The 144,179-nt window shown below is 42.2% G+C and overlaps 1 protein-coding gene across 1 annotated transcript; it reads left to right on the plus strand.

The window, feature by feature from the left end:
* Window positions 1-10,282: 10,282 nt before the first annotated feature.
* On the plus strand, window positions 10,283-102,951 carry LOC149465982 (protein NYNRIN-like). The gene is made up of 2 exons (XM_089673105.1): window positions 10,283-10,400; window positions 100,280-102,951. Exons 1-2 carry the CDS (start codon window positions 10,283-10,285, stop codon window positions 102,949-102,951), a joined length of 2,790 nt encoding a protein of 929 aa, XP_089529231.1.
* The last annotated feature ends 41,228 nt before the right edge of the window (window positions 102,952-144,179 follow it).

Consider the following 144,179-nt stretch of genomic DNA (forward strand, 5'->3'; position numbering starts at 1 on the left):
AGTATATTTGTATTTAGAAATTTATTTGTATAAATTTAGCAATTAAAGGGGCATGCACATCTGTTTTGTACATTTTTTCCACTATAATTTACCTTTAAGACTTATTTACACTATAGGTGGCCCTCTAAAGAATGATCTGTGGTGAATTGGTTTTTGACAGGTAGTGAAGAGGCATTATGTTGCCGCCTTACCACCTGATTTGACCCCTAAATACCCATGCCGTATGGAACATGGCTGCGGGACAGTTGCATAGAAGCCATTGGAACGGGTTGAGTTTGGTAAGCAATACTGCCTGTTGAATGTGTCGAAGGGAGAAGAATTTTTTATGTATACCCTGAAAAGTCAGTCTAAGGCCTCTTTCACTTGGGCGGAATCCACATGCTCAGCAGGAATCTGTCCGCTGATCCCCCACGGAGCAGAGCAGGTGGATGAAAGGTCCATGTCCACTCCGCTCTATGAGTGGTCAGTTGTAAAGGGACCAGCTGTCCATTCACATCCGACTGCCCTCAGATCTTCCCCGATGGAGGGAAACGTATCCTCTTCCGTTTCTTTTAAGCGGATTAGAGCATATTGGAGGAAGACAGCGGCAAATGGACACAAGTCCTTTACATCTGCCCCTCCATACAGGAGAATGGAGAGTCCGATTGGGGCTGCCTGAAATATGGACAATGTGAAAGGGGCCTTAAAGTTTAAATCCATTTTTTATATTTCTTTTATTGATTCTTTGGATAAAGTCATATATTTAAGGCCTCTTTCACACGGGCCGACTCCACCAAGTAGATATGCCTGCTCAGTGGTGGATCTGTCTGCTGATCCTTGCTAAACAGGCAGATGACAGGTCTGTGTTCTCTGCAGAGTGGACACGGACATGGCCCACTGTTCTCTATGGGGTGGTTATTTATTTATTTATTTCAGGTACTTATATAGCGCTGTCAATTTACACAGCGCCAGGGGTGGACTGACAACTCATGGGGTCCCTGGGCAATAGGGGATCATGGGGCCCCTGTGTCCTTGCCCAAACTCAAAAAAGTCTATGAAAAAGGTACCAGGGGCATCTCATGGGGCCCCCTACTGACCCTGGGCCCTCGGGCAGTGCCCGAGTTTCCAAATGGTCAGTCCGCCCCTGCACAGCGCTTTACACATATATATTGAACATTCACATCAGTCCCTAACCCTGGATGTAAACGGACTGCCATTTACATCCAACTGTCGTCCAATCTGATCCACTAGATGGATAGAGAATGGATGCTCCAACCATCTGTTTTTAGCGGATCAGATCTGATGTAGGTGGGTGTAATCAGACACATGCCTGTTTACATTTGCCTTGCCATAGAGGACATTGGATGGTCCGATCGTGTCTGCCTGAAAAGCACACATGCAGATCCAAACGGTAGGGCTGCTGTTAGAAACCACAGGGCCCTATACAGCTAACCTGACAAGCATCCCCCCCAAAAACAAAAAAAACACAGCTGTCTATGCTTCAGTTATGAATGAACACAGTGAATGATCAGTACTAATCATTCATTGTGTTAATTTAGGAAAGGAAGGGTGGCCTGGGCAGCAGGGGGAAAAGTATGGTGGGTGATGGGTGCGGCGGGGGTGCAATTACTGGAACCGATCCCCCGTATGGCTCTCTCTGCAGCAAGTGAAAGCCAGTGGAAGTGAGAAGAGAAGAAGCCAGCTTTCAGCTGCTGCAGAGAGAGCCATACAGGGGATTGGATCTGGCAATTGCCTCCCTCCCACCATGCTGATCACCCTCCGTGCCCACATCTGATTCACCCAGCTGCCTGGGCCCCTCTGCTGGCCTGGGCCCCATACAGGAGGACTGGTGGAACCCACTTATCCACAGCCCTGCCGACCGGTCCACCCTTACGAAAGAGGCCTTGTCATATTGCAAGCACCTGTTCATTGTAATGTAAAAATATCTGTTAATCCTGCCAGAAACTGCAGTAATAATGTAGTAAGATAATGTGGAGTGGAAAAGGCAATCAATTTTCAGCTTTACTCGTACGTATTGTTTGTATGTTACATTATTTCAAACAAAATCCCACCGATTTTAGGCATCTCTCTAGTATAGTGCTACAAATTACAGAAAGATCTCTTATTCAGCCAGAACCAGAACATGTGCCTTCTGCATAATAACTCTTATACCTGTTCAATATTTCATAAGCCTCGGTTCAAACCTCCACTTCATAAACTCCAGCGAAAGCATGCTAGAGCCGTCGTTGCCATAGTGGATGACGAGTGTTCGCCCTAAAGCCATGAAGTTAGAGCTCTGAGATGAGTTTTAAATGGTCCAGTGCCCTATTGGTTTCCACACATTTAGAAACCCCTGAGGGATACATACATTATTGCACTTACATGGGGAATGAGTTCACACCATGCTTGCGTGTTCAGTTGTTTATTCAGAGGTGCATTTGTTTTCCAATGACCCGATATAATTGTTAGTTTTCACACTACTGAACCAGATTAAAAAAAAGATTGTTATTTAGATTAGACTGTGAACTGAGTATTTTGTAATGCACATACAGCAAACGCAAGTCTTGCAAAGATGACAGAATACAGGAATAGCAATGAAAATTGAATATAAAGAGCGCTACTCGCCTGCTGAGCATCTGAAGAGCATGCCTGAACATCAGAACAAAAAAGCATATACTAACCATATAACTAAACTACTGTGAGAACAGCGTGCAACAGCTCTACAGCGCCTTCCAAACTTCAGACTATTTAAAGTGGTTGGAAAGGCTAAAGGTTTTTACTGTAATGCATTCTCTGTGAATTTGCATCCACACCTTGAAAAACAATCCATTTTGCTTAAAATAGAAATGAAAGGCAAAACATTTGTATATACATATAGAACAAAACATTTTAAGTACCTTTTTCCTCTGTTCTCAGCTGCATAAGGAGCTCAGTGAGATGGGGGGAGGAGAAACAGCAGTACACTGGTCTTCACAGTGAATGCCTGTGCAGGGGGGCGAGGTGTATTAGCACAAGTCTGATCATTGGAGGAGAGCAGGCTGAATTCTCAGCACAGCCAGAAAACTGACCACACTGTTCTCTCATGCCCAATTTTTATGAGGAAAGCAGAAGGACTGGCTGGAAGACCAGGCATTTCACACAAAGGAAGAAATACAAAGAGAACAGGAGAACAGGATACTTTTTTTCTTATACAAGTACATGGTACAGCAGGCACATATCAGGAATATAAAATGTTGGGTTAACATATACTTTTTCATACCCCCCCATATTCTTTTCTTTTTCTTTGTCCCCCCCCCTCTCTTGGATACTCACCCAGTCATTGGATACACTGTTGTCCTGCTGACATCTTTCTGCCAGTAGATACTGCCCAGGGGCAGACTGGCCATTTGGAAACTCAGGCACTGCCCGAGGGCCCGGGGTCAGTAGGGGGCCCCATGAGATGCCCCTGGTACCTTTTTCATAGGCTTTTTTGAGTGTGGGCAAGGACATAGGGGTCCCATGAGCCCCTATTGCCCGGGGGCCCCATGAGTTGTCAGTCCACCCCTGATACTGCCATCTTACTTGTGACATCATCGAGAGACCCTGGCTCTTTCAGGTTCATCTGGTGGGGTCTTGAAATGATGTGCCACTAGGCTAGCCCCCCTCCTACTCCTGAATGAATGACTAAAGGCCTCCTGGAATATGTGACATGCATAACCCAGGAGGTCCAGTGAACATTATGCATGTCATTCGTCTAGGCCAGGGGTTTCCAAACTATGGCCCTCTAGGTGATGAGGAACTGCAAGTCCCATGAGGCCTTGCAATACTCTGACAGCCACAGGCAAGACTCTCAGAGGCAGAGGCATGATGGGACTTATAGTACTTCAAAAACTGGAGGGCCATAGTTTGGGGACCCCTGGTCTAGGCAAATGATGTGCATTGAGGGGAGGGGCCATGCTATTTTGTCCCCAAAAAAGTAAGTAAAAAAAGAAATGCCAGATTTGTGAAAGTGATGTGAGGAGCTGTGGAGGGGGGTAAGTTCATGTAGAGGGCGAAGGCACATTTTAAGGTAAAAAAACCTTTATGTGAAGCTAACCCCACTCCTCATAAATACTTACTTGAGCCTAATCCCAGTCCAGCGATGTGCCCGAGAGCAGTCGCACTGCTCACTCTCTCCTTTCGCACTGGACTCAGGGAGAGCAGCGGGAGCCATTGACCTCTGCTATGTATCAAATACAGTGACAAGGAAGCAGGGGGTAGGGCCAAGCCAAACTGTGTGTATCCATAAGGAATGAACTTGCATGTGTACCCCCCTAAGCAATTGCAGGAGGAGATACACAGACATGAGAAGAAGAAATTCGGAGCTGCCCTGTGCAAAACCATTGTGCAGAGCAGGTAAGTATAAGCATAGCAGAGCCATACAAAGCAGTGTGCTTACAGTGAAGCACACACACAGCCCCCATAATACAACAGCACACAGTTAACCCTTTGATCACCCCACATGTTAACCCCTTCCTGCCCAGTGTCATTAGTACAGTGTCAGTGCTTTTTATTAGCACTGATCACTGTATTGGTGTCACTGTGGATGTCAGTGACACCAAGTCAGTTCCACCCAGTGTCAGAATGCCCACCGTAGTCCCGCAGTCCCACTATAAGTCGCTGATTCCCACCATTACTAGTAAAAAAAATAAAAAAAAGGGGGAGTGCTAACCATATAAACCACTGTTTATTAGTGTATTTATTAGTCATTTATTGGTGCAATGTCACATTGGCCAAATAAGCCAAATTTTTTGGGCCAGCCAGGCGCCTTTCTTCAAGGAGACATGCAATGATGTGAAACATGTACAGTATATTGTATATATAAGTGAACACAGAACCAAATACCCACCCCTGTGACGTCATTGCAACATAATCCTGCCTAAAAAACCTACAATGCTATGCTCAAAGTATGCACATATACAACCTACAATGCTATGCTTAAATATGCACATATAAACATTCCATCTAACCAAATAAAGAAGTGTAAAGGGTACCTTAGAACCCGGAAATGCCATGTAGGCAGCGAGGTAAATTAAGAATTCAGCAGTGGCATTATTGTTGCCTAGCAACCTCATGTGGCTCAATGCCCATTCATCTTTAAGTACAGACACCCCAACCTACTCATCTACCTCCACATACCCTTCTGTCCCCAGACTTCAAATTCAAGCTGATTTTATGGCTTTGAAAAAATTCGGAAGCACTTTTTTTGGCATGCTCAGCACAACACTCGGAGGACAGGGTGAGTGGTACTTTGAACTTTTTTTTTCAAAGCTTTACATGTGCATTGCAGCATGGGTGGTAATACATTTGCAAAAGTGACTGGGTTCTATCATGTCCCATTCACACTAAAAAGCAGAGCATAGATGTGAACATAGCCATATAGGGGCTGATTTACTAAAACTGGAGAGTGCAATATCTGGTGCAACTGTGCATGGGAGCCAATCAGCTTCTAACTGCAGCTTGTTCAATTAACCCCTTGACACCGAGCACACGCAAATATGTGGCCTCTCGTCGTCTGGACCTTGACACCGAGCGGCCGCATATTTGCGTGCAGTTAGAAAATACATACAGTGGGGCAAAAAAGTATTTAGTCAGCCACCAATTGTGCAAGTTCTCCCACTTAAAAAGATGAGAGAGGCCTGTAATTGGCATCATAGGTAGACCTCAACTATGAGAGACAAAATGAGAAAACAAATCCAGACAATCACATTGGATGATTTGGAAAGAATTTATTTGCAAATTGTGGTGGAAAATAAGTATTTGGTCAATATCAAAAGTTCATCTCAATACTTTGTTATATATCCTTTGTTGGCAATGACAGAGGTCAAATGTTTCCTGTAAGTCTTCACAAGGTTGGCACACACTGTTGCTGGTATGTTGGCCCATTCCTCCATGCAGATCTCCTCTAGAGCAGTGATGTTTTGGGGCTGTCGCTGGGCAACACAGACTTTCAACTCCCTCCAAAGGTTTTCTATGGGGTTGAGATCTGGAGACTGGCTAGGCCACTCCAGGACCTTGAAATGCTTCTTACGAAGCCACTCCTTCATTGCCCGGGTGGTATGTTTGGGATCATTGTCATGTTGGAAGACCCAGCCACGTTTCATCTTCAATGCCCTTGCTGATGGAAGGAGGTTTGCACTCAAAATCTAACGATACATGGCCCCATTCATTCTGTCCTGTACATGGATCAGTCGTCCTGGTCCCTTTGCAGAGAAACAGCCCCAAAGCATGATGTTGCCACCCCCATGCTTCACAGTAGGTATGGTGTTCTTTGGATGCAACTCAGCATTCTCTCTCCTCCAAACACGACGAGTTGTGTTTCTACCAAACAGTTCTATTTTGGTTTCATCTGACCATATGACATTCTCCCAATCCTCTTCTGGATCATCCAAATGCTCTCTAGCAAACTTCAGACGGGCCCGGTCATGTACTGGCTTAAGCAGGGGGACATGTCTGGCACTACAGGATCTGAGTCCCTGGCGGCGTAGTGTGTTACTGATGGTAGCCTTTGTTACGTTGGTCCCAGCTCTCTGCAGGTCATTCACTAGGTCCCCCCGTGTGGTCTTGGGATTTTTGCTCACCGTTCTTGTGATCATTTTGACCCCACGGGGTGAGATCTTGCGTGGAGCCCAAGATCGAGGGAGATTATCAGTGGTCTTGTATGTCTTCCATTTTCTAATTATTGCTCCCACAGTTGATTTTTTTCTCATTTTGTCTCTCATAGTTGAGGTCTACCTATGATGCCAATTACAGGCCTCTCTCATCTTTTTAAGTGGGAGAACTTGCACAATTGGTGGCTGACTAAATACTTTTTTGCCCCACTGTATGTGCTGAAAGCGTGCACCCTGCGTGCTCCCAGCACCTGTGTCCAGATCTCTCCTTTCGATTGGAACCTTTTCCAATCATGTGACCGTTGTGATGGCGAATCACGGTGGTCACATGTCCCTAAAACCCCGCCTGCCTCCCGGCTTCTAAAACTCTTAAAGGGCCGGGAGGCTCTGGCGCGAAGTGGTTAAGCTTTGAAAAAAAAATGGAAGATTATTCGTTTCTGTGCAGAGCTGCACCTCTACAGCTATAGTAAATCAACCCCCATGGTAAATAATCAGATTTCTACTTGAAAAGGATTTCCGTGTTGCAAAATGTGCTAAAACTAGGCAAATGTGAATAGTCCCTATAGGATGGGGTGCAAAGGGATTCTAATTTAAAAAATAAAGTGGAAATAGGTTTAAAGTATTACAATGGTTATTTTGAGTTGTAGATAAAATAAGGATTGGTTGAAACCCCTATCAGGGTATTTTTCCAAGTTTAACCCCTGCCCACCTGCTGGAGACCTTAAGGAGTGTTTCAACGTGCTACCCAAAACTGAAACATCAGAGTTCAACCTTTTTCATTGTTATCTCAAAAAAGCAGGCTGTCTTTAAACTGTGTTACCCCAAGCCATATGCTATGAATCCAATTAATTCAGAAATGGATAACTAGCTACAGGTTAGCATAATGCAGCTGGCAGGATGACTAAATCCATGGAAAGAACATACTTATCTTGTGTTGTGGACAATCTGCAGGTTTCAATAAAAATTCACTGAGTGCTGCCAAATCTGAACTTACTTTCATCTGTGTTTTGGCCAGTTTTATAACCAATAAAAATAGTATAAATATATTAATGACATATGAAATACTCAAGGTTTAACTTGACTGCATTTAATCCTAAGGAGTTTCCATATTTTGGAATACAAAATATAAATACAGAAAAGAAATAAAAAGGGCTCACTTAAAAATATTTCATAAGTATATGTAAATCCATATCCCAAACTAGCATTTAACTCTTTCTTTGAATATTTTCTACACCATAATACAAACTTAGTTTGCATTAGGGAACTTTCACATTAACCTCAGCTATGTTTTGAGCCTCAGCCCTCCGTGGTTGAGCTGTAGGGAGCAGTGGCAGACTGACCATTTGGAAACTCAGGCACTGCCCGAGGGCCTGGGGTCAGTAGGGGGCCCCATGAGATGCCCCTGGTACCTTTTTCATAGGCTTTTTTGAGTTTGGGCAAGGACACAGGGGCCCCATGATCCCCTATTGCTCGGGGGCCCCATGAGTTGTCAGTCCGCCCCTGGTAGGGAGTCTCTCTCTTTCCTTCTAATTGCTTAAACAAATGTAAGCAGTGAACTCTCCCTCTTGCCTTTTGCATCAATTATGATGGCTGGCAAGAGAGTGTGAGGAGGTAGTCCTTTTGCTAGATCTCTTGGGATAACTCATAGATCATTACCAGGCAATTCTCCTCTAAACTTCTATGTCAGACAAAAAAAGGTAAATCTGTCACAATTCATGATTATCAAAGTGAATTAAGCTAGACCTAGTCAGCTTTGTGGTTTCTTACTTCATGGCTACTTGTTATCTACTCCGCCCATCAGTTCTGCAACCAGGAGGAAATGTGGGATTAATAATGAACTTCACCTTTCCTTCTCCCCCAATGTAATTTTTTCCTCTATTACCTGATTTCCTGGGTCATCTTTAGAACACATACTCACCCGCCCAGCAAATCTAGTGTTGTCCTGCTGTAAGTCATGGAAAGCCACCACATGTCTGGTCCCATGTCGTTATCTTCTTTGATGACATCATCAGGGAGCCAAATGTCTCTTCCAGCTACTAGCAGCTGGCCCACCAATGAAAGTTCCACTGCACATACACAGTGTGTTCTACATACCCCTGAAGCCTCCTGGGAATCATATTGTGGGTATTTCAGGAGGCTTTGGGCAGGAACAAGGACATCATTCTCATATAGATGAGAAAGGCAGAGGTGTGGACTGTGCTCCCCCAAGGAGGGTATATCCACTAAAATAAGTAAATAAATAAAAATGATTGCCATTTGCTGAAAGTGGAGGGAATAGGATTAAAAAATGTAGCTGTGGTTAAACTGCTTTGAATGTTTACCCAAATGTTTACCTCTAACCAGGGGCGTACTGACAACTCATGGGACCCCCGGGCAATAGGGGATCATGGGGCCCCTGTGTCCTTGCCCAAACTCAAAAAAGCCTATGAAAAAGGTACCAGGGGTATCTCATGGGACCCCCTACTGACCCCGGGCCCTCGGCAGTGCCCGAGTTTTCAAATGGTCAGTCCGCCCCTGCCTCTAACTTCCTATGAATGGAATCAGTTTTTCATCTGAAGATGCATTTGGATAAGAAGACAGAAGCACCCAGTGTCCACAGAAATACAACTTCTAAAGTATGGTTTACAGACATTTATTAAAGAGTAGCAACACGTGCATCAAGCCAATGCTTTTCGGGGGAATAGACTCCCCCTTCTTCAAGGCTGTTGCTGCGAACTATTTAATGGGACCATTACCCACGAATGGTTATGTTCAATCAATTTTTTAGAAATCAGAATGGCAGAATGATCCGACCATTCTGATTTCTGAAACCTTAATTGAACATAGCCATTTATGGGAATTGTTACCATTAAAAAGTACACAGCAACAGCCATGAAGAAGGGGGAGTCTATTTCCCCCAAAAAACATTGGCTTGATGTTTGTGTTGTTACTTTTTAATAAGTGTCTATGAAACATACTTCAGAAGTTGCATCTCTCTGGTCACTGGGCGCTCCTTTCTTCTTATCCAAGTTTACATGCTGAAATGACTGTAAGGTCGCACAGAAAAGGCAGAATCCCAATCCCCAAGAGGACCTATCCCCACCCTCCGTCACAGGGCACTATTCACCGGAAGGAAGTCCTTCCTTTTTACCCACACAAATACCCATCGAGGACCAGTGACCAATTCAGTCAGTTCAGTGTGGTCTCCAACACAATCTGAACATGCATAGAATATGCACACTAGTGAATTCATATGTCAGTATGCTCTCTCCTCCTATTAGTATAGTTGAATGCAGTTTCTTCCTCTAGTCTGAGCTCTTCTGCTCAGTAAACTTCATGAGACTGATACCAAATCAAACTCAAATCACTGCTTTAAAAGGCATTCATTCATGTATAATACACTGCATAATTCTGTGTCTTTCATGTCTAGAATATAGCTTTAATACACATTAAAGTGGTTGTAAAGGCTCAAGGTTTCTTACCTTCATGCATTCAAGCTTTCATGCACATCAAGAAATATGCACAAGTTCTATGTCTATCCGTTCTCATTGGCTGAGACAGCAGTGGTAGCCATTGGCTGTCCATCACAGCCAGGGAGCCAATGAGGAGAGAGTGGTGGGCCAAGCCGTGCTCCATGAATGGGCACATAGACCAGTATGTCTCTGCTCCGGTGTCCTCATAGCAAGCTGCTTACTATGGGGGTACTAGTCAAGAAGGAGGGACCTGGAGCTCCAGTGAGGAACCTAGAAGAGGAGGATAAGGATCGCTCTGAGGATAAGGATCGCTCTGTGCATAAACCATTGCACAGAGCAGGTAAGCATGACACGTTTGTTATTTAAAAACAAAACAAAAAAACAAAACTTATGAAAGGCTTGGTTTTTTTTTTCTAACTTTAAATGGGCTGTTCATTTAAGATAGATATTTTGCTTATAGGAGAAAACAGGTGGGCTTGGAAATCAAGAATAGCTGGCAGCTATACTGTAGATAAACCTAAGAATCAAGTACAAGACTTGGCAAACAAATTTAAAAGTGCAGAATGCTAATATACCAGAATAAATGAAAAACCTAGACTAGACAGGTTAAGCAGGATAGAGTATAACACTCAGCTGCGACTCTCCTTGTTTCCAGACAGATATAATAGTAATTTATTATGGCTCTGGGTCTCTGTAAAGCTGTCCTCTCCGCCATGTTGGTGCCGGAAAAGATTTATTGATGATAGTTCCTACCTAAATCAGCCAGATGGATAATTCCGCAGATTGCACATGTGTACTGCAAATTTAAAAGCACAGAATGCTAATCAGATGGGGTCACTGGGAGTCCAGAATAACTTTTCAATTAACCCAAAGTAGACTGGAAAATCTGTTGTATCCATAGGAGAAATTTTGTGTTCACTTAAAATATTCAATATCTTTGTTTTCTTTATAAAGATGCACCAGACTAAAATACAGGTTAAATATGCGTAAAAGAGCAATTGATATGCAAAAAAAAATAGACGCCTATATCTTAAGATGCTTATATATTGTCCAGTCTTTGGAAGCATTGTACCTTCTTTTTAGGAATTGCTTTCAATGATGTTATCAGGTTTGGACTTGTGTAGGTGTTACATATGGGAAATAAAGAGTTCTTTCGAACAATGTTTTATTATCTATACTTCTTGTTTAGACATCTATCCCTTGATGACCACCTTTAGGTACAGTCCCATGTTGCATCCTAATTTTAGCAGAAATTGGAGTTCACAAGCTGTGTCTCCTAAATGTTATACTTATACTTGAAGTAGATGTAAAGCCATTTACTAATGCCTCATTCATTCTTTAAAATGTTAATGTAATTTCTTAATTAATCTTTAATCTTCTTAAGTCTACAACTTTTATTAAAATACTATCTGATACACCATTTGTTCTGAACTGTCTCCCCAGGCACCCTCCCTACCCCCATCTCCATTTCCTTTAACCAGATCCACAGATAATTATGATAGCAATCTTTCCCCTGTATTCCATTGGGCCTTATTTTCTTTTATCATTTCTACTCATAATTACCTACATTCATTTTTGCCCACTTGCCCTTCATAAAATAAAAAAAGGAAAAAATTGGAGAAGGAAAGCAGAACTCGGAGTGTTCAGTCATTTCGACAATCCCGTGTTAACACTATGATTATGACAATTCAGCCTATCCACTGTCTCTGATTCCAATACTTTTGTTCCAATTATTACTGTACTGTTCTTTACTCATTGCCATTTTTAAAGTTCAACATCATATGTATTATTATAACCACCGGAACATATGCAATGTATTGACTCTCGATGCTTTATTTTCACCTTTTATAAATGTAACTCCCTCCAGGTTAGCTATATAGATTTTGTTGGTATCTTTTTTTTTAATTGAGGCTGAGTAGCAGCCTGGGATGAGTCAGTGAGGCAAGAGTTCACCTCAGGACAGGCTGGGAGGTTCTACAGGTCAGGACTTCTGGAGCCTTCCCACCCTTTCAGAAACTGGAGACCTTTCTGTAACAGGGGAGGAGGAGGGGAGGACGCCCAGCTCTGCATGTTTGAGGGACCTTGGCTAAGGCAGGAGGCTGGGCATGGTGACCAGGGCAATGACAGATTCTGGGGAAAGAGGGGAGTTGGGTGGAAGATGGAATGAGAGGAAAGCTGAAGTGTAGAGCTTGGGAGGGTGCCCCAGGGAAAGGAGCCTACCTACAGGCTGGTTGCTGGACAGGAGGATCTCTACTGCCAACATCTCCTGGAGAAGAAAACCTGTTAGCAGGGAAGGAGCCAGCCCAGCATAAGGCCTGAAGTGCATCCACCAATGCACCATGCTAACAGGTGAGGACAATGTGAGTGCTCCAACACCCCTTGGACTGAATAAGGAGAGAGGTCAATATACAACTAATCTTCACCCGGGACTGCTTAACTGCAAGCTCTTGAGTGAAGAGGAGGATTCATTTGGGTATACGGAGGTACAGCAAAAAGAGACAGTGCTATATTTTTGCAAGTCCACCTTTTTTGTGCATAGTTGCTAAGAAGTTCATCCTCAAGTTCTACAGTTCGTTGGGCATCCCATATACCCCTTACACTCCATCCAAGCTGTTAATTCCTAATCTATCTAAAGCAAAAAAAAGTGGTGTTTTTAGGTATAATTTAAAGTAATTTTTTTTTGTATTTGTTTCTTTTTTATTTGCAAACATGTTATACTTACCTGATTTGTGCATTGGTTTTGCACAGAGCAGCCCTGATCCTCCTCTCCTGGGGTCCCCCGCTGATGCTCCTGGCTCCCTATCCCCCCACGAATGCCCCCAGAGCAAGCCGAGCAGGGCTCAGCAACACAGAGCAGGACTTGGCAACACAGAACAAGGCTCAGGTGTGAACACACCGGAGTGCTCCCAGGGCAAGCCACTTGTTCATAAGACACACAGAGCGGGGCTCAGTTTGCCCCCCCTCTTCCTTGTCACTGGCTGTGATTGACAGCAGTGCGAGCCAATGGCTCCTGCTGCTGTATCTGAGCCAATGAGGAAAGAGAAAGCCAAGAGAGCCTTGGCTCTTGTGCACATCGCTGTATTGAGATCAGGCTCAGGTATGTATTTAAGGGGGCTACTGGAGAAACTGCATGCAGAAGGTGTTTTTTAGTAAAAAAAAAAAAAAACCTTATGCCTTTACAACCACTTTAAAGTGTATAAAAACCCTACCGATGAACTTGTTCTATTTATGCAATTGAACATATCTCTCGAGACCCAGTCTGTGCAGACAGTATGGCAAATTGCTGATCTGGTGGTATTCCCAGGCAATGTCAACTCATCAAGAAGATGCAGAGCGAAATTCAGTGTCATTTGTTTCAAAATTTGCATACTACAAGGATGTTTTCTGTGCATTTCTTGAAAGTGAAAGAGTAACACTATTCCTCTTATCTGTATGGGGAGAACTCTATACTCCATGATGGCAAAAATAGCAACAAGTGACTAGAGAGCAGGGGGAATTAGGGAGTACCTAACAGGGGACAACATTGTGCAGCAAAAAACAGGCTGGGGAGAAACAATCACTGGATAGAGAGAAAACAGGTGGCGCACACACCTAGTGCATTATCCAAGGTTTATTGTAGGAGTGAAAGAATAATAAAAATATACTCACAGACGAAGCATGTATCTAAAAAGCATAGAAAAATGACAATGGCCATAATGGCAGGCAAGGTGTTCTCACTGTCAGTGCGGTCAAATCATCAACAGCAAGGCTCTTACTTTCCATTCATCATACATCAGCATCAGAGCTTGGTCATTAGCTCTGAGGAAAGGGATTAGTTCCCGAAACGCATCAGCCATTTGACCGCACTGACAGTGAGAACACCTTGCCTGCCGTTGTGGCCATTATCATTTTTCTATGCTTTTTAGATACATGCTTCATCTGTGAGTATGTCTTTATTATTCTTTCACTCCTACAATAAACCTTGGATAATGCACTAGGTGTGTGCGCCACCTGTTTTCTCTCTATCCAGTGGCTGATTTCCCAGTCTGAGGAGGGCTGCACCCCTGAAGCATTTCCTTTGGTTGTCGCTGTCCTGGTACCCTTGGCTTCCCTTTTTGGCTGTGCATATCCTGAGGCTCTGGAGAGTACATAGGATATCCGGTTGGGGAGAAACAATGGAATGTCCCAAGGCAAACAACCACAGCAATAAACAACAATACAATGGGTTTCTGGTGGCATCACCACCATTAAAAGTGTTTTCTTATATTCTATCAACAAGTGCAAAAAATACCTTTTGATTTTGCCTAAAAATCTTGCTGAACATCCTGTGTACTCTACCTTTATACAAGCAGGGTGACAGAGATATGTTTGGGTCCAGAGATATGCCCTTAGAAGGAGGGAGGGTCCAGGAGTGCCAGTGGGGGATCCTAGAAGAGGAGGATTGGGGCTGCTCTGTGCAAAACCATTTCACAGAGCAGTTAAATATAACATGTTTTTTATTTTTAAAAGAAAGAAAAATACCCTTTAAAGCGGTAGTAAAATTATAAAAAAAAAAAATCTGCTGCAAGGTAAAAAAACTTACCTTACAACGAAGCCCTCCAGCGGCGTGCTGTCATCGCTATAGAGGCTTCCATCTTCACCTGGTCTTCCTTCTGTGTTCGCGAGCTCCAGCCATCTGACTAGCTGGGCTGCGTTAATGTCACTCCCGCACATGTGCACAGGAGTCACGGGATGGAGTGCAATGTTACTTGTAGGTAAAAATATACAAAGTGGGTACTACTGTAGCCTCCCTAGCGGTCTGATTATGTCCATATTTCTGTGCTCAAAGCGGTACATTTTTTTTGCATGGAAATATGTATTTTTTTATTGTAGGCCTGTAATTTTTAGGAATAACTCACTGAAATCTGTCCGTACAAGAGTCTAGTAAACATCCCGGGTATGTTAAAATTTGAAACACGAAATCATAAATTATAATTTAATAATTGATCATAAAAATAATAATATAATAATAATAAATTTAATTCAATAATATAATCAAACCAAAAACACTGAAATTTGAACTAGAGCGCCAAGTTCGCACATCACTGAGCAAAGACGCAAAATCGTTTTCAGTGTCTGATGATGAATATCCCCACAAATCATTATCACTCAATTCTGCAAGTAGTTCTGATTTACTATCGCTGTTCTCTAGCCGGTCTAAAACCGCTTTTAACCTAAAGGGACGCTTTTTGGAAGCCATGGACGTTTCTCAGTTTCCAGGCAGAAAGAACAATAAAAATGCAGGCAGGGCACAGGACAAAGCACTCGGGACAAAATGTATGTGAAATGGTTTGATACAGTAATGTTTTACTATATAATTTTAGTGAATTTAGTGAATGTCAATTTTACAACTTTCAAATTTCCCGCCAGTTCCGTCCCCCATACGTCCTGACGTCGCAGGGAACAGAACCCGGAAGACAGATGCCAGCATCGGCCGGAGGACGTTGCCGGGGACACTACAGGACGGACATCGCAGGAGCGCAGGACAAGGTAAGTGAAGAACAGATCCCGGAGCAACACTGCAGGGTATTCCCGAGTGTAGCTCAAGGTTACCGCTTTTGGTGCTGAAACTTTACCCCGAGCTACACTAGGGAATACCGCCAGGGAGGTTAATATCACTTTAAAGTACCTGTTAACCAGTTCTGAGCTGCACTATAGGAGAAATACTGCTACAAGGCGGCACGGGTGCACAAAAACACGTATGTATACATGATTTTGCAGTTCTGGGTAGGGGGCACGCACAAGCCCTACCTGCGCTGCCGATTGCTTGCTGGCACCCGGTGATTGCCAAGTATCTCAATACAGATCTCTCCCCTGTCAGCTCCTGTACACTGTTTTGTATGGCTCTGCATAGCAGAGCCATACAAAGCAGTGTGCTTTTAGTGAAGCACACACACAGCCCCCATTGTGAAACAGCACACAGTTAACCATTTGATCGTCCCACATGTTAACCTCTTCCTGCCCAGTACCATTAGTACAGTGTCAGTGCTTTTTATTAGCACTGATCCCTGTATTGGTGTCACTGGGGATGTCAATGACATTAAGTCAGTTCCCCCCAGTGTTAGAATGCCCGCCACAGTCCCTCTAAAAGTCGCTGATCGCCGCCATTACTGGTAAAAAAATAAATAAATAAGCATATATACTGCCATTTGTAAACGCTATAGCTTTCATGCAAACCAATTAATTTACACGTATTGGGATTTTTTTTTTTTTAGCAAAAACATGTAGCAGAATACGTTTTGACCTAAATTTATGATGAAATTTGATTTTTAAATTTTTTTTTACTGGACATGTTTAATAGCAAAAAGTCCAAAATACTGTTTTTTTTCTCTAAATAATCAGTCTTTTTTTATAGCACAAAAAATAAAAAACGCACAGGCGATCAAATACCACTGAAAGAAAGCTCTATTTGTAGGGAAAAAAATGACGTAAATTTCATTTGAGAGCAGCGTTACATGACCGCAAATTGTCAGTTAAAGTAACGCAATGCCCACAAAGAGAGCTTGTGTCAGGGATCTCCTCGATCCCCGCCGCGATGGGCTCGGCGCAGGCGCACTGCTCCACCCAGTACACGGGCCCTAGGTCCGGGCCGGCCGCGGCGTTCGAGTTCGCGCATGCGCAGTAGAAGCCGCGGCCGCCCGCTGGGCACCAATGGCAGCGCAGGGCGGGATATTTAAAGGTCCCTGAGCTGTCATTTCGTTGCCTTCTGGTCTTACCTGCTTCCTGTGTTCCTGTACCTGTGCCTAGTAAGTTATTGACCCGGATTGCCTTTGACCTTGCTGATTTCTCCTGCCCAGACCCTTGCTTGCCTGACCTCTCTCCCTGGATGCCCCTTATTAGATCTGACCTCCTGCTGCTGACCTGGCGTGTGACCCGACGATTCTCTGCCTGCTCCCTTGTACCTTACCGTCCTCTACAATACCGACTCGGCCTGTCTGACTACGCACTTGCTCAGCCATCCATCCATCCATCCCTTCGGGGTCACCCGACCTCCTCACATCTGGCTCTCCCTGGTTGGAGCCCCTGGCGAACACCACTACCACTGACAGGTGTGCTCAGTAGAGGCGACCTGGTCTCGGGGTACTACAAGTCCATCCCCACCATCAGGGGCCCTGGTGAACAAGTACCCTGGGGCTTAGACTCCGCGCTCTGGGCACGCCTGACCAGTGGAGTGCTAGTGGTGCCGCTCGGTGGTCCCTCACAGTACCAGAAGGCCATGACTGAGCCTCGAGGAGGACTCTCCCCGTTGGACGAGGTTTGCAGGCACCTGGCTACCCTGACGCAAGCTGTAAACACATTACAGGACAGATGTCTGCAGATCGAGAATCGGTTTCAGGCCTGCACCATATCTGTTCCTGTTTCACAGGCCCCGGCTCCTGCACCACCGGTCGCAGCAGCCCATGAGCCGGCTCCTGGGCCTCCCACATCACTCCCTATGGCGGAACCCCGAGTACCCTTACCCGAGCGCTTCCATGGGGATCGCACACGCTTTCGGTCATTCCGTGACTCCTGTCTGCTCTATTTTGAATTGCAGCCATGGACCTTTTTGACGGAATCAGTGAAAGTGGGGTTTGTTGTCTCCCTGTTGCAGGGTGAACCCCAAGACTGGGCCCACCGACTAAGGGGAAACAATGACCCTCACCTGGTTGCGGTCGACAGCTTCTTTGACGCTATGGCCATCTTATATGATGACCCACAACGGGCAGCCTCGGCCGAGGCCACATTATACGCACTCCGACAAGGTCGGCGGGCGGCTGAGGAATACGCCTCTGACTTTAGGCGCTGGATGGGTGACACTCGTTGGAACGAGTTCGCACTTTTGCACCAGTTTCGTATGGGCCTATCAGAGGCTCTGAAAGACGAGCTCGCCCGGGTGGAGGTGCCCGAGACATTAGAAGACCTGATTGCACTCACCATCAAAATTGACCGTAGACTACGGGAGCGCAGATTGGAGAGGTCTGGTCAGGGTCGCGGAAATCCCTGGGGGTCATTTCAGGGATCCAGTCAACATACTAGGCCAAGCATCCAGAACCTGCCGTTTGAAGATGCTCCCGAACCCATGCAGCTAGGCCTGGCTCGGCCTAAACTATCACCTGAGGAACGCCAGCGCAGACGCTCCCAGAATCTGTGCCTGTACTGCGGCGAAGCTGGTCACATGGTGCGTTCCTGCCCGCAGAAACTGAGTAAGTTCACCTCATCTTCTTTATCTGTTGGCAATATGAATCCGTCCCAGTACTTAGTTGTTCCCCTCTCCTTTCAGCTTTCAGAAAGGACCGTGGAGGTGACGGCCATAGTTGATTCGGGGGCATGTAGCTGTTTTGTGGATATCAATTTTGCTCACCAGCAGGGTATTCCCCTCCGCCCAAAGGAGAAGGGGTTTCACATCTTTTTGGCTGATGGTTCCCGGATAAAGTCAGGGGTGGTTAACCAGGAGACTCCTTCCATTGTGACTTCCATTGCCGGTCAGCACCAGGAACTCCTCCGCCTGGATGCTATTGCATCACCCCTTTTCCCAGTCATTCTGGGGCTCCCTTGGTTGCGGGCCCATAACCCCCAAATTGACTGGGAGACTGGGGTTGTCTCGTTCCCTTCCCCATATTGTCGGGAACTGTGTCGAACTTCGGGCCCGGAGGTCCCCCAGGTCCTCCTGTGCTCTGAAGGGGAGGACAGCCTAAAACAAGTGATTCCTGCAGCCTACCATAAGTTTCTTGATGTGTTCAGTGAACGGGGAGCAGATGCTCTACCCCCCCACCGCCCATATGACTGTCCTATTGATCTGTTGCCCGGTTCGGAAATTCCGTTCGGGCAAATTTTTCCCCTTTCTGAGCTAGAATTAGGGGCCCTGAAGGACTATATTGAGGATAGCCTCCGAAAGGGATTCATCCGTCCCTCCACTTCCCCAGCAGGTGCAGGGATCTTCTTTGTAGAAAAGAAGGACAAGACTTTGAGGCCATGCATTGACTATCGGGAGCTGAATAGGGTCACCATTAAAAATCGTTACCCATTACCACTGGTACCTGAATTATTCCAGAGCCTAAAAGCTGCAGTAGTGTTTACCAAGTTGGACTTAAGGGGAGCCTACAATTTGGTTCGCATAAGGGAGGGGGATGAGTGGAAGACGGCCTTCCGCACCCGTTTCGGCCATTTTGAATACCTGGTCATGCCTTTCGGGTTGTGCAATGCGCCAGCCACCTTCCAACACTTTGTAAACGACATCTTTAGGGACTTCCTGGACATCTTCGTCATCGTCTACTTAGACGACATTTTGATTTTTTCATCCTCCCTGGGGGAGCACAGGGTACATGTAACAAAGGTGTTGGGGCGGTTGCGGCAGCACGGGTTGTACGCTAAAGCAGAGAAATGCTGCTTTGAACAGGCTAGCGTTACATTTCTGGGTCTGATTATCTCCACCACGGGGGTCGCAATGGACCCTCAGAAGGTCTCAGCGATCCTAGATTGGCCTGAACCCACGGACAGGAAAAGTGTCCAACGTTTTATTGGGTTCGCAAATTTTTACCGGAAGTTCATCAAGAACTTCTCGGGTCTGGTCTCCCCCATCACTCAGTTAACCAAGCTTGGGACGCAATTCAGATGGACGCCCGAGGCACAGGAAGCTTTTGAAGCACTAAAAAGGTTATTTACCTCAGCACCCATTCTGGGTCACCCCGACGCCTCCCTGCCCTACATCTTAGAAGTAGATGCATCTGAAAACGCGGTTGGCTCCATCCTTTCCCAGCGGAAGGGCGCCAAGGAATTACTTCACCCAGTAGCATTCTTTTCACAGAAACTTACCCCTGCGGAGAGGAACTACGACATTGGGGATCGCGAGCTACTGGCTATCAAAACCGCTTTAGAAGAATGGAGGTACCTGCTGGAAGGTGCCTCCCACCCCATCCTGATATTCACGGACCACAAGAACCTGGAATATCTGAGGACGGCCAAACGTCTACGCCCACGACAAGCAAGATGGGCATTGTTTTTCTCGAGGTTCCAGTTCCACATCACATACAGGCCCGGCTCGAAAAACACGAAGCCTGACGCGTTGTCACGCATGTACGAGGACACCAAGGAGATTCCAGTGCCCGACACTATTCTTCCTGCAGGAAATTTCTTGGCCCTTCAGACAAACCTTCACTCCGAGATCCTGAGAGCGTCCACAGCAATGTCCACCTCCGATGGGGCCCCCTTCCAGAACAAGGAGGGACTCCTATGGAGGGAGGACCGGATTGTGGTGCCGGAGGATGCCCGAACCTTAGTCTTGGGACATTGCCATGACCATCCACTGGCAGGACATTTTGGGCCGGTCAAGACCCTGGAACTTCTCCGACGTTCCTTCTGGTGGCCGGACATGGCCAAGGATTGTAAGAACTACGTGGGCTCCTGTGCCATCTGCCAGCGGAACAAGCCTTCAAGGAATAAGGCGTGGGGCCTGCTACGTCCATTGCCCATCCCTGAACGACCCTGGCAGAAAATCTCCATGGACTTCATAGTCGAGCTTCCACCTTCACTGAACCACACAGCAATTCTCGTGGTCGTGGACCGCTTGTCCAAGATGGCCCATTTCATCCCTTTACGGAAAACCCCATCAGCAGCCGAGACGGCGCAAGTCTTTATTCGAGAGATCGTTAGACTGCATGGGGTTCCCGAAGACATCGTCTCGGACCGTGGGGTGCAGTTTACCTCGCGGTTTTGGAGGGCATTGTGCAAAGCCCTGGATATCAAGCTGTCCCTTTCCTCGGCATTTCACCCTCAGACCAATGGCCAGACCGAAAGGACCAATCAGACCCTGGAGCAATACCTTCGATGCTACACATCATTCTCTCAGGACGACTGGGTGCCACTCCTCCCTTTGGCAGAATTTGCGTACAACAACGCTTGCCATTCAGCAACTGGGCAGTCCCCGTTCTTTGCCAACTATGGGTTTCATCCTGTCTTCCTCCCGGACTTGGTCCCGGAATGCCCGATTCCAGCGACACAGGATGCACTGACCTTCTTCACCTCCAACAATAGGAAACTACAGGAAGCCATCCGTCAAGCCCAAGAAGACTACAAGAGGGCTTTTAATAGGAAGCGAAGAGGGGATCTGGTGTTGCAGGCCGGAGAGAAGGTTTGGCTGGCTACGTCAAACTTGAGGATGCTCTGCCCGTCAAAGAAGTTGGGACCTAAATTTATAGGCCCTTTTTGCATCAAACGGATGGTCAATGAGGTGGCCTATGAACTTGTTCTCCCTGAGACACTCAAGATCCACCCTGTCTTCCACGTGTCCCTGTTGAAACCAGTAGTCCCTGATGCCTTCCCGGAACGGGAATCCAGGCCCCCGGAGGCCGTAACGGTTGAAGAGGAAGAAGAATTCGAGGTGGAGGCAATCCTGAAGTGCCAACGAAGGGGGGGCCAGACCCAATTTCTCATCAAGTGGAAGGGCTACGGCCCTGAGGACAATTCGTGGGAACCAGCCCATAATGTCCATGCACCTAGGCTTGTCCGGGGGTTTCTTCGTGATCACCCATGGTGGAGAGATCGGGTGGGCATCCGGAGGTTGCCCATAGGGGGGGGGCAATGTCAGGGATCTCCTCGATCCCCGCCGCGATGGGCTCGGCGCAGGCGCACTGCTCCACCCAGTACACGGGCACTAGGTCCGGGCCGGCCGCGGCGTTCGAGTTCGCGCATGCGCAGTAGAAGCCGCGGCCGCCCGCTGGGCACCAATGGCAGCGCAGGGCGGGATATTTAAAGGTCCCTGAGCTGTCATTTCGTTGCCTTCTGGTCTTACCTGCTTCCTGTGTTCCTGTACCTGTGCCTAGTAAGTTATTGACCCGGATTGCCTTTGACCTTGCTGATTTCTCCTGCCCAGACCCTTGCTTGCCTGACCTCTCTCCCTGGATGCCCCTTATTAGATCTGACCTCCTGCTGCTGACCTGGCGTGTGACCCGACGATTCTCTGCCTGCTCCCTTGTACCTTACCGTCCTCTACAATACCGACTCGGCCTGTCTGACTACGCACTTGCTCAGCCATCCATCCATCCATCCCATCGGGGTCACCCGACCTCCTCACATCTGGCTCTCCCTGGTTGGAGCCCCTGGCGAACACCACTACCACTGACAGGTGTGCTCAGTAGAGGCGACCTGGTCTCGGGGTACTACAAGTCCATCCCCACCATCAGGGGCCCTGGTGAACAAGTACCCTGGGGCTTAGACTCCGCGCTCTGGGCACGCCTGACCAGTGGAGTGCTAGTGGTGCCGCTCGGTGGTCCCTCACAGCTTGACATTGACCAACAAAAGGGACACAAATTTAATTTGGGTGCAGCATTGCATGACCGCGTAATTGTCAGTTAAAGTAGCGCAATGCAATAACGCAAAAAATGGCCTGGTCAGGAAGGGGAGTAAATCCTCTGGACGGCAAGTTGTTAAGCATTAGGGCTAGTTAGCTATCATGAGCAGTGGTGTATTTAGGTTTCATGCTGCCCTGCAACACACAAGAAGAGACCCTGACACCGACAAACACCCCCCTCCCCCACAAAGAGAGCCTGACATTGACCAACAACACCCCGGCCCCCCCCGGACCCCGAGAGAGCCTTCCACTTCCATCACCCCCCATACACTGGCAACCCCCCATGCCAGGGTACTAGGTCTAATCCTAGACTCCCATCTGTCCTTTCAGCCCCAAATCCAATCACTGTCCAAATCTTGTAGACTTCACCTCCACAACATCTCCAAGATACGGCCGTTCCTAACCTCGGAAACCACTAAGCAACTTATTCACTCCCTTGTTATATCTCGCCTTGACTATTGTAACTCCCTCCTCATTGGCCTACCTAATCGCAGGCTATCCCCTCTTCAGTCTATCATGAATGCTGCTGCCAGACTCATCCACCTTACTAACCGTTCGGTATCTGCCTCCCCTCTCTGCCAATCCCTCCACTGGCTTCCCATTGCCCAACAGATAAAATTCAAAACATTAACAATAACATATAAAGCCATTTATAACTCTGCTCCAAATTACATCACCAATCTTTTCTCTAAATATCACCAAAACCATACTCTCCGCTCCTCGCAAGACCTCCTACTTTCTAGCTCCCTTGTCTCCTCCTCTCATGCTCATCTCCAGGACTTCTCCAGAGCTTCCCCCATCCTCTGGAACTCTCTACCCCAATTTATCAGACTATCGCCTACTCTGCTCACTTTTAGGCAATCTCTGAAAACCTATCTCTTCAGGGAAGCCTATCCTGCCCTCAGCTAATAATGGGATCTTCTACTCTTCCAACCAGTCCATCCACCACAGTTACTACCTTTTGTACCACTAGCCCCTCCCTCCTAGATTGTAAACTCCAAGGAGCAGGGCCCTCCTATCTCTCTTGTATTGAACTGTATTGTTGCTGTATTGTCTCCCATTATATTGTAAAGAGCAGAGCAAACTTTTGGCGCTATATAAATCCTGTATAATAATAATAATAACCCCCCCACCCCAGCGAGAGAGAAGACACTCACCTTCACAGCTCCAGACATCCCCGGGAGCAAGTGTCAGGCTCTGCATACACCATCAAACAGCCCGCAGCCTCTCAGATCCCACCTGGTCCCCATGCTGTGTGTGTCTCTTCTGCTATCCTTTTTTTGGGGGGGTGGCACTGCCCCCCTGAAAAATGCAGTTGCCCCCCTATAAAATGCTGCTGCCCCTCTGAAAGATGCCTCTGCCCCCCTGAAAAATGCAACCCTAGGCAATGCCTTGTTTGCCTTATGGTAAATACTCCCCTGGTCATGAGATTGATACGTATTTGAGATGATACTTAAAAAGGTAGCATGGGTACTTATAGTAGAAATCAGGTTTCTGTATTCAAAACCCCATGTCAAAAAACACTGTACTGGGTTCCCAATACCCCTAAGCCATATTATTAATATTAGTATTCTGCTGATGCACAAAACAATAGAGCCTTCCAAAAAGTCTCTAAGTGCTACAAAAGGATACAATGCTTCTTTTTTCTGCCGTTTCTACATAAATGTTTCATTTCAGGTAAGGGATATAAGCACTAGATTAATCATCCAATAAACATTTCACTTATGTCAGTTTATTTTAAGTCTCGGATGAGAATGACCGTTAAACTTGACACAACAAGAAAAACACTTGAGTCTTAAAACGACCCCTGTAGTTCCATTTTGAATTAGCTCATAAGGCTGAATCACTAGAAAAATCTATAAGTCAATGTAAAGAGCTCTTATGGTTAATTATTTTTCTGTTCTGGTTACGCTTCCCTTTCCCCAGTTTTTTTAATGAAAACTGATATTGGTCAATGTCTTTATCAAGGCCAGGCTGATTGAGTGCAGCATCTGCAGCGTACATGAGATCACTTTACTACGGCCACAAGGTAAAATGCTGTGTAATGTATTGCGGTAAGAGGACAGTTGTTAATGGAGTTTGAAATGGCCGTGAGGGGAATAAGCATTACTAAAAGGCAGGACAGATGGCTGGGTCACGATGTGTCTAATGCGGCATCTGCTTATAGATTTATATTCTTTCTCCTGCTCCCCTGTGACTGACTTCACCCCTTTTTATTGTTATCCCCTATTTCCTAGCCAGAGTATGTCTGCATCCGGACTTACACGGCTTTCTGGAATAGAACAGTCACAGAGACAAAACAAGTTTCCTCTTTGTAGTTGTATAAGGTTTCCAGCAAAGTAGTGTGTAGAAAATGAATTCATCATGAAAAAAAAAAGACAAGACAAAATTATGATAGCAATTCACACACGAAAAAAAGGCTTCATGCTAACAACCTCTTGTTACTATAGAACACCTGTTGTTCATTTATGAAATTTCTGTTCCAAAGCACACATCAATGTGCTCCTAAGGGGGTGAGGATTGCTCAGGGTAAGGACTGGCAGGGTCGAGGATTGGTGTGTCAATGCCTATGGTTACTGCAGCTTCTAATGTTTTTGGTACTTAACCAAAGTCAACTGCACATTGCTAAGTGCACACTGCTAAATATGCACTTGACTGTGCTATGGTAATGTTTATGGGCTTATTATATTGGCATACAGTATATATATATATATGTGTACTTTCAGGGGCGGACTGACAACTCATGGGGCCCCCGGGCAATAGGGCATCATGGGGCCCCTGTGTCCTTGCCCAAACTCAAAAAAGCCTATGAAAAAGGTACCAGGGGCGTCTCATGGGGCCCCCTACTGACCCCCCGGGCAATAGGGGATCAGTGGGCCCCTGTGTCCTTGCTCAAACTCAAAAAAGCCTATGAAAAAGGTACCAGGGCATCTCATGGGGCCCCCTATTGACCCTGGGCCCTCGGACAGTGCCCAGTTTCCAAATGGTCAGTCCGCCCCTGGGTACTTTATCAATGCCCACCTTAATTTTATTGCAAATGTATTTGTACAGTGAGCTAACACTACAATTTATTACTGTTTTAAAATAGTTATGTTTCAGCTAATCCTCTTAGACCAGGGGCGGACTGACCATTTGGAAACTCGGGCACTGCCCGAGGGCCTGGGGTCAGTAGGGGGCCCCATGAGATGCCCCTGGTACCTTTTTCATAGGCTTTTTTGAGTTTGGGCAAGGACACAGGGGCCCCATGATCCCCTATTGCTCGGAGGCCCCATGAGTTGTCAGTCTACCCCTGTCTTAGACATATCAGTGATTTTAGCAAATACAGGTTGTCCCTGAGTTACAAACATCAGACTTACATACAACTTGTATTTAAGACGTCACTCTGGTTCCAGAAACCCCTGAGGGACCATCTTACTGCTCACCTCATGCTGCCACCTACTATCCGACAGACCTGTCAGCAATTCCACAACACTGCATGGCCAGTTAACCCTTCCCTATGCTATCCAAAATTATATCAGTGCAACACTGATAGAAACTTCAGCTCCAGCTGTCATCTTGTCCTCAAGGTCAGAGCTTTCAGCCCAGGAATGTGCAGGTTGTTTAGACAAAGCCACAGCCATTCAACGGCCTGATAAGGAAGCACGCATGCTCCAAATGCGCGCCAACCCCCTTATCACGTGACCGGAAGTGATGTCTTCTTTGCTCTGAGGGAATCCTGGAACTCGGAGGAAATGCTGGAAGCCACCAGCATCGCCGCCAGACACTGGATCTCCTCATATGCCTAAAGGTTCCATACTCCTTCACTAGGATGGTTTTCTGGACCACAAGCGCTATTCTCTTTATCCTTTGTGAGTGGCCTGTATTACTTTATTTTTATTAAATTAAAGAGTTTTTTATAATGCACTTAGAGGGTGCCACCCTCTTTCTTCCTGATCTCCTAGAGGGCCACTTTAGCTCGTTATTGGCTGGCTGCCCCTATGTGGTGCATCAGAACTCCTTCAAGGACTACTCATTTAAGGACGGTACTATTTATTGTGTTTGCACACATGTATATGATTACATGCACATTCTCCTTTTAAGGTCTATTCTTATCCTCAATTGTTGCAGCATAGACCACTTTAGCCCTGTCTTGGTGTGCGTCAAATGCCCATTTTCAATTAAGCTACAAAAACTGTAGCTGCTGACTTTTAAAAAACGGACACTTACCTGCCCCTCAATCCCGCGGTGCCCTCCCCCTCAGCCAGTTTCACAGGCCGCCCTGTGTTGCTGGCACTGGCATCTTCAGTGTGGGCACCTGGCTGTGACAGCTTGCAGCTTCACAGTCGGGTGCTCACTGTGCATGTGCGAGTAGTGCTGCACTTTGTGAATTTTCCCATAGTCTTCTGGGACCTGTCACATGTCCCACAAGACTATGGGGAGGAAAGGGGGAGGACAACTTCTGCTTCTGATCTCCTAGGTGGAAGTGGGAGCAGGTAACTGTCAATTTCGGGTACTCCCCCCCCCGCTCCCCAAAGGTGCCAATCCTTTAAGGACTGGTCCCCCGCTCCCCATTAAGTGGAACTTTCCCTTTTGGGTGGAGCCCCGCTTTAATAACAAACCTTCAGAACCTATATTCTTGTTTGTAAATCGGGGGCTGCCTGTATCAGAATTGTCAGATTATCTGAGTAAATTCCTGTATAAGGAACAGCTCTTTTGCTTTCTTTCAAAAATTAGAAAAACATTTTTTCAGAGATTCATGCGCAATGATTGAGTTCCAAAGAATAGATTTCAATTTAGAAAACCCTTTTATCAAAGAATCATGCACAATGATGGAATTCCAAAGAATATATTTTAATCAACCTATCTTTGTAAAATTAACTGTACTTTATCTAAATCCTAGGATTCTCTACTTGACTTAAATATATCAATTCCTGAACTTGTGCTTGAACTTGTTATGAACCCAGCTTTCACCTGACCTGCTCTTGGATTATCCTTGCCTTCCTATGGTTAAGGCTCATCTCTTGACCTGGACTTCTGACTAAGATTCTGCCTATCCATTTGGTATCTCACTTCCTGCACATTATCAACTGCTGCTTGTTCATGACCTTGATTATGCCTACAATTTGGTGCCTTCCTGCTTTGGGTTTACTGAAATCAACTTGTGACTTAACTCTGCTCATAACTGAACCCAGTGTATTCTTGGTGTACCATAAGCTGTACTTAGTTTTACTCATTTGAAAGCAGTTCCACAGGTGCTTGGAGTTGTTCAAAAGGTCACCCTCGTCATCTTGGGCTCATCATACAGGTACATAAAAGTACTTTGCACATGGATCAAGGATGGATATAATTTTAGCTTATTGAATATGTAGCACTCATCTTCTAAGGGTGATGCAGAATGACCCCCCAAAGTAATCTCCCACAGATACTTCGTTTTAAGAAAAAACGGTGTCAACCATTAACAGTTAAAGTTTGGGTTGAGTTACACCACACCTCCCTTACTTTATAATATTTATGGGGGCAGCCCCTATGTAGTCAAAGTCTTGGTTAGGTTGAAATAGATCCCTCTTTTCCAAAATCAGTTAGGTCCTCTTAGAGATGATTCAGTAGCAGCCACTAGTACTTTGAGTTTCGAGTGATGAGATCTTCTTGCAACGTCCAGTGGTAGCAGCTATTACCCAGCTCTCCATGAACCAGAAATTTTGCTTAGCCTTAAGCATAGGCATCCGCCAGAAGAGAAGGAGCACTCTGAAAGGTTTGTTTCAGACATTTATCAGCTTCCCCCAACTTACACCACTGGATCAAATCCCTTAGTGACTGTTGGGGTAGATAAATACTCAGACAATTCAGACATTGTTGGTTTTTAAACTAACTAGTGAAGATCCCCTTAACAATAGGCAGCAGCAATCAATGCCCTGAACCTAGAAAAAGCCTGTAGAGCAAAGGAAAAGTAAACACAACTCATATTGGCTTCAGCCTAGCTACAAAAACAAACACAGAATTTAACTTGGGACACTCCATGTGTTAGGGTTATGGATGTATTTTCAGGCTTTTCCCCCTTTATTTTCGCCCGGTGGTCCTGCCATTAACACACTTTCTGTATTAGGATGACAATGCTTACTAACCCTACTGTATCTAGAAGGAGAAGCATTGACACCCTAGGACAGGTCTACAGAAATCTTTCCCTCTTCTCTTCTATAGTCCTTAAAGATAGCTAGAAGCAATGCAATTGATAAGACTTCAGCACAAGAAGACAAAAGGTATTTCTTGCATTTATTGAACAAATAGAAGGAATAAACAATAGTTTATTTACCAGACCAAAAAGAAACAAATAGAAAAAGGCTATTGTTGGGTTTATATACCCTTTAAGCATGTGACCCGACATAGGAGTAGTGGCCATAGCAGAAATATGGATCAAAAGGTACATTATCCAATCTCTAGGCTGGTCAAGCTCAAGGCTACAAGGCAGGGGGAGATTTATCTTGATTAGAAGAGGGGGTCTATATGTAGGGGTGAATTCTTTAGCTATCATAATTCCTCGTCCATCAGGGGACAGTAGTTCTCTACATCTGACCTCTGGTGATACTGGTGCTATGAGCTAGGCTGTAATAGCCAAAACATGTTAGTGTACTATTAATGGGTTTTTACATGTAGTCAATAAAGATTCTCGTTTTTATGGATCAGTGCTGTCTTAAGCCTAGTACAGAACCCAGCGGGCTAAACAAAAAAAACTGGAGAGCTCAGGAGGAGATCCTGTACTAACAACTTTAGTACATTGATCTCCACATTGAGCTATTTTATTCTGACACGGGGATGGCTTTCCCACTAGAACAGATTGGTCAGCGCTTTCAGCCATTGGCACTCAGCACTGATTGGATGCTGATTGGCAAACTTTTTGCGGTCATTCCCCTTTGACAGAAGTCGGACATTCGGCTGGCTTCTGTCAAACTGGCTGCCATACACATGGGCCGAACTTTGACCGGTTTCTATTGAACAGGCTGATACCACCTGATATTCAGCCCATGTGTATGGGGCTTTAATTGTATTATGGACTACTTTGTTTATAGTATAACTCTACTTTTGTTGAGAAAAAAGCATTCCCTTCTGGGTGATCTATATACATTACAAGGCTTTTAACAAACTTTGTTGCAGATTCCTATCTTTTGTTACTCTGAAGAAAGAGATGAATGTTTGTCTGTGCCCATGTGCAAAATGAATGGGAATGTGAGTGGTTCCTAAGTATCAATCAGTTGTTGCACCTGCAGAGCTCTGATGAGGGAAATTACAGGGTCTGCATCCCTTTAGATGGGATTTCCCTTAAGGAGTATCTCAACAAACATGACATTTTTGTGCAGAGATGCCTGAAATATGATTTGTATCCTAGTGCAGACTTCTGAGAATATCAGTGAGTCAGAAACACAAGCAGAAAATGATGTTTCTGGGGGCGATTTCTGTACATCATCTGTGTACAGCACACCTTCAGGTAGCCATATTGCATTGCATTTTACAGATAATTACAGAGCTGCTGATTGAAAAGGAAAGGTACATTTTAATAATATTAAGATAAGATACTTTATTGTAACTGCAATGCAAATTACAATGATATTCTATACATTCAATTACAATATGACTTGTGTCGCAAATGTATATGCTATCTTTTTTTCAATTTTTTTTCCCACGAAAGTGAAGTTACCCTTTAAGTGTAGGAACCTCTTTGCAAGAGCACTGTTCTTCAGCCACGGGAAGCTGAGTCTGCGGTTGAGCGTTGGTATTGTATATTCACTTGTCAGGTTATTTATAGGGTTTATTTACCCTTTAACCATCTGACCTAATGTAGGAGTATGGGCCATAACAGAGCTATGAATCAAAAGGTACACCATGCAATCTCTAGTCTGCTAAAGCTCTCAAAGCTACAGGACAAGGAAAGATTTATCCTAGTTAGAATAAGAAGTCTGTTTTTGTAGGGGTGAATGCGTTGGCTATCATAATTCCTAGTCCATCACTAGGGAGTCATTTCCTACATTTGACCTTACCCCAAGATTTTGCCTAATTTTTTTCATGGCTTTCATTAGGAAACTAGAAAGAGCAGGGCTCTCGAACCCTTCGTGTATTGTTTTGTTACTGTATTGTCTCATGTACTGTCCCCCACTATAATGTACAGCGCTGAGCAAACCTTTTATAATAAATACTGTATAATAATAATAATAACTTAAAAACAAACCCTGGTTATATAAATTCCTCTCAGTTGTCCAGTGCCAAATTACTGGAACTTTGCCCTGTTAGTCTCTTTGATCTGTGTATCCTTATCTGTATTTATTTTCAATACCCAGAAACATCTCAAGGATATACAAACACAATTTTGGCTCTCTGAGTTGTAAGAAAGATAACTTACCCAAACTCTTTTTAAAGACTGAGTAATATAAGTAATATAAGACAAAATGGAGAACAGATGAAATGAAGCCTCCTTTAAATCCCCAGCTCATCAGTTTTACTATGCTGCAGTATATAAATCCTGCATAGTGAAAATCTGAAGTAGGATGCAACAGATCATGAATTTTCTGCATGCGCAAGTTATAAACAGTGAAGGCACTGAGGAGGGGGGCTTTTTCTGTGAGCAAATACTAGTAAAAGTTTAGAAAAGATTTACATTATCACCAGTGTGCAGCTGAATGCAAAAACTGCAATATTTAAAAGGAACTATATTCAAGCAAAAATCAAAATAAAATGTGGACTACCACATTATGTACACTCAAAATACTGTAGCTTTATATATATATATATATATATATATATATATATATATATACACACACACACATGCAGTATTTCACGGAAGTACACCCCTCACATTTTTGTAAATATTTTTTTATATGTTTTCATGTGACAGCACTGAAGAAATGACACTTTGCTACAATGTAAATTAGTGAGTGTACAGCTTGTATAACAGTGTAAATTTGCTGTCTCCTCAAAATAACTGAACACACAGCCATTAATGTCTAAACCGCTGGCAACAAAAGTGAGTACACCCCTAAGTGAAAATGTCCAAATAGGGCCCAGTTAGCCATTTCCCCTCCCCGGTGTCATGTAACTCGTTAGTGTTACAAGGTCTCAGGTGTGAATTGGGAGTAGGTGTGTTAAATTTGGTGTTATTGCTCTCACTCTCTCATACTGGTCACTGGAAGTTCAACATGGAACCTCATGGCAAAGAACTCTCTGAGGATCTGAAAAAAAATGAACTTTTGCTCTACATAAAGATGGCCTAGGCTATAAGAAGATTGTCAAGACCCTGAAACTGATCTGCAGCACGGTGGCCAAGACCATACAGCGGTTTAACAGGACAGGTTCCACTCAAAACAGGCCTCGCCATGGTCGACCAAAAAAGTTGAGTGCACATGCTCAGCATCATATCCAAAGGTTGTCTTTGAGAAATAGACGTATGAGTGCTGCCAGCATTGCTGCAGAGGAGATCAGCAAGAAGATCAGCAAAGCTTTACTTATCAGTCAAATTACTGTAGCAAAAGTGATACAAAAATGTATCAAAAATGGAACTGCAACCATCTCACAGAAACATCCAAGCCATCCACATAAGTGATCACCTTGACAAGAGCATCTTCTGATAGGTTGAAGAAAATCGCCATACACGTTCACTGCAGTTAGCTAAAAAAGTAGAAAGCCAAACTAGGGTGATTGTTTCGTGTGACACAATATGGCATATACTGCAGAGGAATGGCATGCATGGGTGTCATTTATGAAGGAAGCCTCTCCTAAAGCCCATGCACAAAAAGCTCACCTAGAATTTGTCAAGACCCATGCTGAGAAATAAGAAGACTACTGTTCTCTGGAGTGATGAGACCGAGATAAATGTATTTGGAATGGATTGCTTCAAAACTCTATGGCATTGCAAAGGTGAGGAGTGCAAATAAAAATGCATGGTGCCTACAGTGAAACATGGTGGTGGCAGTGTCCTTCTGTGAGGCTGCATGAGTGCTGATGTCGGAGAACTGCATTGCATTGATGGTATCATGAATTCACAAATGTACTGCTCTATATTGAAAGAGAAGATGCTACCATCACTCCATGCTCTTGACCGTCGTGCACTTTTCCAACATGACAATGATTCAAAACACACATCTAAGGCCACTGTTGCATTTCCAAAAAAGAATGGTAAAAGTGATTTAGTGGCCAAGTATTTCTCCTGATCTGAACCCAATCAAACACCTATGGGGAATTTTGAAGAGATAAGTTGAGCATCACTCTCCATCCAGCTTCCAGGCTCTAAAGAGGTTGTTCTTGAAGAATGGAAAAAGATTGATGTTGCAAAATGTCACCAATTTGTTAATTCCATACCTAGAAGACTTGGTGCTATCCTTACAAATCATGGAGGTCACACAAAATACTAGATGTAGTAGTTTTTGTTGTGGGGTGTATCCATTTTTGCATCAACTTATTTGAGTAAAACTGAAGATTGTGTAATCTAAGTTATATTATTAACCTTCTTTTTATGTAATGAGCTAAACAAATGTTCTATAAAACTCATTTTGTCAAAATTTTGGAAATTGTTCAATGAGATATTGATTAAAGTTTTACTTTTCAAAGCAATGAATGTGACTTTTACCAAACATTCACTGGTAGTGAATTAATCACTATCATTTCAAACACCTGCATCTGAAATATTTACATACATCCACCTTTTGCTAAATTCAGATTTACAAATTCATAAATATCCTAAGGATACTACTAGTCTAGATTACTACCTATACACAGGCAGATGCACAAGGAAGTAGCTTTGATCACAGTAATTACTAAAGGAGAAGATTTGGATGAAGACACGAAGAAATGGATGAAGGGAGGATTTGTTTTTCCTTTTACTGGCCTTTCTGTAGCAATCTGGAGGACATCTATGTGTGGGCTGCCAATTGCTCTGTCCATTCTGTAAACATACAGATTTACTTTAGCTCCCTTGCTATGTTCTTTAAAAGATTCAGATAGTTTATATTATTTCTGAAAGCAGCATGTTTATAAGTGCTAGTGAATACAGACACATCCCCAGTGCTGGATTTGCTGTCATTTGTTGCACTAGTAATTCCCATAGTGCAGAAGTCATGGTTTTTAAAGTAGTTTAGCGCATGGAGTGTTGATTTAGTTTTTCCTTCACCTAATAAAACTTTTAAAAAAAAGAACAAATCTCTATCTAAAGCTTCAAGCATTGCACATCAGGTATTCAGCTGATGACAGTCTATATTGCCTTTAGTAGACATGTGTGATTTGTTTTGTTGCAAATCAAAATTTGGATGACATTTTTCATTATTCGATATATCCAAATCTCTGAATTACATTAGTAATGAATTTCAACTAATCCAAAATAAATAAAAATAAAAAACAACTAAAACAACAAAATACAGGGATTTGTAAATACAATAATATTGTCACACTCTGTGCTGTTTTGATTGGCCAAAGTCAAGCAAGACATCCCAGTTGCAAATACATTTATTGATTATTATTATTAAATAATTATTATTTTTATAATTATTATTACATCACTTTAAAATCGCGAGCAAGTCACAAGCGAGTTGCATCAAAGTCCTATCAAAGTTGCAAGCAAGTCACCAAAATAACATAACATAATGGCATAATGAATGAATCTGAATCTTCTAAAATAACTTCTGAAAATACTAATTGAATCAGAACAACGTATATGCAAAACAAATCAGAATATACAAAACAGGCTGGTCTATGGATGTTACAGCCATAGATGGAGAGATCTGGCACTTTATCTTGGAGCAGGTTCCCTTGGTGTCTATTTCTCTGACCCAGCAGTTTTCACAACTCCTTGTTATACATCAGGTATACAGAATGCCCCATAGGGTACATGAGTGGAACCGTAGAGATACCCCAGACTGCCCTTGCTGCGGGGGATCCCCAGTGCACCATTTACAGTGCATCCAGAAAGTATTCACAGTGCTTATCTTTTGCCACATTTTGTTATGTTACAGCCTTATTCCAAAATGGATTGAATTAATTTATTTCCTTAACATTCTACAAACAATACCCCATAATGACAATGTGAAATAATTTTGTTTTGAAATCTTTGCAATGTATTCAAAAGAAAAAAAAAACACATGTACATAAGTATTCACAGCCTTTGCCGTGACACTCAAAATTGAGCTCTGGTGCATCCTGTTCCCACTGATCATCCTTGAGATGTTTCCACAACTTGATTGGAGTCGACCTGTGAGAAATTCAGTTGATTGAACATGATTAGGAAAGGCATAAACCTGTCTATATAAGGTCCCACAGTTAAGAGTGCATGTCAGAGCACAAACCAAGCTATGAAGTCCAAGGAACTGTCCGTAGACCTCCGAGACGGAATTGTATCAAGGCACAGATTTGGAGAAGGATACAGAAAACATTCTGCAGCATTGAAAGTCCCAATGAGCACAGTGGCCTCCTTCATCCATAAATAGAAGAAGTTTGGAACCACCAGGAATCTTCCTAGAGCAGGCCACCCTGCCAAAATGAGCAATCGAAGGAGAATGGCCTTAGCCAGGGAGGTAACCAAGTACCCGGTCACCGATGGTCACTCTGAAAGAGCTCCAGCGTTTCTCTGTTGAGAGAGGAGAACCTTCCATAAGAACAACCATCTCTGCAGCACTCCACCAATCAGGCCTGTATGGTAAAGTGGCCAGACAGAAGCCACTCCTCAGTAAAAGGCAAACGGCAGCCTGGAGTTTGCCAAAAGACACCTGAGGGACTCTCAGACCATGAGAAACAAAACTCTCTGGTCTGATGAAACAAAGATTGAACTCTTTGGCCTGAATTTCAAGCATCATGTCTGGAGGAAACCAGGCACCTCTCACCACCTGGCCAATACCATCCCTACAGTGAAGCATGGTGGTGGCAGCATCATGCTGTGGGGATGTTTTTCAGTGGCAGGAACTGGGAGACTAGTCAGGATCGAAGGAAAATTAATGCAGCAATGTACAGAGACATCCTTGATGAAAACCTGTTCCAGAGCGCTCTGGGTCTTAGACTGGGGCGACGGTTCACCTTTCAACAGGACCACAGCCCTAAGCACACAGCCCACATAACAAAGGAGTGGCTACAGGCTGTCACGATCACGACGTCAGGCCCCAGACCTTCTCACCAAACTCGTGACCGAAGGACTGGCCAATCTAAAACCGCGATGTGACGTGCGTAACAAATGCCACACCCAGCTGCACCCTGCACAACAATTTTCCAGCAAATGGGTACCAATTGATGTGCCAGCAGCCTGAATCGATTGTTACTGGGTCAGGTTAATTATGCAATTAACCCCTTCACACTGCCACCACCTCTTTTTGGTTCAGAGAAAGAGGAAACTCGCAATATCGCTATAACACTAATAATTGAAATAATCATCCGCATAACCCGGTCATTGACACAGGCCGGTTATACAGAGAGTTAAACCAACAGTACCGTCTCTTTAAAGGCAGAGATTCGTAGATTGCAATTAAGAGTTATAGAAACAGTTCAACACTTTCAAAAGAAAGATTTATTATTAAAAGGGTCAAACAGGTGCAGTAAAATATTTACAGAGAAGATCTAACTAAGATATATAAATATAAATATACAGAGCAACACAGCACAGCAAACAGATAACAGAAAGAAGTTTAGGTAAGTAAGTACTTGCCAAATAAATGCCTGGTGTTAAGCAGCTTCAAGTTTCATGAGCTTCAGGTTGATTTGCTTCTTGTCTCCACTGCCAATTTTGTTGACTCATCGCAGGAGACTTTGCTTTCTGTCTGCAGATCTTGTATCGCAGACTGTTATATCTCTCTAACTAACCTCAAGAAGAGAGAAAGCTCTCCTTATCTAAGACAATCGCACTGGAATTTTCCTATCACGGCCAAACCAATACCTTATTTGGCAAAAGGATTGTTAGGCAGGCTCAGCGTCATATGCTGCTTGCATTCCTGAGGGAGGGGAATGAGGAGATACATGAAACCTCCAGGTGCCCGCATAGGAGTTTAAGAGAAATACCCAAAATGTATAAGTTTGAGGCAAAATGGAGAACCGCACCTGGCACCTGTGAGCATGATTGTGACACGGGCCAACTCTGTGAATGTCCTGGAGTAGCCCAGCCAGAGCCCAGACTTAAATCCGATTGAACATCTCTAGAGAGATCTGAAAATGGCTGTGCACTGATGCTCCCCATCCAACCTGATGGAGCTAGAGAGGTACTGCAAAGAAGAATGGGAGAAATTGCCCACAAATAGGTGTGCCAAGCTTGTAGCATCATACTAAAAACGACTTGAGGCTGTAATTGGTGCTAAAGGTGCTTCAACAAAGTATTGAGCAAAGACTGTGAATACTTATGTACATGGGATTTTTTTCATTTTTGATTTTTAACAAATTGCAAAAATTTCAAAATTAACTTCTTTCACTTTGTCATTATGAGGTATTGTTTGTAGAACATTGAGGAAAAAAAGGAATTTAATCCATTTTGGAATAAAGCTGTAACATAACATAATGTGACAAAAGTTAAGCGCTGTGAATACTTTCTGGATGCGCTGTACATGTGTTTTGGAAATGCCCCAAACTGGTGCGCTATTGGAGTACTATAATTATTACTAATAACCAGGTATTTCAAGTGACTTTACACAATGTATTTATTTATTTCAGATACTTATATAGCGCCATCAATTTACGAAGCGCTTTACATATATATATATTGTACATTCACATCAGTTCCTGACCTCAAGGGGCATACAATCTAAGGTACCTAACTCACATTCAAACGTACACATACAAACTAGGGACAATTTAGACAGGAGCTAATTCAATGATCCATTGACATGTATACTAGGGTACCCAGATGAGGAACTATATATACCCCAGGCCAGGACCGCCACCATTTGACTTCTGTTTTTGACACGTAAATGTATTTTGTTGAAGTGGCTTGCACGCTCGCCCCCCCACATACTGAAGCAGCGAGGCACTCTCCTTAAGTTTACCAAATTATGTGACCCATGGCTTCAGACTCTGAGCTTACCTCCCTTAGCCATTGTGTCCCTGCGGTTACTACAATGCTAGTGGCCCCATTAAACTATTACTTATTTAGACGAGGATTGTGCTACATTGGTGACAGATTGAACAGTCATGCTAAATGCTAGAGTGGCTATCACCGTCTATTACATTCTCTTACCTACAGGCTAAGCAGTTGGCTGGTTCCCACTCTGTATTCCTATGGGTTGGACAATAGATACATTATATTGCCAAAAGTATTGGGACGCCTGCCTTTACACGCACATGAACTTTTATGGCATCGCAGTGTTAGTCTGTAGGGTTCAGTATTGAGTTGGCCCATCCTTTGCAGCTATAACAACTTCAACTCTTTTGAGAAGGCTGTCCACAAGGTTTAGGAGTGTGTCTATGGGAATGCTTGATCATTCTTCCAGAAGCGCATTTGTGAGGTCGGGCACTGATGTCGGACGAAAAGGCTTGGCTTACAGTCTCCACTCTAATTCATCCCAAAGGTGTTCTATCGCGCTGCAAGCCAGTCACTCATTCATGTCTCTATGGACCTTGCTTTGTGCACTGGTACGCAGTCATGTTGGAACAGGAAGGGGCCATCCCCAAACTGTTTCCACAAAGTTGGCAGCATGAAATTGTCTAAAATGTCTTGGTATGCTGATGCCTGAAGAGTTCCCTTCACTGCAACTAAGGGGCCAAGTCCAACCCCTGAAAAACAACACTGCACCGTAATCCTCCCTCCACCAAACTTTACCTGGCAACCGCCAAACCCAGACATGTCCATCGGATTGCCAGACAGAGAAGCATAATTTATCACTCCAGAGAACATGTCTCCACTGCTCTAGAGTCCAGTGGCGGCGTGCTTTGCACCACGGCATCCAACGCTTTGCATTGCACTTGGTGATGTAAGGCTTAGATGCAGCTGCTCAGCCATGGAAACCCATTCCGTGAAGCTCTTTACGCACTGTTGTTGTACTAATCTGAAGGCCACACAAAGGTTTGAAGGTCTTTAGCTATTTACTCTGCAGATAGTTGGTGACTCCTGCACACTGTGCGCTTCAGCATGCGCTGACCCCGCTCTGTTTTTTTACGTGGTCTACCACTTGGTGGCTGAGTTACTGTTGTTCCCAGTTGCTTCCACTTTATTATAATACCACTAAACACTAACAGTTGACTGTGGAATATTTAGTAGCAAGGACATTTCATGGATGGACTTATTGCACAGGTGACAACCTATCATGGTACCATGCTTGAATTCACTGAGCCCCTGAGAGCAACCCATTCTTTTACAAATGTTTGTAGAAGCAGTCTGCATGCCTAGGTGCTTGATTTTATACACCTGTGGCCATGGAGGTGATTGTAACACCTGAATTCAGTGATTTGGGGGGGGGGTCTCAATACGTTTGGCAATATAGTGTATATACTTATTATACCTAATAACCCTAATATTGGTTATTTTAAGCACTTTCCTGCTGCCCTACGTGATTTGCATTTCTGCATAGGGGGAACGTGCGGCACCCTACCCGCGCCACTATTGGCTTCTGGACATGTCAATCATCAGGTCTCGGCCGGGACTCCGTGATTGTCAGCAGGACATGCTGCTTTGTATTTCTCTGCACAGAGGAGAAATACAAAGCAGCATTCTCCGTAGTAAAACACAACATAGGACATAATGTAAAACACACACAGCACACAGTTAATCCTTTGATCACCACAGATGTTAACCCCCTTTCTGCCCAGTATCATTAGTACAGTGTCAGTGCTTTTTATTAGCACTGATCACTGTATTAGTGTCACTGGAGATGTCTATGGCATTTAGTCAGTTCCCACCCAGTGCCAGAATGCCTGCCGCAGTCTCGCAGTCCTGCTATGAGTCACTAATCGCTGCCATTACTAGTATAAAAAAATATATATAAATTCAAGTATATATACCGCCATTTGTAGGCGCTATAACTTTCACATAAAATACTTATTATACCGTTAATGGGATTTTTTTTTTAGCAAAGACGTGTAGCACAATAAAAAATGCAATTTCTTCATAAATTTAAGCCAAAATGTAAATTTCTTTTACTAGATATGTTTTATAGCACAAAGTCAAAAATATATATTTTTTTTCAAAATTGTCGGTCTATTTTTGTTTATAGCACAAAAAATAAAAAACGCAAATACCACTGAAAGAAAGCTCTATTTGTGGGAAATAAATTGCATAAATCTCATTTATATACAGCGTTGTATGACCGCGTAATTGTCAGTTAAAGTAACACAGCGCCATATCGCCAAAATGGCCTGGCCAGGAAGGTGGGTAAATCCTCTGGAGGGTAAGTGGTTAAGTAAGAATGGTCTTTATTGGTGATTTAAGCTTAACTGATTTATGGCAACCTTGCTGTTTGGGTATGCTATACTGATAACACTTACGGTATTACAATACGGTATTGAAGTCAAAGTAAGATTATTATTGTACCATGTCAGTAGTCAAAAATTGGATTTTATGGCTTTTTCTGTAATTTGTTTTCCTTTTTTGTTTAGTTTGTTTGGTTTTGTTGAATGTAAAGCGATAAAAACTTATTTGGAAAAATAAAAAAGAATGATTCATATTCAGAATTTGTTTTGTATATTCTAACATAATGAATACGACGAAAAAAAAAATCAGTGACTTAAAAAAACAAATTTTTTTTGGCACACACATCTCTAGCCTTCAGCCCTAGGAGCTGCTTTAAAAAAATAAAAAAAGAGGCATTTCTTTCAATATGCTAATGCCATTTAGGTCTCTTAGGGATTGCAGTGAAGAGGAGACCCAGTGAGAAAGTCAAGCTTAATTTTAGCTATAGTCTACAAAGTTCAGCAACCTTTGACTATCATTAGCAGAATGTATGCTCCCTTAAAACAATAACCAAGCAGAACCTGAATAATTCTGCATATAATGATAAAATTGGTCTTGACTGAAGACTTCTACAATTAGGACCAACTTGCAGCATAAAAAGCCAACTTTATGGCATTAAAGAAAATGGCATAAAAGCCCAACTCCAGCCAAAACGTTTGGTCTTTGTATTGCACAGCATGGGAAAATTTGACCTCGGTCCAGGGGCGGACTGACAACTCATGGGGCCCCCAGGCAATAGGGGATCATGGGGCCCCTGTGTCCTTGCCCAAACTCAAAAAAGCCCATGAAAAAGGTACTGGGGCATCTCATGGGGCCCCCTACTGACCACGGACCCTCAGGCAGTGCCCGAGTTTCCAAATGGTCAGTCCACCCCTGCCTCGGTCAACCTAATAAGTGTCATCTGTGCCCCCATTTGGGAAATTTCATCTCACTTTCTGTCTTTTTGTCAGGTGTCAGACATAATAGAAATTGAGGGGATATCTCAACAATACAAACACAGGTCTGCATAAAGTAACTTTTTCCAGACGAATGAAGAAGGTTTGAAATTTCTGTCAGAATTGTGTTAATAAGGTGAAGAAAGGAAACAAAAAATCTTTGTTTGCATAGATGTGTGTTCTACTAGGTGATAATAAGTAATTCTGCATCTCTAATAGCTGTATGTCCAGTTTGAACCTCCCAGCCTTGATGAAGGGGATGAAGAAGATATAGATGTCCAGAGAGAAATCTACTGTTCTTACTCAGTATAGACCTTATCCATAACCCATTAACACCACATTACTCCTAGATGGGGTTTATTTTTGACCCAACGAGGAAACTTTCTCCTCATATCCTTTACAGCTGTCAAGTGTCAGACAGAACAGGAGGAGAAATCTCAGTAAACAAAAAAATGCTGCATTCTATAAATATAGATACAACATCAATGTGCATATTAACACAAACGGTGCATGAAAACAAAACAGAATCAGTGTAACTTCTCAGAAAGTCCACGTGAAAACAATAATGTACGTCCCACTTCATTTAGCCAACCTCCACCATGATGAATTCACCTAAGGTTTACTGGAACCACATGACCCTCAGATTTTTTTAAAAAAAAAGGTCCTCCCCAGATGCAGATCCTCCGATGGTATACTTCAAGGAACACCAACTAGTTATATGCTGGACCCAGAATTGCTTTAAAGTTTTCAGTTGCATCCAGATATGCTTCAAAAGCAGCCAAACAGGACACCACTAGTTGTTTTGGTCTCCCTCTGACATCCCAAAAAATTACGCTCAAAGAGAAAAAAGAGGGGGACCTATGCTCCACATAGTGTAAATCTGCCAAGAACTTTTTATTGCAGGGCTCAAAATTTCAAGTCCTGAGCTACTAGCAAAGCCTAAAGAGTTACTCACCACCAGTTGCACCACCCTATCCCTACACTGCCCCACCCCTAATTCCACCAAACACCCTCCTAAATTATAAAATAAATTGACGCTGTTAAATATTCTCACAATACATCAGGGTCCCCAGAGTCCCCCCACATTACATCAGGGTCCCCAGAGTCCCCCTACATTACATAAGGGTCCCCAAGTCCCCCTCACATTACATCAGGGTCTCCAGAGTCCTCCCACATTACATCAGGGTCCCCAAGTCCCCCTCACATTACATCAGGGTCTCCAGAGTCCTCCCACATAACTTTAGGGCCTCCAATGTCCCCTAAACATTCCATCATACTTAGATCATGCACCGCATACACCCATAACCACCCATAATCTCTCACTCACCAAACCATAACTCTACCAAGCATATCCTACCAACTATCCAACCCAGCAGTACCTCAAATGCCTCATACTCTACCACCCATAATAACCACATTATCCTGAACCTGTGCAAACCACCCATACATGTGTGCTTACACACACACACAAACACTTGTACACACACACACACATGTATACATATACACACATACAGATGCATGTACACACACATACTGACGCATGTACATATACACACACACAGACATGTGTACATACATACACACACATGTACAAATGCACACAGACACATGTACATACACACATACAGACACATGCACACACTCACAAACAGTGCGAGTGACTGAGCCAGCCTGAGTCCCAAACCTGCTCTTTAAGACGGCCTTGGGGGGGGGGACACTTGCCCCCACCTTATTTCCACTTGTCAAATGCAAACAGGAGAGTGGAAATTTTGAAGCCTGCTTTTTTATCCATTAAAAATGCACTCATATAGATAAAAAGTATAACAGCAATGTGCACTAAATCACAAATCATCGACATTCAGCCTCTGGGGACACTTCTGGTGCGTGAGGACGTCATGTAGCGTAGCTCAACCCTGACGCATTCATACACTGTTTGTTTGTGTTAATATGCACATTGCTGTTTTATTTATATTTGAGTGCAGCATATTTTTATTCACATATATTATATGCTATGGTTAATATCGCCTACCATGCTTGCAGCTGTTTTTCACATATTATTTTGATTTCCATGAGCATGGTTACCTACTGTTTTGATTTTCTAGGAGGAGAAGTCGACCCAATGTGTCATGGATAGTATTAGTGTATAAAACCTAACAAAACGTTTTAGCCATTCCAGCTTATCCAAAACTAAAAACAAAAAATATATATAGCTGGAGTTGGACTTTGGGTTAAAAATAAAACAGGTTTATGACATATTTCTAGATTTGTAAGCATTTTGGGGATGATAAAACACAAAGCCATAAACCTATAAATGTATATTCCTTTAAACTATTTCTGTCTTCTCTCTAAAAGAAAGCATTCAGCTGTTCTTCCGTGCTTTAAAGCTTCAGGTTGCTTTTTGTACAAATTGTTAAACTGGCTGCGCCTTCCATTACAAATAAACTCTGGAAGTACTAAGCTTTTTGTGCTCTCAGAAACAACCTAAAAATATGGGCTGTTACAGAGAGATTGAACATGTGCTCCCTATCAATAGAGATAAGAAATTTGCAGTTCTCTGTCATTTATGACCTTGGTACACCTTTAAATTATTATTAATATTACTATACAGGATTTATATAGCCTCAGCAGTTTGCACATTTCACATTTCACATCATAAGGGCATCACAAATTAATATGGTTGAATGTAAATAGAACAAACATATCCATTTAAGCAGAAGTGTTCTGTGAAACGCAATAGTTGTTACCCAAAATGCCACAAACATATGTTCTTTTTATTTCATATATATTTTTTAATACTCTTGCTATTTAGTTTGTTTTACTGTTTTACAACATGACTGCTGTCAGTGGGCTAGTGTTCAATTTTTACTTCTAAGTAAGACTGGAAATTTAGCATTCAGTGGGATTTCAATAAAAAAATGTTTAAGTCTTTGGAGTTGCCAATTCTTTAATTGATGAGTCTAAGGTCAGTGTAGACATTTGAAATCCTTTTTTTGGTGTTGTGTATGCCTGTCACTAACATTTTATGGATATTTAAAATGTTAGTGACAGGCATACACAGGCATACTCTCCAAGACAGATGGTAAAACAAATCTTATAGCTTGAACACAGTTTGCCAAGTTTGACATGTGCAAGTAAAACTGTACACATCATTGCAACTGTGTAACATACCCAGATGAATGATGCTTTTTTCTTTTTTTCAGGAAAAATTGGGCTTTCAATTGGTGGTAAATAGTACCAGATAGCTCCCTATTTGTTTATTGCTATTATTATTATTATTATTATTATTATTATTATTAAAGGAAAACTGGCACAAAATAGTAAAAACATTTTTTTCTTAAATTTAGCTGTATATTTCTTTCTTTTACCATAACCTACCACCAAAGAATAACCAAAATAAATTCTTATTCTTAAACAAATTCTTCTTATTTGTATTGTTCTTATTATTTTTTAATATTATTATTCTGTGTATGTTTTTTTGTTTTTTGTACTTGAAATAGGACCTAATAATGTCAGTGTGCTTTAGGTTGGATAAAAAAAGCAAAATGCCCACTAACTGACACTGATACTAACTTAATAAATACATAAATAAATAAATGAATAAATATCTTACCTAAAATACACTGACCATGAACTCTGACTCTGACCATGAGCTTTGACCCTAATCTTAATCCTGACCTAGGTCAAACCCTTTTTTTTTATTATTATTATTATTATTATATTTTTAACACCCACTGCTTTGTTTACATTTTTATCCTCTAATGAGGAGAAACAAAATGCAATGTATCCTTTTCTCCATTCAAGAGGAGAAAAAAAAACACAGGGACAGGCTGTCCAGTACTGGTCACTATGATATCCAATCAGAGGCTATCACAGCGATCAAGTGACTAGGAACTGGGATTCCCAGTTCCCAATCATTAGTACTAGACCCAGAACTCTCAGTGAGAGCCCAATCTCTGTGCTGGGAGCCTGCTAAACCCACATACACATCTATGCAGCCCCATGGATAAAGTTTCAATTTTGTGAGGCTGCATATATGCGTGTGCTTGTCGGAAAGGGGTTAATGACAGGACAGTAATTTAGCAAAACAAAAAATGTTTACTGTTTTTATATTAAACTGAACAAATAAAGTGCTGCATGGGTTTAGCATATGCTGATTTTACTTAAAAGTATCTAATATGTAAATAATTTTTAGTTGGTGTTAATAATTACTTTAAAAAAAGTATCCAACATGCTACCAAGCTGTGGAGATTTAGTAATGATGTTGGTCTGGAAGAGAAAGTCAAACACAAACTTCACAGCAAAGCTATGTGATACTTTTTTCTGCTCTTCATTTCCTGGCAAATTTTTCTGGATCTTCAGGAATAAGAAGTTTTTGAGGGACACAAATGAGCCTATTTAGTATCTTTTGTTTTTTTATCTTCCTTGGCCACTTTTGCTCTGGAACTCATCACATGTGGACCTTATAGGACTTTATGGAATGCCCGTGTGACATCTACTACCAATACCATACTATGGGACATTATGAGTTTGAAGAACAAGGGGAACGCTTATGGCTATCACAGGTGCCTGAACATTTCCCTGCTGCCCTGCATAGGCTGTTTATAGCTGACAATAGCACTTGTGTAGTCCATATAACACCTAGGGGTCCATTTATAAATATTTTCACACGAGAATAAATTGAATTTCACACATTTTTCCAATTGAAACTAATTAGAAAAATGTGTGAAAGTTGTGTGCATCTTGTAAAAGAAAATTATAACTAGTACCTCTAGAATAAACCAGGGGGATATTTTTAGAAAATGTTACAGAATCAGATCTCTTTATGTTATCCCAATAGCTTTAGTTCTATCATAAAGCCCGTGAAAACAAAAAGCCCTCCCTTGTAGTGGGGCTGTGCCCACACTGTATGGGTTAACAGCTCATTTTCTGTTTGCCTGCTCCTTCACTCCTCTGGCAGATGATGCTTTCCTACACTCTTGCAGTGTCCCTTTCCACTGCAGGGCAATGGGCTTTGTAACTGTATTGGTGACATTAGAGGTCTTTCGACCACTAGAACACATGGCAGAATATGTTGCATGGAAGTCTATAGGAGAAGATCAGGTAAGTAAAACTGCTTTGCCTGGTCCTCCTAGATATAAATGAGCAGTTAATGCTTGCAGTTCAGGTGCAGACCCACGGCAAGGGAGGAGTTTTAATTTCTCTGGAGTTCAGCTTTAAAGGGTATGTAAGCCATAACAATGAATTTATTTGCTCCGTTAAATATCTGTTAAAGATTTATAAATATGATTTTTTTTGGAACCAGGTCACGTCCTCCTGGTGCACCCAGCTGAGGGTGCAGAGACCACTCACGTGTGCAGAGTACATGTGGGTGGCCTTAGGTACGCCCAGCTGAGAAAGAGGAGACTCACACTCGAGTGTGCAGAGTATAAATGGCAGAAGACAGAGGGAAATTCAGGAGACAAGCTGAGCTCAGGGCAGGTGGCAAGCAAGCACAAAAGGTAGATGAAGCCAGAGTCGGTACAGAGGAAATCAAACACTGAAACAGTAGGAAAACAGGAGCTCAGAGAACTGGGAAGTTGTTCAGGCAACGCAGACTGCACTGGGCATGTCTTATATAGGGAATCAAACTGGGAGGCGGGCCAGGAAGTGATGAAAGGGAAAGGAAATATGAACTCACAGAATAGTAGGTAATGGCCATAGGTGAGCACAGGAGCCAAACAATGCATGTGAATGGGATGCAGGTCTAGGAAAATCACTACAGCAAGGAGGTAAGAATTACAGGCAGGAAAACTGCAGGCCAAATCATGAAACAGCAGCAGCTGTTCAATAGCCAGCACCTGTGCTGTTCCCATGTAATTGCTTATCTGAATGGTTACATATGAATAGAGCCTCCAACTGACCCTGGACACAGTGCGCATCCAGGGTTGGCTTTCTTCGGTGTACTTGCCACACACAAACTGTCCGCCATCAATTGGCCAGTTTGTATGTGTCCACAGCAGAGAGTGTTGCTACATCCAGAGGCGGTGTTGAACCACCTTTGAAAGCAGCAGCTATTTGCACATACTGTATGCACCCTCGTGGACATAGCCTAAATGAAAATTCCCCTTGTAAAGTGAACAAGCTGTATTCCTTTAGAAATCAACCCATGTCAAACTGAAGGATTGGCAACTACGAAATTTATGAAGGTTGATGTATTTTGAGCTTCTGTGAACTTTCACAGACAATTCAAGCCTGGCCTGTTTTAGGTGTGAACAGACATAATTGTTTTGTCCCTCAGTACTGTTCTGAGTCATTCGATATTGGCGTATTGGGATTAGAAACTGGGTTTTGGTCATGTACATAAATTTAAGATGATGCCCTTCATAGGTTACAGAATGATGGGGTCTAAGATTTTGTTTTATAGGTTTATTGGAATGGTTTAGTTGATGGTGAGGTCAGACCGCTGATGCAGCAAGTCTTTTGTCACATCTGGCAAGCAGTCCACTATCTTTGCTGGCCTAATATAAACATATAATTCATTTCAGGATTTTATGACTCGATAACATTAACATTTTCATTGCTTAAATGTTAATACTAGCAAAACTGATATTTGATATACGTAAGGTCTCTCATGGGTTCAACCACCCTCTTGCTTCTTATATTGCTTGGACATTTAGGAAATGGAGATTTAATGTCTTCAAAACTAATATATTAAAGTATATGTTAACTTTAGCATTTAGTTTGATAGAGCACTGTATATTATAAAGAACTGTCATGTTTTACAAATAAAATACTGTTTTCATCCTTCATTGCTCCTCAGTGCTGTGATCTCCTACAGCCGCCTTCTAAAAGCTTCTCGTCTACATTCATCTATGCCACATATGACTGCATGACCTTAGGGCTTATTTCCATTGCAAAACCCACATTCATTGTACAGTTTCCCATGAGTATTTACATGCATTTATAATGTATTTTCAGTACACTTATGATGTATTTGTGATGCATTTTCAAAGCATTATTAATTGTATTTATTTATTAATTTACTGAGTTGCATTTACATGCATTTGTAGTGCATTTATGTATGTTCTGGTACATTCATGTGCAAAACAATGCACATGAAAGCACCATGATAGTGGAAACTAGGCTCATTAACCCCTTCATGCAGATCATATGCAAATTAATGGCCCCATTGGACTGAGCTTTTTTCCATGGGGTCACTATTTTGCCTACTTGTCCTGGGAGTGCACCGCATGGCATGCAGCCAGCACAGATAGAATGGGACCCAGGGCTTTCAGTGAGACCCTAACGATCGGGATCCGGAACTGCCAGTTATGGATCACCTGACCACTGTTAGAGCCTATGATTGGCTATCACAGTGATCAGTCACTGTGAAGCCCTCCCCTGTGTTTTCTCTTTCTGAATGGAGGAGACAGATACATTGTATCTCTCTCTGTTTTTTTCAGAGAGAAAAAAAAAACAAGTGTGTATAAAATAAATAAATAAATACAAATAATAATAACAAAAAAAACACCTAGATCAAGGTTTGATCTAGGTCAGTGCCAGTGTTTGGGTAAAGGTCCGAGTCAAAGGTCAAGGTCAAGGGTTAGAGTCAGTTTTGGGGGTTTTTTTGGTCAGGATTTAAGAAAACAAAATTGGTATCTGTTTGAGTTAGTGGTAGGATAAAAAAAAGCAAAATGTGCACTATTATTTATGCGTACAAATAACATACACATATGTGGTATCGCTGTAATCGTCAAGAGCAGGAGAAATTAATTTGGCTTGTTCTTTGGTTGTAAGTTATGATAGTAGCAAGAAATATACAGCTAAATTAAAACATTTTTTTTTACTATTGTGGGCCAGTTTTCCTTTGATAATAATAGTAGAAAAATCAGGAGATATCCATTACCGTTTACCACCAAATAAAAGTCCAATTTGTCCTGAAAAAAAACAAGGTATAATCCACTTGGATACATGAAGTAGTTGTGATGATATGCATGGTTTTGCTAACACATGCCAAAATTGCAAAATTGTGCTTAGGCACTAAGATTTGTTTTACCCTTAGGCGCGAAGGGGTTAAAAATACATTCATTTTCTTATTCATATGAATTCGTACTACATTTAGAAATGTGTTTGACTGCATCTGGTGTAACCGACCCATTACTCAGTGAGATTTTCATGATGGTGACAACAGTGGACCATACCAACGTAATGTATATTAAAATGCCCAGTTGTATTTTCCAACAGGAGCCTGTGCAACAATGCGTCGGCACATGGTGTTTGTTTTTAAACTGTCATTTAAAAATATAGAAATGTTTTTTTGCAGTGATATTAACATGTTAAAGTGTATATGAGATTTTAGTGATTGGGTTTACATCCTTTATACATAGGTTATGTTATACAAAAATGTGTTGTAGATGCTGTATACCACTGTTTCTCAAATCTATTTTCATATCTCTCCAACTGTGCAGTGTACAATATCTTAACCATGCGATATACGGTAGCTATCTGTGTGGCTAAGCACAAAAAAAAATTATCTGTGGAGGAGAGAATGAGAACAGGTTTGGGAAACAATTCTGTATACAATTTTCTTTATTCTTCAGTAGCAGCAAAACAAGCATTGTCCTTCTTGCTGTTTCTCCACTTTCCTTTATGTGTGTTGCTTGATATGGCCCTACAAAAAAAATAATGACTAGTCTAACCTTTTAACATAATATGTCACATATATGCTTTCCTACAAAGTCACATCCAAAAGAACAAGGACACATATATGTTTTCCTATTCAAACCCAAAATTTTTGTAAAGAGATCACATCTCAGAAAGGAAGACAGCATAGCTTTAGGGGTAGATAAAGTAGCTATGGATTAAGAAACCAAAGTTAGTGAAGTCATGTACAATGATGAGCTTCCAGAAACTAGTTTATATAGTTATTTAAAGCCAAACACCTGGCAGATACAAATGATACATGAATGCAGCTATTTATTTATAGATCATTTTTTATTTCATCTTATGTAATTACATGAATATGACTTGATATCGTTCTTTTGCATTCTCCTGTGCAGCAGTATTTGGACTAATGCAGGCCATAGATGGATCGTAATTCGGCCGATTTTTCGTCCGGAAGAAAAATCTACCGATTATCTTATCGTTAGTGGACGATTTCGTCGGCCGTTTTTCGTGTATTTTGGCCTTTCAGATTATCGGTGATGTTGGAAAATTTTCCTCATTGATGGTCAAAAACGGACGATCGTTTTCCGAAAATTTTATGCGCATGTGCAGTGACCTGGAAAGAGAAGTTTGCAGCGTACGAAGTTTCGTTTCCGGTACAAATTAAAAATAAAAATGACATCATTTCCCGTTATAGGTTACTCATTAATCGGCCGATTTTCGTAATAATTGGTGGTCAGGTAGGTTTTTTAGACCGACCGATAGTTCGTTAATCGACCGAAAATCGGCCGAATTACGATCCATCTATGGCCTGCATAAGATAGGAAGGACCAGTGTTGGGAGCTGGAAAAGAACAAGCTGACAGCAGGGAGGAGCAAAGTGAACAGAGAGGTGACCTTACTGTCCATTCAGCAACCTGTGAGGTTAAGTCACTGTATTCCTAAATGTTGGAAAACGTGATGTCACCATATGGGCTGTGCAATGTGACAGGGCTGTGTAAAGCACCCCATAGATTATTCAATTTGCACAGGTGGAAGGGAAGAAAATCACTTGATTTCCCCGTCAATGGGGGGGGAATGTCGGAATGCCTCTTGCAATGCTATTGTGTTTTTCAAGTGGGGGTGGGGCTTCCCGGTGAGCAGAACACAACACTCTAGCTGCTGACTGTAAGCAAATGTCAAAAAATCTGACAGGTTGATGTACCCAAGTTGATCGATGCATCAACTTGGGAGAAGTCAACCTGCCAATATATGAATCAAATCTCGTCTGGTCCCTGCTGAACTGGCTGAATTTTAATCCATGTGTAGTACTCTCTAATGTGCTACTAGAATAAAGTAGTGTATCATAGGGAAAATCATTGTGTATGACTCATGGTAGTTGTATGAGTCTATGATTGAGGTTGAGTTATTGCAGGTCAGCTGGATGACTCAACATGTTGTGGCTTTATCGCCTCCTTCTGACTCTGGAGGATCATAGAACCTTCCAGAAGTCGGTAAGCAGGAAGGGGTGAAGTCCTAATCTGCATATTCATTGGGGTCCGGCTAATCCCAGGTTTGGAGGCCCTGGTAGAGTGGTGAACTGGCCTATAAATATTGGAGAGTCAGGCTCACAGAGGATTTGGGTGGATGATGGAGTGCTGAGGAGACTGTCAGTGCCTAGTAGGGGTCCCCTATGCTTGGGGGGGGGGGGGTGCACCTCCAGGCTGTGCTCAGGCTGATTCAGGAAGATACATTCAGCAGTAATGAGTGAATGGGATAGAGATGGGGAGCAGCATGGAGCAGCGAGGACAGTGTGAGTACAACAGCATTCTGTGAGATCTACAAAGGGACTGCCACATGTAGCAAGCCTTCTAAGGACAGCACTGGGCTCAGTCCCGGGAGATCTTCCAAGCAGCCAGGAGGGCTGGTAGCACTTGTAGGCTGTGGAGGGGAGAGAGAAGACATCTCTGCATGTAGCTACAAGAAGTTAAGTTGATTTTTGAGGGGCTGCTAGTTCCTCGCCCATAACAGACAGCTGCTACTGATCAGCCAGGACTGACGGCTTTCAGGAAAAGAGCAGTCCAGGATCTGCCTTTATATATAGGAAGGAAGTGTCCCCTTTCCATTGATTCAAGCTAACTGGGCATCCCATAATCCCTATATTCCATATCCAAATTGAAGTCCCCTAATAAAATACCAAAAACCAAGTCCATGGACTGGTCACTGTCTTTGGATGCAGGTCTGTGTGAAAGAAATACCTGTTGCTTGGCTGTGCGGAGGGAAGCTTAGGGATACTCATCACACTGCGGCCCTCATGTGGGTAGCGCTACACATGTACTGCCAGCCTAAAAGTCAAAACTGAATGGATAGTCATGCAAATCCTTTGAATTGTAAAATAGCAACTTTTTATGTATTTTATCTGTGCATTTAGCTGTTTGCCAGTATTTCAGCTGCGGCAAATATTAATATAACATTAGAAAAATGTTTTGCTATATAATATTCATATCATTACTGTGGTTAATAGGCTGCTTGTTTGCTGCCTAGATCTCCCTGTGCTGCAGTCAGCAGACAATGTGCAAGCTTGGCTATTAGAATATCCAGTGTTTATTCATTATCTAACAATGCACATTTATGGCCAGGACAGGTGTGCAACTATGGTCTGAGATGCTGAAACAGAGCAGCTTCTCATCTTTGCACAGATGCATATGTATGAGGTCGGTTTGCATACAATGAGAGCGGGCTGCATGCAAATGAATCAGCTTGATGGTGCTGCCTGCCCAAAGTACACTCATGTCGTTTCCAGTGTTCTGAGGCTCCAGAGGTGGGAAAGTAATGAGGATAAAACGTTTTTGCTTGCAGATAGCTGTCAGGTTTTATAAATGTCAGTTTGCCAAAACTGACATTTACAATTTTTAATAGATGAAAGTTTGTATTCCCGGATGGGTTTGAAATTGCATAAGAGTATTTGTAAATCACTTTGCACACAGAAATGGTAGCACATATACATTTTTTATTTTATTTTGTGACAAGCAAGTATATTAACAGCTTTGAAAATGAATATTAAAATACTAGGTCCGGTGCAAGAAGGTACATCAGCATATTGGCGACAGTCTTGCCATTTCTGCGCCATTGTTAAGGCTCGGTTCACACTGCCGAGACTTGGGATCCGACCTGTGAGACCCCAAGTCGCACGACTTGTGAAATCCCATGTTAGTCAATGAGAGTTGTCTTAATTTGCCCTACTGAAGTAGCTACGACTTTAGAAAAGGTTCTTGTACTACTTCAAGGCGACTTCTATCCGACTTATAGACTTTTTTTTTTTCCACAAAAAAATTTTATCGAAAGGTTAAAAACCGTACAGACATAAAAATTAGTAAGATTCCAAACAGTATAATAAAAGAAATAGCTTGCAAGTGCGAGTACTGATCATAAGGTTGAACACAAACATGAATGAACTAGAGGGGTGTTACCCCTGTAGAAGGAAGGGATAAAGGGGAAAGAGGTGTGAACCTGGAAGGGGAGGGGAGGAGATATGGCTCATGTGGGAAGTAACATGGAGGACATTCGCTTGGATCCTTAGAAGAAAGGTGTCGAAGCGGAGTGGGGCTTTGGAATAGGGCACATTGGGAAAAGCATGGGGATCAAGCAATCTTGGGGGAGCTAGTTCCACATATGAATCTATCTGAGCAGATGGAGTATTGCCCTTGCGGACAGGGGACGTGAAATCCTACGGTGGAGATGCAGTGAAGATGGGCTATGTGGGGTGGCAAGTCAGCAGAGTAAGATGTGGGAAAAGTGGAGGGAGAGAAGAAGAAAAAAAAGGGGGGGGGTTTACAGAAAGAGGGAAGGGGGTCAGAGGATGGTGGTGGCCATCTCTTACTCCTCTTCTTGGTGCCCATAGACCTTAATGGAAGTCGCCTCCAATTTGTATCCTCTTCTAAACTGATGTGATTTGGATCCAACATTACTGGAAGATTACCCAGGCATTCCCTGAAAGTCGCTTCAAAGTCACATCAATTCACACTAAAGTAGTACTCAAGTCACCAGCAAGTAGCCTGCCAAAGTCGCACTGTAAGTCGCATGACTTTCAGATCGCAGTAGTGTAAACCGAGACTTAATGGTTTAACCGCATTTAAATTGTTAACGGGTCATGTATGTGTGGGTCATGGGACTAACTGTAAGTTGTTTTGCTTTCATGAAATGTGTTATGTGTGAACATTCTACTGAACCATTTCTAGTTTTTAAAAGTTTCACATTGGTGCCATAAGGAGAGCCAGCATGGGTTCCTAATGACTCATGAACACTTTATGACCCCCAGAGTTAAAAAAAACTCCTAAAACCATCATGACCCCCACCTTCAAAAACACTTTTTGCAAAAGCTAATGCTAAAGTGTATTGAAGTTTTTCATAAGTACAAGAAGAACTTCTGCATCTTTTTCCCATGGTACCCATGGTTCCTTAACTGCTTCTCCACCACCCTATAGCAGAACTACTGCTACAGGGTGGCAGGGCTGCACAAAATCATGTATATATACGTGATTTTGCCTTTCCGGGTAGGGGGCATGCTCACACATGCCGCCCTACCCACGCCACCATTGGCGACTATAGCTGTTTATCTCTGGCCAGAGATTCCCCGCCAGCACCAAGTGCAGGAGTGAAAGGTGAGAGGTCTGTATGTAAATAACACATCTCTCCCCTGTCAGCACGAACAGGCTGCTTTGAATAGCTCTGCACAGTGTGTCTCCCTATTAAAACACACACAGCACAAGTTAACCCTTTGATTGCCCCAGATGTTAATAAAACTGTAGAGTAGGAAATCTGGTGCAGCTGTGCATGGTAGTCAGTTTGTGATTGACAGCCTCAGCTCTATTCCTGTGTGTTGTGTGGATGGGGGGGTGTCTCTTCCCCCCAATCACCTCTCTGTGCTCTCCTCACTTAGTGTAACTTAAGCTCTCCGCCCCCTGTTTTTCAGAGCTGAGAGATCCTGTGTAGATTCTGCACTTTGAATGAATGTAGGGGAAAGATGACAGCAGATATACAGGTATAACTTATGTAGGAAGATTTGTTTCATCTCTGTGTATCACCTGAGGTCACTCACTTTTGGATGATTATTGGTTGTTTTAGGCATCTAATATCTTGCCAGTGAGGCACCGATTAAACTTTAAATGATTGCTTGGGGGGGGGGGGGTACGCATTGTGCAATAAATGACAATTCTGAAGTGCATCACATATTTGGGTCTTTTTATGTTACATCTACCTGACAATACTGATTGCAGCTCACTGACCATTTTTCCATTTTAGGAATTATAACATGCAGTTTTTGGCCCTGAGGGTCTCAACAGGAAGCAGATGTTTGGCCCTGGGCAATACAGCTTTGTAATAGGGAAATATAAGCCAGGCAGCACAATTCACATCCACTCTGTGCAAGGATGAGGCTAACAGAAAATACCTGTGTAGGGCTGAATTAGACTTAAGGCTGGTACACCTGGGTCGAATATATATATATCGGCTGATATCAGCTGGTGTAACAGAAATCGGCAAACTTTTGGCTGGTGTGTACAACAGGCTGCCCGACAAAAGTCCATCTACCAACTGGCTTTTATCGAATGGCATCCTGGAAAACTAGTATCTGATTGGCACTTGGAGCCAATGGCTGTGAGCATTGATCAGTATGTTCTGGAGGGTGGGGGCAGTCCCCCTGTCAGAATACAATGGCTCACTAAAATATTTTTTTACCGTAATGCAGGGAATGCATTAAAGTGGTTGTAAAGGATGAAGGTTTTTTTACCATTCTATGCATGAAGGTAAAAACCTTCAGTGTGCAGTATCCCCCCCAGCCTCCCCTAATACTCACCTAAGCCCCCTCTCGATCCAGTGATATGCACTGGAGTCTGGGCTATCCTGGGACTCCCTCTTCTCACTAGCTGAAACAGAAGCGGGAGCCATTGACCATTAGCTTCTGCTGCTGTCAATCACAGCAAGTGAGCCAATGAGAAGAGAGGAGGGTGGGGCTGAGCCACGACTCTGTGTGTGAATGGACACACGGAGCAGCAGGTGCCCACATAGAAAGCTTCTTGCTGTAGGGGCACCTGTCAGGAGAGAGGAGCCAGGAGAGCCTGTGGGGAACCCGAGACTAGGAGGATCCAAGCTACTCTGTGCAAAACCACTGCACACAGCAGGTAAGTATGACGTGTTTGTTATTTCATAAAAAAACTATGCCTTTAGAATCACTTTAAGGTAAAACTATTTAAGCTCTACAACCACTTTAAGCTTTAGTCCTATGCCAACTGTATCTTTGACCTAGTAAAAACAGAGCTGTTTGTGTTTAAACTGCATACATAGGCATATGGTTGTATATAAAAATAAATATTCCAAACCACTGAAACCCACAATAACACACATTCTGTGGACTCTGGATGCCCGACAAATTCCAGGAGTGCCAGTGAAGTGATTTGTGATTACATATATAAATGTCCCTGTTGGACTCGGATTTCTTTGTCTGTTACTTTACTATTGTCAATACGTTGACCAACCTAATATGGTTTCTGGGTAAAAGAGTGAGGGATGTGGTTAGACTTGCTGTCTTGCAGTTCCGGCATTTCGAGATGGCTTCATAGCAAGGCACATACTGTATATTTTGTCTCATAAGTCTGAAACATATATGCTACAGGTTTTAACAGAAATACCTTGTGGTGTGTTTTTATTCTGGGATGATCTAAACTACCCATAGAAACCTTACCATCTCTTCTGTTCTCTATTCTGCTACTGACCACCTCTGCGACAAAATATGACTCCTGTCATCTGACCACATCTGTCTACAACAGGAGACAGATGTTGCTATTGGGGGTCTATTGTTGCTGGCTGCAGAGGATCAATTTTACTGCTTTTCTTGTTATCATTAACCAGTACCATACATTTTACTTGGTGCTACAAATGGATATTTGGTTCTGTATCCTCTATAAGGGGCGGTACTAGGAAGTGGGTAGGGGGTGGAACCAAGGGACGATGCTGAGAGGTGGGTAAAGGGTGGAGACAAGGGGTGAGTCAGAATGGGGGAGTTCCTGCACCTGTTCTCTGAGAAAAAAAAGCCCTGTTAATCACATTTATTACTTTCATCTTTTCATCCTTCTGCTACAGAGAAGTTTGGAAAACTCTTCTTGGGCACCTACCTGCCTGCCCCCTGGACCCTATTACCTCAAAATTATACTGGTCATCCTCTTGCCCCATTCTACACTTTCTATCTGTCTCTGCTGGAATCTTACCTTTCTAAAGCACAGGTGTCAAACTGGCAGCCCTCCATCTGTTGCCAAACTACAAGTCCCATGAGGCATTGCAAGATTGACAGTTACAAGCATAACTTCCAAAGGTAGAGGCATGATGGGACTTGTAGTTTTGCAACAGCTTGAGGGCCACCAGTTTGAGACCCCTGCTCTAAAGCATGCAATGGTCACTCCCAGAGTAAAAAAAAACTCTCTGGGCCCAATCAATCTCAACAACTTAAGATCCATCATCTTGCTCCCTCTAAACTTCTAGTACACCTAGTCTATAACCATCTGAGCTGTTGACAACTACCTTGTTGACCCCTTCAAATCTGGATTTCACCCATAACACTCCAAAGAAACAGCCCTACATACATTCAACAATGGCTTACTAACTGCTAAACACATGGCTAATACTTCATACTCACACTATTAGACCTTTCTGTTGCCTTTGATGCACTTGACCACCTGCTTGTCCTAAAAAAACTCTTTTTGGCCCTCAAGACTCTGCTTTTACCTATTTGACCTCCTACTTATCTAAGACCTCTTCACCACAATCTCCTCTTCCTCTTTTCATAGCCTTTCCAAGGCTTTCTCCTTGCACCCGTTCTATTCTCTATCTACAACTCTTCCCTTGGACTGTTGATAACCTCCAAATGCTTCCAATATCCTCTCTACACTGATGATGCCCAAATATATCTCTCTAGTCCTCACCCCTTTAGTCTCCTTGTGCATCACTAATTTATTAATTGACATATCAATATGGATATCAAACCACTTCCTAAAATAAATCTTTCTAAAGCTGAGCTCACAAAATTTCCTTTTGCCTGTGCCTCCTCTCTCAGCTTTTCCATCAAAATTAACCACAAGTATCACTCCCTATTTTCATACCAGGGTTCTCCATGTAACCCTGGACTCTAACCTGTCCTTTTAGTCTCATATTCAATTACTGTTAAAATTTTGCTGACTTCATCTCAACAACATTTCCTAAATATACATTTCCTTAACCATTAACACCACCAAGCTCTTAATTCACTCCCTAGTTATCTCTAGCCTCAACTACTGCAACACACTCCTCATTGGCCCATCCCTACACAAGTCATTCCTTCATAAGTCTATCATGAATGCTGTTGACAGACTCATTAACCTTATCAATCACTCAATATCCACAACCCCTCTATGCCAATCCCTCCATTGGCTTCCACTCGCCCAGTGAATGAAATTCAAAATCCTAATGACAACATATAAAGCCATGCACAACCCTGCTCAATGCTGCATCACCAAACTTGTCAATATATTACCTAAACTATTCTCTTCATTCCTGGTTCTCTTACCTCCTCCCCTGATCACCTCAAAGATGTCTCCAGAGAGTCTCCCAGAGTTCCTCTGGAAGTCACTACCTCTGTCTTTTCAGCTACTTTGCCCACCTTTAGACAATCCCTGAAAACACACCTCTTTAGTGAAGTCTAGCGTGCCTCTTCCTACCAACCAAAGTTTTACTTTCTCCATTAACTCATCCCCAGAGTTAGTACTTATTGTATCATTTGCATCTCCCTTTAAGATTGTAAGCACTTATAGGCAGGGATATTCTAACTATCTTGTCTTTAACTGTAATTTAACTGTACAGTTTCCCTTTCCATTGTAAAGTATTGCACATACTGTTGGCATCATAAATCTTATGAAATAATGAAAATTAAATAATAACTGTACAAATGCCTCAAAACATGTAGGCATAGTAAAGCTGAGCATTATGAGGTAGGATTGATCAGAGGTATAGTTTTGCTTTCATATGTTGTTTTCATGGTAGAATTTTGAAAGGATCAAATTCCTGTGCATGAGGGTTAAGCTTTAAGTTAGGGTTAAATGCAATTTAAACTCAAACCCAGCCTGTCATGTGCGTAACAATGCCACACCCAGCTGTACCCTGCACAATGATTTTCCAGCTAATGGACCACAGATCGATGTAGTGGCAGCCTGAGCAATTGTTACTGTGTCAGGGTAATTACGCAATTAACCCTTCACACTGCCACCACCTCCTTTTTATACAGAGAAAGAGGAAACTCGGCGATATCCGCTAAAACACTATAATGGTTGAGATAATCGTCTGCATAATACGGTCATCACAGGCCGATTATGCAGAGGGTTAAACAAACACAGTAGAGTCTCTTTAGTGGCAGGAATTCGTAAATTGCAATTAAGAGCTATAGAAACAGTTCAACACTTTCAGAAAGAAAGATTTATTACTAAAAGGTCAAACGGGTGCAATAAAAATATTTACAGAAGATGTAACTACGATATATATATAAACATACAGAGACCAACAGCACAGCAAAGAGATATCAGAGAGAGGTGAAAGGGTTAAGGTACTTGCCAAAGTCCTGGGTTATCAGATCCAAGTTTCAGAGCAAAAGGGCATGGGTCTCCCCAGGTGGTAATGATGTTAAAATGGGAGACGTCTTCAACTCCCTTTTCTTAGGCCTGACAGCCTATTTTGTAGTCCCCAGCAGGGGGTGGCTCTGAAGTCAAGGACCAATCTCTGCTTAGGGTGTGGAGATATGGGTGGATGCCTCAACTAGAGCAAAAATCTCCCATAACTCATATTTTGGCCTATAACTTTCCATCTGCACAAGTGACATTCCACCAGCGGGTAGATTATTATGCAGACAAGTCTGAGGATTGATTAGATATGAATTATGAAAGTGTACACTGAACGGTTCACGAGATCTATTTGTCTGCTTTCCTGTGCGTCCGAGACAAGGCGAGTGACCCATCAAACTGTTCGGCTCCTCTTATGTCTGGTTTTTATGTAAGTCTCTCATATTCCAAGATATGAGACATAGGGAAAAAGTGGATTTTAAGAGAGTTTATCTGATTCTGTCACCTACGCTGAGTTAGGTTTATAGGTTGGAATCTCTTTCAACTCCTGGGAAAGCTTTCTTATCTTTTTATGAGGCGTTAAATTACACAGGTTCTTGGACAGCCAGGCACTTCATGACTCCCTGCTGGTATCTGGCCTGTGACATTTTTAACACACACACATCTGCCAAATGTCACTGGGCCTCTCCGATAGGGAGGGGGGGGGAGAATGAGGGAGAAATATATTTGTCTGGCTGGTTAATCCCTTTGCCAAGATGGAGGTTGAAGCCAAAATGGTTGAACCACGTCCATCTCTGGGTATACGCTGTTACACAGCCTGTTCACAATTTGGCCATATTTGATCAGTTTGTCCACCATAAGCCCTATCTGATGTTTATAAATAAACATCATCCACAAGTAGTAGTTTTGCGGTTGCCAAATGACAGATACCTGGTCAGGTGGTGTTTGCAAACAAACCAACTGGAGATCCTGGGTGACATCTGTTAAACGTTAATTCCAAATTCATAATTCAGCACTTATAGGAATTATATTATATTTATGGCAAGCTTGCAAAATATCTGGTTTTTATGATTAATCATAATTAATTTTAAAAGGTGTGGTTGGCACTGAACAAGTGATAATGTTGAATTCTTCAGTTATAGCTGAGCCAGAAAAATGTCAGAGTATCTGGAGTTAAGTTAACTAGCTGGAAGCTGAGTAATTAGCACATTTCTGTAGATGGTTAAAAGATAGCTGGTTAAAAGATCTCTGGTGTAGGATGTCATGGGAGTCAGAAGTGAACCAAAATAGAATATATTGTTTCATACTAATTCTATTAGTATCTGTGTGTATTTGATTTATGTTTTATAGGTTGGTAATATGTGTTATATAAGTAGATTTTTGGGTATACAACATTATTGAGATATTATGTTAGATTCTTAGTTATACTATCCTTTAAACAGAGAAACTGGTCACATGAGTAGGCTGATACAGCATTGTCAACTTATGAAGCCCCTACATATGGGCTTGTCAATCAAAAGACCTTATATGTAGTATCCCCTCTCTTCAATGACATTGCTCTACTAAGCAGAATTGTTTGCCATACAAGGTCCTGAGTTATGAGAATTATGACCTCTACATGTTACATAAAAAGACATCCTAAGTGATGCAAAGTGATGCAAAGTGATGCAAGCATGGCATGAAGACACTATGGTTATTCACATACTGACAAGCTGAAACAGGTGCATTCTCTTAGAGACCTAAGATCACGTCACTTCCTTCTTCTTGCTCAAACTCAGCTGCATTGAACAGACAAGAAGCACATGGCAGGACTACCATGACAATAAGGATGACACATCTTTATAACTTCTGTTTTTATATTTTTGTTTTACCTACACTGAACTGTTATTCATGATATGTTTTACATTGTTATTTTAAGCCATTATGAGATAAAATTATTTTTATTTTGCCAGCTCTTTAATTATCCGAAATCGCCTATAGACACTAAAGAATTATTATATGTGTCTCAGAAAATTCTACAACATCCCTAACCAAATATGGTTATGACCATATTTAGTCAATGATGTCATCCAGTATTTCTGATCAGTTTGTTACATACGACAGATCATTGGAAAGATATTCTCTCACTTGATGTTAGGTCTACAGGACAGGAAGTGAAGAGAAATTTCAATGACACACAGATGGCAAAAAAACCCAAAACTTTACATTGAATTCACTCTTTCGTGTACACCTTCTTGTGATAAATTACTTCCTTGCTCCTTGTGAAGGCATGATCTTTTTTTTTAAATTTAATTTTCATCATGGGAAACATGCTCCTATAATTGTCTTGTGGTCACGCGTTTCAGAAAGTATCAAGGTTTTCAGTGGTGACAAAAGTGCTTTCCCCTTTAAATGCATTTTCCAATGTATCTCAGCATTCACTGTGGGCAGTTCAGGGTTGTCTTCCTGCTGGAGAAAGAGTAATACACTGGCAGGATCACCAGGTTTTTAGGAATCAAGCTGAATTTTTAACAGTACAATTTGTTTTCTTTGAGTATGATAATTGAGCAGATTTGTTTTAATGTTTGGGTATGATTGTACTTTCAAGCTGAAATCCAGGTAGGGGGATTCTGGTTTGTTAATAAAAGTACCTCTGAATGAGGTTTATGCCATGCCTGGATCATTGCTCTGTTATATTTTCATTATTTTTGTAATTCTAGCCTACTGTAATTCTCACACATGGAAGTACTAGTCTCATTTATCCATCCCTCTCACCTTTAGAGGATTCCCAGAATACATGGTGTTCTGTGAATGGAAAAGGGAACACCTAACCCTAATATAATCCCTGACACTAACCTTGAACCTCGGGAATATTTTATACTATTACAGCAATATAAATAGAAACATGGTAATACTAGAATTATTATGTTATAAAATTTGGCACCTATACACAATGGTGGAGATTTACTAAAACTGGAGAGCGCAAAATCTGGTGCAGCTCTGAATAGAAAAAAATGAGCTTCCAGGTTTTATTATCAAAGCTTTTTTACTTACAAATTATTTTTTAAGGCATAAGTGACCCAAAGGATCATTAACATACCATCACTTACCAAGAAAAAATGAAGCTTCCATAAAAAACATCCATTCGGACATACAATTCGGACATACGTAACTTCTTGCCTGCCACCCCATAGCAAATGTACTGCTACAGGGCAGCTGCTCTGTGAAAAACCATTTAAATATATGTGATTTTGCATTTCTGGGTAGGGAGCACATGCCCTACCCATACTGTTATTGGTTGCTGAGGATGTCAATCACCGGTTCCTGGCCGGCAATTCCCTTCCGGGACTTGGTGATCATCGGCGAAGATGAGAGGGGAGAGATCTGAGTGTAAACAACACAGGTCTCTCTCCTGTCAGCATGAACATGCTGCTTTCTATCTCTCTGCACAGAAGAGAGATAGAAAGCAGCAGATCTTTTTAGTAAAACAGCACACAGTAAACAATCTAATCACTCCCTAACACACAGTTAACCCTTTGATCACTCTAGAAGTTAACCCCTTTCTGCCCAGTGTCATTAGTACAGTGTCAGTGCTTTTTATTAGCACTGATCACTGTATTCGTGTCATTGGGGATGTCAGTGGCAGTTAGTCAGTTCTCATCCAGTGTCAGAATGCCCACTGCAGTCCCGCTATAGGTCGCTGATCACCGCCATTACTAGTATGAAAAAATAAATAAATAAAAATTCCAGTATATATATTACCATTTTTACATAGTTACATTGTTAGTCTAGCTGAAAAAAGACAAACGTCCATCCAGTTCAACCAAACTGGAGATCCAGGGTGACGCTATAATTTTCACGTAAACCAATTAATATACACTTATAGGGATTTTGTTTTAGCAAAGATGTAGCACAATACATTCATGAGCTATTCAGAGCTGCACCAGATTTTGCGCCTAAATTTATGAAGAAATTAGATTTTGTTTTATTTTATTGGATATGTTTTATAGCAAAAAGTAAAAAATATAGTTTTTGTTTCAAAATTGTCAGTCTATAGCACAAAAAAATGCACAGGTGATCAAATACCACCGAAAGAAAACTATTTGTGGGAAAAAAAATACATAAATTTCATTTATGTACAGGGTTGCATTACTGCACAATTGTCAGTTAAATTAATGCAGCTCCGTACTGCAAAAATGGCCTGGACAGGAAGAGGAGTAAATCTTCTGGAGGGCAAGTGATTAACAGCATTATTGCTAAAGCATAATAAAAGGTATGAGAGCAAAACAACATTTATGCAAAACACACCACAAATGTATGTAGACAAAAAGAGGCGTGAGATACATTCTAGATGCAGTACAGATCCAGAGATAATTATCACAAAAATAGATGAAGAGAATCTTTCCATGCACTCCACTTAGCATCAAAGAGGTGTAAAGTATCAAACAATATGATGTGTACTCTCCATCAATATTACAGAATCCACTCTATCAGTAATGAGAGAAAGTGGAACAACTCTGGTCTTCCACTGAAGGGTTGTAGTCCAAATTGTTGCAACACAAAGAGTAAGAATAAATCTTTCCTCCCAGTATATAACCCAAGGAATCAACTTAAACAGAAAACACATAGATTATTATTATTATTATTATACAGTATTTATATAGCGCCAAAGGGTATGCCCAGCGCTGTACAGTAGCAAGGGGGACAGAACATGAGACAAGACAGTAACAAAACAGTACACGAGGGGTTCGAGGGCCCTGCTCTTTTGAGCTCACAATCTAGGAGGGAGGGGATAGTGGCACAGGAGGAGATGGCTGTGGGGGATAGAGTGGTGGGAGGAGTGGAGGAGGTTGTTAGGTGAGGTTGGGGTAGGCTTCCCTGAAGAGGAGGGTTTTCAGGGTGCGCCTGAAGGTGAGGAGGGTAGGTGACAGTCTGATGGATTGGGGTAGGGAGTTCCAGAGGATGGGGGAAGAGGTAAATTTGGGTGTCGTCGGCATAGAGGTGGTAATTGAAGCCATGGGAGTGAATAAGTTTGCCAAGGGAGGAGGTATAGATGGAGAAGAGGAGGGGCCCGAGGACAGAGCCTTGGGGAACCCCGACAGAGGATAGAATAGTGGCCATTGGCTTTGGCAGTTAGCAGGTTGTTGGTGATTTTAAGTAGGGACAAAACATGTCAGGAATTGATTTTAGATGCCTATCCGGGAACTGGAAGTGCCCATTCCGCCATCTTAAGTATTGGAAAGCTGCATCTATTTATATAATCAGTTTTATGGTAAATAAAGCATTTTAATGGGGATTTCTGCACCATGAGTTTCTTTTATTCCTTTTTGTCCTATATATCATTCACCCATTGGGAGTCTGTGGAGAATCATGTGATATCACCCAACCCTGTGCCTTAGTTTGGTAAAGAGTTTTGTGCACATGGGATGGTATGTATTGATGGATTCACAACCTTTGCACTTTATGGAGCACGGCTTTAGGTATTTTCTTTTTGAGCGATACTGAGAAGAGGAGGATTCTGGAGAGAAGAAGATGGATTTGGAGTGAAATGATATGCCTTCTAAAGCAAATGTTTGTAAGAAGATAAGCTGGAGGGGTGAGAAGTCATGTAGGTGATTTTCATGCTTGGTTGACACATACACATGTGAGCACAATATGGTCATTTTTATAGTAATTTCAAAATTACTGCACTGTATGAGTTTTTTATTTTTTGGGGGATGTACACGGGATGAAATGAAGATGTGGAAACACTGAAGTGAAAGTACTATTGGAAGGAACAGAGGACACAGAAACATGGGTGTTGTGTTGTGTTGAGTCAGAAAATCCTGTAAGACTCTGTGGAAGTGAGCGGTAGGAGAGTATTCACCTTTTGATAGTTAACCTGAGTTAGTCCTGAGGCACTGGACAGTTGTGATCATAAACCCATTTCTGATCATTTTACCTACAGGTAAGCTTTTAATAAAGTTTTCCTGTAGGTAAAATGAGTATCTCCTAAACATGAACCATTCAGGAGATATTCCAGTGAGCAGCAGCCGGTGACGTCACAGGGCATGCACTCTGAAGGAACGGCATACCCGTGCCATTCCTTCAGAGCTCTGTGCAGTGACTGTGATTTCCACAAGCATGAGCAGAGGTGACGTCATTGCAGCTTGGTAAGGTAGACAGCCAGAGTCCTCGAACCAAAAAGGAAGACTGGGTGAAGATTAAAGCCTCTTTAAGTCAGTTGAAGTATCAGACAAGATATTCTAGACGCAATCTCATTAACCTTATGCCACGCTATTTGAGACACCTCTCAAGAACAAAACATATGATATGATGTACCTCAAGAGGAAAATCCCTGGAAGCAGAGAGCTGATGAATTTGGAAACATGGCATTGATTCTAACGCTGGTGTAATACCACCTTGTTAAAAGTTTAGGAACCATCTCTCTAACAGAGATGGATCTAGTGCATGAAAGGAGATTATTGATCATCTCATCCCAGTCCTGTGAGGTGCATTGTAGGTTACAATCCGCTTCCCACTTATGCTTATATGGGAGAGACTCAGGGTCTAACCCAATGCAAAGGGAGCTATAAATGTCTGAAATCAGACCTTTCTCTCTGGGAGAGGCACTGCAAATGCATTTATAAAAAGATTTAATTGAAGTATGGGTGAGTGCATAGTAAGCAGTATAATAGTGTCTAATCTGGAGGTATCACAAATGGTCCTGTTGAAAGATGTCTTTGGATTGAAAAAGTTTTTTAAAAAAAAGAGTTTCCATCTGTAAATTTAGCTCATTTAACCATGTTATTAGCCATCCACCAAAGAAATTGATGATTCGCAGAAAAGGCTACAGTAAATGAAGGATCCTCAGACATAAAATAAGAACAAAGCATATCCCTCTATAAAGGGGTTCATTACCTGCCACTGGCCACTAATGCATCAGTGACCAGTGGGCGAGCAGTACATTAACCCCCTGCCTGCTGCAAATTATAAATGCCATTGTTAATGAATTAACCTTCCCCCCAAAGAATTAACCAAATCATCCGCAGATGCCCATCTGCTTACTTGTTTCACATTGGTTCCTCTAGGTCTTGCCAGTGGCAGCACTCTACACTCCTCTCTATGACGTCACATCGGGCCGGGACTAGGTAGCGCCTGTCGGGTGTAAATCACTCTACCTGACAGGGAAGTGAAGGGTTGGTCCTAGGCTAGGCTTGGGCTGGGTGCAAGAGCGCACTCGACATAGCGTTGCAAGCTCTGGCTCTAACTGCAAGTATTGTAGCGCAGTCGGTGACTGCGGTAAGCTTTGTACATTCAGTGTACTCATCCAAGGTTTTAGAAGCACATTGCCAGCACTTCACCTGTTCTGCGTCCCCCTTCCTCCAGTGAATTGTGCCATCCAGGGCTTCGACCTCCTCTGCCCCCCCTTGTTCCGGCCCTGGTATATACCACTCTCCCTCACACGCCAAGACTAGCCATAAAACCTCCTACATTATGCATAAAGGTATCGTGTACCATAGCCACCAATTAAGTCAAAACCGATTAGTGTCCCATCATTAGTGCCCACATGAGGAACAAATTAGTGCCCAAACTGGAACAAACTTTTGAAGTGAAACCACCATCTTGCATGCCCAAGTAAAAGTCTTATGGTATACTTATTACAAGGGGCGGACTGACAACTCATGGGGCCCCCGGGCAAGAGGGGATCATGGGGCCCCTGTGTCCTTGCCCACACTCAAAAAAAGCCTATAAAAGTTACCAGGGGCATTTCATGGGGCCCCCTACTGACCCCGGGCCCTCGGACAGTGCCCGAGTGCTCGAATGGTCAGTCCGTCCCTGTTTATTACCACCAAATGTCCACACAAAAGACTCCAGAATCAGAACTGATAGGGGAAATGTGTCATTTTACGCCATCCTGACCTGTTTTGCAGATGCTACTGGTTGCACCAGAGGTAAGTCATCATTATTTTACAGGTATAGCTCTGATAATGTTATCTAGTATAAAGAATTAGGTACTGGCTTTAGAAACTGAACACCATAGCCAATGTTTGCAATTTTCCAAAAACTGTAATTAGGGATGCCAATTCCCTATTTTGTTATAATCATTCTATTAAAGGTATCATATTTTTTTTTTTTATTAAAACAAAAGGGTGTGCATTATTTTTAAATAAATGATACCATTGAAGAGAATTTTATTATTTTGCTACACATATTAGCATTATTCTCCAGTTGTTAGAAGTGACATCCCAGATGAGAAATAGAAATGGCTCAAGATCTCTTAAAACAAACCTCACAATTCTGTCTCTCATAAAACAATAATTTTTATTTAATATAATTTTACATTTTAGTCCAGCACTTCAAAAATATAGCTTGCAATATCAGAATTCATTATGCACACATTCACAGAGCTCTGCACCACTGAGAGATATAGGAACTATTAGACAGTGAACCATAGATATGTATTGGTATTCAGCCAGATGTAATTACCCTGCAGCTCTAACTTTAGCCTTTAATTTAAATTTTTTTTTCACAGAAATGATCATCTGCCACCTACATACATAAATCTTTCAGTTTACTAGCCCAGAGATTCTCAACTACAGTCCTCAAGTACACTCAACAGGTCATGGTTTGGGAATTTTCCTTAGATATAATAGCTGTCATAAATACCAAGCCATTGACATTGATTTAAAGTACCCGTGCAAGATGAAGAATTACTGAAAATGTGAATGATTGGTGGGTACTTGAGAACTGGACCGCAAACCACAAAAGAAGATTGTTCTGTTGTGCTCATTAATTGAAGAAGGCTGAATGATATGAATGTCTGTGATGATGTCATGGCATTTTATTTAACCACTTGCCACCCCACCACAGTACATTCACTGCGGCAGGTGCAGGCACAAACATATTTAAATGACTTCTTTCATGTCTGTGGGTGTCCCCTGCCAACCCATGCTGTGATTGGACACACGAATTTGGCAGCTGATTTCAGCCAATGATTTTGGCTGAAGTCAGCTGATCGGCTCTGTCCAATCACACATAGAGTTCTGTGTTTTTAAAAACACAGAACTCTTTGTACAGGGAACCGCGATCTGGCTGTTTCTTTTCCCTGCAAGGGAGAAAAAACAGCCATATAGTAAAGTAAAAGCAGCACATATTGCACATGTCACACATCATTGGGCACACAATTAACCCCTTGATTGTCTCTAGATGTCAACCCTTTCCCAGTCACTGTACACTGCCACTGTACTAATGACACTATTAGCATTGATCACTGTATTATTGTCACTATTGATGTCAGTGTCAATTAGGGCCCTTTGACACGGGAGGACCAATCGGGTCCAACTGTCCATTTTTCAGGCGGACCTGATCGGACCATATATTGTTCTCTATGGGAAGGCAGATGTAAACGGACATGTGTCCATTTACACCCACCTGCATATGATCCAATCTGCTAAAAACAGATGGATGTGGATCCATTCCCTATCCATCTAGCGCATTGGATGACAGTCAGATGTAGACAGACAGGCGGTCCGTTTACTTCTGACCATCCCACCTGTCATCCGCCTTTTCAGTGGGGATCAGCAGACAGAAATCATTGCACAGAGCATGTAAATTTGAAATGCTTGTTATTAAAAAAAAAAAAAACTTACTTTAAAGAACTTACTGTCAGTGTCCATACCAGACCATTATCCTAGATGAGAATCTGATATTAATGTCAAGAGGAACCCCATGAACAAAAAATTGTTTTAAAAAAGCACGAGTGTCCCCTAAAATTTCATAATTTGAGCAAATTTAAGTGGGAACCCCTCTAAAAAAAACAGGTCAGGAAAGGAGGACAAGCACATGCCCACCCTCTCCTGAACCATACTAGACCACATACCCTCATCACGGGGGTTACCTTGTTAGGGCCAACCGCCCTGGCAAAACACCTTGTTTCCATGTTGAGGAGGACAAAGTCCTCAACAACAATAGCCAACTATGTAAATACACTGTCAATCATATCATTGAGTGATGCAGATCCACATCAATCATATTGAACGACACCCACCAACACACATAAAAACCTGCCAGCCACTGACACTGTTTACTCATGGGTCGATTCTGCAACTCAAAAATGTCAAGGATCCACCTAAGAGAATTAGTTAAAAATTAATATTTTTAGGATTCTGTAGCTCCAACATTTTAATATAGTGCTGCCTTTAATTGTAAGAATGTGTGTCGTAATTAATCACCACTGAGTTTTTATTTTTTGCGATATAAATGAAAAAATAAACAACTTAACCAAAAATTGTTAACAAAAAAATATATATTTTTTAACTTTCTGTTAGAAAACATATCCAATAAATTAAAAAAAATCTAATTTCTTCATAAATTTTGGCCAAAATGTATTCTGCTACACGTCTTTGATAAAATAAAATCCCAATAAGCGTATATTGATTGCTTTGCGTAAAAGTTATAGCGCTTACAAACTATGGTGTATATAATGGAACGTTTATTTATTTATTTTATAACTATTTATTAATTTATTTATTAATACTACTAACGGTGGCGATCAGAGACTTATATATGGGACTGCTGGAGTGTGGCAGGCAACCTGACACTAACTGACACTGACTAACTGATACTGACGTCACCAGTGACATCACTACTGTGATCAGTGATAATTCTATACACTGTCGCTGTACTAATGGCTGGGAAAGGGTTGACATCTAAGGTGATCAAAGGGTTAAAGTGTGCCTAACTATGTGTAATATGTGTACAGTATGCTGATTTTAATAACTGATCTCTAGGTTTCTCCTTTGCAGGGATGAGACACTTGCAGATCACTCCCTCTGTACAGAGCTCTGTGTTGTTTACCAACACAGAGCTCTGGACTGTGATTGTACACAGCTAATCAGCAGGTCCAGCCCACGAATCATTGGCTAGGACTTGCTGAAAGACACTCGCTGTGTAAAATTACAGCAGGTGCCAGCGGGGGCACCCGAAACCAGGAAATAGACAGTGATGTAACAATCAGGGGCATACTGACAACTCATGGGGCTCCCGGGCAATAGGGGATCATGGGGCCCCTGTGTCCTCGCCCACACTCAAACCACACCCAAAAAAGCCTATGAAAGGTACAAGTGGCATCTCATCGGGCCCTTTACTGACCCCGGGCCCGGGAGCCCAAATGGTCAGTCCGCCCCTGCTCTACACCGAGTTCACTATATGAACCACTGATGTATTTATACATGAAGATCATATCCCCCTTATGTATTATACATGGAGATCATATCCCTCCTTATGTATTATACATGGAGATCATATCCCCCCATATGTATTATACATGGAGATCATATCCCCCCCTATGTATTATACATGGAGATCATATCCCCCCTTATGTATTATACATGGAGATCATATCCCCCCTTATGTATTATACATGGAGATCATATCCCCCCCTTATGTATTATACATGGAGATCATATCCCCCCTTATGTATTATACATGGAGATCATATCCCCCCTTATGTATTATACATGGAGATCATATCCCCCCTTATGTATTATACATGGAGATCATATCCCCCCTTATGTATTATACATGGAGATCATATCCCCCCCCTTATGTATTATACATGGAGATCATATCCCCCCTTATGTATTATACATGGTGATCATATCCCCCCTTATGTATTATACATGGTGATCATATCCCTCCTTATGTATTATACACGGTGATCATATCCCCCCTTATGTATTATACATGGTGATCATATCCCCCCTTATGTATTATACATGGTGATCATATCCCTCCTTATGTATTTATACATGGAGATCATATCCCCCCCTTATGTATTATACATGGTGATCATATCCCCCCTTAATCTCCTGTTCTCAAGAGAGAATAAATTCAGTTCCTCTAACCTTTCCTCATAGCTGAGCTCCTCCATGCCTCTTATCAGTTTGGTTGCTCTTCTCTGTACTTTCTCCAGTTCCCCAATGTTCTTTTTGTGAATTGGTGCCCAAAACTGAAGTAGAGCTATTCACCCTGAGGTCATCACAGAGGACAAGGGGGCACTCTTTACTTCTGGAGAAAAAAAAATTTAATTTCCAAATTTCCAAACACGGAAAGGTTTCTTCACAGTAAGAGCTGTGAAAATGTGGAATAGACTCCCTCAAAAGTTGGTTCTGGCCATCTCAGTGGATTGCTTCAAAAAAGTCTTGGATTCTTTCTTAGATACACAGAATATAACTGGATACTAACATTTATAGGTAAAGTTGATCCAGGGAATATCCGATTGCCTCTCGGGGGATCAGGAAGGAATTGTTTTCCCTGCAGGAGCAAATTGGATCATGCTTTGCTGGGTTTTTTGCCTTCCTCTGGATCAACTGTGGGTATAGGATTATAACTTTTTTTTTTAATGGTTGAACTGGATGGACTTTTTTTCAGCCAGGCTAACTATGTAACTATTTCAGTTACTTTCTGATTTCCAGGCGTAGGCAAACGATTTCATACATCCAAGGAGTTATCAGGAGGGGAAGAGGAGCACCCTCCTTCGTAAATGCCTGAGCTAAGGGCAGATGGATTCCAGGCAGTAAATGCTACATGAATCATCTGCTCCTACTCAAGATGGCCATGGCCAGAAATGCTAAGGAGGGTGTTTTTCGAAGTGATTTTTCAAAAAATAAAGCATGGAGACATGAAGGGATGGGGGAGTCTGCTTTGAATATTAAAAATGGACTAAATAGCATTTTTGGCCTGTGATGCTCAGATGCAATGTAGTTCCGCTTTAAAATGTTATTAGCATTTTGCTAACCAGGGAAGGCAAAATGTAAGAGGATTAACCACTTCAATACTAGGCACTTTCACCCCCTTCCTGTCCAGGCCAGGTTTTAGTTTTCAGCTTTCAGCGCTGTCGCATTTTTGAATGACAATTGCGCAGTTATGCAACACTGTACCCATATGAAATTTTTATCATTAGAGCTTTCTTTTTGGTGGTATTTAATCACCACTGGGTTTTTTATTTTTTTGCTAACCGAAGAAAAAATACAGAAAATTAAAAAAAAAATGTTTTTCTTAGATATTGTTATATCATTGTGTAAATAAGTAATTTTTATTCTTCATTGATGTGCCCAGATGAAGCTGCACTGATGGGTACTGATGAGGCTGCAGTGATGAGGCAGCTCTGATAAACTGCAGTGATGGACACTGATGAGGAGATAATGATGGGCACCGATCAGGGGCGGACTGACAACTCATGGGGCCCCCGGGCAATAGGGGATCATGGGGCCCCTGTGCCCTTGCCCAAACTCAAAAAAGCCTATGAAAAAGGTAACAGGGGCATCTCATGGGGCCCCCTACTGACCTCGGGCCCTCGGGCAGTGCCCAAGTTTCCAAATGGTCAGTCCGCCCCTGGCACTAATAGTTTATACTGATGGGCACTGATATGCTGTACTGATGGCCCCTGATTGGCACTGATGGGGCTGTACTGATCATCAGGGCATTGATGATCAGTGCCCTGATTATCAGTGTAAACCATATACTGAAAGTCTTGGTGGTTATCGGCTTTCCATTCTTCACACAGACACAGCATATGAGAAGAAGCCTGCCGATAACCGTCAAGTCAGTTTGCATGTGATCAGCTGTTATTGGACACAGTTGATTACATGGTAAAGGGTCAATGTGATTGGCCCTTTACCCTGATATGTGATTAGCTGTGGCCAATGGACACAGCTGTCACAGAACATGCCCGATGCATGACCCGGGGGTGCGCAGGGGGCTGGGTTCTGGGAGGACTTCCATGGACACCCCCCCAAAAGTGGATCGTTTGGCTATAGTGTGGTCAGCAAGCATTTAAACTTCAGATTGAAGGAGTAAAGCTACACTGTTATAACAAATTATGAGTAGATATTCAGATTATCGCAGATGCTCTTTGGTGACTGGTTCTCTATAAGTACTCCTGTGAACCTATGAACCCTGTACATTTTATGGGAGTTCAGATGAAAGACTGAAATGTAACGACCCTGTACTATGTGAAATGGTTCTTCCATAATTGATGTAAATGCATTTTATTTTTACTTTTTGTGTCAACAGTGGTAGATCAATGGGCTGGTAACATTAGCTATCATTAGCCATCAGCCTTAATGGACCTAATTCTGTATACACTTTTTGTGCTTGTTGTACACCATCAGTAGATCAGTAGAAAACTAATGTGAATCTGCTTTTATCAAAAAGCAAAGGAAAAAACATTTAGCAATTCCTATGAAATAGGCAAGCCAGATAATAACAGAAAACCCCAAATTTTGTCAACTGGTATTAGAATCCAATCCAAATAATAACACAAAATGTAACGAAATATAATATAAAAAATATATATTTGGCACATATCCGGCACTAAGGATCCATGGAGCATATCAAACCAGAACTCCTATAATGATAAAAACTTTTAAAGTGTCATTAAACCCAAATCATTAAAGTAATTAATCAGTAAATGCTGTATTACATGCTGTTCATACGCACTCAGTCACTATGGGATTCATTTTCTGTTTTCTGCAAAAAACCTGGTTGATCCTGCTGCTCTTTGTTTCTCTCTACTGTCCATGTCCCCAATGCAGTTGATGATTTTGCACAGCAGTGTTGGCAGCTACTACACATGCTAAGTTGTTCATTGAGTTTATATGCTGAGCATTTCCTTCCTATCACATTTGAGCAGCCTATGTGACTACAGAATAATACATGTGGGCATATTCACAGTGGTAAATGACAACCCATTCCCTCCATGCTCACTAACCAGCTAAAAAAAAATGGAGGTGTGATATTACATCTTTATTGATGGAGGCTTCAGCCTGTGTCTTAGAATAACACAGCGGTGGAGGAGCATGACAAAGCCTGTAACTGGCAGAAATCTGCCAACACCATGTTAATGCCAAAGTTATAATAACAATTTGATTTCCAATATTTATTTGTATGACAATTTAAAACAGTTTATTGGTTTTAATTACTTGTTTTTAATCTGTATTACATAGGCTGTTTTCTTTTATTTTGACCATGCGACCAGCAGCAGAGGACTAGACGTTCCTACTGCCACTGTTTCCCTGCAGACAGGCTGGGAAAGAGCTGGGTCATTTAACAGCATCAGGCTCACTTCTGCATCAGTTTCCAGGTTTTATTGCCAAAGCTTCACTGAACAAGCTAAGACTAGAAGCTGATCGGTTTCTATTCAGAAGTGAGCCTGACTTTGCCCTCACCAGCTTTGGTAAAGAAACCTCCTCCAATCATTTCAATTCCACAGACTAATGCAATGCTTAGGTTTGAAAAATTCAGAGCTGCCATTTTTTTTTCTGTTGCCTCCAAAAATATTGAATGGTTTCAATATACTGTATGAATAACAAATCCGGTCAGAATATCAAAACCAAAAACTTATATATAGCAATCTTTCGAAAAAACTGCAATATTTTTCTATTTCACCCAGACCAATGAATGTACGAATACCAACAATATGAAACGAATCCCGTAAATGAATTGGCTCAACATAACAAATGTGATTAAACAAAATTCAATGAAAGAATGCATAAGAAACAAAATTAAAATGTACTCCTATGTGTACGCGCACCAATGCTCGTCCATATATGCACCAATGCTCGTCCATGTGCAGATGAGTCCTTGGTCATCTTGCTAGGATTGTATGTGCCCAATTCTGCACATGCGCATAAGAATGATCACCTGCTTCACAGAAATGAGTATCTGCTGATGGCTTGTAGTTCTCAATGACCTGTGGGGGTGTTGGTGCAAGCTCTCGTAGTCCATTGATCTTCCTGCTCTCAGGTAACTGCCTGCCCTTACGAGGTATTCATTGAGAACTACAAGCCATCAGCTACAATGACTGGTGGTCAGGGGCGGACTGACCATTTGCGCACTCGGGCACTGCCCGAGGGCCCGGGGTCAGTAGGGGGCCCCATGAAATGCCCCTGGTACCTTTTTTATAGCTTTTTTGAGTGTGGGCAAGGACACAGGGGCCCCATGATCCCCTATTGCCCGGGGGCCCCATGAGTTGTCAGTCCGCCCTGATGGTGGTATTTGTAGGTATTCATTCACAAGAAGCTAGGAGTGAATCATGCAACTGTGTGCGTGTAGTCCCGCACGGCTGCACTATTTTCAAATTGTAACAGTGGGTGCCGGGAAAAGATAATCAGCCCACTGTCAAAGGGAGGGTGGATCAGGGAACGGAGAGGCTGCAGATGCTGGAACATGTGACATATTCCAAAGGTGAACTTATCCTTTAGGCCTCATGCACACTGCGCATTTACAAAACGCTGGTAGTGTTAGCTTTGCATTGACTGCAACTTTTTTTGTGTTTTTTAGTGTTTTTTCATTAGCGTTTAACCACAGTTTGCCGCATTTAGCCACTTTTAGCTACATTTTTCAACGTTAGCCTTTCTTAGACACAAAAACAATACAATTTTGGTTCAAAAAAATCTCAAAGATTCTGGTTTTCTGTGTTTTACCATGTTTACCAGTGTTGGAGCGTTTTTACAGCTGAAAACTCCTCTAGAAACCCACTGGTTCTGGGTTTTTTTCCAGCCAATTAATGCTGATTAAAGCCTATGTGTGCATAGACACATGGGATGACATGCTGGGGAGTTTACTGGCTGTAGAAAAAATGCCAAAAGCCAAAAACAGCCGCTGTAAAATTGTCCAGTGTGCATGAGGCCCTAAGAGATATAAAAAACTGAATTTTTGCTCTCATATTTGGACCAGGGGCGGACTGAAAACTCATGGGGTCCCCGGGCAGTAGGGGATCATGGGGCCCCTGTGTCCTTGCCCAAACTCAAAAAAGCCTATGAAAAAGGTACCAGGGGCATCTCATGGGGCCCCCTACTGACCCCGGGCCCTCGGGCAGTGCCCAAGTTTCCAAATGGTCAGTCCGCCCCTGGTTTGGACTAATCTTTAGCTACAATATTTACTAAGCTAAGTGAACCCTTTGACTTTGCAGAGTTCTCTACTCCAAAGACTGCTTAGGAAGTTTTTCTGGATTATTTCAGCTCAGTTTGTTTATTTCTATATGAATTAAAAATATTAGAAATTGCAATTTGAAACAATTTAACCTTAAACTTCATTAAGTATGCAAACTTTTAACAAGATTAATTGATATTAATAAATGCTAAGGGATACAAATCTTTCACCTTATACTTTAGGAATTGCTAACACAAAATTAAAAACAGACAAGGAACTAAATGTTTTATGAAGAATACTTTACTTGGCTAACTTTTAAAAGATTCTATTTAAGTGTGTACATATGTATATATTTCATATCTTTGGGATCCAGCATCTATAAAATAAGTTATACGGGGTAAATGGGAAATCAGCCAGGTTTTCTATCACTGAAGCAGGAGTTGACCTGGCTTTGCTGTTTGTTGGCAGCCTGCAGCAGTGAAACCCAGACCACAAGCCAGAAAACCTTAATAGGACTGTGTGAAGCTATTTGATTAGAAGAGGCCAGTTGAAATTGAGTCCCAAGAGTCCAATGATTCCTAAAACACCATTTTTTTTTTTCAAAAATAGTCTTGAATGCCAAAGGGATTTTCTTGTGGAGATATAGAAAAATATAAGAAGCCATAATACTGCTGTGGTAATATAATAGAGATTCAATGATTTTTTAAAGTGGAGCCGTAAAAGACCCTCCAAAAAAAATTTAAATACCGGCAGTTTAAAAAAATCACTTAGCAAGACACGAAACTGAAATAGTAAAAACTCATAATATTGGGTGTGCTATCTTGCACAATCTTTATCTGTTCCTCACTCTGTGAGTCAATACTGCGTTCCCCAAACATTGGTGGTGACCCCTTCAAGGTAATTGTGCAGAGACACCTAACATCGAAATGAACATACATTTGCTATTTTCATTATTTTTTATAAGACAAGCATCTAATAGAGTAGTAACAATTTTACTACAGGTACCTTTTTAGCACCATCAATTTATGCAGCTCTTTATACATATATTGTACATTCACATCAGTCCATGCCCTTAAAGAGCCTGCAATCTAAGGTCCCTAACTCACATTTATACATACACATACTAGGGCCAATTTAGACAGGAACCAATCAACCTTCCAACATGTCTTTGGACTACAGGAGGAAACCAGAGTACCCGGAGAAAACCCACACAGGCACAACATGCAAACTCCAGGCAGGTAGTGCCGTGGTTGGGATTCAAGCCAACAACCCTAGTGTTGTGTAGGATGGCATCAGTCTGGTACCACTCTACAAGCCATGGCCTCTGACATGTTCCACCCCACCCACTGGGACTTAGTCATAGACCAGCATGACCACTATGACAAAGACCCAGTGGCTGGAGTGAAACATGTTAGAGGGGGTGTCTTGTGGAGTAATGCAAGGCTGAGGCCATCTTACACATGCTACCACATAGACTGAATTGGGTTGTGCAGGGTTTTTTCTAAGTATGTGACATACTACTCAATGGTAATATTTTCAGGCAGCACTCCATTCATGAGTACCAGCAGATTATATACATTCTTCTTTTTTGATTAGAGAGGTACTACAAGTTTTAGTAGGCCATAGTGAATAACCCTTAACAGGGGTTTTGAAACCTCCCACCTGCCTCAGGGCTCCCAAAAACTATGTATCAACAGTATATTAAACGTGTCTCAGTTACCAGTCAGCCCACAATGATCACTCAATTGTGTTCTTCTCCACTCTACCTCACAGACATATGCTGTTCCTTTTCAGCCATCTCCTTCAAGCAGGTGTTCCCTCCCAAAGTCTCTCTGAGCCTCAGGATTCCAGATCTCATATAAGAGCTTACCAACCTTGGGCAAACTGTAAGACAGTTTACCCATTTCCAACTGGAACTTTTCGCCCTGCTGGAGTGAGAACCTCTGACTACTCCAAGATTGCATTCAAATTATCCTCCTTAAAGAACCATAATCAAACCAGTGAGGATACATATCTCCCATCCAGGACCCATTCCCAGCAACTTGTACAACACCCACTATTAAATGACCAATGTGCTGTAGTCTAGTAATATCTCAAACCCAGCACAACAGGCTGTACCTCCGACACAGAGTGCCACCTTACACTGAGTGAAGGGAAGTGCCCTAGTGAATAATCTAAGCTCTAAAATATCACAGAACACAAAGCCAAGAGGAAGCACAAGAGCAGCAGAGCACGGTTTTGCTTCTGAGGCCTGTCAATAACTGGGCCGAAGCAATGGATTTTCAGGGACCATTTCTGCTTTGGGTGGCATTACCTTATGCAAGGGTCTTTGTAGGATAGTAGACAGCTCAATAATGTGCAGTCACTGTTGCAGGCTCAAGACTGGAGGAAGAAGCTAGGATACCTTTCCTCCTCTTTCTTTTGTTCAGGGGCATCAACTTCCTACTGTTCCTGTGACTTTACTTTGTGGGTGCCATTTTTATACACCCTGGATACTCATGACTCTGACATTTTGACTTTGATTGTATTAATCCCCTACCCTTTCATTTCTCCCCCACTTGGCCTTGCCCCATCCATTCTCCTCTGACTCTTTCCCCCTTGCCTCTCCTTCTTGTTCATACTCCTTCTCTCAAAGGCTTCCACAACATACAGGAATCAAACTCTCATAATTTCATCTATATGACTCTCAGATAATGTGCAATTCCTTTTTACATCAAACAGGTTTCCACTGTCCATATATCATATAAAGGAAATACATAACCTTGCATTGCTGATTTAGGTTCTAGAAATTGTCTTCTTTCTTCTTCTATTTTTTTCTTCTTCTTTAGTATAAACTTGATTATATTCCTTTCTCTGTATTTTCTATTCATTCAAGATAATTCCTCACCTGAAATTATCAACATCCTCTGCTTAACATATAGGCTTTTACTTTTCAGAAGACACAGTCCTAACCTATAATTATGTTATACCTTTTATCATATTTTTTTCACACTGGATTCATTGATCATCATATGCCTTCTCTCTTGGTATAGGATATACAGTATATCCATGTTCATATAAGCGACTCATTATGTGACATGCTCTTTCTTTGTGACAATTTATGTATACTGATACAATATACCACCTGTCCCTTGTATTTCTTGATAAAAAATTAGTAAAAGAAAAACAAGTAAGTCATTGGCCTTAAACAAGAATTTAAATTAGGACTTCACTTTGGCTTCTCTGACCTGTTAGTTTTTGGTCAGTGTTTTAGAAAATACTAAAGCCAGGCATAGCCAGTAAATTACCATTTTCAGGGAAAGGTCAGCAATAGAAATCCTTATATTTCTCAAAATTACAAGTTCCTTTACAGTGCTCAGACTATAGACATTGAACACTTCAGTACTGGCCTTATATACCGCTTTATTACCAGACCATTTTCCAATTTCCAGTACTGTGACATTGTGACTGACAATTACTCTGCCATGCAACACTGTACCCAAATTAATTTTATATAATTGTATTTTTATCCATATGGAGCTTTCTTTTGGTGGAATTTACTAACCAGTGGAAATTGTATTTCTATTACATCCACCGACCACTTTATTAGGTACACCTTGCTAGTACTAGGTTGGACCCCCTTTTGCCTTCAGAACTGTCTTAATTCTTCGTAGCATAGGTTCAACAAGGTGTTGGAGACATTCCTCATAGACTTTGGTCCATATTGACATGAGTTACCATTGCCTTTCTATGATCTCAAACCAGTCTGCCCATTCTTCTCTGACCTCTGACATCAGTAAGGCATTTTCATCCACACAACTGCCGCTCACTGGAAATTTTCTCTTTTCTGGACCATTCTCTGTAAATCCTTGAGATGGTTGTTCGTGAAGTTTTTGAAATGCTCAGACAAGCCGTCTGGCACCAACAGCAATGCCACTTTCAAAGTCACTTAAATCCCCTTTGTTCCCCATTCTGATGCTTGCTTTGAACTTCAGCAAGTCGTCTTCACCACGTGTAGATGCCGAAATGCATTGAGTTGCTTCCATGTTATTGTCTGATTAGCACTTTGTGTCACCAAGCAATTGAACAGGTGTACCTAATAAAGTGGCTGGTGAGTGTACATACTCTATAGTAAAAAAGAACAAACAGTTTGAAAAAAATGTTTCCTTTAATTTCTGATGAAATAAAAAGGTCAGGACAGTTTGAACGCCCACAAAATGCCCCCTTTTTGGACAGTCAACTCCCCAAGGTGATTTAATTTTTATTTGCCACAATTTGTTTTTAAATGAAGAAACATGCTGGTATTGAGATGGTTAAAACATGGAGATTGACAACGGTGCACCAGATATAGCACATACAGTTCATACACAGAGGGAGGAGTTGCTGTTAATGTACAGATCATGTACAGTGGGAGGGTGGAAATGAGGGGGTTATGGAGCAGATGAACAGGATAAGAGAGTTGAAGGGTTAATATAAATGTCACCAAAGTGACAGTATGGGGATCAGATGTATAGAAGAGGATGGTGGTCACTTGCATCAACTGCTGCTGTGATCTGCTCAGTGATCAGGAGCTAATGAATGACTCATTTATTCATTATTTCCTTTTCTTTCCTTTTCCTCTGTAGCACACCCCCTAAGCAGCCTCAGCAGCAAATGGTGAACCCGATGCTTTTCCCCCAGATTAGTGCACACGCAACCAGGTACACAGCATTTTTCCCATTCTCTCTCTGGCTCGCATTAACAGTCTAGGGGTGTCTTTTTAGGGTTTTATTGTAATATTGAATTTGGATGGGTTGACAAGAGAATGGGATAACCCAAAAACTGATGAACTCAACACATTGAGGATTCTTCTCTAGCTTGTTGCATTGCAAAAAATGTCCCACAGAATCTCTAATGCAGGTGACTAAGACTTTTACCAAAAGACTAACATCTGCACACAGTCACAAACTTCCAGCAACAAGGTCAATGACTCACGAGGCTACAGGAACATACGTTGCCTCCTTTCGATATCCACTGGGCACTCCTCAGTGAGGGATATGGATGCTCACAGTACCATAAGACAGTTGGACACCTTCCCCCCAACTTCCTCCTGGTACTATCCAATGAGCTTCTCCAGAACCAAACAGACTCCAGGACTAGGCTTTGCAAATAGGTTCCTCAGGTAAAGCTTCAGCTGAGATCTTGATGTGTTCTAGATGGCACCTCCAGTACTTTTGCACTAGGGGCAGAGCCCCTGCTCAGGGGTTTACTCCAGAGAGACTGGGATGAGGAACTGCTCTCCACTGCCGTAGGCCTCAGAATATATATGAGCTTTCCAGCCACCTGCTGGGGACACCTCCCCAGGGATTGGCTGGGTTCCCCATATTTTTCAAGCTGCCTACTCTGTTCATCCTCCAATTATAATTCTATCATCCTCTAGAATACAGGGGAAAGCAATCAGAGCAGCAGTCTGGGAGACGCTGAGCAGGCCTGAATAATCAGCCCCTGCTCCAATGATTATATAGGACCTATCTTATTTACCTTACAATCTACAATACTCTAGGAGGGTGCTACATGTCCATTGTGAGAGGAAGAGGAGAACTCACACATGTAATCATTACAATGGTCAAACCGCAATCCATGATGTCTCTCTCTCTCTCATTATCTGAGCCACTCAGATCAGCTCTGTACAAAGTGTATATAAACTAAGCTGGAGACAGTACTGCAAAAGTGTCCACCACTTTACAATTACATATGTATGGTAGGTAAGTTGTTTCTATTTTTTTAGTGCATATATGTAGGCAGTAAAAGGTTTAAAGCAAGTCATCCCTGCTATCTTTACCTGCTTGTACTGTGAAATAATTAATTTTGAAAGACCACAACAAAATCTCTAAGATCAGGATTCAGGCATTTTCTAACCTGGTGTGAGTTTACATTAAAAGGCTGTCAGACCGCCAATATTCTGGTTCAATATATAGTAATCGGGATGGTGCTAACATTTCTGTGTGTTTGTTATAAAATTTGAAGATTAATTTTTCCACAATGACTACAGTTAGAGAGATGAATGAAGGCTTGTTTTAAGAATATGTAAATATTTTAGTATTCATAGTCTGTGCACTGGTTCATATTAACTATCCATTAATACACTGTGAATGCCAGCCACTCAAAGTAAAATTGATTCTGCCAACTATGATTAGTAAATTGCAGCTTTTCTCAGAGATTATTTCAAAGTTTTTGTAAAAATGTTTCACCATGTATCCATCTAACTAACCTTGCCAGTTCTTGCTAAGAATATTTATTCCTGCTACAGTGAACATTTCCAAATTCTGTAATGATTCTATAGTCAATTACAGATCATTACTGCATTCTGAAGTTCTCAGAATAGCAAATGGTAGTTTTGAATGGTAGAACGGTATTTAATGTCTAATTACAGTATAAAGAGAATCGCAGCTAGACATCGACACCATCCTAGAAATTTTATTTTGCTATTTTTACTCAGTTAACTATTTTGAGGAATTACCTATTCAATAAAGGCCAATAATTTTCTATATAATCTTTAAAGAACTCAGAAACGTTGGTTGTAAAATTCAGAAAACACACCAAAGTGAACGCTATAATAGTTAAAAGGTAACTGGAAAGGTTTTATTAAAGATGTATCGCATTAGCTCTACACACTTGTACATTAGTGGAAAAAGACAAGTAAAAACATGTTTTATGTGGATTTTGCTCCCAGGTTTGTTTCAGTGGATTTCCTAATGAAGTTTATTGATTTGCTTTAGAGGATAAAATATTAACTAAAGCCCAACAGACAGACATACAGTAGTTGCAAAGCAAGTCAGGTTGAACTAGACACATCTATCTAGTACAACCAATAGAAAAAAACACACAAGTAGAGAACCTCCATATACACAATCTCATACCCACATTGATCCAAAGGATGGCAAAAAAACCCCCACCCAATAAAGTATGATCCAATTTGCTCCAGCAGAGGAAAAAAATCCTTCCTGATTCACTAGGAGGCAATTGGATATTGTAAGGGACCACCTGACAGCACCTCTAGCAACCCACTGGTCAGGCTTCCCCGAAGCGTGGAGTCTAAGTTCCGGAGCACTTGTTCACCAGGGCCCCTGATGGTGGGGATGGACTTGGAGCGCTCCGAGACCAGGTCGCGACTACCGGGTATACCCACCAGTGGTAGAGGAGTCCGCCAGAGGCTCCCACAGGGTAAGAGTCTGATGTGAGGAGACCGGGGGGTCCCAGTGAGATGGATGGATGAGCTAAAGCTAGGTCAGACAAGCCGAGTCGGTAGCCGGGGGGTCGGTGCGGTACAAAGCAGCAGGCAAAGAATGGTCGGGTCACACGCCAGGTCAGTAACAGGAGATCAGATCTATATAGGGACATTCAGGAGCGAGGTCAGGCAAGCCAAGGGTCAGGACAGGAGAAAGCAGCAAAGGTGAGACAATCCGGGTCAATAGTACTCATAATCACAGGTTTCAGGGAACAGGAATCACAGGAAGACCATTCGGCAACCAGTGACAGCACAGGGGGATTTAAATATCGTGCCCTGCGCTGTCATTGGTGCTAGGCGCGCACCTGCAAATGCCAGTGCGCATGCGCAAACTCCGTCGCCACATCCCCGCATGAGAAGGCCTAATGCGCATGCGCCGGGACCAGCGCCGCGGCAATCCCTGACAGATATTCCCTGGATAATCCACCCCTGATGTTATTTCTTATAAATATTTGTTTCCAGTTATATTTTGTGCATTTAGGAAAGAATCCAGGCTTTTTTTTAAAACAGTCTACTGAACAGGCCATAACTAATTATTGAGTGAGTCTATTCCACATTTCCATAGCTCTTACTGTTGTGATAGGATGAGACTCTGTCACTGTAAGTCTGGGTCCACACTAATGCGGTGCAGGACACTGCATGTAATTCGCACAGGAATTGCACCACATTGTCTGCAGGAATTGCACCATGTGATGTCTGTGAGGCTCAGTTTGAGCCATACATTTTGTTTGGCTCAAATCACATAGCATCCGCACCAGAAAGGTGCAGGACCCTTTTTGGTATCAGCTGCTGAATCGCATCGCATGGGTGTCTGGTTGTTTCTGGGTGTCATTAATTTATCATTGACACCCACACCAGATCACATGAACACCATGTGATTGCAATGCGGTGTGGGAAACGCACACGATTCGCAGCGCTACCCGCACTGCACTAGTGTAAACCCGGGCTCAGAAGATAGGAAAATGTGATACAGGATTCTCATATAGGGTGAATGCGATGTTCCAGACTAGTGTTTCTGAATAAAGAAAGATGTAGATGTGGCTATCTTTGGATTCTGCAGCTCTGCTCTGGATCAGAACATTCAATCTTGGGTTTTGCTAAACACCTTCATTCTGGAGTACGCAGGTGTGAGGTGTCATTATATACTTCGGTCTGAGAATAGTTCAGAGCTCCCAGTTGGAGACAGCTCCCAGTGGGGAAGATGGAAGGTCTTCTCGAGTGGTCAGAGGGCCGAGCCGGGAACCAAGAGACAGAGGTCTCTGTTCCAGGAATCAGGTCAGCTCCTATTGGGGTGTCAGGAGAACCCCCATCCATTGGCCAGAAGTAGGCCATGCAGCAGGATGCTGTGACTAAAGGCTAGAGCAGCGTTACTCAACCTTTTTTTATTCAAGGCACCCTTTAAAATTCTGCACAATCAAGTCCCTCCATTCTAAAATGTAAAAAAAGAAACTTATTGTTTTACATATTTCAGCAACAACCACACATATAGGACATGTTAGAGGTGATTTATTCTTAAAAAGCAAATATACTTTTATCCACTGGTACTGACTAGTATTCCAGTGTTTCTCTTCTTCCTCAGTTTCTCTCCCTCACTCAGCTAATGTGACCCCAGTGCTGAGAGAGAGGGCGGGGGGGGCAAACAAGGATGCTGTTCAGGGGACTAATGTCCTCCTTATAAACCAATTACATCAGGATGCCAACAGCTAGAATGTTGCAATGGGGCACAATGAAAACCTGTGGCTTTGTGTAACTAAAAGGCAAACGTTATCCACCTGCTGGATTGTACACTATATTGCCAAAAGTATTGGGACAACCCTCCAAATCATTGGATTCGGGTGTTCCAATCACCTCCATGGCCACAGGTGTATACAATCAAGCACCTAGGCATGCAGACAGCTTCTACAAACATTTGTGAAAGGGTGGGTCGCTTTCAGGAGCTTAGTGAATTCAAGTGTGGTAATGTGAGAGGTTGACACCTGTGCAATAAATCCATCCATGACATTTTCTTGCTACTAAATATTCCACGGTCAACTGTTAGTAGTATTATAACAAAGTGTAAGCAACTGGGAACAGCAGCAACCCAGCCACCAAGTGGTAGGCCAAGTAAAATGACAGAGCGGGGTCAGCGCATGCTGAAGTGCACAGTGCGCAGAAGTCGCCAACTGTCTGCAGAGTCAATAGCTAAAGACCTCCAAACTTCATGTGGCCTTCAGATTAGCAAAACAACAGTGTGTAGAGAGCTTCATGGAATGGGTTTCCATGGCCGAGCAGCTGCATCCAAGCCTTACATCACCAAGTGCAATGCAAAGCGTCGGATGCAGTGGTGTAAATCACACTGCCACTGGACTCTAGAGCAGTGGAGACCTGTTCTCTGGAGTGGCGAATCACGCTTCTCTGTCTGGCAATCCATTGGGCATGTCTGGGTTTGGCGGTTGCCAGAAGAATGGTACTTGCCTGACTGCATTGTTCCAAGTGCAAAGTTTGGTGGAGGGGGGATTATGGTGTGGGGTTGTTTTTCAGGGGTTGGTCTTGGCCTTTTAGTTCCAGTGAAGGATACTCTTACGGCATCAGCATACCAAGACATTTTGGACAATTTCATGCTCCCAACTTTGTGGGAACAGTTTGGGGAAGGCCCCTTCCTGTTCCAACATGACTGCGCACCAGTGCACAAAGCAAGGTCCAAAAAGACATGGATGAGCGAGTTTGGGGTGGAGAAACGTGACTGGCCTGCACAGAGTCTTGACCTCAACCCGACAGAACACCTTTGGGATGAATTAGAGCAGAGACTGCGAGCCAGGCCTTCTCTTCTGACAACAAAGCCTGACCTCACAAATACTCTTCTGGAAGAATGGTCAAACCTTCCCATAGACACACTCCTAAACCTTATGGACAGCCTTCCCAGAAGAGTTGAAGCTGTTATAGCTGCAAAGGGCGGGGCAACTCAATATTGAACCCTATGGACTAAGACTGGGATTCCATTAAAATTTATGTGCGTGTAAAGGCAGGCATCACAATACTTTTGGCAATATAGCATATATACTTTTTGGGCAATTTGTAGGCATTTTGCCAAGGCACCCCTGAAGATACCTGAAGGCACCCTGGTTGAGAAAGGCTGGGCTAGAGAGCCAAGTATCCAGGAGAGCTGGACAGCACAGTCAGATAGACTGGTAAGAGGAGCAGCGTTATACTGCAATTGAAGCTGAGTGAGCTTATGAGCTAGGTGTCTCGGCATTTTCCAGTGTGTGTATTTCTGTATCGTATTATTCTCGGGGTATGTATACTGAAAAAATGTGCAACTTTTTAAGTTTAAGTTATTATGGCTTAATTGTGTTGCTCTTATAAAATATAAGTTGTGTTTTAAGTTTTTCTTTTAATATAAGCTTTGCAAATGAAATAGTTGCATTACTTTTCCTTTTCTTTTTCAGTATAAGGCTTTATTCTTTTATTTTACTTTTAACATTATAACATGTTTATGTCAGTAATCCATGCATGGTGCTGATCATATCTCAGTTTGACTGCGCTGTATTATCTTGTTGACCTTAATTCACACAAAAAAAAAACACTTTTCAAATCAGCTCTACTCAACCCACTGCCCCCAAATCATCTATTCCACTTTGGTTCTGATTAGCCCCACTCTAGTGGAACCATACTGACCAATTAAAACCCTCTTCACAGCAACGGTCCAGCTTACCAATCAATAGAAGTTTAATACAAGGAGCAGGTTAAAATGAACACACTGGCCCATTCACTCTAGGGATATAGCACAAGAAAAAGCTAATCAGTAGAGCTCTAAGTCAATCAATCTATCTGTCTTTGTTCTTCCTGCAAATGCAGTCATTTCACCCATTCCCTAAGGCACAGAAATTAATACTGGGGGAGAAATAGAAATAGCGGTTCACTTCAAAAGTGAATTGATGAAAGTAGAAGTGAGAAAAATGTAGGAGAATGAACATCCGGTCAAATTCATAATTTTAATGGGTGTAGCTACAATTTATTGTAAAGTAAGTTAGATGACTTAGATAACCTTTTGCCACTAGGGACAATTTGTGGTAGATTTACTACATGCAAATAGGCTGTTCACTTGCAAAGTGCAAATTCCCTTGCAAAGTGAACAGCTATAGTGAGCACAAAGAAAATTCCACTGAAACTTAAATATATATACAAAGGTGCAGCGATGGTAACAATCTATGTGAAAAATGCAAATAAATAAGTGAACTAATATCCAATATTGTACAAAAAGAAAACAAAATTACATGAATTATAAATAAAGTCCAAAGAAAGGTGCAATGTCCAACAATATTGTTTGAATAAATGGTGATCAACGGTGTAAGGTGACATCTGTGACAATCCTCCACCACTATGTACCCTTCACAGATGTCACCTTACACCAGGCATGTCCAAAGTCCGGCCCGTGGGCCATTTACGGTCCGGGGGTCGGTTTAATACGGCCCTCCAACAGCCCTCCCTGCTCTGTGTAATGTGGCCCTCCCACGGCCCTCCCTTCTATGGCAGACAGTCTTCTGCTTGAGAGCAGAGGGCAGTGCGCATGCCTGACTGCGGCGCGTTCTCCCTGGTCTGTGTAAATGCGGCTGTCGCACGGCCCTCCCTTCTGTGGCAGACAGTCTTCTGCTTGAGAGCAGTGCGCATGCGTGACTGCGCCGCGCTGGGAGCGACAGAGGGTGGTGACGTCAGGGCCGGGCTTCCAGCGTGAAGTGTGTTTCTCTTCCCCTCCCGGCTGCCGAGCAGAGACTTCAGCTCCAGCTACCTTTTTAACCCTTCACATTAGTGCAGGTAAGTTTTTTTTAAATTTATTTTCAATACATTGTGAAAACTCAGCTGTCAGTTGATCTTAATGTTATGAAATGAAAAGTATGTCGTTTGCAATTAACTTGGCATAAAATAATTTATTTGCATTTAATTGTAATGGTTCATAGAATGTTCGGAAAAATGTTCGGCCCTCCACCATGTTCACTTCATCCAATCTGGCCCTCTTTGAAAAAAGTTTGGACACCCCTGCCTTACACCATTGATTCACACAATATTGTTGGACATTGCACCTTTCTTTGGACTTTATTTATAATTCATGTAAATTTTGTTTTGCACAATATTGGATATTAGTTCACTTATTTATTTGCATTTGTCACATAGATTGTTACCAGCACTGCACCTTTTTATATATACTTAAGTGAACAGACTTTGCGTTTAGTAAATCAATGCCTTTGCCCCACTTTTTGTACTGGTGAACTCTTAGGAATCTCCTAAATGTGGTACACAAAACTTCCCAACCGCGCCATAGACAAAGGGGGGTTTATTTACTAAAGCTGGAGAGTCCAAAATCAGACTCCCTTCTGCATAGAAACCAATCAGCTTCTAACCTCAGCTTGTTCAATGAAGCTTTGGCAATGAAACCTGGAAGCTGATTGGTTTCTATGCAGAAGGGAGTCTGATTTTGGACTCTACAGCTTTAGTAAATAAACCCCAGGATGTCCACGGTTGGAAGTGGAATACCAGGATTGTGGCTGCAGCAATGTGCCATAACCTCAGTATTGTTTTTTTTTCAGCCGGTGATTCCCTTTTTGTCTGAACAGCAGATTCACTGCTAGATCACTTTAATAAGCGGCAGGAGGGGACAAGCCCCTTTTGGTGGTTCTTTGGCTTACATGGAAGATCGGTGAGCCCGAGAACCCAGAAGATCGCAGCAGCTGGGTATAGAGAAGGAAAGATTGCATCCACTCATCTGTATGGCCTAGGAAGACCGGAGCAATGTCATTACGTCACTTCCGGTTCTGGCCTAATGTAAACAAGGTCATTTTATTTTTTTTCAAGTACTAGATAAAGAGGACCTGTCACTGCTCATTTCTATCACAAGGGATGTTTAAATAAAAGTGCTAAATTATTTTTTTTAAAGGGACACTGTAAAAATAAAAAAATGCAATAAAAAAAAATTAAAGCGTCTCCACTTGAATGCGTACGTAGGTCACTCCCACATATGTAAACGGTGTTCAAACCACACATGTGAGGTATTGTCGCAAATGTCAGAGTGAGAGCAATAATTCTCACACTAGATCTCCTCTGTAACTCTAAACTGGTAACCTGAAGAAAGGTTTAAAATGTCAGCTATGGAGATTTTTAAGTACTGTAGTATGTCGCCATTCCATGAGTGTGCACAATTTTAAAGCATGACATGTTGAATATCTATTTACTCGGCATAACATCATCTTTCATATTTTACAAAAAAATTTAGTTAACTATTGTGTTTTGTTTTTTAATTCATTAAAGTGTATTTTTAAAAAAAATCGCATTAGAAAAATCACTGCGCAAATACCGTGTGACATAAAAAATAGCAGTGACCACTATTTTATTCTCTATGGCCTCTGCTACAAAATATATATAATGTTTGGGGGTTATAAGTAATTTTCTAGCAAAAAAAATTAGATTTTTACATATATAAGAGAAATGTCAGAATTGGCCGTTAAGGAAGTGGTGAAAATGATTGTAAACCCTCACTTTGTAAAACAACCCATTCAGCTTAAAATTGAAATGAAAGGCTAAACATTTGTGTATAGATATAAAAAAATTATAAACACCTTTTTTCCCTTTTTTATGCAGCGCTACCCCCATAGAAGCTGCTGGTATTTTGCCCAAATCTTCACCAGCAGCCAAGCATACAGTATTTGCTACCAAGTGCACACAACGTTTGCTTGTTACTCGAATGATCTAGAGAATGTTGTTTTTGCAGTTTTGTTGGAGAACTGGGATAGGGATGAGGAATGTAGTAGGATACTCCAAGGATAGATCTAGTTACATTTGAGGACACTATCTGATCTTAGTCAAGCTTTAGGTGAAATCCTTGCTGAAGCAGGTAAAAGACTTTTTGTTTGCAGTAGCAGTGACAATAACTTCAGGTTAGAGCAGAGTTCCTTGCAGCAAAGAGTAAATGGACAGAGCTCTTCAGAACACTAGCCAGTGTTCCCTTGACGGGACCATTAGCTGACTCTATAGCACCATGAGGGGGTTAAAAGCAAAAATCTATAGATACTTTGGGTTGTACTATCAAAATGTTCAGGGATGGATGGTTGCCTCCTTCCAACTTGCAAGTGACACTCCACCAGGGATACCAGACCAGATCTTCAATAGAAAGCCCCCTCAGCCAGCTCTCTGTAGAACCATGGTCACTCTCTCTGAATTCAGGCCCTCAGATCTCCCACCTGAGGCCACATGGCAGAAGATGCCAGGGGAGGCAAGTCTGCCTCGACTCTGCCATGGTGCAACCCACTCTGGAAAAGAAAACTAACCCCTATGCTCACAGTATATAAATACCAGATCCCAGCATGCAGTGGGGCCACCCTCCCCTGTGATTTGCCAAAGCTGTATCCATATTTATGCTGTGTATATTAAGTGATCACATACCCTCTGTTCTCAGTTGCATAAGAGCTGGAGGAGGAGAATAGGCAGTATACAGAACTTCCCAATGAATGGCTGTGCAGGGGGATAAGTCAGGACATGTGACAGGAACACCAAGGATTTCACACAAAGGAAGCAATACAAACAGAAAAAAATAATTTTTTTATACAAGTACATGGTACAACTGGTACACGTGAAACTCGACAAATTAGAATATCGTGCAAAATTTCATTTATTTCAGTAATGCAACTTAAAAGGTGAAACTAATATATGAGATAGACTCATTACATGCAAAGATAGTTCAAGCTGTGATTTGTCATCATTGTGATGATTATGGCTTACAGCTCATGAAAACCCCAAATCCACAATCTCAGAAAATTAGAATATTACATGCAATCAATAAAACAAGGATTGTACATAGATCAATATCGGACCTCTGAAAAGTATAAGCATGCATATGTACTCAGTACTTGGTTTGGGCCCCTTTTGCAGCAATTACTGCCTCAATGCGGCGTGGCATGGAAGCTATCAGCCTGTGGCACTGCTGAGGTGTTATGGAAGACCAGGATGCTTCAATAGCGGCCTTCAGCCCTTCTGCATTGTTTGGTCTCATGTCTCTCATCTTTCTCTTGGCAATGCCCCATAGATTCTCTATGGGGTTCAGGTCAGGCGAGTTTGCTGGCCAATCAAGCACAGTAATCCCACAGTCATTGAACCACGTTTTGGTGCTTTTGGCAGTGTGGGCAGGTGCCAAGTCCTGCTGGAAAATGAAGTCAGCATCCCCATAAAGCTCACCTGTGGAAGGAAGTATGAAGTGCTCCAAAATCTCCTACTAGACGGCTGCGTTGACCCTGGACTTAATGAAGCACAGTGGATCAACACCAGCAGATGACATGGCTCCCCAAATCAACACAGACTGTGGAAACTTCACACTGGACTTCAAGCATCTTGCAGTGTGTGCCTCTCCATTCTTCCTCCATACTCTGGGTCCTTGGGCCTCTCCATTCTTCCTCCATACTCTGGGTCCCTGGTTTCCAAATGAGATGCAAAAGTTGCTCTCATCAGAAAAGAGGACTTTGGACCACTGAGCAACAGACCAGGTCTGTTTTTCTTTAGCCCAGGTAAGACGCTTCTGACGTTGTGTGTTGTTCAGGGGGAATACGACATTTGAAGCCCATGTCCAGGATCCATCTGTGTGTGGTGGCTCTTGATGCACTTTTGAATGGTCTTTTCCTGACAATCCTCTCCAGGCTGCAGTCATCCCTGCTGCTTGTGCACCTTTTTCTTCCACACTTTTCCCTTCCACATAACTTTCTGTTAATGTGCTTTGATACAGCACTTTGGGAACATCCAACTTCTTTTGCAATTACCTTTTGAGGTTTTCCCTCCTTATGGAGGGAATCAATGATGGTTTTCTGCACAACTGTCAGGTCCGCAGTCTTTCCCATGATTGTGATTCCTACTGAACCACACTGAGAGACCATTTAAAGGCTCAGGAACCCTTTGCAGGTGTTATGGCTTAATTAGCTGATTAGAGTGGGACACTTTGAGCCGAGAATATTGCACCTTTTCACAATATTCTAATTTTCTGAGATTGTGGATTTGGGGTTTTCATGAGCTGTAAGCCATAATCATCACAATGATGACAAATCACAGCTTGAACTATCTTGCTTTGCATGTAATGAGTCTCTCTCATATATTAGTTTCACCTTTTAAGTTGCATTACTGAAATAAATGAAGTTTTTCACGATATTCTAATTTTTTTCGAGTTTTACCTGTATATATCAGGAATATGAAATATTAGATTTACATAATCTTTAAGATTATACAAAACTAATATTCCAATGACACAGTTTCTTAATCACCATGAAAATTATCCAGCAACATATTACCTTTAGGACAAAAGACTCAACACTGACACAAAGGCAAAATAATCTGGGTATTCCATTGTAGAGAGAAGCATAAAAACCTGTACAATGAGCAGACAAACCAAATACTCAATAAATGGATAACATAGGAGTGCAAAATCTGCAAGGTTTTCATTTTGGAAAAGTATCGGAGGTGATTCCTGCCACTATCTGATAAACTAGAAAAGTAGCTGCAGTCCGAACTGTGATGATTCTTTATTTGTTATGATTGACATGCAAGCGTGCAATGAAACAGATGGGAGCCATTGGCAATTACATCCAGTAAGGTGGGAGCAATGAGCGGGGCTTAGCAGCGCTCCCCACACACAGAGGTGACTTGGGAGAGAGCATACAGGATGCTTGCGCTGGAGGCAATAATTGGGAGGAGGAGCTAGGAGCACCGGTGGGGGACCAGAAAAAAGCAGGATCGGGTCTGCTCTGTTCAAAACCACTCCACAGAGCAGGTAAGTATAACATGTTTGTTATTTTTAAAATAAAACATGTGAACCTTTAGTATCACTTTAAAAATACACAATTTATTTGTTTGGGAATGCCTTAATCCTGCAAATGAGGTGATGTACCTGTAGGACGTATTCCAGAAAACATAACATTTAAATGAAAACCCAAACTACCATCACTAAATGACATTTATGATCCCCAACCTGCTTATATTTTAAACAAAGTGGTGGGGGGTCGTGGGTGATCTCATTGACCAGATAGGGTTATATTTTTACCATATGTGATCAATGACATCAGTCAGTCTACCTGACACTGCTGGTTATACTCTACCAGAGCAAGGAGAGGATCGTTGTTCATGGGTCTTTGTGTTTATGTCATCGGGTCATCCCCCCTGGCAAGGCACCCTTGCCCATGTTGATTGGGTCCTCATCCCCACATTCCTGGGTGCGTGTGGGTGTCTGAGGAGAGAAGGCTTATCAGAATTTGGAAGTCCCCTTTAAATTAAGAGAGCCTTTATACACTCCCCGCCCCCTTTATGAATGACTACCTCTTGTTACTTATCCACAAACAAATAAAAATGGAAATAGTAAATAAAACGCACACAGCTGAAAAGTTTTTTATTAACAAAAAAAAAACAGTAACAAAATGTTCCTTGATGTAAATCAAATATTAATAATATCATCCTCAAGCAATGTAAATCTATTGTCAACCACAACGAATGATGCTTTGATGACCTGGATCATGACAGATCTCTCTCACTGATATTCTGTAGCAAATGAGTTATCCTACTGGCTTCTGAATGTCAATAAACCAGCCAAAGGCCAAAGAATGAAGGATGTCATTGGCCATATACAGTATGGCCATGACTATATGTGGTCAATGATGTTACCCTGATTGCCTGCTAGATTTTTTTTCAACATTTTATGTCAGTAGTGATACCACAACTAGATGAATTACTTTGGAATGCAGCAGCTGGGTGTTTGTGAAAAGCTTGGCTTTGTGCCCAACTGATAGTCAACCCAAACCCAAAGCTCACTCCTAATAATCACCTCCTGGGTCTGTCAGAACCTTTGCTCGTTGCTCTAATACAAGTGCCTCCAAACTTTTTAAACAATGGGCCCGTGTATTTTTCTTCAGACTTTAGGGGGCCAGACTGTGACCAGTGAGAGTAGCAAAAAAAGTCCTTTGTGTCAGTGGGTGTAAACAATGCCCTATCTTTGGTATTAGGGGGAGGAATAGTGCCCCACCCTTGGTGTCAGTGGGAGGGATGCTCCATTTTTGGTATATGGGAGGAATAGTAACCCATCATTGGTGTCAATGGCAGGAATTTTGACCCGTTGTTGGTGTAGGTTGGAGTAATAGTGCCCCAAGGGCCGAATAAAGGTAAGAAATTGGATGCATCTGGCCCACAGCGAGTAGTTTGGAGACTACTTCTCTAATGGAACAAAGCTTCTACAGAAGGGGGAAACGTGATCTCCCTTATGTGACGGTGCTTGAGCCAAGAGGCCAACCACCATATCTGAATGCTGTCACATGAGGACAGAGGGCAGTGATGTTATTATCCCTTGTATGCTTGTGGTGGGTATCACTGACATCACCCATCCTGGTAAGCTTTCACACCATCCAACACCAGAGTCTACTCAGGGTTGACTGCTGCAGCAAGTAGGTGGCAAAAGAAGTATGCAATGGTGAGTATATGATTCTGGGGCTGGGGAGATGGGCTGTTAGGAGACACTGTTACTATATTTTCCAAGATGGACACTGCTTATGTATAACATAGTGTACCCACATGCTTCTTAGGGTGGATTTATTAAAATGGAGAGTGCAACATTTGGTGCAGCTTTGCATAGAAACCAATCAGCTTCCAGGTTTTATTGCCAAAGCTTAATTGAACAAGCTGAAGTGAGAAGCTGATTGGCTACCATGCTCAGCTGTACCACATTTTTCACTCTCAAGTTTTCAAATCAACCCCATGGTGTGATACAAGATACATGTGTCTTTTTCTATGTTTTCATCCTTTTTTGTAGGGGTTTGTATAAGCATAAGATGATTTTTTTACTGCTAAAATTAATTGTTTTCATGTCGGTAAAGGTTAATTTGTGTGTATAGCGCACATATAATATACAGTTACTTTTGTATTTCTTTGTTTTGTCACTTTATTATTAAAATGTATCTTCTGATTAAAGAAAAGCAATTAGTACCAGCTAATGGAAATGTTTTCCTTGACCTTACCTAACTCTTTATTCCATAGATAAAAAATAGTAAAAAAAAAAAATCAGTCTTTGATTATTATTTGTTACATTTTCATTAGCTAGCCAATGTCTAATTGGCTCTGCCATTCTTTTTTCATCTATTATAAAAAGCTTAAGAAAATCAAACCAGTGAATATAAATAAGTAAGAGGATTGCTGTGAAGCACTAGTACAATGATGTAATTGCATGTAACAACTGTGAGAGTGTTTTCAGCAGCTGACATTTGTTTCCTTGGACGAAAAATATGTAATTAAGGGGCAGGAGTGCTGGTGGTTGTTGTAGGGGCTGTAGTTGACAGATGTGTAATACTGGGTGCTTGATCTCATGGCCTGAAATAGGAAATCCCACCATTGACACCACTGTAGTGCTTGGCACTTTGATTCTTAATTTGATGAACAGACCTTTAAAATGTCTCTCCAAATGCCTGGCACTGTTCATCTTAAATTAATTGACAATGAACACAAGGAGACAAATTATTTCTTTACTTCAGGTAAATAGCACTGTCAATTTTACGCAGCTGTTTACATACATATATTGTACATTCACCTCAGTCCCTAACCCTCAAGGGGCGTACAATCTAAGGTCCCTAACTCATATTCATACATACACATATTAGGGCCAATTTAGACAGGAGCCTCTTAACCTACCAGCATGTCTTTGGAGTGTGGGAGGAAACTGGAGTATCCGGAGGAAATCCACACAGGCACAGTGAGAACATGCAAGCTCCAAGCAGGTGGTGCCATGTTTGGGATTTGAACCAGCAACCCTAGTACTGCCAATTGGAAGTGCTAACCATTAAGAGCCTGTGCTGCCTGTTATTATTATAATTATAAAAGCAATTTATAGTGACACTAAACTCTGGTTTAAAAAAGAAGAAAAATGATATTCAAGTATGTATTCTTAACTCAAAGGGGATGCTTTACTAGAGGCAAATAGACTGTGCACACTGCAAGCGCAGGTGCTTCAGAGCTTAGTAAATGATGGGAAGGATGGGGACTTCTATCATCAAGCAAAAATGCATTTTTTTTTTCATTTTCCTTGTATGTGATTGGGTATTCTTTGCAAAGTGAAGCTTCACCTCATTTACTAAGCTTTGGAGGATCCACACTTGCAGAGTGCACAGTCTATTTGCCTTTAGTAAACTAACCCCAATATGTACTTTCTATTGCTCTGCCTCCTTCAGATATCCAAAGTAATTTTTTTTGCTGCTTTGAACTGGCTTCCTGTTGGAGGATTCATTCTCCATGGTCCCATTGTATGTAAGAATGTAGCCACCCTCTCTTTCTAATTCTTAAGATGGACTATGAGGCTACAGACTATGGACTATGGGATTTGTAGTATGTATAGAGCAGTGCACATGACCATACTCAATGTTATGTGGAGGGGAAGTGGAGTAGTTTAGGAGCTCATGGAGGACATTACAAGGAGGCGGAAAGAAAAAGTAAGAAATAATCTCAATGAAAAATAGATTACAAGACCATTAAGTAATGGATAGGTATGGATTATATTTGGAGTTATTATTTAGCGCCACTTTAAGTCCCTGAACATAGAATCAATTAAATAATACACACAAGTAAAAATTAATGAAAACTAAAATTTTCTTAACTGATAAAAGATGGCAGGTTATAGAGATAGCAGTCTCGGGTCTAGGAGTCTCAGGGTCATTGATTTTTGAGCGGGGGCCCACTAAAGCTAGGTTCACCCTTGTACAGCTCTGTGAGCCATGTTTTGCACAGAGTTGGCAGCCCACTCATTTGAAAGGGGCTGCCAGGGGCGGAATGACCATTTGGGAACTCAGGCACTGCCCGCGGGCCCAGGGTCAGTAGGGGACCCCATGAGATGCCCCTGGTACCTTTCATAGGCTTTCTTGGGTGTAGTTTGATTGTGGGCTAGGACACAGGGGCCCCATGATCCCCTATTGCCTGGGGGCCCCATGAGTTGTCAGTCTGCCCCTGGGGGCTGCCATGCCTCCAGAAAAAACAGGGACAAGGCCCCTGCACCCTTTCTGAAAATACTGTCCGCTTGGAGACTGGAAACCTGGAAATGTAATATGAAGATCAGATATTAATCTAACAATAGGTATGAGACCTTTCCTTGGAATATATTATGTGAATACAAGGCTAGAGTGCTATTGGTGGTTGTAGGGGGCAGTAGAAGGAAGCACAATTCTGATATCTGTGCAATATTTTACTAAAGCATGGCATCATCTACTGCCTGACTATGTCATAACTCATGAGGACAGAATTTAGCCATTGCTGGCCTCTCATTCTGAAAATGCTACTGGACTGGTTGATCTTCTGGCTTCAGTACTGTGAGCAGATCATGAATTGTAAGTTTGATCCAAACTTCCTGATCTTCATAATTTAGCCAGTTAATGAAAAAATGTATGCCAATGGGTCAAAATAATAGACAAGCAACCTTTGGCTGAGCTTGAGGGGTTGCAGGGGTCGCAATGGCCCGCCCATCCTCCAGAGGGCCTATGTAGACTCCCTGTCACATTAAATTTTCCACTGTGTCGCTGTTGAAAAGCTCTTATTGCATCACCCTGTGTAGGTAGACTCAGAGGGCCTGCCCAGGCCCATCCTGAGCACAGATTTCACCTACACAGGGTGACAGGGAAAGCTTTTTACCCAGTGGTGAACTCTCTGCGCAGCCCCCCTACTCAATTTAGTACAGCCTCTCCCTTCCTGCTCAACTGTGCATGTGCACACAAGGTGGGGCCAGGCAGTCCACACTCTGCCGGGTGAAAATGGTAGGATTGTATGTGAATCTGGAAGCCAGAAGGCCTTCTCACCCCAAGCAGGGCCTAGGCTGATCCTCTGAGATTCTTCTTTTACATTCAAGCCCACTGCTTTCACGAGGCAGCTCAGAGTGTGGCCTGTCTGCGCCCACCTTCTGTGCACAGGCAGACAGCAACAGGAGAGAGAGAAGAGAGACAGCCATCATACAGTAACAGAACATCCATGTGTGAGTAGCAAACCTCTCTGAATATGTAAATAAAGATAAGAAATAACTTGGAGAATCTTGGCATGCAGTGGAAGTGGTGGGTGGTAGTGGGGTGGGGGCCCAGGTCAACCTTTGAGACCCTTAAGCTTCAAGCTATGCCTCTGCAAGCAACTAACTTTTCATTAGGAGCTCAGCAATGGCAGCATTCATGTTTCCCATAGGAAATGTTAGCTGTAATGAAAAAAAAAGTTATATCCAGATCTACACACAGCTGTTGGTTGTTTGCCACTGCTGATAGGATCATCATTATAGGCATATTGAACAGAGACTAGTGGTGCATGCTGGTCTTGATTTACACAGATTGTTGTGATCAAAACCTCACTGCTGGCTGTATAAATTGCTGATAAAAATTGGCCTTCTGCCGTAACACTTGCAATGTAATCAAGATGAGAAAAAACGGCAAGAGTCCTTGTCTTAAAATGCTGTATGCAGAGAACACAATCCTAGAGTACAAATCAATTATGTGAATGTTGAGTTGTCAGGCTCAGTCTTTAAATACAATACAGTTACATTTTAGTGCATAACTATAGCTAAAATATATTACAGTAATAAATGAAAATACAAAAACACAAGTACAATTTTATACATTTAAATCTAAAAACAAACTGCTAAATACACAGATTAAATGCACATAAAGAAGAGGGTTTACTTGCCAAAGCATTTGTATTCTACCTACACTTTTCTTAGATTTTTACAGCCTTGTCACAAAGCAAAGTCCTGTTTGATAGGACAGGATACCCCAGCAATGGGCAAACTACGGCCCGCGGGCCGTATACGGCCCGGCGGACCGTTTAATCCGGCCCGCGGAGCGTGGCAAACATTGCCTGTCAGGATGTGTGTAGGCGGGGCAGCGTGAGGAGCGGGGCAGCGTGAGGCGGGGCAGCAGGGGAGCTAGGCTCCTCTCACAGTCCGCCCTGAAGACCGGAACGGCGCGGGAACACAGCGAGAGGAACGCGCGGAGCAAAGGTAAGTGAATTGACACAATATGAGGAATGAATTACTATAGGGGGTGTTGACTTATGAGGGGTTTATGTATAATCGTCATCAGCAACTGTAAATAGATATTTTTCTAACTATATAACCAAGTTACAAAGCTGGAAATATCAGCTTGGTTTGATAGCGGTGTGTTGTACATAGACATTGAAACAAGTGATCAAGTTGTAGAGATAGCTTTGTAGTGTATTGGAGGAATGTTTGGTGTGTAAACAGGTGCATGCCACAAGGAATGTTCTATTGTGTGAGAGGGGGCAACCACTAAATTAACTACCTTATCTCAGACTTTATGGGGCCCACATAACGATCTAGGCCAGGCCATTTAAATCTCTTTGTTTATATGAGGGCCACTTCAAAGTACCCTCTCTTTAGATATGCAATGGTGATGGCTATCTGGGGAATGCAGGTTTACCAGGCTATGACCTAAGGTTCCCTCCAAACTCTCAATATTGGAGGGAATTTTGATGAGAAAGCCTGGATCCAGACGCCTCGGTGCCATGACCTGGCATATGTAATTTTATCACTAAGAGGGGAGGCTCTGGAATGGGGCTGAGTTATGTAAGCGATATGGGATGGGGAAACTGTCCAATCCTGGATGAGATGTGTCAGATATGGAAGATGGATTGGATAGTTCTACCAATCAGGATGGCCCCATGCAAGTCTATGGGAGATAAGTGTATATCAGGGTAGGTTTGGAGGAAGACAGGAGAGAAGATACACCGATCCTGGGGGCCCCCATGCTACACCATTGGTAAATATCAGGACATTTCTCTGGCACTTATATGTATACATGATTGTTGTATGTGTTGTCTGTCTTGCTGTTTGTGGGTTTAGGGTATGAATAGTATATGCTTTAATTCATTGGGTGAATCATATACATTTTGTTTCTCTTTTTCTTATTGTTAAATAGATAGATTGTGGTATGTTAGTTTAGACCTCCCTACTATTCACCAATAAATTTTGGTTGTTGTGTTAAACCTTTCACTCTTGGTCAAAGAACTCTCATTAAGGTTAATCAAATCATATCAGAGAAATATTATATTTCATATTCCATAGATTTGGTCAACATAATTGGCGACCATGAAGGGACATTTTAACTGATTTTTCTTCTCCAAAGAATCTTTTTCAGTACGTTGATGATTTGTTATTAGCCACGAGTGACAAAGAAGAACATTTGCGGCTATTGGAGGAACTACTGCGGATCCTAGAGAAGGCGGGACTGAAGTGTAATCCCATTAAGGCACAATTGTTAAAAGAATCTGTGTCTTTTCTGGGGATTACAGTAACCGCAAACGGTCGTAAGATAGCAACCGAGAAGGTAAAAACCATTCTACAATTACCTCTGCCTGTAAGCATCCCCACTCTGAGATCTTTTCTAGGATTGGTGAATTATTCAAGGGCTTTTATTCCTGAATTTGCTGAAAAGTCTACACCATTATATGATCTGTTGAAAAAGGATACCCAATGGCACTGGACTGAGCAACACACCAATGCAGTGCAGGAGCTCAAAGAAGCATTAGCGCAAGCACCAGCTTTAGCCAATCCAGATTACCAACTGCCCTTTCACATTGAGACTGCAATATCTGATACAGCCATGTCAGCTGTTATGTCACAGGAAATTCATGGGCAACAGAGACCCATATCATATGCTTCTAAAATATTATCTCCTGTGGAGATGAAGTACTCTCTATGTGAAAAACACCTCCTTGTTACATTTTGGGCAGTGAAATACTTCACATACATCATAGGGCTCAACCCAGTCATCTTGCATACAACTCACACTCCTACTAAATTTTTACTAACAGACAGAGTGAAGGATGGCAATGTATCCAATGCTAGACTGGCCCATTGGGCTCTGTTGCTCCAAGATCGAGACATCACAGTAAAACACACAAATAATCCTTCCACCAGGGCCCATGGCCTTATTTACCAGGGAGTACCACATGAATGTGATATCACCCCACAGTCATATGCCCATCAATTCTTTAGACCCCTTGCATCAAAGGAAGAAGTCCCAGAAGATGTAGTCCAAATTTTCACAGATGGATCATGTTTTTATGTGGATGGTTCCCCACATGCAGGGTTTGGCATCTTCATTAGTGATCCAAAAGGAAATACACAAATATCCATATGTCGATCATGCCAAGTCAAATCAGCACAATTCGCTGAGATGGCTGCAATCGCGCATGCCCTAGAATTAATAAAAGGAGACAAAGAAATTGTCTTATACTCTGACTCAGCTTGGGTGTGCAATGCTCTCACAGAATTTCTGCCCTTTTGGCACACCCACCAGTACATGTCCTCAGATGGGTCTCCGCTTAAGCATGCATCCCTTTTGAGATACATTACCACATTGGTGCAAAAGCTGCCAGTCAAACCATGGGTATGTAAGGTAAAAGGACATTCCACTAGTGCCCCCTACTGGGAACAAAATGACGTGGCAGATTGCTTGGCCAAACAAGGAGCACAAAGGGGGGAGATCTGGGAAATTCCCTCCACTTTACAAGATCCAGCCTTGTGCCCCAGTGTTTGCGCCTTCACAAAATCCTGCATTGAAGTGCCTGATATTTCAGACATACAAAGGCAGGATGACAACATTAAAGAAATAATTCAGAAACTGAAACATGAGACTCAGGAACTATCTGAAGGGAATACTTTGGCAAAATGCATAAAAAGCCTCACACTGTCAGAAGACCAAAAAGTATTACTGCATCATGGAGAGGAAATAACTTGGGTGGTTCCGGAAAATTACAGAAATGAAATGATTTACTTAGTGCATGACCTGCCTACCGGGGGTCATCAAGGGTCAGGAAAAACATTGGAGAGACTCAAGAACATAGGATGGTGGCCTTCTATGATGACAGATGTGAAACAGTATTGTGACAGTTGTATTGTCTGTGCACAGGTTAATCCCGCACCAAGGAAGATCAATGCCCCTTTAAGAATACGATTGAAAGAAGGGCCCTGGAATGCCTTACAAATGGATTACATGGGACCCTTGCCAGTCACTTCCAAAAACAACAAATACGTTTTGGTAGTCACAGATCTGTTCTCTAAATGGGTAGAGATCTTCCCAACCAAAAGTAACACTGCACAGAATACTGCTAAGATTCTGGTGGAACAGGTATTCAGTAGATGGGGGCTCCCGTCATCCATAGAGTCAGATCAGGGGTCCCACTTTACTGGAAAAGTGATGAAAGCGTGCCTAGAGATGTTGGGAGTGGAGCAAAAATTTCACATCCCATATCACCCAGAATCTTCAGGTCAGGTTGAAAGAGCCAATCGGCAGATTAAAACGATGCTAAAGAAATTTGTCCACATCAACAGTAAAAATTGGGATAATCTATTGCCTTTACTGGCCATGGCCATTCGAGCAACACCCTCATCCGCTACCCGGTTGACACCCTTTGAAGTGTTGACAGGCAGGCAGATGAGACTCCCAGAACATCTTTGGCTAGAAATGCATACCCCTACCATAGACAGACTTTCCGTGGATCAATACCTCTTAAAACTAGAAAAGGCGGTAAAGGAGATCCATGTGTTTGCAGCAGCACACATGGGTAAGATGCAAAAGAAAGCAAAGGCGTATTTTGACAAAGGGATTCGAGAATGTACTTGGGCAGTAGGAGATAGAGTCATGTTCTTAGAACTCCGTCCGCTGGACAACTGCTTAAGCCAAAAATGGAAAGGGCCATTTCCCATTATTGACAAACTAAGTCCTTCAGTATATAAAATCAGAATAGATGAGGGCAAAAAGACAAGAGATAAATGGGTTCATGTGAACCAACTGAAGCTATTCCATGGAGTCAAGGACATCAACTAAAATGTTGAGTTTTCTTTCCTTTTAGAGCCATGAAGTCGATATGGATTATTCTCATGCTCCTTCTGTTCAGACTTACCATGGAAGAGGAGAATGGACCACTTATTAGCGTAATCGTTGATGAAAATCCGGTCCACTGTCAAGAGGGGGAATCCGTGTTGCTGCCAGTGGCAATTAAGGGGACTGAGGGGAAACAAGTGTCCTGGTGGAGTCCCATCAATAATCACCTAGTCTGGGTCAATGGCGTTGTTGGGAATGTTATGGACTACCGGGATAGGATAATGGGTTTTCCTAATGGTTCATTGTTGATTCGAGATACACGGTTAAGTGATGCTGGAGAGTGGAAATACTCCTTTGTCATTTCAGTCCCTTTGTCCAGCAACACTCAACTATCCACTCTTCAATATGTCCCAGGAAAAGTTACCTTGTATGTGTCCCCAAAGGCCAAAACCCCTGCTTTTACAACCTTGACAAAAAGCTCAGCTGCAATCCCTTTTTCCGCAGAACTAACATCCTTGGACTGCCCATCACTGGAAGAGGGACCACCTAGTGGCCTAACTGCGACATCAATCCCCGGAACACTCTTTAATAATGTTAAGTTCATTCATGTGCCCGTTGTGCTTAATTTGTCCAAGTGGAACATGGCCGAATTCGGCTCATGTGCCCGGACAAATGTGTCACTATTTTATTCTTCCTTGCTGGTAGATTTGATTGCCTCCCATGCCAGCCGAACTCAGGATCCTTTTGCAGAACCAAATATCTCTCCCCAAAGGGGCATTTTCCGATCGAGAAAGTTAAATGGCTTGGACAGTCTAATTGGGTCCATCCCGGGACTTTTTGGATCGGGTATGTCAATTTGGAACCGAGCCGATTTAGCTGCGATTCGCAGACATATCGGTAATTTTGAACAGAAAGAGGGTCAGCAAGTGCTGAAACCAGCTCTGCAGGGTATTGAGGGGCTGGCAGAGGAAGAAAGGTTTACAGTTTATAATATGAATGACATTGCCCAGTTGTTTGAACGGACTCAGCAGAAAATCAATGAAATCATAACAATAAATAATCAAAGGGCCAGGGAGAACAATATGGGAAAAGAGGTAATATGCACTGCATATGGGAACTTTGTTTTAACGAAAGTCACCAATGTTATAAGAGACATCCAAGTTGGCAAAATCCCTGACATTTTAAGAGATAAAGATCTTACCCAATGGTACTGTACTCACACTAATATTAGTGGAGGAATGAATGTACATCCAGGAGATAGATGCAAACCTTTGCCCGTCTCCACAATTAGGAATCTAGGGTTAGTGACATCACACCCAAATAGAGGTCCGTTGGATTGCCTGAAGAGCCAGTCACCGTGTGCCTACCGTGACCTCCTATATATATCCTTCACCATGTCGCTGCCAGTGTTCCATCCTCAAGATGACTACTTCGACAAGATGGCGTCGGTACACTCCCTTGGGTACCTCGAGAATGACGTGTACAAAGAAAGGTTGCACCTCCCCGAAATGCTCATTCACGTCCAAGAGGGATGGAAAGCACCTCACACTGCCTGCTGCACTGTCAAAGAGAATAGGTACCTATGTCGTTGTGATGTGTTTGAAATCGACACTCCGGTCTGTGGTCTGAGCAATGACCAAGATCCCACAACAGAAGAATCCAGGGAGCCTCATTTGCAAAGCCCACGCCAAGCCAACCAAGAAACTAGTCCCAGTGAGATGGAAGCCAACTGCCCGGTGAAGTTGACGAAATGGAGAGCACCAAGAACAAAGGTCACCTACAACATGGATGGACTGTATTGTGGTGTTACCAATCATAAGACATTCCTCTATGGGGGTCAGTCATGTCCAATACCCTATCCAAATTTTTGCTTCGTTCCACACGAGTACACTATTATTGGGGAAACCGTAGTAACTCCAATACCACAGCTGAATAAAGATTATGTTGTAGATAGTGCCCCCGATGTCCCAGATCCTACACCGTACATACCCTATTTTGATATTAAAATTGATAAACTGTCAGTAAACCTTCACAATCTACTCGCAAGGAAGGATACACATATAATACAAATTAGTAACAATATGGTAAAGACGGGAAAACAGTTAAATGAACTTTTACATGATGGGGATTTTAGCTTAGTTACCACTAGGACCTGGGTGGAGATAGGAATAAAAGGTCTCCTTGTGTTACAGGGTGGGTTACTGTTCATCATGATGGTTATGGTAATATATCTGAGTAGACTTTTAAGATGGCAGAGGGAGAAACTCAAATTGCTAATGGAGATTAGACATAAACAGTTACTTGAATAGCGTGAGTGTGGCCTAGCCTCACTGGCCACAAGGGGGGATCTGTTGACTTATGAGGGGTTTATGTATAATCGTCATCAGCAACTGTAAATAGATATTTTTCTAACTATATAACCAAGTTACAAAGCTGGAAATATCAGCTTGGTTTGATAGCGGTGTGTTGTACATAGACATTGAAACAAGTGATCAAGTTGTAGAGATAGCTTTGTAGTGTATTGGAGGAATGTTTGGTGTGTAAACAGGTGCATGCCACAAGGAATGTTCTATTGTGTGAGAGGGGGCAACCACTAAATTAACTACCTTATCTCAGACTTTATGGGGCCCACATAACGATCTAGGCCAGGCCATTTAAATCTCTTTGTTTATATGAGGGCCACTTCAAAGTACCCTCTCTTTAGATATGCAATGGTGATGGCTATCTGGGGAATGCAGGTTTACCAGGCTATGACCTAAGGTTCCCTCCAAACTCTCAATATTGGAGGGAATTTTGATGAGAAAGCCTGGATCCAGACGCCTCGGTGCCATGACCTGGCATATGTAATTTTATCACTAAGAGGGGAGGCTCTGGAATGGGGCTGAGTTATGTAAGCGATATGGGATGGGGAAACTGTCCAATCCTGGATGAGATGTGTCAGATATGGAAGATGGATTGGATAGTTCTACCAATCAGGATGGCCCCATGCAAGTCTATGGGAGATAAGTGTATATCAGGGTAGGTTTGGAGGAAGACAGGAGAGAAGATACACCGATCCTGGGGGCCCCCATGCTACACCATTGGTAAATATCAGGACATTTCTCTGGCACTTATATGTATACATGATTGTTGTATGTGTTGTCTGTCTTGCTGTTTGTGGGTTTAGGGTATGAATAGTATATGCTTTAATTCATTGGGTGAATCATATACATTTTGTTTCTCTTTTTCTTATTGTTAAATAGATAGATTGTGGTATGTTAGTTTAGACCTCCCTACTATTCACCAATAAATTTTGGTTGTTGTGTTAAACCTTTCACTCTTGGTCAAAGAACTCTCATTAAGGTTAATCAAATCATATCAGAGAAATATTATATTTCATATTCCATAGATTTGGTCAACAGGGGGGATGAATTACTATAGGGGGGATGAATTACTATATGGGGGATGAATTACTATATGGGGGATGAATTACTATGGGGGAGGAATTACTATATGGGGGATGAATTACTGTATGGGGGATGAATTACTATATGGGGGATGAATTACTATATGGGGGATGAATTACTATGGGGGATAAATTACTATATGGGGGATGAATTACTATATGGGGGATGAATTACTATGGGGGATGAATTACTATATGGGGGATGAATTACTATGGGGGATGAATTACTATATGTGGGATGAATTACTATAGGGGGGATGAATTACTATATGGGGGATGAATTACTATGGGGGATGAATTACTATGGGGGATGAATTACTATATGGGGGATGAATTACTAGGGGGGATGAATTACTAGGGGGGATGAATTACTATGGGGATGAATTACTATAGGGGGGATGAATTACTATATGGGGGATGAATTACTATGGGGGATGAATTACTATGGGGGATGAATTACTATATGGGGGATGAATTACTATATGGGGGATGAATTACTATGGGGGATGAATTACTATATGGGGGATGAATTACTATGGGGGATGAATTACTATATGGGGGATGAATTACTATGGGGATGAATTACTATAGGGGGGATGAATTACTATAGGGGGGATGAGTTACTATATGGGGGATGAATTACTATGGGGGATGAATTACTATATGGGGGATGAATTACTATGGGGGATGAATTACTATATGGGGGATGAATTACTATGGGGGATGAATTACTATATGGGGGATGAATTACTAGGGGGGATGAATTACTAGGGGGGATGAATTACTATATGGGGATGAATTACTATATGGGGGATGAATTACTATGGGGGATGAATTACTATGGGAGATGAATTACTATATGGGGGATGAATTACTATGGGGGATGAATTACTATGTGGGATGAATTACTATATGGGGGATTAATTACTATGGTTACTATGGGGGAATATTACTATACTTACTATGGATGACACATACACATCATTCATCTACTCTTGATCCGGCCCCCGGGTCCAATATATGAACCCATTGCGGCCCTCAAGTCAAAAAGTTTGCCCACCCCTGGGATACCCCATTTTTCTCTTCTACAGTTAAATGCCACTTATAGGGCTTGCCTCACTTCCTCCCTGTGACTGGACAGTTAACAGAGAAGCAGCACACCAGTGAGCTCATTGTTCTGTGACTCTGCTGTCTCTCCTCTATTCAGGATATTTCCTGTTAGCACATGCACACTGCAGCACAACTGATTGGCTGCTTCTGCTGCTTCTCTCTCTCGCAGTCTCAGCAATTCTGTGCAGGACCTGCAGGAGACTGAGACCAAGTCAAATCTAAGTATTTATAATGTTTAAAAATTATGTTTGGTGATGTATTAATTAAAACAGTGCCTGGGGCTGTATTCACACCTGAGCAGAGCCATTTAACCAGTTGCCCTCCGGAAGATTTACCCCCCTTCCTGACCAGGCCATTTTTTGCTATTCAGCACTGTGCTATTTCAACTGGTAATTGCATGGTCGTGCAATGCTGTACCAAAACAAAATGTTCATCCTTTTTTCCACAAAAATATCGAAAATTGTGAAAAAAAGAAGATATTTTCTACTTTCTGTTACAAAAAATATCCAATAAACTCAAAGTTAGTCATAAATTTATTCCAAAATGTATTCTGCTACATGTCTTTGGCAAAAAAATCCCAAAACATGTATATTAATTGGTTTGTGTGAAAGTTATAGCATTTACAAACTATGGTGTATATATACTGGAATTTACGCAGTTTTTACTTTCTGACTGCCTATCACATTTCTTGAGGTGCTAAAATGCCAGGGCAGTACAAAGACCTCCCAAATGACCCCTTTTCGGAAAGTAGACACCCCAAGAAATTTGCTGAGTGGCATTTTGAGTCCATGAAAGATTTTATTTTTTTGCCACAAATGTTTGAAAAATTAGATTTAATTCACAACTTTGGGTAAAAAAATTGATATGTTGTTCAGGTGTGCTGCTCCTATATGTGGAATAACACCCCAAAACACATTCTGCTACTTCTCTCGAGTCTAGGTAAACCACATGTGAGAGACTTTTTGGCAGCCTATCCACATACAGGCCCCCAAAATCCAATTACTACTTTCAGGCTTTCAAAGGGCATATTTCCTCATATCACTCCCTCACTACCTATCACAGTTTTGGAGGCCCTAAAATGCCAGGATATTACAAACACCCCCAAATGACCCCATTTTGGAAAGTAGAATTTGATAAGAAGCATTGTGGGTATTTTGCAGATATCATTTGTGTCACAGGCTTTTGAAAAAGCAAAAAAGAAAATAATAAATCATTTTTTTTCGTCTTCTATCTTCTTTTTCCAAAAACTTCTGGCAACAAATGAGATCTGTAAAATATTCACCATGCCCCTTAGCAAATATCTTGGAGTGTCTACTTTCCAAAAAGGGATCATTTGGGGGGGGGGGGTTGCTACTACCATACTGGCACTTCAGGGCCAACATTAGAAGCTTCTGCCACACATTTTGCTAACCACTTGAAGACCGAGCCTTTTCTGACACTTTTTGTTTACATGAAAAACATTTTTTTTTGCTAGAAAATTACTTTGAACCCCCATACATTATAAAATTTTTTAAAGCAATGGCTCTAGAGAATACAATGGTGGGTGCTGCAGTTTTTATGCAACACAGTATTTGAACAGCAATTTTTCAAATGCTAATTTGTGGGAAAAAATACACTTTTTTGAATCTTAATGCACAAAAACACAATTGTTTGATAGAATATAAAACATGATGTTATGCTGAATAAATAGATACCAAACATTACATGCTTTAAAATTGCACATGCCCGTGCCATTTTAATTGAAGTCCATGGGGACAAAAATGTTCAATTCTGCTGAAAAGTAGCACATGTACTTTTTTGAGCCACAGGCAGCAAAACGTTCAAATCTGAACAGGGGCTAATTCATTTGTGTCTTCTAGGCTTTGTTCACACTTGAGCATCTTTTCGCTCAAAGCTCAAAAATGCTCTACAAGGAACATTCTATTAATTTAAGTGACCCCTGTTCACATTTGAGCATTTTGTCACCTGTATCAAAACAACTGCCTAGAAGTTTTCTGTAACATTACTGCTGCATGTTTCCAGAAAGCAGAGCAAAGTTGTGTACCTGCATACTGTGTTCATCCTCATTTCATGACATATGTAAACAGGTTTTCTTTGGACGTATATACACAGGTTTCTATTGGCCACATCAAAAACGCCTACATGAAAAAGGCCTGCAAAAAACACCTGAAAACATTCAGCTCAAGTGTGACTGTAGCCTTATGCCTGCCTGGTGTTCAGCTTTATCGTCTATCCATGCTCTGTATTATTGTAGTCCAATGACCACTTTTACAGGTATCTTCATATTTGACTTTTGTGAGAACAAGAGAAAGTAACTTTCCTATAGAGAGTTACTGATTCTCTGAATACAGGAAGATGAAACATCTTAGAAAAAGTGGTACTGAAAAACATCAGAACTTGTCAAATAGCTGGAATTATAACTGATGTTATAGTTAAACCAAAGCTTCAAATTAATGTGGAAGTCCTAATTCTCTACCACCCACTGGAAACCAGGGGCGGACTGACAAGTCATGGGGCCCCCGGGCAATAGGGGATCATGGGGCCCCTGTGTCCTTGCCCAAACTCAAAAAAGCCTATGAAAAAGGTACCAGGGGCATCTCATGGGGTCCCCTACTGACCCCGGGCCCTCGGGCAGTGCCCGAGTTTCCAAATGGTCAGTCCGCCCCTGCTAGAAACCCTGGATTTTTGTCATCATCCCTTTCTTTTACTGCAGACACTTACACTCACCGACCACTTTATTAAATACACCTGTTCAATTGCTTGGTAACACAAATTGCTAATCAGCCAATCACATGGCAGTAACTCAATGCATTTAGGCATATAGACATGGTGAAAGCAACTTGCTGAAGTTTAAACCGAGCATCAGAATGGGGAAGAAAGGGGATTGAAGTGACTTTGAACATGCCATGGTTGCTGGTGCTAGACGAGCTGGTCTGAGTATTTAAAAAACTGCTGATCTACTGGAATTTTCATCTCTAGGGTTCACAGAGAATGGTCCAAAAAAGAGAAAATATCCAATGAGTGGCAGTTGTGTGGACGAAAATGCCTTGTTGATGTCAGAGGTCAGAGGCTTTTGGGCAGACTGGTCCGAGATGATAGAAAGGCAACAGTAACTCAAATACCACTTGTTACTACCAAGGTATGGAGAATACCATCTCTGAATCCACAACACGTCGAACCTTGAAGCAGATGGACTACAGCAGCAGAAGACCACAGCGGGTGCCACTCCTGTCAGCTACGAATAGGAAATAGAGGCTACAATTAGCACAGACTCACCAAAATTGGACCATAAAAAGTCTGGAAAAACATTTCCTAGTCTGAAGAGTCTTGATTTCAGCTGTGCCATTCAGAGGGCAGGGTCAGAATTTGGCATAAACAACATGAAAGCATGGATCCATCCTGCCTTGTACAACAAATCTACAACAACTGCATTATGCTATCATGACAATATGGACCAAAATCTCTGAGGCATGTTTCCAACACCTAATTGAATCTATGCTATGAAGAATTGAGGCAGTTCTGATGGCAAAAGGGGGTCCAACCTGCTACTAGCAAGGTATAGCTAATAAAGTGGCTTGTAAGTGTATGTTGTTGTGTGTAAACAACAGCGCACAACGTCATACTCCAATCCTCCTGTCTTCTCACCAGAATCTCTTACACCAGAAAGTGTTGTATGCCATGGAATACTTCTCTCTCCTTTGATCTTCCAATAGAGTGATCTAAATCTCCAAAGAAAAAAACTAATATAGTGTAGTATTTCTTATACAAATGTGTTACGTATATACCTGTGCACAATATAATATTATACAAATAGTGTCCACTGCTTATCCTCTAAATACTCTCACGCTCTTAGGGTGCAAAATGTGCATTACACTCCTTTTACTGTGAATAACATCCAAAAATACATATGTGACCATGCTCTATCCACCACCTGTGTACGAAACAAAATTCAACGTGCTCAATCCCTTCCCCTTCAGGCATGCACCTTACCCTGCATATCATGTAAATAGCCTTTCCAAAATATATATAATCAATGTGCTCAGTCTTCTCCCCGGTTCTTCATATGTTCTCAGTGATCATAAAAGATAAACATAAACTCCCATAGTGCAGAGGTATTGAAAGATCAAATTTAATGATAAAATTGCGCTTACATGGGTCAGAGGTACAAACAGCCTATTACAACCAATTCAAAGATGGCCACTGCGGTACTTCTGGTTGCGTCAGACGCCACATCCGCCTAAGTGTATGTTAACAGAGGTCAGCTTGTTACTCCCTAGGGTGATATGTCTGCAAAATCCATAAAATTATTACTGCTTGATGATCCCCAACAGCAACAGGACAAGCATTTACACTGGTGTTGATCTTTTTCTTTGCTTTCCTGCATTAAATTGTATTTTCTGTAAGATGAAAGGAAATGTACACTTCATGCTACATTTTTCCTTCCATTGAAACTGTTTGCCATTTCAGTGAACCTCAGTGACATTCATCCTGGACCAGCTGCCACTTAATTGGCACAAAAGAAACACTTTTTGCTTAGCTTTGTGGTGTGTTGTTTTAACCGATTTATTCTGCTTATAGAGAAAACCCAACACTTATAAGATGGAATTCTGATATTATCATATTATGAAATCAAAAGGTTCTTCTGATCAGATCGTGGGTAAAGGCTTTCCTAAAAATGCTTTAGACCTTTTTGGATTGTATTCATATATATATTGTGGGAACTCGCTTCAGAATGGTAGAGCTTCTTCAAAGCACACAGCAACTCGCTTCTTTTTAAGGGCCATTTTGCCCAATTTTATTTAAAGGAAAAAGTCCCAGAAACACAAATGCTTCCCACACAGGGGTATCCAACATCAAACCAATTCAGCCTTCTGGCTCTTTCTGCTACACAACTTTATATCTGTCTCCTACAGACTCCTTCCACAAGGTTGTTTTTGCACACAGCAAACCTTTAGCACACAGCTATTCTGGCTCCCACCTCTACTAGGTGAAGCCCACCTGACTCCACAGCAGAGACCTCCTGTCTGCCAGGGTGGAGCCCTCCTGACTGCTGTCTGCCGGGGTGGAGCCCTCCTGACTCCTGTCTGCCGGGGTGGAGCCCTCCTGACTCCTGTCTGCCGGGGTGGAGCCCTCCTGACTCCTGTCTGCTGGGGTGGAGCCCTCCTGACTCCTGTCTGCCGGGGTGGAGCCCTCCTGACTCCTGTCTGCCGGGTTGGAGCCCTCCTCACTCCTGTCTGCCGGGGTGGAGCCCAGAATCATGGCCTGACCTCCACAAAAAGGCCTGCACACACCTGTGCAATCAGCACGCTGGCTGCTCTCAAAACATGGGCCCAGGATTGGAGATTTCATCCCTCCCAAATCTCTTAGAAATCTCCAGGCTACAGGTCCCAAAACAGGCTTTACAAACCAAAGAGGAAACTTATAAACCAGTTTCCTCTGCATTATGAGAACTGCCTGGAGCCCCTCAACCTGTATGGTTGAGAATCCTGGGTCTCCATCATGATTTCCACCGTGGCAGGATAACGCACTGCCACAATATATATATATATATATATATATATATATATATATATCAAGGTCAGGAAAGAAATGTGTTTTCCCACTTGCAGTGCATCAGTAGTGCTCTTGCTATGGTGGATAATTACACTGCCCACTTGAAGAGGGTATATGTATATGACTAGAGATGAGCGAATTATTCAAAAATTCGGTTCGGCTGATTCGCCGAATTCGCCGAATAAATTCGCTTCGAGCCGAATATATTCGCTGCGAATTTAACTTATAAAAAGGGTGTTTCTAGGCTTCAGAGAGCCTTTATATTAGTGCAGAACACTGTACCTTTAATTTAAATGCCCTTGGAGTCTGCTGGGGAAGAGAAATAATACTGTCAGTCAGTATGACATGCAGATGAGTGCCGTAGATGTTAGAATCACCGCACACTTCACTCATTTGGGCAGTCACGGGGCCAAAACCAGAGTGTGGAGCCACAGTGTGGCGGTGGAGGCAGCAGCAATGGGAGGCCATACAGCACCCTATGACAAAATGGAACCCACCAGCAGTGTGAGGAGACCTGAAAGTGGCACATGGCAGAGTGTGGCGATGGAGACAGCAGCAATGGGAGGCCGTACAGGGACCCATGACACACTCTGGACCTGGCAGCAGCATGAGGAGGCGGTACAGGGGCCCATGACAGATTACGGGCCTGGCAGCAGCATGAGGAGTCAGTACGGGGGCCCATGGCAGATTACGGGCCTGGCAGCAGCATGAGGAGTCGGTACGGGGGCCCATGGCAGATTACGGGCCTGGCAGCAGCATGAGGAGGCGGTACAGGGGCCCATGGCAGAGTGGCGGAGCGTAAGCAGCTAAAATTGAAGGCCATACAGAGGCCTATGTTAAAAAGTCCCCCCAGCAGCAGCGTGGGGAGACGACTATCAAGAGTCCAATGGCAGAGTGGCGGAGCAGAAGCAGCTTCAATTGAAGGCCATACACAGGCCTAGGTTTAAAAGTCCCTCACAGTTAATTCCAATAACGAACTCTACTCCTCCGTGCAATCTACTTACGAGACCCTGGGCAGGTCTGGGTCCAATTTGTGGTAGAGACTGGTTTTGTTCAGCCATGCTTGAGCGAGTAATAACAGGTCTGTGCTGCCCTTTGGTGTCTGGCTTAATGCGCACAACACTGAACGTCCCAGCGTTTGTCAACGATTTGCCGTTAAGTGATGCAAACCCGCTGAACCACATTCATGAGGAGCCGGTACAGGGGGCCAAAAAATATTACCGCCAGCCGGCGTGTAAATGGATTTAACTCTTTGAACGTACAATAGTGGTTGTGAAGCAGAAAGTCAGTTTATTTAGCACAATCGGTCAATTGCAGCTTGCCGTTGGCTGGAAACTGTACGTTTATGTCACTGGAATGCACTAATCACCCAAAAAATATTACCGCCACCCGGCGTGTAAATGGATCTAACTCTTTGAACGTACAATAGTGGTTGTGAAGCAGAAAGTCAGTTTATTGTACACAATCGGTCAATTGCAGCTTGCCGTTGGCTGGAAACTGTACGTTTCTGTCACTGGAATGCACTAATCACCCAAAAAATATTACCGCCAGCCGGCGTGTAAATGGATTTAACTCTTTGAACGTACAATAGTGGTTGTGAAGCAGAAAGTCAGTTTATTTTGCACAATCGGCAAACTGCAGCACCAACTGTGCACGACAGCCACCAAAAAAAAAAAGGGTGTATGTCACTTTAAATTTTCAATTCTTTGATAGCTGTGGCCCTAAGTAACGATTCTGTGTCCCTGAGTAACGATTCTGTGTCCCTGAGTAACGATTCTGTGTCCCTGAGTAACGATTTTGTGGCCCTAAAGTCTCTGTGGCCCTAACTCTGTCCCTTAATACACACAGGTCTGTCTCTCTTTAATGACCGTAGGCTAATGGAGAATTCTAAGATGGCCGCGATTTATAGCTCCACTATTACACAGTGCTGGCTGGCTGCTGATTGGCTAATGCGATCACATGTCATGAATGCATTATGGGTCAGCGCGCCTTGTCTGCGCGCCTTCCCAGAGATCCCCGCCCCATCTTCTCTGTCCATTTTCTCCGTCGCCACACATGTCGCCGCCATTTTTGGGAAAATTCGATTCGTGCATCCAACGTTTGCTAATCTTCGGATTCGTCGCGAATCGAATTTTTCCAAATCTTCGGAACGAATTCCACTTCGTCATGTTCGATTCGCTCATCTCTATATATGACATAAACATGGTCTCCACGTGACTTCTACTCTAGAAACTCTTTGTGTATGAAAAGGCAATGAATATCCGTACACATAAGATATAGAGAGAGTAAAGTAGGCCATCACCATCTAGGTCATGTGAGTAGGCTAATAAGTTTGCAACCTGACCAAGAAGGAAATGAACTAGACAACAAATTTTGCCTTGCCTGCTATTCTACATATTCTTCCCTAAGTTCAACACACTTAGCACATCATCTCTCCAATTTCTTTAACCCTTCAAAAAAAAATGTTGTCTGTGCTTCGAAAAACTGATCTGTTGCTGATATGACTTCTGAAACCACTGAAAATGTCTGTCCTTTCAGTGTCTTTCTAAGGTTAGGAAATAGATAATAGTCGGTTGGAAGAAGATCTGGAGAATAGGGTGGATGGTCTATGCACTGAAATCCTTAATCCTTCAAAATAACCAGTGTTTTGCCTGCCTTGTGTCAGGGTGCATTGTCCTGCCAACACAGCACAGCTGCCTTCCCCACCATGGTTCATCCAATTACCTGCAACAAATGAGAAACTAGAGCTCTATTCCTCCAAACTGGCATAATATCGTATGGAATGTCACGCTTTACAATTACAATAACAAAATTGGTGTTACATTTTGAGAAAAGGGTTGGGTCGAGAACACCCCCCTTTGTAGTGACTAAGTGGATGAAAAAGTGTGTTTTTCTCTATTTTGTTCAATCACTCCCTAACTGGTAAATGTAGGAGAATGAAAAAGAAGGAATAAAATTAATATGAACTTGCTTCTTTTGTGGGTGAAGCTGAATGTGGATAAGAGAAAGGTTGTTTGAATTTCTGAATGGTAATAGAAGTGAATGCAAGGAAGGGTCTAGACTTACTAGCAATGGACACTGTGGGGTAGATTTACTAAAACTGGCGCACTCAGAATCTGCTGCAGCTGTGCATAGTAACCAATCAGTTTCTAACTTCAGCTTGTTCAATTAAGCTTTGACCACAAAACCTGGAAGCCGATTGATTTTTCTGTAGAGTTGCACCAGATTTTGCACTCTCCAGTTTAAGTAAATAATCTCCTGTGCTTCTTGCACAAAAAAATCTCTTGTCCTTTCAAAGTTGTGACCAATGGCCATACAGTACATTTAGGAGTTTCAATTAAGTTTTGCTTGTATACATTAGAAAGGGATGGGTGATATTTTCTACATCATCATCATCATCATCATCATATTTTGGAGCAGATGTGTTACTCGGCAAAATAACAGATGCTGTCCTGTCAAGTATCTCTTTCCCACCCTCTTCATCTTTCTCACCTTGGATTAGGCATAGACACTACAGACTCCCCAAAAGCCAATAGCTACACTTTCTACTGCTGACCTTGAAAATGCTACTTTGTCCCCCCTGACAGTTCTATTTTGGAGGTGGCACTTATAATATTTTTCTGCAGGTACTATTATTCCTAGGGAAGACAGCACCATAGTTAATAATACTGGAGGATAGGGCAGCTGCTAGTGGGTTTAACCTCAGGACCTGATGGCAGAACAAATGCACCCAGAGGTAGATAAAAGGTGACTATAATCAATAGACTGTAGCAGGAGTTCTAAAGCATTCTAGCAATAAACCTCACTCTTTCAGATTTTCTGTGAGATAAGGTTGGAGGGAACAGATGGTGGCTGGTCAGCAAGACAGGAATGAAAATTAAACCGGTAGTAAACTACAGGAAAGAAAAAACAGACATCCCCTGCCAGGTAAAAACTTACTTTAAAATGAAGCCCTCCAGTGGTACACTGTCACCACTGCAGAGGCTTCCATCTTCACCCAGTCATCCTTCTGGGTTCGTGATCTCCAGCCGTCTCACAGGCCAGGCCGCGATGACGTCACTCCCGCACACGGGAGTCCCAGGCCATGGCACACAGCTCTGAAGGAATGGCATGGGTATGCCATTCCTTCAGAGCACATATGTCGACTTTAGGAAAGAGAGAATATCTCCTAAATGGTGCACGTTTCGGAGATATTCATTTTACCTACAGGAAAGCTTTATTATAAGCTTACCTGTAGGTAAAATTTTAAAAAATTAGTTTATTACCACTTTAAGTAAACATTTTTCCAACATTTTGTGTTGGCAGTTGATACCATCATGGTGGAGATCTCCCCACCAACCTCCTTTTATTAAATTGAGCACATACAGTGGGGATCGAAAGTTTGGGCACCCCAGCTAAAAATTTGTATTAATGTGCATAAAGAAGCCAAGGAAAGATGGAAAAATCTCCAAAAGGCATCAAATTACAGATTAGACATTCTTATAATATGTCAACAAAAGTTAGATTTTATTTCCATCATTTACACTTTCAAAATAACAGAAAATAAAAAAATGGCATCTGCAAAAGTTTGGGCACCCTGCAGAGTTAATATCTTGTACTGCCCCCTTTGGCAAGTATCACAGCTTGTAAACGCTTTTTGTAGCCAGCCAAGAGTCTTTCAATTCTTGTTTGAGGTATCTTTGCCCATTCTTCCTTACAAAAGTCTTCCAGTTCTTTGAGATTTCTGGGCTGTCTGTCACGCACTGCTCTTTTAAGGTCTATCCATAGATTTTCAATTATGTTGAGGTCAGGAGATTGTGAAGGCCATGGCAAAACCTTCAGTTTATGCCTCTTGATGTAATCCCCCGTGGATTTTCCCACTGTACATTAAACAACATTATGCCAACGGAAGACCTTCTAGCACAAGAACAAGGCGATAGAAAAGCTCTTTTCACTATGGTCCATCTGGATACTATATTTCTCTTTGGGCGCCTTCAAGAATAGGCTAAGTACACTACTTGCAGAAATGTTTTACTTCTGCAGCCCTTTCTAAGCCAAAATGTATTTGCCCATTTCCGTGGCAGCTCCAGACCTAACTAACTACACTCCTTCTACTCCTATTCTTAGTTCTTCTTGGCTCCTTTGTCTCACATTGCTTCTTCTCTTTATTTCTTTGTCCATGACTTAATCATACATACTCTATACCAGTTTTATGGTTATGTGGGTGTTGCATTACTTTTATCTCAGGGCTGCGCTCCATGTGTTCCTTTCTGCTGTACATTACATTCTTTATACATTCCTTATACAACACCATATACTGCATAAATATTTGAATTGGTTTATTGTGACATGCAATGGGGTTGATTTACTAAAACTGGAGCACTCAGAATTGGGTGCAGTTGTGCATGGTAACCAATCAGCTTCTAACTTCAGCTTGTTCAAGTACACTTAGAAACCAATCAGCTTCCAGTTTTGTTGTCAGTGAAGAGCTGCACAAGATCTTGCACTCGCCAGTTTTAGTAAATTAACCCCAATGGCTTCTCATTTTATTCTCTAACCATGATTCATCTCTTTTGATATTTATAGGTCAAACTATTTTTTGTCTTTTAATACGTCTGTTTCTGTATTTACTGTAGTCCTTCTATTACGGTAAAACTAATAAAATATATATTCAACACTAAAGATTTTGTTGGAAATTGCAGAAGAATTGTAATCAGTGTGACCCGAAAAAATATTCCATTGTGCATGAGTTGGTTTGCTCACCACTACTATTAAAGAAATACTTCACTTAAAACACATATTTCATTTCTAAACTCACCGTGAAAGTGTGCTGTAGATATAAGAAGTCACTGGTGACTAAGCTCAGCATACCCCAACTATTAATGGAATGCCACTTAAGGATGCTTGATGAATTGTTCAATTTTTCATGACATGATGTTCTACTTCTGTTAAATATATTTCCAGCAATTATTTTTATATTTTTAGGCATACATGTCACTTTTCAGTTTTATATACAGTAAGTGTTTTCTGTTAGAAAAATGACTAATTTACAGTTTAAGCTGCTTAAACAAGGCAGACAAGCATGCTCATGTGTATGTTATTTTGACATGGCCACAGATTAAAAAAAAGTGTTTGAAAATCTTCATAAGCACTGACATAACTGCACTGTCATAGTAGGAACTTCAGAAATTTGTCAATTTTTGACACAAATGGAACAGCTCTGTTAAACTCACAAGGGCAGGCAAATAAAAGCAGATACAAGCAAAGAAATAATCAACTCTATAACTTTCCTACAAACTAAATAATACATCCTAATTTGGGTTATTTTCACCAAAGACATGTAGCAGAATACATTTTGACCTAAATTTATGAAGAACAAATATTTATTTACAAACTTTTATAACAGAAACAAAGAAAATTTTGTTTTTTTTTTCAACAGTTTCGGTCTTTTTTTGTTAATTTAGCAAAAAATAAAAACCCCAGTGGTGATTAAATACCACCAAAAGAAATCTCTAGTTGTGTGAAGAAACTGATAAAATTTTAGTTTGGGTACAATGTTGTATGACCGCGCAATTGTCATTTAAAGTGTGAGAGCGCTGAAACCTGAAAATTGGCCTGGGCAGGAAGGGGGTAAAAGTGCCCGGTATGGAAGAGGTTAAATACCACCAAACGAAAGCTCTATTTGTGTGAAAAAAAATGTAAAGATTTCATATGGATACAGTGTTGCATGACAGCACAATTGTCATTCAAGGTGCGACAGCACTGCAAGCTGAAAATTGGCCTGAGCAGAAAGAGGGTAAAAGTGCCCAGTAGGCAAATGATTAAATAAATGAATCAATACAGTGCAGAGCTTACAAAACAAATATTATGAATGCAACCATAATTAAAACACAAATAAGCAATCCTATAGCCAAAAAAGTGACATAATGAAAAAAATATTAATTATCCACTGTGGAAAATTTGTTCGGTTGATGCAGAGTGGTCGGTCCGTTGTGTGAAGATGCAATTTTTGAGCTCCATGTGGTGAGCTTATTTCATACAGTTCTTGTTTGGAGTGAATTTTCCCGATAAGAGCATCTGGAGTTTCAATGGATAGCCTTGGGTGGATTGTGGAATCTACATGCTGATATTCATTAGTGGTCTGGTGAGTGCATAAAAGGTGGAGGATTTCCAGCACTGTTCTTCAATTCTTCTTTTCTGCTCAGTGGATGATCTTTGCTTTTGTTACACCATCTACGTGTTTGGACTTTTAAGGAACATTTAATGTGGAACACCTATACTACATATGCTGATGTTTACATGGCATTTGTTGATGTATAAGAGGTGGACGAATATTAGCATCTCCTATCTTTTACACAGTGATTGATTCATTCTTTTTTCATCACATCACTTTTTTGGCTATAGAATTGCTTATTTATGTTTTAATTGGGATTGCATTCATAATATTTTTTTTTTGCATATGGGTAAGTCTCTGGTCACACCGGGTGTTACTTGGCATGCGATTTGCATGCCATACAACTTGCAAATCGCATGGCAAGTCGCACCGTATTGTCCGCAATTAGAGCGGTCATATCAGTGCGGTTCTGACTTGGCCAGAGCCGCACCAATTTCTAAAGTAGTGCAAGCGCTACTTTTGGTGCAATTTGCATAGACATCTGTGTCAGATGTCTTGCAAATCGCATTTTCATATCGTCATGTCATCCGACTTTGAAATTGTGCGATTTCACTGTAAGTCGAGCGATTTCAAAGTCGGGATCGGGCTGACCGGGGTGCAAGTACTGCCCTGTTTTGATCTGACCTTTGACACTGACCCTGACCTTGACCCTAACACTAACCCTGGCACTGACCTAGACTACGCTTTATTGTAACGGTCACAGAGGGGTTAATGGAAGCTCCTTCATCAAGACCTAAACCCCATAGAGATGAACCAAATTATATGCTGTGGGTGGACGTGAAGGGGACTGACTGCAAAGGGCTGCATACTAACATTCAATAAATATCGCCCTTTGCAGTCCGTCCCCTTTCTGTCCACCGACAGCATATAATTCAGCTCAACTCTATGGGATTTAGGTCTTGATGAAGGAGCTTACTGATCCACCCCCTTTTGACATCACTTCCAACGTATGCGCTTCACTCCGGCGACGTGCGTTCCAATGGGCATCCCAGAACAGCGGTGGCCATCTTGGACCTGTGCTCTCTGCTCCCCCTGCAGCTGTTTGCAGGCTAAGCATCATGAGAGAGACCTACAGTGACCCTGCATAGGCTTCACTAATGAGAAGATTGATCACAACAATCCTGTAAGTATTTTTAACTGTTTCTGAATAAAACACAGTGGAATGCTGTACTTGGAGGCACCTTTCTGTCTTCTTCCAGTTTCCGCTGTTCACTTACACCCAGCCACCCATAGAGCACAGCAGGCACTGTCCATGTCCACTCTGCGAAAAAAGGGCGAACACGGATCTGTGATCTGTCCATTCTACTGTGACCAACATAGGATCTGTGAGTGGATCCCCTGTTGATCGTAATAGAGTCCACCTCATGTGAAAGGGGCACTGTCCATGTCCACTCTGCATAAACTGAGCAAAGCCGGACCTGTGATCCGTCCGCTCTCCTATGACCAGCATGGGATCTGTGAGCAGATCCCCTGCTGATCATAATGGAGTCCACCTCATGTGAAAGGGGCACTGTCCATGTCCACTCTGCATAAACTGAGCAAACACAGACCTATGATCCACCCGCTCTCCTGTGACCAGCATGGGGTCTGTGAATGGCAGGGGCGGACTGACCATTTGGAAACTCGGGCACTGCCCGAGGGCTTGGGGTCAGTAGGGGCCCCATGAGATGCCCCTGGTACCTTTTTCATAGGCTTTTTTGAGTTTGGGCAAGGACACAGGGGTCCCATGATCCCCTATTGCCCGGGGGCCCCATGAGTTGTCAGTCCGCCCCTGGTGAATGGATCTCCTGCTGATCATAGTGGAGTCCACCTCATGTGAATGGGGCACTGTTCATGTCCACTCTGCATAAACTGAGCAAACACGGACCTGTGATCCGCCCGCTCTTCATTACAATCAGCAGGGGATCCGCTCACAGATACCATGCTGATCACAGAAGTCCAACCCATATGAAAAGGGTCTTAGGGAGGTTTAAAACGCTATCAGATTGTTTTTTGGTGGAAATTTTCCTTTACTTCCTGTCCTGAGCCAAAACAGGAAGTGAAAGGAAATCCCTCTAAGGTGAGGAAATCCCTGGTTGTGATCAGAACTACTGTTCCAAATGGAAGATTTCCCCTCTGTTTTCTCCATACTATTAGTAAATATTTAGACACAAATATTAAATGATTAAACCCTTGGATGGGCAGACCTTCACCCTAAACACATGGGTGTAGATTTACTAAAACTGGAGCACCCAGAATCTGGTGCAGCTGTGTATGGTATCCAATCAGCTACTAACTTCAACTTGTTCTATTAATCTTTGGCAATAAAACGTGGAAGCTGATTGGATTCTATGTAGAGCTGCACAGGGGCAGACTGACAACTCATGGGGCCCCAGGGCAATAGGGGATCATGGGGCCCATGTGTCCTTGCCCAAACTCAAAAAAGCCTATGAAAAAAGTAAGGGGCCCCTGTGTCCTTGCCCAAACTCAAAAAAGCCTATGAAAAAAGTAAATAACCCCCATAGATTGTAAGCTTGAAAGAGCAGGGACCTCGAACCCCTTGTGTATTGTATTGTTACTGTCTTGTCTCATGTTCTGTCCCCCTTGCTACTGTACAGCGCTGAGCATACCCTCTGGCGCTATATAAATACTGTATAATAATAATAATAGTTGGGTAAACTTGTCTAGCCTTAAAAAAAAATGGAACCTACCTCAATCAACAGCATGACTAGGTCTGCAGAACCTGCAGGGATTAGCTATCTTCAATTACCATTGTCACCCAGCCGAACCATCTATTAATGAGATTAATGTCATCAAGGCAACAAACCCAACAACTGTAGTGTGGGAGGTTCACCAAGCTAAAGATATCAATTTTTTATATATTTTTACTATTTCAATAATATCTTCCTTTTAATGTAAGAAAGGATCAACGAGATAATGTTGCAAACTCACATTTATATGAAACCATAACTATAGCCAACAGGCTCCTGTTGCCATGTAAACGTTATCTACCATACATGAAAGATAAAGAAAAGCAATAAAATTGATTCCAAGACAATTGTTTTAATAAGTAACCTTATAGGCAATCATTGGAAACACTAACAGAACAATGACTCCTTTTGCTTGGCAGAAAATGGGGTGGATATTAAAGGCATCGCCATCACATATAAATCAATTCTTGTTATTTTCCACATTCAGTACTACTTTACTGTCTCATTAATCTTGAACTGAGCAATGCATTGCCTTATTGGCATCCGGCATAATGTATAGATGAAAAATGTCTAATAAGGAGATGGCTTGTTTATCATACAGAGTCATCCCGATGGCAACATTGGGGTTAAACCAGACCCAGGATAATGGTCTATTGCCCTTCTGGTCTGGTCTCTGCATGTTCTGTGTGAATGATATGAGTTAATTGAAGAGAGCTTATGTCTTCATTCAGAAGGCACTGCGGGGTGTGAAGGAATGACTCATATGTCTCTGGGAGGTGCGGGAGGCAACAGGAAACTGATCAAGCATTTTCCACTTCCGAGAGAAATAAACAGCCTCCCTCCTTCTCTTTTTATTTTTCTTCTTTTCCTGTGAACGGAATCTCGATTATGTTGAAGGATGAAGTTTGAAAGGATGTGGTGTGGATTTCCTATTAGTTTAACCCTAAGCAGACATCTACTGCAGGCACAGGTGTACGGAAAATGTCTCATAATGGAAAATAAAGGCATTTAAACCATTTTCAAACCATTTTCTAATATTTTGCACCAGAATTTTAATTTTTTTTATTCACAGTCTGAGAAACTTGAACACAGAATAATTTATTTTCTCTCGCGTTCTCTCTCTATATATATATGATTTATCTATTGCATTATTTTTGGGAGGGGGGGAGAGAGAGAGAGAGGAAGGTGTTTTGTTGTACAGTAAGATTATTGGTAATTAATATATTTGAATTATTAATTGTATTAATCATGTGTTGTATAACGTTATACCTTTAAAAACGTGATTCTTGTGAGCTAGTATGGTGTATTGTGTGCACAGAAAAAAAAAATATAAAATTATGATTACAATTTATTTAACTAAAATCACCTCTTAAAATTTAGTGCTATATACTAAAATAATGTTAGAAAAAAGAAAAAAATATATATATATATATATGTGTGAAAAATTGAATGAGTGGATCACCTACACCATACACATACTCATACTAGTATGTTACTATAATCAAAAACAAATAAATGTGCCGCGCTCCACTAAATAAAATTGTGAAAAAAATCAAAAAAATGTGTATACCTACATAATATATTTTGCAACTTAATATTAGATTTTAAATAGCATATATAAGTCCACACTTTGTGATGTGCAATTCTGCTGCAAATACATTCCCACAATCATTCCGTGATTAGTTGTGATATCTTCCACTAGTGAGAGTTATATATAAAAAAATTTAGAAAAAAAAAAAAAATATATATATATATATAAATATATATAAATATATAGTTAAAAATTATTTATATGAAAACATCCACACAAAACTTCTTCTCATGTGCTCCTTCACCAGTGTGCGCTCACCTGATTTATATGACCAAACTGTTAAGTGAGGTCAAAACAGCTTGTGTCCCTTTAAATGGACTTAAAGATGAGTGGATGTATATATCCCTGTCCCGGATGGATGGATAGATGAAGTATTTCCCTTTTTTCCAGCGGGGGTCTTGATGTTTCCCAGAAATCTGTTTTCCTGGAGTTGCATGGATGGATGAACTCATCCCACTCTCCTGCAGGGGGTCTCCTTTTTAATTTTCCTGTCCATGTACATGATTGTCATGTAATTAAAGAGTATAATATAGTGCCATATCTTCTTTAAAAAGTATTTATTATGCTTAAATAATGCACTCACATAATACAAATAGTAAAAACGCCTTGTATTGCCTATAACAACTCGCTGTCAACCGCTCTAGACTTGCTAGCGCCTTTAACCACATGAAGCTTCAGACCCCGACCGCTTCAGCCCTGGCAGACTGATCACACCAAAACTCTCAAATGACGCAGTCGTGCGCTGGAGTGACTATGGCGCAAAACCAGATCCCAATTAGCGTTCACCCATTATAAATCTGCCTTCCACACCTACACCTCCTCCCTCCACGCTGCCAAACAAGCCTACTTCCTGACCCTCATCAATACCCTCTCCTCCAATCCTTGCCGGCTCTTCTCTACTTTCAACTCTCTACTCTCTTCGCCCCCCACCTCCACCCAGCACCTCACTCACCACCCACGAGATTGCCAATCACTTCAAAAACAAGATTGACACAATTCGCAGGGACATCACCACTACTCAGACTCCCACCCCACCCATCACCTCTCACATGGTAACCCCCTCAACACCCCTCTCCCTTGGCCTCACTACTGTCCAGACCTCCACCCCACCTAACATCCCTCACACTGAAGCCCCCTCAACACTCCACTCCTTCAACCTTACTACCACTGAGGAGGTCACTAAGGTCTTCACTGAAGCCCGTCTCACCACCTGCCCCCTCGACCCTGTCCCCTCACAACTCCTACGATCTCCCTCCATCCTACGCTCCCTCACCCACATCTTTAATCTCTCCCTCTCTTCTGGCACATTCCCCTCCCCTCTGAAGCACACACACATCACTCCCATACTTAAAAAGCCCTCCCTGGACCCCACCGACCCGAACAACCTTAGACCCTGCATCTCCCTGCTGCCATTTACATCCAAACTCCTTGAGCGCTTAGTCTATAATCGCCTAAGCTCCCACCTCAACGACAACAACCTCCTCGACCCCCTACAGTCTGTCTTCCGTCCCCTACACTCCACCGAAACTGCCTACCTCAAACTCACCAACAACCTGCTAACCACCAAAGCAAATGGCCACTATTCAGTGCTCCTACTCCTTGACCTCTCTGCGGCCTTCGACACAGTCGAGCACCCCCTCCTCCTCAAAAAACTACACTCCCTTGGCCTCAGAGACTCTGCTCTCTCCTGGCTTTCGTCCTACCTATCACAACGCTCCTTCAGCGTTACCTATAACGCTACCACCTCCCCCTCACTCTCCCTCTCTGTTGGGGTCCCTCAAGGCTCTGTCTTGGGGCCCCTCCTCTTCTCCATCTACACCTCTTCCCTTGGCCAACTGATACACACTCACGGCTTCAACTACCACCTCTATGCCGACGACACGCAAATCTATCTCTCGACCCCTCGCCTCACCCCTTCAGTCTCCGCCCGAATCACTAGCCTACTGAACGACATATCAGATTGGATGTCGATCCACTTCCTCAAGCTGAACCTCTTCAAAACCGAGCTCCTAGTCTTCCCCCCAGCCCGCGCACCCCACCCCCACTGGAAGTGACGTCAGACGATGGAAGGGGCGAAATGCGTCGACGCATTTCCGGTCCATTTGCCGTAGTCTGACGTCACTTCCGGTGAGTGGAGCGCACGCCGAGCGGTGCGTTCCAGCGGCCATTTTGCGGGATTTAGGCTGGTTCTTAGCTGTGTCTCTGCCTCATCTGACTGCATTGATGTGGGAATCCTGGAGTATGTGGTGGCTGTGATCATCAGGCTGTCTTGGGCCCAATAAATGTGCTTTTTTAAAGCTATTGAAATGTGAGTGGCCTGGAGTCTGTTCATTACGGTTTAAGATTGATCTTGGCAATATTACACTATGTAAGTTTTTTTCTTTGATAACACGGTGGAGCAAGCGAGGAGGCCACGGTGAGGACCTGAAAGAGGATCTTATCTTGGGGAGGCTAATTTTGAGCGGATGAAAAGAGGGCTTGGGATTCCCTATAAAATTCTTAAAGGCTTTACATTCACCTAAATCTGGTGAGTGTATTTGATGTTGGTGTGCACGGGTGAAAGGTGGAAGGCTAGAAATTTCATTTGGAGGTCTTTATTTTTCACCACAAGGGACTTTATGGAGTTTTTTATTTGAAGATTCCTTTGATACAAATATGCAATATGTGTTCTGGGATTTAGATTTTTTGTGATTTATTAAGATCTATTTTGCGCTGTTTATTTATATATTCCAAGGAGCAGGGCCCTCGAACCCGTCGTGTATCGCATTGTATTGTTATTGTACTGTCTCATGTATTGTCTCCTATTGTAATGTACAGCGCTGAGTGAACTGTTGGCGCTATACAAATACTGTATAATAATAATAATGATATAGAAGCCTCTTATGTGTTTGCCACACTCCTCATACTTGCTGTGTCTATTCCTTTAAGCGTCATGACGTCAAGAGCCCCTCCCCTTTTTCATATAAAAATATATATAAATATATATATATATAAATTATTTATATGTATTTTTTTTCTATATTTTTTCTATATAACTCTCACTAGTAGAAGATATCACAACTAATCACAGAGTGATTGTGGGAACGTATTTGCAGCAGAATTGCACATCACAAAGTGTGGACTTATATACGCTATTTAAAATCGAATACTTTTTTTGAGTTTTTCCACAATTTTATTTAATATAAGGTTATACTGATAGAAAGCTAGATAATTTGTTTTTATTATTATTATTATTATTATTATTATTATTATTAATAATAATAATAATTATGGAGAAGGGGAGGGATTAAATAGGTTAGTACATCTGCCCACTCCTTTTAGGATACTGTATTTAAACTAAATCATTTTATTTTGTTTTATGTTTTCTTCTGTAATCTTTTTTTTATCTGTTTACTACTGTATGATTGTTTTGTTATTTCTTCTTCTATTTTTATATTTTTACATGTTCAAAATAAATTACTAATACATACTGTGTATATACTGTATATATATATATATATATATATATATAGTATTCCTCCCTTCCCAGATGCCTTTATTTTAAATCACTTGCTATGCATATGCTCAACGCGGCTAGACTCTGTCTACCTGTTCTATGGGGATCCACCCACCCTCCTTCAATAGGAGACTGGCTCACATGTTTGGGAAAAGTTGTGGAGATGGAAGAGCTGATTGCTTCATCACAAGATAACCCAACCAAATTTTCCCATACCTGGTCTTGCTGGACTCACTTTCAAACAACCCCTGAATTCCGTTCCCTTATGGGTCTCCCGACTGTCTGACACACGTTTCCACCCTCTTCGGGGTTAATTTTAGTTGTTGTGTCCTTCACACCGGTAATATGCCTGCCTATAATGCCCCCTCCCTAACTCCCTCCCCTCACCCTCTGATCCTCTCTCCCCCTCCCTTCCGTCACCCCCCCTTTTTTTTTTCTAGCACCCCCCCATCGATACTCCTTCCTTTCTGACTCCTTTTTATCTTATCCTTTATCTTTCCTTTTTTCCTTTCCATTCTGCATGTCCTACTTTATTCTCCTCCTCCTGCCCTTCGACTTTTCTCCCTGCCCATAGGCGACACACACTGATACCCATATGTAAATTGCGATAAACGTGCCTACTGATTCATAAAGACCACCTCCCGCACACGGGTAACCACTACTTGCAACCCCCTTCGCAGGTCCCCCTTTTATTTTTGGGATCGCTTAGTGCTCTCAGTACCTGTTTTCCTCTTTGGGATATATTTAGTCTTTATGCACTTCCCCTGCCCCCTCACCTTGCCTTTATACGATGTTAGACACATGGGGGAATAAATGCCTGAACTTACCCGTATTGTGGTTTTCCGTTGACTTGTTATGATTTTGGGTATTCAGTGCCTTCACCCTTGACGTGACTGTCGCCTCCTCTAATTGTCTATCACTAACATCATTGATATTATGTATGACATGCAATCTTTGTCTATGTTTGTTTACCTAACCATCTCTCTATGTATGGCTTTTGTTCCTTGTTTTACAATGCGTTTTCCTTTTTTTTTTTTTTGTTATCACACTTTATCGCTTTGTACTAAGTGTATATTTATGCTATGTACTTTCCTAATAAACTTTATGGAAAAAAATATATATATATAGTATATAAAAGTATTGGGCCAGCCCTCCAAATCATTGGATTAAAGTGTTCCAATCGCCTCCATGGCCACAGGGTTATAAAATCAAGCACCTAGGCATGCATACTGTTTCTACAAACATTTGTGAAAGAATGGGTCACTTGAATTCAAGCGTGGTACAGTGATAAGTTGCACCTGTGCAATAAGTCCATTCTTGAAATGTCCTTGCTACTAAATATTCTACGGTCAACTGTTGGTGGCTGAGTTGCTGTTGCTCCCAGTTGCTTCCACTTTGTTATAATACCACTAAGTGGTAGACTACGTAAAATGACAGAGCGGGGTCAGCGCATGCTGAAGCACACAGTGCGTAGACGTTGCCAACTGTCTGGAGAGTCAATAGCTAAAGACCTCCAAACTTCATGTGGTCTTCAGATTAGCACAATAGCAGTGCGTACAGAGCTTCATGGAATGTGTTTCCACGGCCGAGCAGCAGCATCCAAACCTTACGTCACCAAGTACAATGCAAAGCGTCAGATGCAGTGGTGTAAAGTACTCCGCCACTGGACTCTAGAGCAGTGGAGACCTGTTCTCTGGAGTGATGAATCTCACTTCTCTGGCTGGCAATCTGATGGAGGTGTCTGGGTTTGATGGTTGCCAGGAGAATTATACTTGCCTGACTGCATTGTGCCAAGTGTAAAGTTTGGTGGAGAAGGATTATGGTGTAGGGTTGTTTTTCAGGGCTTGGGATTGGACTTGACCCCTTAGTTCCAGTGAAGGGAACTCTTAAAGCATCAGCATACCAACACATTTTGGACAATTTCATGTTCCCAACTTTGTGGGAAGAGTTTGGGGATGGCCCTTTCCTGTTCCAACATGACTGTGCACCAGTGCACGAAGCAAGGTCCATAAAGACATGGATGAGTGAGTTTGGGGGTGGAGGAACTTGACTGGCCTGCACAGAGTCCTGACCTCAACCCAATACAACATCTTTGGGATGAATTAGAACAGAGACTGAGAGCCAAGTCTTCTCGTCCGACATCAGTACCGGACCTCACAAATGCTCTTCTGGAAGAATGGTCAAACATTCCCATAGACACACTCCTAAACCTTGTGGACAGCCTTCCCAGAAGAGTTGAAGCTGTTATAGCTGCAAAGGGCGGGGCCAACTCAATATTGAATCCTATGGACTAAGACTGGGATACCATTAAAGGTCATGTGCATGTAAATGCAGGTGTCCCAATACTTTTGGCAATATAGTGTATATATGTATGTGTTTCTGCATGTCTTCTTCTTTCTTTCTTCACTAGTGGCAGAACTACCAGGGTCGCAAACATCGTACTTGCAACCGGGCCCTACCACAAGACTCCAAGGAAAGGGTCCCTGGGCTTGGGGTTGCTCAGTCAGGCCTATTTTCTGTCCCAGTCCAGGTCTGCCTCATACACATACCACAGCCAAGGCAATTTTACCCTCCAGACAGACATTGCCTGTTAAACGCACCAATTGTTGTTAATGGAAGTGCACTTCAACTGCCAGCAAAGCTTAGCTCATGGATGTGAGGCAGTTTTTTAAAACAAAATCTCCCTTAGGAAGCAGCAGGATCACCACCACATAATGTTTTTCAGAAGACAGTAAACACTGCCAACAATGTGGAAAAGCTCTTAAAATTGTACAGTACATTTGTTTTTTAGCTATGTTCCTGTTGAAGCAATTTCCCATCACCTCCTGTCCTGGTAGGAAAAGTGAACTCTATCCATTTAGGATACAGATGGCAGTAAAAACCTGGCAGTGTTACAATTTCCTCGCTGTATCCAAAAAGGAAAAAAAAAGTTTTGTATGGAATCAGGCTTTAATCCCTTTCTGCCCACCATCTATATATAAACAGTTCCTAGCATGATGTCATGTACTGTTGATCAGGGGCGGACTGGCCATTTGGAAACGCGGGCACTGCCCAAGGGCCCGGGGTCAGTAGGAGGCCCCATGAGATGCCCCTGGCACCTTTTTCATAGGCTTTTTTGAGTTTGGGCAAGGACACAGGGGCCCCATGATCCCTTATTGCCCGGGGGCCCCATGAGTTGTCAGTCCGCCCCTGCTGTTGATACATACACTCACCGGCCACTTTATTAGATACAACTGTTCAATTGCTTGGTAACACAAATTGATAATCAGCCAATCACATGGCAGCAACTCAATGCATTTAGGCATCTATGCATGGTGAAGACAACTTGCTGAAGTTCAAACCTAGCATCAGAAAGGGGAAGAAAGGGGATTTAAGTGACTTTGATTGTGACATGGTTGTTGGTGCCAGACAGGCTGGACTGAGTATTTCAAAAACTGCTGATATACTGGGATTTTCACGCACAACCATCTCTAGGGTTTACAGAGAATGGTCCAAAAAAGAGAAAATATCCAGTGAGTGGCAGTTGTGTGGCAGAAAATGCTTTGTTGATGTCAAAGGAGAATGGACAGACTGGTTCAAGATGATAGAAAGGACACAGTAACTCATGTCAGTATGGACCAAAATGTCTGAGGAATGTTTCCGACACCTTTTTGAATTTATGCCACAAAAGGATATGGCAGTTTTGAGGGCAAAAGGGGTTCCAACCCAGAACTAGCAAGATGTACCTAATAAAGTGGCCAATGAGTGTAAAAAAATGAAACTTGACTGATGAGAAGCTCAGTCATGACCAACTAAAAACCATGCCATGCAAAAAATGACACAAAGGCCGATTTAGTTGGAAAAGGGCAAGGCCTCAGCTTTATTGAATTTTTCAAATATAAAGCAACCAATGCCAGTCACACTTTTTTTGTTCTGCACATATTTATATATGTGTGCTCACAATATAAGTGTTTAGTTTCAGATCAATTCATTGAGTGACTAATTTCATTGTGTTGCATTCGTTACAAAGTTTGTTTTATTCAGTTTATTTGTTTTTGACCGGATTCAAATTTTTCCAATGGATGTGAAGTATTTGCATCAAATTCAAATCAAATTCAAATTGAAAATATCGAATCAATCTGAATTTATTGTGAAGAATAGCTGGTTCTATTCTATTCGAAATTCGAATTTCAGAAAATGTTTATATTCATTCTATTATTTTCTATTTATTAGAATATTTTCTATTCTACTCAACTTTATTCCTTTCTATTCTATTCTTTTCTATTCTGTTTCTTTATTTTCTTTTCTATTGTATTACATTCTTTAATTTTTCTATTCTATTTTATTCTGTTCTGTTTTACACTATTATTTCTATTTTTTTGTATTCTATTCGATTCCATTCTAATCTATTACATTTTTTTCTTATTCTATTCTTTTCTTTTTTATTCTTTTGTTTTCTATTCTATTTTATTTTCTACTCTATTCTGTTTTACTCTTTTCTTTTCAGTTTTATTCTATTTTTTTTAATTCAAATTTCTGAAGTTACTCATATTCTAACACTAATACACATTGTATTTGAAGAAAATCAGCAATGGTCAGCAATATGTTTATATTCCAAATTTTGTTTCCGCATTTGAATTGAATTTGATTCAAATTTCGGATGAAATTGTGTTTTACTATTTTGGATTCATTTAAGTTCATTCTTATTGTATTTTGGAAGATTGGATACATCTGAATCTTCGAATATTGAAAATGTTGCCCGAATTTCGATTTGGAGCAAAACATACAGCATGTCTACACATATACTATAACCTGAACTAGCCTAAGAGGCCTGTCCTTACCTTTAGTGCCAGACAGGCATTAGACTGACCTAAAATTTAATTTGAAGGCATAACCCATTAAAGCAATGTTAATTACTGGCAGGGGCGGACTGACAACTCAAGCCCCTGATTGGTCCAATCTCCAATAAAGGTGTGACATATTACAACAGAGCTGGCGGGTGGGCAGGCAATTCTTCTGAACGTTGAATTTCCTCAGTGAAGACTTTTTCTAGAGTTCAGTCTCCACCACTTCACTTCAAGTCCTTGTAGCCAATCCTGATGGAGCCATTTAATCTCTCTCTGTTAGGTTAATGCCCACTGTATAGCCATGCTTCCATCAGTCAAGACTCCCTCTCCTTAAGGGGTTCAAGGAGCCTTCATTGTGCAGCTTAGGGCTCTCAATCCTAGCTGTCACTGATAGCTTGGGTCCTCACTGCCAATCAGGAACCAATTAGCATGGTTTGCAGTCATGTGATCACTGTGTCAAAAATGATTATTCAGTCTTTTTTGTAGTATTAACACAGACAATTTTGCTTTTCTGAGTCCTTCCCCCATTAACATGGTTGTATTAGCTGTTGTACCCGCCAGCAGATTCAAATGATTTTCTATGTATTTTATCTAGGGATGAGCGGATCTGCCTCTGGTTCCATTCACTGAGGATGAACTCAACAAAACCAACCTTAGCAGCAAATTGAGTTCTATAGCAGGTGAATCCTGTTGGTATGTTCTGGCTCTTTTTCAGGGCTAATAGGCAAACTACTGTCAAAAAAAGGCATGGTAACCTGGCCACTACCATGAGGGACATGTACTAATGCAAAAAATACATTTTCAAAATACCTTTCAGTGGTGGTAGAGTTTTTCACACAGTTTCAAGGACAATATTGAAAATGCACAAGCCCTCTAAATGCCATTCATGGGGATAGAACAGTATGATCTCCATAGTGTCACAGCAACAACGCATATTTGGCTATAGAACAGATTTTGTTTTTCCTGTTGCAGTCAACTTGGCTTAACACTACTCCAAAGACATGCTGGTAGGTGAATCAGCTCCTGTCTAAATTGGCCCTAGTATGTGTATGTATGAATTTACGTTAGGGGCCTCAGATTGTACACCCCTTGAGGGTTAAGGACTGATGTGAATGTATAATATATATATATATATATATATATATATATATATATATAAATTATTTTTTACAGTTACTTATATAACGCCGTCAATTTATGTAGCACTTTACATATATATCGTATATTCACATCAGTCCCTAACCCTATATATGTAAAGCACTGCATAAATTGACAGCGCTATATAAGTGCCTGAAATAAATAAATAACAATAAACAGTAGCACCTCAATCTTATTCATTTCAGTCTGAAAAAAAAAAAATCCTTTTTTCGGGTAGTTTTAGCATGCATTCATTTATGTCAAACATTATCCTCCTTAGCGGTATTCCCGAGTGTAGCTCGGGGTACAATTTGAGTACCAAGAGCGGTAACCCCGAGCTACACTCGGCCCTTCCATGCCGCGTTGCTCAGGGAGTCCCTGCAGCACTTACCTTGTCCTTGGCTCCCGCAATGTGTCCCCTGCAGCGTCCCCGGCCATCTCTTCTGGCCGATGCCGGCATCCGGCTTCTGTGTTCCGGTCCCTGTGACGTCGGGACGTACAGGCGCCGGAACCGGCAGCAAATTTGAAATTTTTAAAAAATTTCATTTTTGCTGTCATTGCTGTTTCAATGCATTTCACATATATTTTGTCCCTACTGCTTTGTCCTGTGCCCTGCCTGCATTTTGACTGTTCTTTCTGCCTGGAAAGTCCATGGCGTCCAAAAAGCGTCCCTTTATGTCAAAAGCGGTTTTAGAACAGCGATAGTAAATCAGAACCACTTGCAGAATTGAGTGATAATGATTCGTGGGGAAATTTATCATCAGACACTGAAAACGATTTTGCGACTTTGCTCAGCGATGTGCGAATTTGCCTCTGCATTTCAAATTTCAGTGTTTTTGCTTTGATTATATTATTGAATTAAATTTATTATTATTATATTATAATTTTTTATGATTATTTATTACATTTTAATTTATGATTTCGTGTTTCAAGTTTCATCATATCCGGAATGTTTAGACTCGGACAGATTTCAGTGAGTTATTCCTAAAAATTACAGCCTACAATAAAAAACTACATATTTCCATGCAAAAAAATGGTACCGCTTTCAGCACAAAAAATCGGAAAGAATCAGACCGCCGAGGAGGTTAATAGACCTGCTTTAACCAGCAGATAGAAATTGGTCAGTAGTTTTCCTAGGCTGTATCTGTTCTTACTCAAAACAACAAAAACGTCCTGCCGCTGGCCAATTTCTATCAAGCTCTCATTAAGAATTAGGAGACCACAGATGATTTAGCAGTGTAAAATCAGCAAGCAGCTCAACATTTATATTCAGAGAGAATTGGCTTAAATGTATTGGAGTTATTTACTAAAAGAAAAAAGACTGTTCACTTTCCCATGGAATTTGCTAGGGATTAGTGAATTTGGTGAAGTTTCATTTTGCAAAGAATACCCAATTAGTTATCATTAGTACTAAGATCTAAGGTATATTCTCTTGCAAAGTGAACATTCTATTTGCCTTGTCCTAGTTTTATTTTCATTTCAAATGATGTAGCTGCTAGTTGCAAACAAAAGGCAACTCCATAAACAGGTGGTCAGTAGCAGGGCCATGCTGCACTATGAGCACTTCTAATTAAAAAAAAGAACCACCGCTGTGTCCCTGGGGAGCTGTCCCTGCCTGCTGACCGCTGTGTCCCTAGAAGGGTGAGCACCGTGAGGGTCCCTGTCTGCTGATCGCTGTGTCCCTGGGAAGCTGCCCCTTGTCTGCTGATCGCTGTGTCCCTGAGGAGCTGCCCCTGCCTGCTGACCGCTGTGTCCCAGAAGGGTGAGCACCGTGAGGGTCCCTGTCTGCTGATCACTGTGTCCCTGGGAAGCTGCCCCCTGCCTGCTGATCGCTGTGTCCCTGGGAAGATGCCCCTGTCTGCTGATCGCTGTGTCCCTGGGAAGATACCCCCTGTCTGCTGATCGCTGTGTCCCTGGGAAGCTGCCCCCTGTCTGCTGATCGCTGTGTCCCTGCGAAGCTGCCCCCTGCCTGCTGATCGCTGTGTCCCTGGGAAGCTGCCCCCTGTCTGCTGATCGCTGTGTCCCTGGGAAGCTGCCCCCTGTCTGCTGATCGCTGTGTCCCTGGGAAGCTGCCCCCTGTCTGCTGATCGCTGTGTCCCTGGGAAGCTGCCCCCTGCCTGCTGATCGCTGTGTCCCTGGGAAGCTGCCCCCTGTCTGCTGATCGCTGTGTCCCTGGGAAGCTGCCCCCTGTCTGCTGATCGCTGTGTCCCTGGGCAGCTGCCCCTGAGTGTCTGTAAGCCGCCTATCGTGAGTGTCCCTGGAAGCTGCCTGCTGCTGAGTGTTTGCAAGCCGCCTACCGTGAGTGTCCCTGGAAGCCACCTGCCGTGAGTGTCCCTATAAGCCACATGTTGCGGAGTGCCCTGAACTGCCGCTATTGTGTGCCCAGATTACCCTTGCCTGAACTGCCCCTAATGTGTGCCCAGATTATTGCTGCCTGAACTGCCCCTATTGTGTGCCGGGATTAATACTTTCTTGGACTGCCTATTGCATGTCTGGAGTATCATAGCTACCTGGACTGCCCCCCTGAGTGCTCAGGCCATTGCTACCTGAATCGCCCTAGCGTGGGCCGGATTATAACTGTTTTGACTCCTCCCCCCTCTCCCCCCCTTTTTTGGGTACCCGGACGCTACCTTCCTACCCTGATTGAGTGCCTTCCATAGTTTAATAAAGCTTTGTGCATTTACCATCTTATTTGTGTGTTCTGTCCTGCCTACGCTTCCGTCACACCTAGACTTACTGGCCTAACCCTTTAGACCACAGATGTCAAACTGGCGGCCCTCCAGCTGTTGCCAAACTACAAGTCCCATGAGGCACTGCAAGGTTGACAATTACAAGCATGACTCCCAAAGTCAGAGGCATGATGGGACTTGTAGTTTTGCAACAGCTGAAGGGCAGCCAGTTTGACACTCCTGCTTTAGACCAATGTTAACAGTGATTGGTTAACTATACAGTATATTAATAATTCATGGCAGCCTTCCATGCATATCTCAGACTGTTTATCTGAAAGAAACCTGTACTAATAATATCTCATAATATGCACTTGGTTGAAAAGCACTATACCTTTAACATGTTAATCTGCAAAGAAGCACTGTGTTTTAATGGACTGCTTTGAATTTAGTTTCCAGGAATCCATTAAATGAACCATTATGATCATCTATAAGAAGAGGCTCATTGACAGAATACAACTGACTAATCTGTTTCGCTCTGGATGAAAAACAATCCCTTTTAGAGTTTAATGCAGAAAGTGTGCCTGTTAAAACTGTTAAGTGTTAAATACAGCTACGTTAGTTTTTAACTACAGTAAATTTGTCAAGTGTAACTTCAAAGACACTGACAAGTTGGTTCCTAGCCATAAAAGCTTCTTAAAACATTTACTTTAAGATTGTTATATTCTTATTCCTTACATCCTGCTCTTTTATTTTGAGATGCTCTTCAATTAAAATAAACATGTGCTTAATCAATGGAAATCAGTGGGAGGGAAAGGGGGAGAAACCGGCTCCAACCCCTCCCCCTCGCCAAGCCACACCAATCCCTCTGCTGTCTGGGTCCCCCTGTGTGTTCAGACCCCCTACAGGAGGGCCAGTGGTTCCATTTCATGGCTATCCCACCAGTAGCCTCTACTTACCTTTGATTTACTTCCCTCTGCTTCATTCAGCCACAAGAACTTGGTGGTTATCCTCATCCCCAATTGAATATAAATGCTAAGAACAACTTACAAAGCCATCCACAACTTTGCCCCTAGCTACATCTCCAACCTAGTCTCAAAATATCAACAAAACCATTCTATTTTATCCTCCCAAGACCTTCTGCTCTCCAGTTCCCATGTCACCTCCTCCCATGCTCACCTCCAGGACTTCTCCCGAGCTTCTCCCATTCTATGGAACTCCTTACCCCAATCTGTCCTACTATCTCCTAATCTATCCAGCTTTAGATGATCCCTGAAAACCTTTCTCTTTAAAGGATCCTATCCTGCTTCTAACTAGTAAGCTGCCTTTCATTTTCTCCATCAGCTCATCCCCCCACTGCTATTACCTTTTATATCACTCAACCCTTCCTCCTAGATTGTAAGCTCTGATGAGCCGGGCCCTCTGTTTCCTCTTGTACCAAGTTGTATTGTAACTGTAATCTCTATCTTCATTTTGTAAAGCGCTGCGCAATCTGTTGGCACTATATAAATCCTGTATAATAATAATAATGCTCAAATCAGCAAGCAGCAGCATTATCAAATGGAAGGAAAGGCAGAAAGTTACATATACCTTCTACTTGGAAATAACAAGTATATACAGTTGCAAGAAAAAGTATGTGAACCCCTTGGGATTACGTGGAGTTTTGCATGAATTGGGCATAAAATGTGCTCTGAACGTCATCTAAGACACAACAACAGAAGAACACAGTCTGCTGAACATAATACTACACAAACATTAGATGTTGCCATGGTATAATTGCACATAACATGTAAACATTCACAGTGCAGGGAGGAAAAAGTATGTGAGGCCCTAGCTTAATGACTTCTCCCAGAGCTAATTGGAGCCAGGAGTGAGCCAACCTTGACTCCAATCTGTGTGATGATATTGGATGTGTTGCTGACAGCTGTCCTGCCCTTAAAAAACACACACCTGTTTTGGGTTTACTGGTTTCAAGAAGCACTGTCTGATGTGAACCATGCCTCGCAGAAAAGAGCTCTCAGAAGACCGACGATCAAGAATTGTTGACTTGCATGAAGCTGGAAAGGGTTACAAAAGTATCTCCAAAAGCCTTGATGTTCATGTGTCCACGGTAAGACAGACTGTCTACAAATGGAGAAAGTTTAGCACTGTTGCTACTCTCCCTAGGCGTGGTCGTCCTGTAAAAATGACTGCAAGAGCACAGCGCAGAATGCTGCATGAGGTAAAGAAGAATCCCAGAGTGTCAGCTAAAGACCTACAGAAATCTCTGGCACATGCTAACATTTTTGTTGACACATCTACAATAAGGAAAACATTAAACAAGAATGGAGTACATGGGAGGACACCACGGAGGAAGCCATTGCTGTCCAAAAAGAATATTGCAGCACGTTTGAAGTTTGCAAAAGAGCACCTGGATGTTCCACAGCACTACTGGCAAAATATACTGTGGACAGATGAAACCAAGATTGAGTTGTTTGGGAAGAACACACAACACTATGTGTGGAGAAAAAAAGGCACAGCACACCAACATCAAAACCTCATCCCCACTGTAAAACATGGCGGACGGAGCATCATGGTTTGGGGCTGCTTTTCTGCCTCAGGGCCTGGACAGATTGTTGTCATTGATGGGAAAATGAATTCCAGAGTTTATCAAGACATTTTGCAGGAAAACGTACGACCATCTGTCCGCCAACTGAAGCTCCGCAGAGGATGGGTGATGCAACAGGACAATGACCCGAAGCATACAAGTAATTCAACAAAACAATGGCTGCAACAGCACAGAATACGCCTTCTGGAGTGGCCCAGTCAGAGTCATGACCTCAACCCGATTGAAATGCTGTGGCATGACCTTAAGAGAGCAATTCACACCAGACATCCCAAGAATATTGCTACACTGAAACAGTTTTGTGAAGAGGAGTGGTCCAAAACGACTCCAGATCGTTGTGCAGGTCTGATCTGCAACTACAGGAAACGTTTGGTTGAGGTTATTGCTGCCAAAGGAGGGTCAACCAGTTATTAAGTCCAAAGGTTCGCATACTTTTTTCTCCATGCACTGTGAATGTTTACATGTTATGTGCAATTAAACCATGGCAACATCTAATGTTTGTGTAGTATTATGTTCAGCAGACTGTGTTCTTCTATTGTTGTGACTTAGATGACGTTCAGAGCACATTTTATGCCCAATTCATGAAAATCCCGCGTAGTCCCAAGGGGTTCACATACTTTTTCTTGCAACTGTATTTCTCTCCCTCTCTATATACTCTTGAACTGGTTGCTTTGCCTTGCACTTAATGCCTTTGCTTAACTTTACAAGAATGTTTCAGCACTATTGTTTTACTAGCCATTGCAAGTTTGCAGTCAAATGATCAACTGAAGAGTATGTGCTTAAATCCTAACTCCAGCCATAGATAGAGAGGGGGTGGGCTGGAACCCCTGCCGGGTTTTTAACTTCCTTCTGAGAAGTGTTCTTACTTCCTGTCCTAGTGACACTTTGATACACAGGTTGTCATCAGTGTGCCTGGTGAAGATATATCTTCCAAATGGGGACACAGAGAGTAATAAAAAAAAGACAGTGATTGTAATCTTTATCAATAATTCTAATCTAACCTTAACTACTTGTGGACTGTCAGCCCACAATGTACTGTGGCTGGGCAACCCACACAGACAAAGAAACGCACCCATACCTCTCTGCCTGCTCCCAGGTCCCCTACCCTCCACCACGCCAACACCTGCTGTGATTGTACACAGCGGGAGCCTTTCAGTAAGTTCTGGTCAATGATTCATGGCTGGGACCTGCTAATCAGCTGTATCCAATCATTGTCCAGAGCTCTGTGTTGACAATCAACACAGAGTTCTGTACATAGGGAACAATCTCTCTGTTTCTAATCCCTGCAAAAGGATGAAAAATTAAGAGTTCTACAGTATTAGGAAAAGCAGAATGCTTTAGACTTACTAAAGATAGGTACACATTTAAGCCCTTGATTGCCCTAGATTTTAACCCCTTCCCAGCAAGTGTCAATAATATAATGACAGTGTATAGCAGGGGCGGACTGACAACTCATGGGGCCCCCGGGCAATAGGGGATCATGGGTCCCCTGTGTCCTTGCCCAAACTCAAAAAAGCCTATGAAAAAGGTACCAGGGGCATCTCATGGGGCCCCCTACTGACCCCAGGCACTCGGGCAGTGCCCGAATTTCCAAATGGTCAGTCCGCCCCTGGTGTATAGTATTATCACTGATCTCTGTAATAGTGTCATTGGTGATGTCATAAAAGGTGTTGTTTGTTTATCAATCTCCTGACTAAGGAAGCCCTAGCTTGGGCTTCCCCTTATGTAGAACTAGACAGCACAACTGAATAATTTTAGACTTTTTGTGACCGCAATGAATAACGTTTTTGATTATCCCAACTGCTGCACTACTGCTGAAGCACAGTTGTATAGTCTGTGGCAGGGTAGATGCTTTGTTGCTGAGTACACAGGTGAATTCTGACGTTGGATCTCAGATACCAATTAGAACCAGAGGCGGACTGACCATTTGGAAACTCGGGCACTGCCCGAGGGCCCGGGGTCAGTAGGGGGCCCCATGAGATGCCCCTGGTATCTTTTTCATAGGCTTTTTTGAGTTTGGGCAAGGACACAGGGGCCCCATGATCCCCTATTGCCCGGGGACCCCATGAGTTGTCAGCCCGCCCCTGCTTGGAACCCAGCAGCACAAAAAGTCAGATCCGCCAAGAGCTCTCTGAACAGCTACAGTAAATGATGAGCTTGCCAGAGTAGAGACCCCTACTGATCACGCGGCTTTCATCCAATTATGTATCCAAATTGATTAGAGAGTTACAGAAAGGAGGAAGGAGAGACTGAGAATCTTTGTAAGTAATGGTGGCATGTGGTTCTCTGCTGGTCAGTTTATTCAGAAGGATACAAATGTTCTCTGGATTCTAACACTCCTGAACCTAAGCAGGTTGTTGCTGATAAACAATCCATTTCTACTCAGGAGAAAGAGAGAAGACATCCAGAGAACTTATGTCCATATTGGGGCGACTCTGGGCATTATGCAGTTATTTTAGAATTTGGTACTTGCGTATAACAACCGATTGCAACCAATATAAACCTTCAAATGGCTTATACAAACCATAATTTCCCTTTAGAAAGTCACAAGCAGGGGCGGACTGACCATTTAGGCACTCGGGCACTGCCTGAGAGCCTGGGGTTAGTAGGAGGCCCCATGAGATGCCCCTCGTACCTTTTCATAGGCTTTTTTGGGTGTTGTTTGAGTATGGGCGGGGACACAGGGGCACCATGATTTCATATTGCCCGGGGGCCCCATGAGTTGGGTGTGGTTTGAGTATGGGCGGGGACACAGGGGCCCCATGATTTCCTATTGCCCGGGAGCCCCATGAGTTGTCAGTCCGCCCCTGGTCACAAGTACTGCAAGACCACCTCTAACTTTGGCTGTGCATATACCTAATTTAAAGCAAAACTTCTGTTGAAACTTTTATTTTTCCATGCAGTGGGGCTATGTCCACACTGCATGGGTTAAGTGCGTGTTTTGTCCAGGGGCTCAAAAGGGGAAAAGCTGTACTTACCCCATCCTCTGATCCGCTGGAAAACCATGCTCCCCCACGTCCAGCGGTGGACTGTTTCTGCCTCCCTCACGGAGCTGGTCTATGGGCGTGATGACTCCAGGAACAGCTCGTTCACAAGACTGCTAGTATGCAGGGGAGCAGGAATGGCGGGGACCAGTCTTGATTTTTGGCGGATTGAGTAAGTATATCTTTGCTTTCTGAGCCCCTAGACAAAAACGAGCATTTAACCCATGCAGCGTGGGCACAGCCCCACTGCATGGGAAAATAATAATTTTGCCTGGAATTCTTCTTTAACAATCCATCTGTGAAATAGATTATATACTGCATAGGGCAATGGCTTTATGTAATTCAAAAAAATGTGCACAGAGGAAAAATACCATACATTAGAAATAATTGTAAAACTTTCCTTAACCTCCCTAGCGGTATGATTATTTCAGATTTTTGGTGCTGAAAGCGGTACCAATATTTTGCATGGAAATTTGGCATTTTATATTGTAGGCCTGTAATTTTTAGGAATAACTCACTGAAATCTGTCCGAACAAGAGTCTAGTAAGCATCCCGGGTATGATAAAATTTGAAACACAAAATCATAAATTATAATTTAATAAATAATCATAAAAAATAATAATATAATAATAATAAATTTAATTCAATAATATAATCAAACCAAAGACACTGAAATTTGAAATATAGCGCCAAGTTCGCACATCACTGAGCAAAGTCGCAAAATCGTTTTCAGTGTCTGATGAGGAATTTCCCCCACAAATCATTATCACTCAATTCTGCAAGTGGTTCTAATTTACTATCACTGTTCTCTAGCTGGTCTAAAATCGCTTTTGACCTAAAGGGACGCTTTTTGGACGCCATGGACGTTTCTCAGTTTTTAGGCAGAAAGAACAGTAAAAATGCAGGCAGGGTGCCGGACAAAGCACTAGGGACAAAATGTGTGTGAAATGGTTTGATACAGGAATGTTTTACTATGTGATTTTAGTGATTTTAGTGAATGTGACTTTTTGTCATTTTCAAATTTCCCGCTGTTCCGTCCCCCGTACGTCCCGACGTCGCAGGGGATGGAACCCAGATGACAGATGCCGACATCTGCCGGATTACATTGCCGGGGACACTGCAGGAGGGACATTGCGGGAGCGCAGGACAAGGTAAGTAATCGAGGGATCGTGGAGCAGCGCCGCATGGTAAGCCCGAGTGTAGCTCGGGGTTACCGCTTGTGGTACTGAAACTTTACCCCGAGCCACACTCGGGAATACCGCCAGGTGGGTTAATGTGGCAATTTGACTTATTTATTGATGCCTCTAACAATATGTGTGGTGGTTTTATATGGAATTAAGAACAAATTTATGTCCTATCACTAAGCCCTCATGCTACCAGGATGTTTTGATAATGCTGGTAACGTTAGCTGTGTAAAGTCATGTTTAAAAGTGAGTTTTTCAGTTTTTGTTAGCATTTTTTGCATTAGCGTTTAGCTGCATTTTTTCATGTTTTTCCACGTTTGTGATTTTTAGCACTTTTTTTACCCCCCAAAATTTTTTTTGGGGGGTAAAAAAAGCCCCAAAACACTGGTTTGTGGCGTTTTACCGCATTTTTCAGCGTTTTTCAGCGTTAGAACGTTTGTACAGCTAAAAACTCCTCTAGAAACCCACTAGTCCTGGGTCTTTTTCCAGTCAAAAAAACGTCCCAGCCAAAAAACGTTGATTACAGTCTATGTGTGCATGGACACATAGGATAACATGCTTAATAGATGTGGAAAAAAATGTCAAAAGCCAAGAACAGCAGCTGTAAAAACTAATAGTTTTGTTTTCCAGGTCTCTGCAGAACTGAAGGTGAACTAGTTGGAATGGTTCTTTGAAAATCCTTCTTATTGCCACATCTGAACATTCACCTAGAAGCAGGTGAAACATACACTGGGGCAAGTCAGTCTCTAGGTCCTGTTTTACCTTTCAACCTAGGGTGGTTTTTGATAGTG

Source organism: Staurois parvus, unplaced genomic scaffold (genome assembly GCF_062004578.1).
Source record: "Staurois parvus isolate SC_StPar_1 unplaced genomic scaffold, SC_StPar_1.0 ptg000135l, whole genome shotgun sequence".
NCBI classification, from domain to species: domain Eukaryota; kingdom Metazoa; phylum Chordata; class Amphibia; order Anura; family Ranidae; genus Staurois; species Staurois parvus.

Excerpts from the sequence above, each read along its gene's own strand:
- LOC149465982 (XM_089673105.1), top strand. The coding sequence starts at position 10,283 with ATGGGGGTACTAGTCAAGAAGGAGGGACCTGGAGCTCCAGTGAGGAAC. Across the intron at positions 10,401-100,279 it reads TAAACCATTGCACAGAGCAG|CCACGAGTGACAAAGAAGAA; the intron begins GTAAGCATGACA and ends ATTTGTTATTAG.